This window comes from Eulemur rufifrons, chromosome 2 (genome assembly GCF_041146395.1).
Source record: "Eulemur rufifrons isolate Redbay chromosome 2, OSU_ERuf_1, whole genome shotgun sequence".
Taxonomy (NCBI): Eukaryota; Metazoa; Chordata; class Mammalia; order Primates; family Lemuridae; genus Eulemur; species Eulemur rufifrons.
The window spans coordinates 69,698,598-69,842,776 of record NC_090984.1 but is presented as its reverse complement, the minus strand read 5'-3'; the positions used below and the strand labels follow the sequence as shown (position 1 = coordinate 69,842,776).

The window sequence follows — 144,179 nt, the reverse complement described above, 5'->3', positions numbered from 1 at the left end:
CAGGTTGTTAGTAAAAGGCGAGGTGACTCATGCCTGTAATCCTAGCACTTTGGGAGGCTGAGGCAGGAGGATTGCTTGAGGCCAGGAGTTCAGCCTGAGCAACACAGGAAGACTTCAGCTGTACAAAAAAATTAAAAAATTCGCCGGGTGTGGTGGCTCATACCTGTAGTCTTAGCTTCTTGGGAGGCTGAGGGAGGAGGATAGCTTGAGCTTGGGAGTTTGAGGTTGCAAGTGACCTATGATGACGCCACTGCACTCTAGCCCTGGCAACAGAGTGAAACTCCGTCTCAAAAAAACTGGAATTGAAATTGAGTGATAGAGGTACTTTATATGTAAGTATCTTGTGTCTCTCTAAATTTTATTGAATATGTCTAACTTATGCCATTAGTAATTAGATAGGTCATACTTTAGGACTTATTCTTTTAAATAAATAGATACAATATTAAAAAATTGACTAGGTTATGGACGAATTTATATTCTCTTACCCAAATCAGAGGATAGACTAGACAGTAAGCCCACACAACCCTAAACCAGGCACTACCACTCACTTGGTGCCAGTACCTGAATTGTAAATACAATGGCTCACAGAAAATAATATTTTCAGGGTCGAGTACCTGTAATCCTAGCACTTTAGGAGACTAAGGCAGGAGGATTGCTTGAGCTCAAGAGTTCAAGACCAGCCTGAGCAAGAGTGAGATCCCGTCTCTGCTAAAAATAGAAAAAAATTATGGGGCGCTGTGGCAGGTGCCTGTAGTCCCAGCTACTCGGGAGGCTGAGGCAGGAGGATTGCTTGAGCCCAGGAGTTTGAGGTTGCTGTGAGCTAGGCTGATGCCACGGCACTCTAGCCCAGGGAACAGAGTGAGACAAAAGCTGGCCTCACCAAAATTAAATCTGTGCCATGACAACGAACAGCCATTTTAAAGTGGTGTCCAGTGACCAATACAATGATATAAAGAAAAGAAAAAGTATCAATGTTGGCTGGGCTCAGTGGCTCACGCCTGTAATCCTAGCACTCTGGGAGGCTGAGGAGGGCGGATCATTTGAGCTCAGGAGTTCAAGACCAGCCTGAGCAAGAGTGAAACCCCGTCTCTACAAAAAAAAAAAAAAAAAAAATAGAAATTAGTGGGACAACTAAAAATATATAGAAAAAATTAGCCAGGCATGGTGGTACATGCCTGTAGTCCTAGCTAGTCGGGAGGCTGAGGCAGAAGGATTGCTTGAGCCCAGGAGTTTGAGATTGCTGTGAGCTAGGCTGAAACCACAGCACTCTAGCCAGGGCAACAGAGTGAGACTCCGTCTCAAAAAAAAAAAAAGGTGTCAATGTTGATTATAAAGATAAAAAATAGAAATAAGTGGTTATAGGAATAAATGACCATAGAAGGGATGACCTATTATTGGAAAATTAACATTTAAATAGCACTTCACAATATATTTTTCATATACACTACCTAATTTGTTCCTTGTAACAATATTATTATATTGATACTATTATCCCTATTTTAAAGATGAGTAAATTAAAAATGGGAAAGATTAGGTAACTTGTCTATGTTCACCCATATAAAAAGAAGCAGAACCAGGGCACAGTTACACTTCCTGATTCCAAGACCTGGACTTTCCCCATAATATCATGCTACCTCTCTAGTACATGGGCTACGTTTAAATGTGTAGAACTTAACTATCTAGGTAGGCTTGTAGAATCTTCATCTTTAGGAATCTTTAAGAAGAGTATATGTCTTAAATAATTTTAACCGGTCTGAAAGCAGACTTTTAGGCATAATAATCTTTTGAGGTTCTTTTCTGCTTTCTCATTTTTAATTGCTATCAGCCTCCTTCTCAGTAAAGTTTATGCCTTATTATCTCTGCCCTGCCTGTACATACTGACTGAGGTGGCCTGAGCATCTGCCTGAAACCTTACCACTCAGTCACAAGTCAGTGTTGCGCAAATGACCGGGAAGGCAGGTAATTGTCTCGCTAGGTCATAACCGTCTGACCAGGTCAGGCTTCATAAGCCCTCGGGAGGCTGGGTTTGTAAACATTCCGGGTCCCTCCTGTTTTCCCAGCTCAAACCCGGCGAGTGCGCTCCGTGTGAGGCGCGGTCTGCTGAGCAGAGGCCCCCTGCTCCCGCCCCAGCCTCTCTGCTCGTCCCACGTCGTGCCCCCTCAGAATTTATGTGGTGGGAATGGCAGCCTTAGGTCTCTGTCTTTCCAAAAGTATTTTGTTTCGTTTTGTTTTGTTGGCGAGAGCCACTGACAATGTTTTCCGCAGACACCCTGTCCTGAAATAGGCGCGGTGCTGTGAAGGGATCTGAAGTTGTCCGCAGGCGCACGGCTACCTCCAGCGCAGGGCGCAGGCCCGAGGGCTCACCTGGGTGTTCTGGGTGGAGCGCCGGCTCCTGCGGAGGCGCGGAGGCAGCCGGGACCACCGGCAGGATGGCGGGGTCCGCGAGTCCCTGGACTCCAGAGGAGCGCGGGACTCTGCGGAGGGCAGGGAGGACCGCGAGCAGGAGCGGCGGCCGCGGGGGAGGAAGCGAGGACCACGGCCAGGGCGACCGTGACGCGACGGGTGCGCGCGGGCCCAGCAGGACACGGCCACGCCGCTTACCCTGGGTGAGTAGTCAGCGTCCAGGGGTTAATCCTGGCCAGAAAACAAAAATGATCCGCCCTAAACTACCAAGAAATGACTTTATTCCACAGAAGCATTAGAAGACCCTTTTAGATTCAATTTCCAATCATGAAATCCTTCGAGGTTTCACCCAGGACAGAGGTATTGACACTAGTTATTTCCCAAACCCACTACTTAGGTACCAGCACTTATCTCTAAAGCTGGCTACTTTTCCTAACGACCTTTATTTAAAACACACAACCCTCTGCCTCTTGTCCAGTTCTCTTTTCCACAGGCCCCTAAGACGCTGTGGTGTGATGTATACTTAGCCTATACAATAGAATCAACCAAAAAAATGCCTTGAATTAAAACTACTTTTTTAATGTCCACAGTGTAGTCATTACCAATATAATGTACATAATAATTTTAAAAGAAAATATAGGGTGTAGCTATTACAATCTTAAATTTAGAAATGAGAAAAATATATATAACCAAAAAGCATAGGAATAGTAACATATGAAAGAATGAAGTCGGGCCTTTAACTTACACCATATATAAAAATTAACTCAAATGGATCAAAGCCCTAAATATAAGAGCTAAAACCATAAAATGCTTAATTAGAAGAAAATATAGGTGGAAATCTTTATGATACTGAATATGGTGAGGATGTCTTGGATATGACACCCAAAAGCACAGGCAACAAAAGAAAAAAAATAAATAAAATAGGACTTCATCAAAATTAAAACGTTTTGTGCATCAAGGGAAACTATCAAGAGAGTGAAAACACAGCCAAAAGAATGGAAGAAAATATTTGTGAATCATATATCTAATAAGGGATTAATATTCAGAATATATAAAGAATTCTACAACTCAACAACAAAAAAACTCCAAACAGTGAAGTTCAAAAAGCAGCTAGGATCCTCAATAGATATTTCTTCAAAGAAAATATACACATGGCTAATACGCACATGAAAAGATGCTCACCATCACTAGTCATTAGGGAAATGCAGATCAAAACCATAATGAGATATCACTTCACACCCATTAAGATGGCTGTTATAAAAACAACAACAACAACAACAACCACCCCAAAATAGGAAGTGTTGGCAAGGATATGAAGAAATCGGAAATCCTTGGGCATGGCTGATTGGAATGTAAAATGGTGCAGCTGCTGTGGAAAACAGGACAGTGGTTCCTCAAAATATTAAACAAAATTACTACATGATCCAGCAGTTCCCCTTCTGGGTATGTACACAAAAAATTGAAAACAGGAACTCAAACAGAAACTTGTACACCAATGTTGGTTGCAGCATTATGCACGATAGCCAAAAGGTGAAAATAACTCAAATGTCCACTGACATGAATGGATAAACAAAATGTGGTATATATACATACCGTAGAATATTATTCAGCCTTAAAAAGGAGCAGAATTTTGATATATACTACAACATGGATGAAAACATTGAAACCTTGAAAACATTATGATAAGTGAAATACACCAGATATAAATGTACAAGTATTGTATGATTCCACTTATATGAAGTATCTAGAATAGGCAAATCCACAGAGATAGAAAGTAGAATAGAGGTTACCAAGGGCTATGGAGAGAGGGGAAAGAGGAGTTAATGTTTAATAGGTACAGAGTTTCTATTTGGGATGATGAAAACATTCTGGAAATGAATAGTGGTGACGGTGGCACAGCATTATGAATGTACTTAATGCCACTGAATTGTATACTTAAAATGGTCAGAATGGTAAATTTTAATGTTATGTATATTTTACCACAATTTAAAAAATAATTTTAAAAACATAGGAAATATTATTGAAAGCCTCTGTGATCTCCATGTTTCTGCTACAGAGTGAACAGGTAAGCCACTACAGCATGGGAACACCAGATACAAATGTGAATTTAGTTAAGGAATTTTCTGTTTGTGTGTGTAGACAATGGATGTTTTGTCTACATTAGATATGATTCTTCTTCTGACTGATTTACCAGAAATATCAGGCCTCTTTTGCTTCCTTTCTTCCATATTGCCCTGGTTATTGCAGGTAGATGTGGAAAAGAAATTGCTAGTGATACTGCAAATAATTTCCTTCACCTTCTAACTCGGAGATTGGCTGAAGGAAGAAGAAAGGTGACTGACAGAGTCCCTGCTGGCTATGCCTCTCAACCACATGACTACTGAGCCACTTAATTCCTCCCCAGGGTCAGAAATGCCACAGCACCAGATTGTTTATGGATACCCTAACCACATTTTCACACTTCCTGAGGTTTAGCTTTAAATGTGTTAAGAATTAGCAAACTGAGTATTTTTTCCTGGTGAGTACTGGCAAATACTGAGGATTATTGTAGAATGTTGACCTTGAACAGCAATTCTACACAAAACTATTAACACCTTGGCAAAAGGAAATTTGTTTAGTAAAGCACTAAATAAGGTGGTAAAGATAGATTAAAACTACTTCCTTTTCTGTGATTAAACTGTATCATTACTATCATTATTTTAGAAAGTTGGGAAGTATTAGTTTGTAATACTTTAATATCATTATAAATAATCATTTATAAATCATGGTCATTTTTCTTTCATTAAATGTTCAATTTATATTTTTTAAAGAGGTTTATTCAGAGACCCTTTTTCTAGCAAACAACATAAAATACATGTTTAGTAGTTTTACTAGGAGACCTTTATCAAAATTCTCACTAGCCTTATAATGAATAGAAAATATATGGTAGGAAGTGTCAAAAGATATTTGAAGTTTAAAAACAACTCACCTACCAACAAATTATAATATGATCTTGAGCAAGTCACTAATCACTGTTTAACCATTGCTTCTTCACCTACAAGCTGGAGGTAATAATGCATCTCCAACCTAGCTAAGATGGAAGTTTACATACAATAAAATAATAGATGGGTAAGCACTTTGGAAAGTATGGCATGCTGTACTTGTAATTATTGTGATAAAGATAGTTTAAACAAAAACTATTGTGGGGAGAAGGAGAAAGAAACATATATATATGGCAAACACAAGATGGAGGCATGAGAAATTATAAAATAATTAAGGAATTTTAATTATTCTTATTTTTATTCTATTAGAATAATTATCCTATTTATTCTTTTAACATTTAAAAGAGTATTTTTTTGTGTCTTAGTCCTATTCAGACATTAGTGGAAAGTTTAGTAGTTGACACATATAGTCCAACCCACAGTTTCACTAAACTAATGAGAAATTATTATATCACTTCATCTTCAGAATCCTGGGTTGTTTCAGAGATGCAGAGTAGGATTAGGATGGATCTAAGGGGTCGAACTCAAGGGAGTGAGAGTGGGGGTTCCTTATGACCAAAAGAGCAGAGACATTATAGTCCCCTAGTTTTGACAAGTTTCAAAAAGTACGTGCTACCAAGGAATTCCAGTTAGCATAAGCATAAGGAATAACAGGACTAAACTGGGTTCTTTGGGATCACCAGAATTATCCTGTGCTGGAGAATTTCTAGAATTTAAGAACAACTCCAATGATACATTAAAGTGGAATTTGAGCAGATTAGATGTCCCAAACTTCCCAAATCATCAGGGACTAGAGATTGAGTTACTGGTTTTCCTAATAGTAAAATTTGTGGTTTTGTACTGTGGTATCATACTAGTATGAGGTTCAGATATGGACTCTTTTTTTTCTATCTTAAGCGTTTTATACTTATTTACTGTTAAACATTAACATTTGAGGAAATTAAGGGTTAGATAAAGTAATTTACATAGTTACACAGACCTGAGATTTGAACCCAAGCAGCCTGGCTTCAATGTTCATACTCTTAACCATTGTATTATACTGTTGTTTATGCTACTGTGATCGCTTTGCTTTTAAATTAACTCTCACTTGGCCCTAAGACTTTAAGAAAATTAAGTGTTTTTTCTAAATAGGTTGGTTAGATTCAGGGCCTACATATGTGCACATCCATCCACACACAATTAGTGGACAAATAATTTTGTATGTTGTCAGGAAAAATGTATATGAAAGCTGCAAAAGTATTACAGATTATAAATTTTTATTTTCATAAAACACTAAAAGAAGAATAAGTAAAGATCTGTGGCTTAGATAGATTGAAAGGTAGAAGACAGAAGCATTGTGGCCATTTCTGGACATTTGAGAAATGTATAAATATTTATAAAAGTATGTTTTCATGAATGACTTCAGTAGCCATAAGGATAATTCATCCAAATGCTGGCCATATCTTGTATCTTATTATCATTTAGAAATGCTTCACTTCTAAAATAAAAGGTTTAGATAGTCTAATCTATGACCACAGTCTCTAGTCTTTTAATCTCTCTTCAGAGAAAGAGAGAGAGATTCCCACTATTCCTCATCTCTAGCTGACATCCCTCTCTTAGTGTTCATTTCCTTCCTTCTTCATGATCCATAACTTCAACCACTCTTTTGAGAATATACCTAACTCCTTGACTTTAATGTTCTTGTCCTTCCTAAGTCCTTGACTCTCACCTGAAAAAATCTCAAATCTGTTTGAGTCCATTTGTTTCCTTCTCTGTTCCTGCACCTGGGCTGCTGAGTATTGCTGGAGAAAACAGCATAACTGTAGAAATTTATTTCACTGCAAGTTCTTGGTCACCAGTCTTCTCCTGGGGCAGGGCCCTCAATGTTGACTACTAACCTTACTGTATTTCGCTATTTCTAATCTCTCTTACGTTTTCATCAGACATTTTCTACTCTTCCTGTACTTCTAACCCTTCTGCCTATACTTCGTTATTTTTCAGCAGCTGACCTGAATATGTATTACTCAAAGAAAATAGAAGTCCTTAGATAAAAATTGTCTTAACTTCTTCAACTTCAACAACTTCAATATATGTAATTTCACTTCCCCCAGTCGGCATCTTTCCTTCTATTTAATATTAATAGTTATCTATGTTCTTGAACTCATTCTACCCCTTTGTGCTCTCTTAATCATTTTATTATTTGTCATCCGCCTCCCCAATATATTTAGTTACTTCCTCTCAACTGGATCTTTCCATTAGCATTTTAACCTACTCAGGCTTCTCCCATCATAAAAACCAAAAACAAAACAAAAATATTCTTTGGCCTTTCATCTCTGTCAGCCAGTGCCCTGTTCTTTCTGTTTTCACCTAACCTTGAAAGAGTTGTATATACTCACTACCTACATTTCTTCACGTCCCACTCATTCTTAGGTCCATTATAATCTGTCTTTGACCACCAACATTCCCTAAAACTACTTTTGCCAAGGCCACCAATGACATCCCAGTCCCAAAATTCCAATAAAAATTTTTTAAAAATTGAGATATAATTCACATATTATAAAATTCACCTTTTAAAGTATACAGTTCAGATATTTTTAGTATATTCATAAATTCATGCAACTATCACCACTATCTAATTCCAGAACATTCTCATCATTCCTGTACCCATTAGCAGTCACTCCCAATTCCCTCTCTCTACGGCCCCTTCCAACCACTGATTTTCCACCTCTATGGATTTTCCTATTCTGGACATTTAATGTGAATGGAATCATACAACATGTGACCTTTTGTGACTGGCTTGTTTTAGTATAGTGTTTTCAAAGTTCATCCATGTTGTAGCATGTATCAGCACTTCATTCCTTTTTTTTTTTTCTTGTAGAGACTGGGGTCTCACTATGTTGCTTAGGCTGGTCTTAAACTCCTGGGCTCAAATGATCATCCTGCCTCAGCTTCCCGAGTAGCTGGGACTACAGGTGCTTGCCACCATGCCTGCCTAATTTTTTGTTTCTATCTTTAGTTGTCTGGATAATTTTTTCTATTTTTAGTAGAGACAAGGTCTCACTGTTGCTAAGGCTGGTCTTGAACTCCTGAGTTCAAGCAATTCTCCCGTCTCGGCCTCCCAGAGTGTTAGGATTACGGGCGTGAGCCACTGCACCTAGCCTAGGTATCATATTTTAGAAACCATTGCCAAATCCAAAGTCATGAGGATTTATACCTATTTTTTATTCTAAGACTCTTGCAGTTTTAGCTCTTACACATAGGTCTTGATCCATTTTGAGTAAATTTCCACGTATGGTGTGAGGTAGAAGTCCAAATTTGTTATTTTGCATGTGGATATCCAGTTGTCCCAGAACCATTTGTTGAAAAGATTATTCTTTCCCCCATTGAATAGCCTTGGCACCCTGGTTGCAGATCAATTGACCATAGATCTGTGGGTCCAGTGGGCCCTTTCCCTACTTACCTTACTTGACCTCTCATCAGCGTTTAATTCTATTGCTCACTCCTTTGAAATACTCATTTTCTGTGACGCTATTCAATTACCTGGCATTTGCCTGCTTTGGAGATAATACAAAGCATACCCATAGACAAGTAGTTGGTGTCAGTATGCCTTAGTGGAATAAGCACTGGCACAGGAATTATGACCTGTGTTCATTTTCTGTGAACAGTTTGGTCATATACTTTTTTGGGGGGAGGGGGTTAGGAGTATTTTTTTTTATTCTTCTGTAGGAACTCTTTAATATTGTAAAAATGAATTCTTTTCTGCACTGAATTTTTTAGTTAAAAAAATTAATTTTGTCTAAGCTATGAGTGAGACATGTTTTTCCCCAGTTTATTCCTTATTTTGTGACTTTTCTTTTGGCTATTGGCTTTGTGTTATGTTTTGAAAGGGTTTCCCTTCTCAGACATACCAGAACAGCAACAACAACAACAAAAAAACCCTTCCATGGTTTTTTCTAATATTTTCACATTATTTTACATGTAAATCCTTGATTCATGTGGAATTTATCCTAGGATAAACTGTGAAATGTGGATCTTTTTATTTCTGGATAATTATTTTTTCTTTTGTTTCAATTCAGTTAATTGAATAATCTCCCTGCTATTTAAGTAGCTACTTTTATCATATTCTAAATTCACTTGTTTTAAAATGTATTTCTCTACTTACTATTCAATTTAATGAATCTACTTATAGGCCAATCCCACACTGTGAAATTATTATTGCTTTATAACATATTTTAATATCTTCTTGTTTCAGAATTAGCTTATATGATAGACTTTAAATGTCCCTATTAAGGAATAAATTTCATCTTGTTTATTTCAGCCTTTGAAAAGATTTTTTATCTTAATTCTAAGATAAAACTACTATCTCTTTTTTATAATCATATCTTAATAACCATATCCATAGATCTTAATCTAATATAAAACTTTGAATGAAAAGGGGCCAGAAAAAGAGTCTTGTAGCATTCTCCCAGAGCCTTATTACTCTAAGTGTGGTCTGTGGACCAATCCCCCAATATTACTTGGTTATTATAAATTTTGAACCTTGGGTCCGAACTCAGATTTACTAATTCAAATCCTGCATTTTAACAAGATATCTCCCAAGTGATTTGTATGCACATTAAAGTTTGAAAGAAGTGTAAAATACAGACTTCTCTCTATGATGATAATCCACAACCGCCACTGCACATTAAATTCACCTGGGGAGTTTTAAAAAATACTGAGGACTGGGCTGCACCCCCAGAGATTGATTTAATTGGCCTGTGGTTGGAACCCTGGGCATTGGTATTTTTAAAAACCCCTAATTGCGGCCAGGGTTGAGGAACAGTGCTCTAGAATTACAGCTTGCCATTGTTAGGGTACCAGTTACTTAAAAACCAGGCATGGTGCCTTTGTCATCCGATGGGGTATCATTAGAAAACAACAATGATCTGAAAGCATTATCCATCCAACTTGCATCTCCAGAACTTTTTAGCTGTTGGACCTGTCTGGCTTGGGTTTTTTTTTTTTTTTGTCTCACCATATCTTTGGTTTCCTTGATAAACAACTCTTGCTTCCTGATACCTTAACCACCTCTTCATCATTGTTGTTCTGACACCCAATAAACTTGCCTACTCACTTTAATAAGGAGCCACAGCTTTGTACCTGTGTTTCTGTCCTTCTATTTTACATGTTCTTGTTCATGAAACTGGTATAATTTGATCTCTCCATACCAGTTCTAGCTTTGGTGGTGTGAGAGATTTTAGTTCTTTTGTACTGTTAATATTCCATACTCATAAATACTTCCTATCACAGCAGTCAGCTCATCTCACTGTCTAGCCGTGGTGATTAGTGATGGCAGGCTATGGAATTCCCAATCCAGTAAACTTAGCAAAAGATATCTTTTACCATTTGATCATTTCATCAAAATGATATAGGATTCATTTTGAATGACATTCTGTGAGAAACATTTTGGCTTCTAATGATCACTATGTATTTCCATAAATGCCCATAAGCCAGTGTTTACTAAACTGCTGTATAGAATGTTGCAGGGTATCAGAATCAGGCTTTCTACCATGTAATTATTGGAATATTATATTATTGAAAATTTGGAAAGTTGTCACAGTTTTCCAGAAAGCTGCTCACCTCTACCTCCGTTTTTCTTGAGCCGAGGTCTTGCTCTATTGCTAGGCAAGAGTGCAAGGGCATCATTATAGCTCACTCCAACCTCAACTCCTGAGCTCAAGTGATGATCCTCCTGCCTCGGCCTCCAGAGTAACTGGGACTATAGGTGCATGCCACAAGGCCTGGCTAATTTTTGTATTTTTTGTAGAGACAGGATCTTGCTATGTTGCTCAGTCTGGTCTCCAACTCCTGGCCTCAAGCAAGCCTCCCTAGTGGCCTCCCACAGTGCTGGTATTACAGGCATTAGCCACTGCGTCCAGCCCCTACCTCCTTTATAACATAATTTCGCAGAGATTACTATAATATAATAACACTGACTCTGAAATCAATGGGCAGTCTTTCAGTATCTAGGTATAATTCTTTGGAGTCCTGGTGTCTTCTTGAACTCTGTTGAAGTGAATAGACGATCCTTTGTTATTCCTTTATACATTGTGAGCTTCTAGTCTGCCTTCAGTTGTTCATTTAACGTATGTGAATGAAACATCATGATATGCTGAATTTGGACAAAGTTGAATAACCAAAGAGTTTACTTCTCCATTCATTTGGAGGTAGAAATACGTCCCCAACCAATACGTACTCTAGCTAGTGTGAATGAAATGGATTGAATGGGGTAAAGTTCTGTGTGTGAAAGTAGCTGGTCTTAAAGTTCCAGTATTACTGTAATACCAGTAATACTGTACTGGTATTACAGATTTGCAAATTTTAATACCTGTCCTAGGGGTGTGGATAATGTTTAGAGTTTTATCTGTGGGGCCTAGAGAGTAGTTTCCAAGTAGTATTTTGATTTCTTTTTTCCAGCTTGAAAATATTTCTTATTGCTCAGGAGATGGAAACAATATAGTAATCAAGTAGTCCAACTCTTCTTTTCAGCTAAAAAAAAAACCACACCATTTTCTTCAAGCAGTAAGTTTATTTCTTTTTTGAATTATTTCTTCTCTCCAACGTCTGAAGAGTCTGCAGATAGAAGATAAAGACAATTTATATCAAAGTAGAGATACCTTATATCAAGACAGAGATTTTAAAATTTTGGTATTATGATGTAAATTTCACTTTTTGGATATACAGTCAGTACTAAAGGCAGATTTGACTTAACAGATATTTACCAAGTCACTTGTAATATATTTTATGATCTGCCTCAAAATCTGCCTTTTCCAACTTTAGAACAGTGATGGGGAGGAGAATTAATAACAATGACTATATAGCTAAAACTTACTCCATGCCAGTCACCTATTTTTTTGATCCTTACAACAATCCTCTGAGGTAGGCACTATTATTAACTCCATTTAACAATCAGGAAATAAGCACAGAGAATTAACTAATTTACACACATTGTTTAGTTGTAGCTAAACAGAGGTAGGATTCAAATCCAAGCCTACCTTGACTGACTTCAGGGAATATGTGAGTAACCAGAATACAAACTGCTCTTCTTTCTGTTGTAGTTCTTTGCTACACTGTTAGGTAAAGCTTGCCTTTCTGCCCTCCTTCAAATTGTCAGCAGGATATTGGGATATTGAAGATTCAGACTTGAAATGATGCTTGGAAGTATGAAAACTAAGCAATTGTATCCATCCCACATGTGTGTGACGGGCGGTGAGGGGGTGGTTAATAAAACTGCCTGTTTTCCATCTGTGACATGTGAAAACAAAAAAAAAAGGGAGGAAACTTTTTGAGCCCTTCTGCTCTGCTCTTTGAGGAGTTCATGGACTCAGTGGCGCCCACAGGAACTACTTTAATATATGCTTTCTTTTCTATCTCTGGCATTCCTGCACATATCTGAAACAGGCAGAAATATGGACATGTACCCTCCCCCAAGTACTCTTATATTACATTTTCAGGTTTTGAACTCAACATTTGATTATAGCCTATTTATCAGAATTGTGTACAGCAAATAACAGAAAGGAGAATAGGTTTTTCTCTAATAACTTATTTAAACATTCAGTAATCTCATCTTCTTATTCTAATTAAAGAGATTAAAAACATACACCTCTACTTCACTATAAATACGGTAAGTGACCTTAGCACTTCAGTATTGGCTCAGCTACTTTTTTTTTTTTAATCTTGTAAAGTTTTTATTTCAGTGATCAACAGAATGCAGTAAATGGAATCTACACTAATTTAACATTAGGCATGCACCTCTACCTGAAACTGTTGTTAGTTTTTGACTGGCCTTAATCTTTATAACTTATGTAGGCACATCTTTAAAGTTTTTGTACCCTGATATACAAGGTAAGTTAACTTCTTCCTTGTAGCAGTCTAGTAACGAGAATTATGTTCACTGGCTAGATTCCTTTATAACTAAAGACCTCTAGACTCTCAGACTGCCTATAATACCTAGAGACCATAATTTAATATAGATATTTCAGCAAATCACAGTACAGGGGAGGGAAATAATCTACAAAGCTAAAGTGCACGGTATGAACACTCCATAGATCTTTTTTTCCCCAACACTGATAGTCAAACACTAGATAAGGAGGCCCACAGTTAAATACCAAATTATCCTTCCCCCACTGCTATCCTTTCTGAAAGACACAATGATCTCCCCAGAAATCTGAAATGAATCCACACAAATGAGAGATTTTACCTATGTGGTCCCACTATCAAATTATAGAAAGCAGTTCCACTATCAAAATTACAGGAAGCAGTTAATGGGCCTTTGAGAAAAGCATAGTCCCACACACAGTAATACACATCTAATAGAGTTTTCCATTCATCTGTCAATTATTTGCACAAGATTAGCATTAAAACACAACCAAATACACATATAACCCTCAAGCCCCCCCCCAATTGGTCTTTGTTCTTTCTCAGATAACATGATGTCCCAAGAGTGACAAAAGATGGGAGCCAATTCCCCCACAGCCATTCCTTCAATCACCCCATCAACAGCTCTTCATTTCTTGAACTACCTTCTTTTTCCAAAAAAGTAATGCTGAGATCAGTCAGAAAGGCTTTCTGAGAAGGCTAGCTTGGATTTCTGGGTCTGTTCCAGTCGATTCAAGATGAATTGGCTTGTATCAATGAAGCGCTCAACGCAGTTCACAAAACAGGCCTCAGCCCGGCCGTCCAACTTTGGCCCAGGCTTGTCCATGCACTTCTCCCAACAAAGTTCGGTCATTTGGTGCACGAGCTGCTGGAAGCGCTGCTTCTGAGTCTCCACCTCGATGAAATGCTGCAACTGCGGGTCCACAGCGCCCAAACCCGCCGCGGAGGAGGACGAAGAGGAATCCATCCCAGCGCCACCACGCGTGCCGAGACAACTCCGAACTGCGCACTAACTCACCGACCTTCACGTGTCTCCGCGACGGAACCGGAACCACAACCCGCCGCCTCAGCTACCGATTATGATCAACTTTAAGAGAATGTTCACATTATGCTACTGTTTCCCTTTAGTTTTTAACTGCTAGAAGGAAAAAAACAGTAGAATAATTAGAACGCATTCACAGCAATATGAAATTCAGCCTATAACTTTCCAACACCAAAAAAAGGTCATTATTTAAGTATTTCTCAGCTATTTACAGGTTTTGCTATGTGTAACTGCATTTATTATTTGAGATCTGACTATCTCACTTGAATAGTGCTTGGAATCAACTATATAAATTAAATACTCCAGATCACTTGAAAAAAATTGTGAAATAGGTGAAGGTTTTCTCCATAAATCCTTTATCTCTTTTCTGGGACATCTTTCTGTATTCACCATTCTTCCTTGCGTTCTTTCACTACTCCCGAAACTGGCTATTGCTCTCCACTGCAGACTGAGCACACTGACTAGCCTCACAATTGCCATTTCTTTCCCTCTGCCCACTGAGCTCCCAGGTCCTATTTCCTACAAGGCTTACACAAGTTGGTAACTGATTCAGATGTGCGTGTTAATGACTGACAGCTGCCTGGGGAATTTAGGGAGGAAAATTTGGGGAAGGCCTTTCCCTGCAATTTGAAATCCCACCTGGGCAATAGCTTAATTAGCTTATTTCCAAGAGTGTTTCTAATCAAATTAATTGACAAGTATTGTACATTGGGAAAGACTATATTACTTTATTTATTTATTTTACATAATCCTAAATCTTTTGCAAAGAATATATTGTTTAAATACAAAATAGTTCCATTTCCTCAGTTCTCATGGGGAAAAAAGTAAACTTTTTAAAACATTTTTAAATAAATATAAAATAGTTCTTTATTTAGGAGGCTATTGTTTAGATTTAATTGTGTCTCCCATGTGGGAATTTTTTTTTTAATCCAGAGTTGAAGTGAGCATTAGGAGAATAATTCCAAAATCACAGATCAGAAACTCATCTTTTTCTCTAGCTTTGTTGCTACTGGATAACCTGTATACATTCTTATATTAATCATTTATGTCATAAATGATTAATGATCATTTATAATATGATCAAATGATATATGAAATAAATGATCAAATATGATCATAAAGTGTGATCATATTTCATAAGAATGTCATGAAAATTGGTGATTATTCATTACATTAAAAATATAAAATAAATAATGGTAATAAAACCATAATCTTGTGGTTTTCTACTGTATTACCATTTATAAAATTACAAAGGTAAATACAGTGTGATAAATTTACAATTTATGTGCCGGGCGCAGTGGCTCACACCTGTAATCCTAGCACTCTGGGAGGCCGAGGCGGGAGGATCGCTCGAGGTCAGGAGTTCGAGACCAGCCTGAGCAAGCGAGACCCCATCTCTACTAAAAATAGAAAGAAATGATTTGGACAGCTAAAAATACATATAGATAAAAATTAGCCAGGCATGGTGGCACATGCCTGTAGTCCCAGCTACTCGGGAGGCTGAGGCAGAAGGATTGCTTAAGCCCAGGAATTTGAGGTTGCTGTGAGCTAGGCTGATGCCAAGGCACTCTAGCCAGGGCAAAAGAGCGAGACTCTGTCTCAAAAAAAAAAAAAAAAAAAATTGGGCATGATTTAGCAAACATATTTGCTCATTTATTTTGCTTGTGTAAATGGTGAATCAGAACTTTTTGATTAATCATTAACTATAATTTAGGGTTACAATTATGTTCCATTTTCATTATTGAATCAAATTGTAAAAATTAAATTGAACCTATATTTCTAGAACTTAATAAATCAAAGATAAAACTCAAGTAATTTGGCAAACTCTGCTTATTGTTTCTGATCCATATAAAGTAAATGTTTCTATTTACCTATGAATTCTTCATGCATTTGTTTGTGTTGTATGATATTCATTCAGTTATTTATCAAGAATTTATTAGGTATCTTTTATAGGCTTAGCACTTGGCTAAATGATATTTGAGTATGAAATCTTGTATTCTAAACCAAAAAAATAGGACACATGTTCTGACACATGTATCTCTGGTGACAGTGTTTTTGAATCATAGAAATGGACTATCCTGGAACATCTAAAACACAATGTTGCCAAATATATGAGTTACTGAAAAAATAAAATCATCATATAAAACAATAATAAAAAGTGATGTATTCAGTATCTACTATGTTTAAGCACTTTATATACATTATACCTAATTTTCATAGCAACTCTGCAAGATAGGTGCTATTATTTCCATTTTATAGGTTTAGAACCTGAGGTTTAAGGGTGGGCATGAGAGGGTTAGATAACTTGTCTGAGATCAAATGGCTGCTCTGTGTCAGAGCTGGGTCTCATATTCAAAGCTAGGCTAATGTCAAAGCCTGTGCTCCTTCCACAAAAGCGTGTTATCGCAAAGAACTTCTAATGTTCTGGCGTCTCTTAGCATACAGATTATTTGTGGTTAAGAAAGGATGGGGAGGGGAATCAGGAGTGAGACCTGGGTTGAATATCTTTTAATAGTTTGTATGACTTTGGACAAGTCAACTTAACTTCTCTAAGCATTAATTTTCTCCTGAGTAAAATGAACTTAATATTTATCTACCTCAAAGAGTATGGAGAAGATTAAATGAGCTAATGCTTGTTTTGTACTTAACACAGTGCCTGGCACATAATAAGCATTCCATAAATGCAACCTGCTATTTTTGTTGTGATTTCATAGTAGCAGCTCAAAGGAGAAATGACAGTGATAATATGCTAGTAAAAATGTTATTGCTAGTGAAAAATTTTGTGACATAAATCTTCTGATTTCATGTAATTCTCCATTATCAGATTTAATAATTTAATAAAAATAATTCCTGACTCAGCAGGGTGGCATGTGCCTGTGGTCCCAGCTCGGAAGGCTGAGGAGGGAGGATCGCTTGAGCCCAGGAGTTCAAGACAAGCCTGATAGAACAAGACCTTGTCTCAAAAAAATTTTTAAATAATGATTTCATTGTTAATGAAATTCATTGTGAATTTGCTTCTCAATTCCCTCTTTTAAGTCTTTATTACGTTAGTACCTATGGCAAATCTGGGTGAAGTATTAATAGAACAGAATTAACAAATATTTATTTACTTATTCTGTACTATGTCAGGCAGTGTTCTAGGAGCTGAGAATGTAATGGTAAGAAAAAATAGTCTCTGTCTTCATGGAGTATACAGTCTAGTGGGAGATGCAGGGTAATAAAATAATTACATAAATAAATGTAAAGCTGTTTTTGTGGTAAGTGCTATGAAAGAGAGGTGCACGATACTATGAGAGAACAGCAAATAGGGATTTATTTAACTTAGTCACAGAAATTAAGATAAATTTCCATGAGGAAAAAACAGATATGATATGAAATATGAACATGAGTAGCCAAAGGCAGTGAGAATATTCCTGACAAAACAGCACCAGCAAATATCAGGAATACTAGGTATTAAAGTGTGGCTAGAGAAAAAAGCCAATAGAGGAACAGGAAGTTGAGTAGATGAGGGACCAGGATGGCCAGGGTTTTGAAGGCTGTGCTAAGGAGTTTTGGCTTTAAGAACAATGGAAAGAGGCCAGGCATGGTGGCTCACGGCCCTAATCCTAGCACTCTGGCAGGCCAAGTTTGGTGGATTGCTTGAGGCCAGGAGTTACAAGAGCTAGGACCCATCTCTAGCAAAAATAGAAAAATTAACCGGGCATGGTGGCGCGAGCCTGTAGTCCCAGCTACTTGGGAGGCTGAGGCAGGAGGATCACTTGAGCCCAGGAGTTTGAGGTTGTAGTGAGCTATGATGACGCCAATGAAGTCTAGCCAGGGCAACAGAGTGAGACCCTGTCTCAAAAAAACAAAACAAAACAAAACAAAACCACAACCAAAAAAACCAGTAGAAAGATATGGACAGAATTAAATTCAAAGTGACATGATTAAGAGCTTGTTTTTTTTTTTTTTTTTAAAAAAAACAACTGTAGTATGGAGAGCTGCTCCAGAGGGGGAAGAGTAAATAAAGATAGATGAAGAAGTACTGTTTCAGGCAAGAATTGATTGGCTTGGATTAGAATAGTGATAATAGGAAAATTAAACTCATTTAAGAGATAGTTAAAAGAAAAAAACCAAGAGTTTTTATGGATTAGATAATGGGAATTAATGGAGAATGTGGTTTTACCATGAAATACAGTCGTGCTTTAGAGACAAAATATAATTTGGGAGCTAATTGATTAACAGCCACCCAAACTATAAAATAAAACAAAAAATCCCCCTAAAATGTGGTTGAAGATTAAGTTCTATTAACAAAGATAATATTTTTTTTTTTTTTTTTTTTTGAGACAGAGTCTTGCTTTGTTGCCCAGGCTAGAGTGAGTGCCGTGGCATCAGCCTAGCTCACAGCAACCTCAAACTCCTGGGCTTAAGCGATCCTACTGCCTCAGCCTCCCGAGTAGCTGGGACTACAGGCATGCGCCACCATGCCCGGCTAATTTTTTTTTTTTTCTATATATATTTTAGTTGGCCAGATAATTTCTTTCTATTTTTAGTGGAGACGGGGTCTCGCTCTTGCTCAGGCTGGTCTCGAACTCCTGACCTTGAGCGATCCGCCCACCTCGGCCTCCCAGAGTGCTAGGATTACAGGCGTGAGCCACCGCGCCCGGCCTGAAGTGGAATTTTAAATGTATTTTTAAATTTGCAGATTGTGGCTGCAGTGTTCATAATGACTCATTACTTGTGAATATCTTTCATCCCAGCATGGTAAAAGCCTTTATGGATATTAAAGTTCACAACATCTCTGACAAACAGTTTATAGGTAATTAAATTCTGTGATCTACCCACTTGACACATGAATCAGTTCTTAGTTAATACACTCTCTTACATATTTAAAATGAAATAAAAAATTTAAATAACAATAATGGCACAAGTCAGAGAAATACAAAGGAGTTTAAAATAACTATGAAAAAACTCCTAAATTAAAAAATAAAGCTCCTTTAGAAATGTGTGAAATTTTATGCTTGAATGAGTTCAAGGTGGACTTAGAATATTAAACATTTATTACTCAAAAAATATATTTGGTCTGTAGTCCCAGCTACTCAGGAGGCTAAGGCAGGAGGATCACTTGAGCCTAGGCGTTGGAGGCCAGCCTGGGTGACATAGTGAGACCCTGTCTCTAAAAAAAAAATGTGTGTGTGTGTGTATAGGAGGCCCACTGTGTGTCAGACACTGTGCTAGAGGTTACTATACAATGATATATAAGAATTGGCAGCACCAGCACCTGTCCTTTAGGATCTAGCTGTCTAATGTCTAATGAAAGAGAAACCATGAAGGAAACAAATAATGATAATCCAAAGTGACAAGTGCTACAACCAAGATGTTTACAAAGTACAATTCCATTGTGCATCCACAAGGGCAGTGGCTTGTAAAAAGGCAAAAGATCTTACTATAATTAATAACAATCACTCCAAAGGCTGTGATAATACCTATTTTTCAAAAGCCCAAAGATACATTTCTATGTTGTGAAATAATGACAAGCCTCACAAAATCTTTGAGTAAGCAGGCTCTCTGGTAAGCATCTAATTTAAACTTCTTGTTTCATATTAATAGATATGGTAACCCAGTTAGCTGGGTGTGGTGGTACATGCCTGTAATCCCAGGTACTTAGGAGGCAGAGGCAGGAGGATTGTTTGAGCCCAGGAGTTTGAGGTTGCTGTGAGCTATGCTGATGCCATGGAACTTGCCCAGGCAATGGAGTGAGACTCTGTCTTAAAAAAAAAAAAAAAAAAAAAAGCTAATAACAGACTGGCATACTCGACCACCATAAACTCTCACCAACCAGCCTCGTAGTGGCAAGAGTCAGGCGGGGGAAGTTAGAACTAAACCACTTTAGGCCGGGCGCGGTGGCTCACGCCTGTAATCCTAGCACTCTGGGAGGCCGAGGCAGGTGGATTGCTCGAGGTCAGGAGTTCGAGACCAGCCTGAGCAAGAGCGAGACCCCCATCTCTACTAAAAATAGAAAGACATTATATGGACAACTAAAAATCTATATAGAAAAAATTAGCCGGGCATAGTGGCGCATGCCTGTAGTCCCAGCTACTCGGGAGGCTGAGGCAGTAGGATTGCTTAAGCCGAGGAGTCTGAGGTTGCTGTGAGCTGAGCTGACGCCACGGCACTCACTCTAGCCTGGGCAACAAAGTGAGACTCTGTCTCAAAAAAAAAAAAAAAAAAAAGAACTAAACCACTTTAGCCCTTATGACTTACTAATGCTCTAATTGTACTGGTCAATCTGGGAGATTACTTCATTGACACTTATTTTATTCTTTGGTATTTTAAATATGTTCATTTTAAAAATAAAAATATAAAAGATGAACAAAAATGTACTAATAAAAGAATTTGTTCTGTAAAATTTGGATTCAGTCAAAAGGCCACACTTAAGAACCTAGAAGGCCACAGTTTCCCCACTCCCGATCTAGCATGTATTTTTAATCTGTACTTGCAAAAAACTATGATACCTAATGTAATGATATCTCACTTGTACAAAATATAATTTGGGGGCAATAGTAGTTTTTATTCTGGCCAACTAAAGTTACATAAGAACTTTAGGACCTCTTAAGTTTTTCCTACTTACTTTGGAAATTTTAGCTCTACTTATTGCATTATATGTTTCTCTGTATGTTGAAACACACTTACGAGCTTTGTGGTTGCACAGACTGGTTGCAACAGCTTTGGAATGTGTCTGTATAATTGAGAGACAAACAAAAACATAATATGCCACAGTTCAAAATTGGCTTTTTATTAGATCTGCTACTTTGCTTGAAACTTTGAATTGTACCCAGATAATGCAAGAAACAGATAAGTGCAAGTTGAAGAGAACCTTCCGTGTAGATTGCCTCTTGAGAATTTCAACATTTGAATATACTTCTCAAGGTCCAAGCATGAAATGGGCATGGACTTCAGAAGATACAGGGACCTACCTAGCCGTAAACCCATTATTACAAAGAACAAAATTACAGCTAAATTAAATTTTAGGCTATCTTGAGGATATGCATTGAAAGTTATGCCTTAAGAAATAGCTTGTAAGCCCGAAAGCCAGAGAAGCAATATTTAGGCTAAAATAAAACTTGCTACTTTGTTAGAACAAAGTGAATACACTTTTTGTTGGGAAGCTAGATCCAAGGAAAGACAGAGAATAAATACTCAATAGATAGCAAGTCCCAGAAAATGTTACTTTTGAAGTGAGTAGGATCAAGTCACCATGTGATCCAGGGACCTTCCTAGAAAAGTGAAGAGAAGCTTCAAGTATTGCTGTTGCTGTAGCATACAGGCATCAGTGGGTGTTTTTAGTGAGCATTGAATGAATAGATCAAGGTTGAGTAGCCTATATGAGCTTTGGGAAAGAAACAAAACAGCATAGGAATAGAAGTTAAATGTGTGGGTAGGGCTGTAACTTTAAGGGGCTGAGCCCAGGACAATTTATAGAGAGATTTAGGCCTAGATCCTGTTACACTGAGCATTTTTAAAAAATGTTTTAAGCCAAATTAAAATGAACATCAAAGCCTAAAGTTAGAAAGGTCTCCTAGGTTGTAGAGATAAAGCAAGATCAGGCCCACCCTTAATGGGAGGGTGAATAAAAACATTGACCACTTTGATTTTGCTGCTGTGTTGAAAGTTAGCACTTTCTCTGAAAAGTAACAATTACTTTTCTTATTAAAAACAAACAATTAGAAGCAGAGAAGTTTATTATCAATGTCTAGGGTGACTTTTGCTAGCCAGTAGATTTCCAATGATAAAATTAATTTACTAGAGCAATAATTTTTTAGAGCCATTTTTCTTGTGTTTTTCTGTATGAAATTGTCCATATTAATAGAAAGAATCATAAAGAAGAAAGAAAAGTGATGTTCATTTGTGTTTGTGATACCCAAAGGAGCAGGGCAAAGGCAGGTACAATCAACCACACTTTAAGGACTGACATGGTGTTGCTTTGGGGGCATCCATATGTCCTGTTTGTATGGTTTGTATGTAATTATGTTGCCAAAGGCAAACTATTTGGGCCGGGAGCAGGGGCTCAGGCCTATAATCCTAGCACTCTGGGAGGCCGAGGTGGGAGGATTGCTCGAGGTCAGGAGTTTGAGACCAGCCTGAGCAAGTGTGAGACCCCCGTCTCCGCTAAAAATAGAAAGAAATTAGCTGGACAACTAAAAATATATAGAAAAAATTAGCCGGGCATGGTGGCACATGCCTGTAGTCCCAGCTACTCAGAAGGCTGAGGCAGTTGGATCGCTTGAGCCCAGGAGTTTGAGGTTGCTGTGAGCTAGGCTGATGCCAGAGTGCTCTAGCCCAGGCAACACAGTGCGACTCTTGTCTCCAAAAAAAAAGACAAATTATTTCATCATGTATTGCAAGCACTTTCCCCAGACTTTTCAGTAATGTATTATCTTCTGGTTGTAATAAAAATTACTGAGTTGTGGCAGTTTAACACAAATAAAACCCAGGTAATCCTCTTTTTGTGTTTGTCATAAGAACAATATATGCCCATTTCAGAAAAATCAAAACAGAAAAAAAAAAATAAAAAACACAAATAAACTTATCAGTCAAGAAATAACTGCCAACTAGTGTTAAAATTTTGATATGTCTTTGAGATATTTCAATGCCACTTGTTTTGTAACTTTTTTTTTACTTGAATTATATATGAAAAATATCTTTCTTCTTATGGCATAATATTTAGAAGTAAAATAAAAATATCTTTCCATGGGAATAAAATATACTTCTATAGCATCATTTTTTTTTTTTTTTTTTTTTCAGACAGAGTCTCATTCTGTTATCCAGGCTAGAGTGCTGTGGTGTCAGCCTAGATCACAGCAACCTTAAACTCCTGGGCTCAAGGGATCCTCCTGCCTCAGCCTCCTGAGTAGCTGAGACTGCAGGTGCTCACTACCACGCCCAACTAATTTTTTGTTTCTATTTTTAGTTGCTCGGCTAATTTTTTCTACTTTCAGTAGAGAGGAAGTCTGGCTCTTGCTTAGGCTGGTCTCGAACTCCTGAGCTCAAGTGATCCTCCCACCTCGGCCTCCCAGCGTGCTAAGATTACAGGTGTGAGTCACCATGCCCGGCCTACAACATCATTGTTAATGGCTACACAGTAGTCAGTTGTTTGGATATATCATAATTTATTTAATCTTTGTACTAAACATTTGAATTGTCCTCCTTTTTCATTTTTCCTTTTTTACTAATGGGCTTCATGTCCTTTGTCATTTTTCTATTGGATTCTTTTTGTTTGTAAGGGCTCTATATATATTAAGGATGCTAAACCTTTACCTGTCATAATTATTACAAATATTTTGGTAAGTTTTCCATTTGATTTTTAATTTTATTTTTGTTTAAAAAGTTTTAATTTTTATATGGTTAAATCTATCAGTCTATTCCATTTTATTTCTACCCATTGTATCATGCATAGGCAGTCTTTCTCCACACCAAGGTTATATAATACTTACATACATTTTCTCTTAATAGTAGACTTTTAAGTCAATATAATACTCTGCCTTAAACATTTATATTTTACTTTTCACGTAATATTTATTCCATGTGAAACTTATTTTGGAGTAAGACACGAGGTAATGATATAATTGATTTTCTTCCTCAAATAGTTGGCCAGTTGATTCAATATCATTTTGACTAATTCATTTCCCCCCATTGCTTCAAAAATGTTTCCTTTTCGTATTCTAAATTCATACCTATAGTGGGGCTATTTCTGGACTTTCTCTTTTGTTCCATTGATGTATATATTTCATTTCCCCCCCTTTTTTGTTTTTGTTTTATTTGCTTTTTGTTTGTTTGGTTTTGTTTTAGCCCCCTTGTGGAATGAACACTTCTCCCCCTTTAAGGCAAACTGAGTTTATTTACTTGCCAGGCAAGAGAACACAAACTAGTCAAAAAAATTAGTTTACTGATTCACTAAAGGAGAAAATGCAGGCTGTGGGCTGTCTGTGCTAGAAAGGTAGGGAGTTTGTGATGGTTATGCTAATTTAGAATGGAAAATTTTCATTCTAGATAGGACAATAAATCCTAAGTCTTAACATGATTTTTTTTTTTTTTTTTAAAAAAAGCCCCATTGTTCATTGGAAAGAGTATCCTAGGTCAGCCCAGTAAAGGTCTGGCATACCAGGTACTCTAAAATTTTATTGTTTAGCTTCCATTGGTAGGCTGTGCAACATTTATTGATTTTAACTTTTTACTTTGAAATAACAGATTCACAGGATGTTTGGAAAAAATATAGAGGTTCCTTCTCCCAGTTTCCCCAAATGGCAACATTTTGCATTATTATTATACAATATCAAAACTAGGAGATTGGCATAGTACAATCCACACAGCTTATTCAGATTTCAGCAGTTTTAAATGCACACATGTGTGTGCGTGTGTATTGACAGTTCTTTGCAATTTTATCACACATGTAGATTCACGTAATCACAACCAAAATCAAAATACAGAACTGTTTCATCACCACAAGGCTCACACTTGCCCCACTCACCCCCATCCCTAATTCTTGGCAACCACTAAACTGTTCTCCATTTCTTTAATTTTTTCATTTCAAGACTGTTATATAAATGGGATCATATAGTAGGTAACTTTTTGAGTTTTTTTTCTTTCCACTCAGCATAATTCCCTTCAGATCCATCCAAGTTGTTGTAGCAATAGTTTTTTTTCTTTTTTATTGTTGAGTAGTATTTCATGGTATTAATATACTACAGTTTGTTTAACTATTCACCCATTGAAGGACATCTGAGTTGTTTCCAGTTCAGGGCTATTATGAATAAAGTTGCTATGAACATTTGTATATAGGTTTTTGTGTAAAATTAAGTTTTCATTTTAGGGGGATAAATGCCCAGGAGTACAATTGCCGGAGTACATTTTCAGTTTTATAAAAAACCTGCCAAATTATTTTGCAGAGTAACTGTACCATTTTACATTCCCATCAACAGAGTATGAGTTTCAATTTCTCTTTATCCCTGCCAGCATTTGGTCTTATTTACTATTTTAGCTATTCTGAGAGGTGTGTCATGATATCATTGTGGTTTCAATTTGCATGTCCCCGGTTACTGATGATGTTGAACATTTTTTGTGTGTGGTTATCTGTCATATGTATATCCTCTTCTGTGAAATGTTTGTTCATATCTTTTGCCCATTTTCCTAATTGGATTTTTTTAACTGTTAAGTTTTGAGACCTCTTTATATATTACAGATACAAGCCCTTTGATGGATATGTGATTTGCAAGTATTTCATCCCAGTCCAGTTTGTTTTTTCATCCCCTTAACAGGGTCTTTACCAGAACAAAAGTTTTACTTTTGGTGAAGTCCAGTTCATCAGTTTTTTTCTTTTATGGATCTTGATTTTCGTGTCAAGACTAAGAATTCTGCCTAGCCCTATATCCTAAAGGTTTTCTTCTCTTTCTAGAAGTTTTATAGTTTTTATATTTTACATTTAAGTCCATGGTCCATTTTGAGTTAATTTTTATATAAGGTGTGAGTTGTAGGTTAAGGCTTATTTATTTATTTGTTTATTTATTTATTATAGAGACGGGTCTTGCATTGTAGCCCAAGTTCGAGTGCAATGGTGTAATCACAGCTCACTGCAACCTTGAACTCCTGGGCTCAAGTGCTCCTTCTGCCTCTCAGCCTCTTGAGTAGCTGGGACTACAGGCGAGCTCTACCATGCCCGGCTAATTTTTCTTATTTTTTGTAGAGATAGGGTCTCCATATGTTGCCCAGGGTGGTTTTGAACTCCTGGCCTCAAGCAATCCTGAAAGTGCTGGCCAGGGTTACAGACATGAGCCACTATGCCCGGCTGAGGTTTATTTATTTATTTTGCTTATGGCTGTTTAATTTCTCCAGCACCAAGTGTTAAAAAGGCTAACCTTCCTCCATTGAATTGCTTTTGCACCTTTGTCAAAAATCTCTTGAGTATATTGTTTGAGGTTATTTGTGACTCTGTTCCATTGATCTATGTGTCTACCTCTCCTGTTTTACTTTTTTATTTTTATATATTTTTAGTATATTTTTGTTTCTGATAAAATAAGGAAGGTTCTTTTCATTACTCTTCTTTTTCGAAAATGTTCTTGCTCTGATGAGTCAGTATAGCCTAGCAGTAAAGGACATGGGCTCCAAAAAGAAACAGTGGCTCTGCCACTTAGGTAGGTAGGTGACCTTGGGCAAGCATATTAAAATTATTAAATTTCTGTTCTTTCATCTGAAAAGGGAGTTGTAAGATCTAAATCATTTAATGCTTGTAAAGTACCATAATATTTCACACATAGTAAGTATATTAGTCAGGGGTGTCTAATGTTGTAATAAACAACCATAAAATTTCTTACCTGAAAGAAACTTGCTTCCTGCTCAAGCAACAGACCAATGTAGGTATTCCTGGTTGGGCAGCTCCCCTAGCAATTCTCCTCTAAGCTGTGATTCAGGAATCTAGGCTCCTCCATCTTACTTCCATCTTGTGACTTTACAATTCTCTAGGTCTTTGGAGTTTTTTCATTTAGTTAATGGGAAAAGAGAGAAGGGAGCCAGAGAACTGCTTGAGAATTTTTTCCCTGCTCTAGAAGTGGCACTTTCTTCCATATTACATTGGCCATACTTTTCTTATACAGACTCAGCTTACTACAAGGGAGGCTAGAAGGAGTGGTCTCTGTACCCAGGAGGAAAAGTAAACATGCATACACACACAGCAACAGTCTCTGACATGTGAAATGCTTAACAGTGTTAGCTGCCATAGTAGGGCCTAGACTAGGTAGAGGTCTTTCTAAAGTTCAGGAAGTTGAGATGAGAAATGAATGATGAGAAAGTGGCAAGCACACGAGATCTAGGGGAAGTGTTTCAAGCAGAAGAAAAAGCCAAGTGCGAAAGCCTCCCCTGGAGTCTCTTTGAATGTGTTCTTTCTTCCCTTGTACTTTCCAAATGGTTACTGCTACTGTATAGGAAAGTTATCTTGTGATGAAACATCTTTCCAAACCTCTCCTATTAAGTAGTATTGTAATAGTCTTTTTAGTTGATTCTTACTTTTCCAGACAGACAATTAATCTATATATAATGATAATTTTCTTTTATTTTTAATGTCTATATCTCTTATCCTTGACTTTTTTATTAACTAATTTCTGAACAGATATGAATAATAGTAATGATAGTGGAGATTTTTGATTGTTGCCTATTTTGATGGAAATGTAGCTAAAGTTTTAATGTTAAGTTTGAAATACGGTGTTTATGTTTTAACATGCCTTCATTCATACTTTTGTTTGTTTGTTTTTTCTAAGCCAGAAACAGACATTGAATTTTATTAAGTGTTCCTTTATTTTTTCTCAAAGTCATCTTGGATTTTTATTCTTTTTTTTTTTTTCCGAGATAGAGTATCACTCTGTTGCCTGGTCTAGAGTGCAGTGGTGTCTGCATAGCTCACTGCAACCTCAAACTCCTGGGCTCAAGTGATCCTCCTGCCTCAGCCTCCCCAGTAGCTGGGATTATAGGTGCTCACCACCATGCCCAGCTAATTTTTCTATTTTTTATAGAGAGGAGGTCTTGCTCTTGCTTAGGCTGGTCTCAAACTCCTGGTCTTAAGCAATCATCTGGCCTCAGCCTCCCAGAGTACTAGGATTATAGATGTGAGCCATTGCACCTGGCCATGGATTTTTACTCTTTTGATCTATTAATGTGATGAAATTTATTGATTGATCTCCTACTATTGAACCATCTGTACATTCTTAAAATCAGCCCTTCTTGATTAGGATGTGTTATTTTGTTAATTTACTATTGGATTTGATTTCTAATGTTTTATTTGCAATTTTTTTTTTTGCATCTGTTTTAAAAAAATGATACTAGTCTGTGGTTTTCTTTTCTTGTATGTTGTGTTTCTTAGGTTTGTTCTCAGGGCTATGCTAACTTTGTAAAATGAATAATGAAGCTTTCCATAGCATTCTTATTTCTAGAATAGATTAGATATTGTTGATTATAATGTATGTATACCTTAAAGTTTTGACAGAATTCATGTCTTAAAATTTACAAGCCTATGGGAGCTAAATCATGGGCACACACAGGCACAAAGAGATGTAAAGGACATTGGAAACCAAGAAGAGCAGAAGGTGGGAGGGAGGTGAGGGCTAAATCTTACCTATTGGGTACTATTCTGGTGATGGGCACACTGAAAGCCCCAAATTAAGCACTATACAAGGTATCCATGTAACAAAAACAGATAAAGGCAAAGTAGTATTATATTTGTTGTTTCACAAAAGGCAGCCATCAAAAATGGCACAACTATTGATTAGTCATAGCTGAAAATATTTCATGATTTATCAAATGATTTCTGCCCTACAGAAACTTACATTTTGGAGACTCTGACACAAATATATAGTACATATCAGCACAAATAAAACTGTTATAACAAGAATTCAAACCATAATCAAGACTACACATAGTTATTAAGTTTATATTACTTAGTAATTTAAAAAGAAGAGTGATAAAATGGTACCTTTGATGTAAAGGAAAAACATTTTTTAAGGATAAGGGAGCCTTGAATATGTTAGTAGGCCAAAAGAAAAGAGCAACTGAGAAGAGGAGATAATTAGAGAAGAAAGTCAAGGAATAAGATCCTAGGGACTGAAAGAAGTATGATCAAAGGTGCAGGTAGAGCCTTGGAGAGGAGAAAACAATAGGGAAGGAAAAAGGTATGGTGAAAAAAAATTGGGGTTGAGAACAGAAGTCATCTTGAATGGCCCAGATTTTGTAATAACTTAGGAGGCAAAGTGATGGCTGACAGCAAAAGTAAGGTTAAGAAAAAAGGAGATCAAGGTGGAAGCTTAAGAAAAATTAAAAGAGATTTAGAAAACCTGTTACAGCTTGTTCAACAGAATGTCAATATGAGATGATTTAAAAGGAGTTTAGAGTGTCAGCGAAGGCTCCTAAGATGAGAAAGCACATTTTTGTAATATCTAGCAATGATTAACTGGGAAGAAAGAAGAGAGAAAGCAAAGGCCTGCTGATTACTCAGTGGGACAGTGAGGTATTCTGGAGCACTGTGAGTGTCTTGAATGTCTTGGTACTTGAGCTGATTACCCAAATAGAGGGAAGAGTATAAAGAAATTTATTAATTCAGCAAATATTATTTACTGTACACTCTTCAACTTTAGTAGATTTTATTATAGTTCTGGAAACAATTCCCTAATCTGTAGTCTCAATCCTGATTTCTCTTTTGATTTCAGAGCCCAGTCTTCCAATTGCCTGTAGGGTGTCTCTACTTTGATGCCCCATATCTAAAATTGAATGGTTCATCTCCCTCCCAAACCTATTTCAATACCTAATTACCCCATTCCTGTTAGTGATGTTATTACCTTTCTAGTCTCCCAGGCCTGAAACCTTTGAGTCATCCCTAACTTTTCCTCTCTCTTCCTTAGTGTGTCATCAAATTCTGTCACTAAAAACTTCCTCTGAATTATTTCTCCTGGCTTTTCTTTCTTTCCATTGCCAAGGCAATAATTCAGGCTTCATTTCATTTCGTGCTTGTACTTCTATGCGTTCTCAACTGGTTTCCTTGCCTCCAGGCTCTACCCAATCCAGTCAGTCCTACATCCCACTCCCCGATTAATCTTTATAAAATGTCAGTTTGATGAGTCACTCGTCATCTCAGAAATCTTCAAGGAGGCTGTGGTAGAGTCCGCAAGGAAACAAGAAGACCTTAGAGAAACTCACATTCCAATGAGAATGGGAGCAGTTAAGGTAGTGAGGAGGAGATGTTGATTTAGGGAAGGCTTTCCTGGAGAGTGACAAGGGCAGAGAATAGTTGGGAGGAAGCTGGGAAATGCCAGGGTTTAGGGAATAGGTTGGAGGGAAAGAGGTGACACCTAGAAGATTCAGGACAGTTCAGAAGCCTAAGAGAACAGGAGAAGAGTGTATCACAGAGACCAAGGTAGGAGAGGATGCCAAGGAGTGCAGTGAGTAAAGTGGATTCTTCCCTGGAGAGAGTCCGTTGGATTTGTCAATTAGGAGTCAGAATAAGAGCAGTTTCAGGGAGTAGAGAGGCTACAATGGGTTCAAAAATAAAGAGAAATAAAAAAGTAGAAACAAAGAATGCAGATTTTCTTTTTAAAATGATGGTTGAGAAGAGAGAAGAAACAGTCCTCAGGATAAAGGAGACTGTACTTAAGTTTTCCCCTACAATGAAATAGACCTACTCTAGTTTACAGCCTAAGGGCAGAGACCCCAGTGGTGAAGGAGAGGTTGATATCAGATAGAGGGAAGATGATTGATGGAGCAAGATCCCTAAAAAGGTCTGAGGAGATAGAATCTAATCAGGAAAAAAAAAAATCTTTGTCCATTTATAATCATCCTCTTACTAGACACATATGAATCCTGTATATATGGTATGGTTGTGTATGGTTAAGATAATAGTGTATTATGAAATGACTAGATGAATTTTTGCAACTTGAAGGGGAAGCAGCTGGATGAATCATTTCAGGAAACTAGACGTTTTCTGTAACCTCAGTTTGAAAGAGCTAAATCATTCATTGAAGTCCAAAGGTACTATTCACTATTGCAATGAAAATCAGTTGGGGCTTAAGAATATTTTCAGACTGGAAACTGGATGTATTAGTTTTAGAAAACTAAAACTGTTGCTGTTGTAACAACCTACCACAAACTGTGTGATAGGTCAGAAGTCCAACATAGGTCTCACTGTGCTAAGATAAAGGTGTAAGCAGGGCTGTGTTCCTTCTGGGGGCCTCTGGGGGAGAATCTGCTCCCTTGCCTCTTCCGGCTTCTAGAGACCACCACATTCCTTGGCTTGTGGCCTCCTTTCTCCATCAGAACCCCCAATGTCACATCTTTTCTTCAATCATCCCATCTCTCTGACCATTGTCAGGAAATGCTGGGCCCACCTGGGTAATACAGGCTAATCTCCCTATCTTAAAGTCCTTAACCTTAACCACATCTGCAAGTTTCTTTTGACATGTAAGATAACATAGTCACAGGTTCTGGGAATTAGGATGTAGACATCTCTGGAGGCTGTTAGTCTGCCTACCACACTGGAATGGAGTGTGAAGTCCTTATTTTAAGAGGAAAGTTTGAAATGAGAAAAAGAGAGGTGCTTATTAGTATAGGGGGATTTGGTTTTTATACTTGAATCAGGCAAGATGCTTGTTCTGGTAGGTAAACTGGCTCCTAAAGGCCAAGTATCTGGTGTCTAGATGCTAAGTTATTGAGAAATTGTTTACTGGTAGCTTGGAGTGAAATTTATGTTTTTTAGCTGAAAAAGAGAAATTTCAGTTGTGCTAAGGAAATAAAGAGATGGGTATTTTGACCCAAACATTTGAACTAGAGAAAACAGTGGTAGCATGACTCCTGGGTTCTAGGTATGATGACAACAGAAATAAAAGGAAGAAAACCCTAAATGCTTTTACTTTATATGAACTTGTAGCATCAGCACATTTCATTACGAACTCTTAGGTTAGAATTTAGCAAAAATACATTCAGAACTGGGTTATGAATTTTAACTGTCTTAGTTTTCTCTCCTTCCATAATTGCCAATATGTATATACAGTTTACCCTTGAACAACACAGGTTTGAACTTGTATATAAGGATCAGGTGTGAGATACAAAACCCGCCCAGACCAAGGGCCAACTTTTCCTATAAGGGGTTCCACAGGGCAGACTGTGGTGCTTGAATATGTGCAGATTTGGTTATATGAGGGCGGTCCTGGAACCAATCCCCCTTATGTAACAAGGGACAATTGTATATTAAAACCTTCCATGCACATTTTTCTGTACCCTGTTATTTTTTTTAACTTCCTCCTTCTTATTTCTACATACTATTTCAGTGTATGGATATAGCATAATTTATGTAATGCGGACATTTCCGTTGGTTTTAATGTTATGCTATTCCTAACAAAGCCAAAATAAAGACTCTTATTATATTCAAATATATTTGTGGGGTATCTTCCTAGAGATGGAACTTCTTTTTTTTTTTTTTTTTTTTTTTGAGACAGAGTCTCACTCTGTTGCCCAGGCTAGAGTGAGTGCCGTGGCGTCAGCCTAGCTCACAGCAACCTCAAACTCCTGAGCTCAAGCGATCCTCCTGTCTCAGCCTCCCGAGTAGCTGGGACTACAGGCATGCGCCACCATGCCCGGCTAATTTTTTTTTTTTCTATATATATTTTTAGCTGTCCATATAATTTCTTTCTATTTTTAGTAGAGGTGGGGTCTCGCTCTTGCTCAGGCTGGTCTCGAACTCCTGAGCTCAAACGATCCGCCCACCTCGGCCTCCCAGAGTGCTAGGATTACAGGCGTGAGCCACCGCGCCCGGCCGAGATGGAACTTCTTGTTAATGTTCCTAGAGATGTAACTTCTATGTGCATTTTTAATTTTGGATGAATATTGCCAATTTGCCCTCTATAGACGTTGTGCCTTTTTCCCCCCACAAAACTGACCCACATGTGATAGTGATCTCTGCTAATCCGAAGGATGAAAAATGTCATCTCAGTGTAGTTTAAATTTGCACTTCTCTTATTATGAGTGAAGTTAAGAATCTCCTATTTCATTTTATTTTATTATTTATTTAGTTTTTAGAGATAGGGTCTCAGTCTGTCACCCATGCTATAGTCAGTGCATGATTATATCTCATTGTAAACTCATATTCCTGGCTCAAGAGATCCTTCCGCCTCAGCCTCCCTGGTAGCTGGGACTACAGGCATGTGCCACCACAACTGACTAATTTTTAAAGTTTTTTGTAGAGATGGGTTGTTGCTATGTTGTCCAGGCTGGTCTCAAACTCCTGGCTTCAAGTGATCCTCCTGCCTCAACCTCACAAAGTGTTGGGATTGCAGGCATGAGCCACTGCCCCTGGTCTTTTTATATGCTTTTATTTCTCTCTTTGCAATATCATGTATGAAGTGCTTGCTTCGGCAGCACATATACGAAAATTGGAATGATACAGAGAAGATTAGCATGGCCCCTGCGCAAGGATGACACGCAAATTCATGAAGCATTCCATATAAAAAAAATCATGTATGAATATCAGGTTTTTATATGTTTTTAAAGCCATATGTATTTCCTTTACTGTGTCTCTTGGATTATTGTGATTTATTATTATTTATAGAAACTCTTTATATATGAGGGAAATTGGCCCTTTGTCAGTGGGTGGCAAATATTATTTTCGAAATTTTATATTTGCCTGTCAATTTTGTTTGTGGTAGCTTTTGTTATGCATAACTTTTTAATCTTTATTTCATAGAATTATATTTTGTGAATTCTGGGCTTGTGTTATACTTAGGCTTTCCCTATTCTGAGATAATTAACAAAAAAATTCTTCCATGGTTTCCTCTGGTACTTTTATGATTAACATTCTTAATCAGGCCTGGCATGGTCACTCACGCCTGTAATCCTAGCATTCTGGGAGACCAAGGCAGGAGGATTGCTTGAGCTCAGGAGCTGGAGACCACCCTGAGCAAGAGTGAGACCCCATCTCTACTAAAATTAGAAAAACAAATTAGCTGGGCAACTAAAAATAGAAAAAATTAGCTGGGTGTGGTGGCACACGCCTATCATCCCAGCAACTCTGGAGGCTGAGACAGGAGGATCAGTTGAGCCCAGGAGTCTGAGGTTACTTTGAGCTAGGCTGACTCCACCGCCCTCTAGCCCCAGCAACAGAGCAAGACTCTGTCTCAAAAAAACAAACAAACAAAAAAAAACCAAAAACCGGCCGGGCGAGGTGGCTCACGCCTGTAATCCTAGCACTCTGGGAGGCTGAGGTGGGTGGATCGCTCAAGCTTAGGAGTTCTAGACCAGCCTGAGCAAGAGCGAGACCCCTGTCTCTACTGAAAATAGAAAGAAATTATCTGGCCAACTAAAATACATACATAGGAAAAATTAGCCGGGCATGGTGGCGCATGCCAGTAGTCCCAGCTACTCGGGAGGCTGAGGCAGGAGGATTGCTTGAGCCCAGGAGTTTGAGGTTGCTGTGAGCTAAGCTGACGCCACAGCACTGTAGCCAGGGCAACAGAGCGAGACTCTGTCTCAAAAAAAAAAAACAACAACAAACAAACATTCTTAATCATTACAAGTTCTACATTGTTTAGTGCATAGGATCAAGGTCCCTGATTCAGTTTACACCTGAGCTGGATTAGCAAATCAGTCCTGTGGAAATATAGGATCCAAGTAAGCAGCTTGGATTCTGGAGTTGATAGGACTAGAATTCCGGCTTTTTTTTTTTTTTTTTTAAGACAGAGTCTCAATTTTGAGCTGTATAACCTTTGGCATGCTACTTAATTAACCTCTCTGAGCCTCAGTGGCTTCATCTGTAAAATGGAAATAATTAGTATTTAGTTTGAGGTGACAGTTTCATGAGATGAAATGATTTATTTAAAGCCCTTAGCACAGTGCTTGACAAGTTGGAAGCATTCATTAAATGTAAACTATTACTGTGATAATGATGCTGCCATAGACTAGTCGTCTTTCAACCTCTACTATCATCCCATAATTCATGACTCTAATCAGAAGGGGTTTAATAAAAAGATGTTTTCCAAATTTGCCAACATTACCACTTCCACATCAACAATCCAATCTCCTCTGACCACAGTAGTTCTCAAGCTTGGCAGTACATTAGAATTACCAGAATAGATTTTTAAACTCCCAATTCCTGGGTCCCTACCCCACCTGGGTATGGCCCAGGCATTGGTAGGTTCCAAAAACTCCTCAGGTGATTCCAATGGACAGCCAACTTCTACTAATAGAAGAGTAGAATATATAAGAAAATTAGAGATTATCAGATCCAAGGAAAGAGCAGTGTGGTCTAAAGAGATTGACTGGACAAGGAGTCAAGAGACCTGGATTCCAGTTGCTCAGCTTCAATTGCCTCAGGTGCAAAATGAAAGAATTAACAGAGTTCTCAAGAGTTTCTTTCAGCTCTAAGTGATACTGTCTCACCAAACCACCTAAGCTTTTCTTATGTTAGCCAACAGGAAGCAGGAAAATTGTTCTAGCTCAAACTTTTACAATTTATATTCCATAATCTTGTTTTGTCTTCACCTAAGCCAGTATAGTTTCTCAAAATTGAGATTTTTATCAAACTATGCCTTAATAATATTAATGTATGTCCTGCCTAACTAGCATATTTACATTGTACACTGGTGTCTTCACCCAGAAGGGTGACTAATAGAGATTATGGGGTTGCATTTTGAGACTGGCAAGAATATTTTGGAGCATGAGTTCTTTATTGCCCTTCAAATCATGCCCTGTGGATGACTGCATTTAGGACCTATCCTGGGTATTCCTTTTACATTTTCTTCTAATCTTTTATACTTCTCTTTTTGCATTGTGTTACTCATGAGCATTAGGACTTAAACATTGTTTGTATTGGCTGTGTTTACATCATCTCTTTCTTACAAGATTGTACAGTTTTTGAGGACAGGATACATTTATGTTGTATCCCTTACATGAGGTAGTACAGTATCTTGGCAGACAAAAGGAGCTTGATAAATGTTAAATTAAATTAAATTCTTAAAAAATTAAATAATTTTAATGTCATTGTTTTCTTTTTTTCTGTGCTACTTTAGCTTTCATAGTTTCCTTTTTGTTTTACACAAAGTCCTATTTCATGATAGTATAATTACCTTCTGAATACAGTAATGAGCTTTTTTACTCTCAAAAGCCAAGTAGTAATTAATAAAGCAAGGAAGTAATCATGATACCAAAATAAGTAAGCTTTGAGTAGTAAATGTGTAGAATAACTTTAAATGTTATTTGATGAGGCAGTTTAGGTATGCTATTAAGCATTATAAATACATTAAAACTAAATTTTTCAACATGTTAATTATAATTTTCTAAACTTATATTATTCTAAAATAAGAATGAAGTGTGTATAGCATTTATTAAATATCACAAATCATTAAAATCCTATATATGTAACTCAGAATTGAGTTATGATAGTACTGAAATACGAGTATGATAGTGGGAAAATTGAGTATGATAGTTTTTGATGAAATAGAGTAAAATTTCAATTTTAAGTTAGTATAAGAAAAAATCCAACTGTTTAAAATCTTGTGTTTAATAATTAAAATAAATATTACTGCTTTTGATCATGATTTTAACAAAATAATTTTAACAATTTATCAAACAGTGAGATCTAGTAAATATAAATACTTAAGTATTCAGAGAGAATTTTATCTGTTTTTAGCATAACAGTTAAGTTGGGATTTTGAGTTGTGAGTGTTGACACTTCAATGTAGGTTGAAAGTTAGCCACCCTCCTTGTCCCCCTTTTGAGTCTACCTTTGTGGGCTCCAAATTTTTCACCTGGGAAATTAATAGATACTATCTAGCTAAGGAATTTTAACTTGTCACTCAATATACTAGTTGGAGGCAGGTTTAAAATATCCAATCTTTAAGTGCATACTTTTTTGAAGAATTTGTCCAGGCTAAAGTGCATACTTGCTAATGACAGCATTTCTAAACTTCTGTGACTTTTATGTTCATACAGTAAGGTGCATTATTACTATTAATGAGTTTTAAAACATGTGGAGAATATAGTACCTTTCACAAATGTTTATTTTGCTAGCTGTATGAGCAGCCAAAGTTGTTTAAAAGTGTTAGCTCTTTGATTTAAATAGATTTCTTATATTTTCTGCTCTGAAGTACAAATGTACTTACTTTGAAGATATAAAGCTAATCCCACATTATTTCTGTAACTATTATCATTTCACAGCATGGGTAATTAGAAGAAATAACGTCCTTTGTTGTTCTTCAAACTTACTTTTAGACTTATTCTTACATGTAAATCTGCAAATAAGCAAATGTCAAGGGCAGTAGCAAAAAAGACTAATATTTAGAACAAAGCTAGTTAAAAGAAACAAAACTAGTAAACACCCTGAGTTACTTCTAGCTTCAAAAATTCTTTTGAATTCAAGTCACATGTATTATGTACATTAAAATTGGTTTCCTAAATAAAAATTACTGATACAGGAAAGTTGCTTTAGGGAAAATTTCACAAGTAAATCCATAATCTTTAAAATTCTAATTGAATTAAACATTGATCCTTTGTAAATACAGCGGTGCAAATATTACTTTTTAAACGTGTGTTATTTAGTTTTATCTATGTAGCAGTCTTAGGGGTATGATGACATTTTCTAACGTATACTTTTTTGGTCTTTTCCTTTGCTATCTAAATCTTTGACTGAATTGCCCTGAGGATTAAAAAGAACTGATGTCAAGAAAGGTATTTTCTGTTCAAGATGGATGTTTACACATGCAAAATATTTTTAGAGATATGAATTCTAATTCTGAAGAAGAAAAATATCAAAAAAATTTATTTCTTAGTCTTCATTTCTCCTCCCGTCTTTAAAATACAAGTTAAATCGTAAATGGAATCCCTTTCCCATCGTGTAGCCAAGCGTTGGTGCCACACATGAAGATGATGGCTTCACTTTGTTAGCCATGTGTTTATGAAAACGCAGCGCTTTCCCTAGATCTTTTGGCTGATAATCTCAAACATGGAGGATGCTTCTGATTCTTCGCGAGGGGTTGCTCCATTAATTAATAATGTAGCTCTCCCAGACTCTCCGCCGTCTCTTCCTGTATCAGTGACAGGCTGTAAAAGTCATCGAGTAGCCAATAAAAAGGTAGAAGCGAGAAGTAAAAAGCTCCTCCCAACAGCTCTTCCTCCTTTAGAGCCGAAAGTAGATCAGAAACTTCCCAGGAGCTCCGAGAGGCGGGGAAGTGGCGGTGGGACGCGATTCCCCCGCGCGCAGCCGGGCAGTGGCAGCGGGAGAAGCGGCGGCCGGGGGCGCAGCGGGGCCGGCGAGAAGCGACCCCCCGGGAGGAGCGAACCTCCCTTCGCTGTCTTTGTAGTTTCGAAGGTGGAGAAGTGGCAGTCGGCGTGCTCGCAGGTGAGGGGCTCAGTGCGGTGGCTCGGGAGCCGGCCGGCGCCGGCTGGGAGGTGTAGGCGAGCGGGGGAACAAAGCGGAGCGGCGCCGGGGTCCGCCCGCGGCCAGCGCCCTCGCGGCGTTCGGCCGCCCGACCGGCTGCGCGCCGAGCACGTTGTGAGCCTGGCTGCGGCGGCGGCAGCGGCGGCGGGCGGGGAGCCGGCGCTGGGGGAGGGGGCCGCGGCTGCTCCCGCACTGCCCGCCCGCGGCAGGGCGTCCGGCCCCATTGTGAGCCCGTGGCGGGGCGAGAGGAGTAGGGCGCGCTCCGAGGGCAGAGGCGGTGCCGGCTCCGCTCGCTCGACACCCCGGCAGCTGCAGGAGCGAATTCGGTAGCAGCCGCGGCGCGTCACTCACACAAAAGGCAGTCGAGCTTCCCCCAGCGCGCGGACCGGCCCACGCTGCCGCCGAGCGCTCCCCACCTTACCGGCTTTCCTTTCCCTCCAATTTTGATAGGCAAGCGGGGCCGACGCGGGCGGCCGAGGGTCCGGGCGAGCCCGCGGGCGTACAGGAGATGCCGCTGCTACACCGAAAACCGTTTGTGAGACAGAAGCCGCCCGCGGACCTGCGGCCCGACGAGGAAGTTTTCTACTGTAAAGTCACCAACGAGATCTTCCGCCACTACGAGTAAGGGCCGGGCCAGGCGCGAGGGGTACGAGGGGGTGTGGGGACTCCCTCCCAGCGCCCTTTTGTCTCTTTTTTCCTCGCCCTGGGCTTCTGGCGGGGCGACTTGAAAGTGACCGGTGGCCACGGTCCCGCATTTGTCTGGTCCCCCCTCCCCCAAGCCCGACCGGAGACTGCGCGGGGCCACTGGCCGCAGCGCGCGTGGGGAACGCGTGTCGGGGCGGAGGAGGCTGGTGTCCCCGCCAGTCCCGGGGACCGCTCCTAGCCGCTGCTGTCGCTCGCCCGCCCGGCAGCCTGGCCGCAGGGCGGCGGAAACTCCCCGCTTCGCCCCTCCCCGCCGCGACCACACGCGCACTCCGGGGCCAGTTCCGGGATCCCCTCCTGGCGGCCGAGGGGATCCCCGCTCGGGTCAGCAGCGCGGGGCCGCAGTTCCCCGGCCTGGGGAGGGAATCCCTGCCCCCGTGGGCAGGAAACGGTTGTGCTGGGCTTCGTTTCCTCGGTCGGGAGTGGGGTCTGACGTTGGAGCTGCCTAGCGTAGGGGTGGGAGGGAGCGGAGTTGAGATTCTCTCCGGCAGGGAGGAGGGGGCTTTCCAGCGGGCCAGGGGCAGTGGGGCCCGGGACACGAGAGCCTCCGCGGGCGGCCTACCGTCCGCGCTGGTAGGCCTCGGAGTGTGCGACGCGAGCCGTGCGCTCTGTCACCGCCTCTTCTTGGTGACTAACTCCTGTCCCCGGGGAACTCAGCGTCTCCGCCCCCGGGAGACCTGTGAGGAAGAAGTCGGGGCTGGGCGAGGGGAAGAGGAAGGGGGAAGAGAGCAGGGCCTTAGGCTCCGCTCGTTTTCACTTTCGCGTAGCCGGGAGCTTGGGGGTGGAGTTGGGGAGAGGGGGTTAAGACAAGTTCAAGTCCAGCCTTAGCCAGTCGCCTCTTTATCCCCCTGTGCATATGGGCTGCCTGACATGTGCCACTCGCTATTGTTTTGATAAGAACCCGGAGCTGCTGCTGGTGTCATTTCAGCCTCTAAATTTTCAGTCTGTCGCTTGATTTATCCCAAAAGATCTCCTTGTCCTGTGACACGAAGCAATGGGGTATGTTTTAGCGACCTGTGTTTAAACAGTATCTCCAAGTGAGAACCTGAGTTGATCAATCACTGGAACAGCCTGATCCTCCCCTTTTCTAATGCTTTATCCTCTCCACTCAGAAGGAATCCTTTTGTGGCTTAGAAACCAAGTATGATAGCAACCAAATACATTGCGTATAGGAGGCACTTTTTTTGAGTAGGGGCTTGATCGAAGGAGGGTCTTAGGGAAACTCTGCACCTGTCTGAGAAATGAGTAGTGAGGTCAGAAAAGTTCCTTGGAGTGTTTATTTTAAGCAAGCCCCTTTTTTCTTCAGCTCCACAGAAAGGGGGTTACACGTTAAACGTGTTGTATCTAGAGTAGTACATAGTACTTTTCTTCAGACTGTGCTTTTAAGTAGGAGTGCACATCTCACTGTGCTCCTGTATAGACTTGTTTCGTTACTAAAATAGAGTTCACTCTTTAACTACTTAAGTGAATTTGGATTAGGTAACTGGACAAGGCTGATGTCTTGTCTTTTTTTTTAAGGGTGTAAGCTAAAGTCCTTGCTAACAATTCTGAATTTAAATAAAAATTCTATTTAAGATTGCCAACAAAATAGTAAACGGGCCTAAATTTCAAAATGTAAGCAATCTTGTTTTTTAAGAGGTTCTCCTCACTTTAGAGGGTAGGGTGAATATTGGCTATTATCGTTTGTGAATTAAACACTCTTCATGTACTTTGATTCTTGAGAGGAATTACTCTAACCATGGAGGACTCTGAAATGCTAAAATAAAGGAGATATTTGGCATTCCAAACCTGTCTATCTTACATTAATATTAAGGAACTGTATCCTTTGTAGTCTCATGACATTTAAACATTTTTAAATAACTAGGTTTTTAAATTTTTTGTTTTTCCCCTTGTGCTGAAGTGTTTAGGTGTTTGGAAATTACAGGCAGTCCAAGAGAGATGATTGGTTTGGGAGCAAAGATTTGATCATTTACTCTAAACAAAAGCCGTATTACTGGTGTTCTTAGGCATTAATCTTCATGACTTTGAGCAAAACCAATTTTGGCAAAATTGGAAGAATGCCATTTAATCATGTTAAATTTTGAATTACTTTCTCTTAAATAATTACAAAGAGATCTTTCCAAAAATGCATTCGTGGTGGTCTGTAGTATTATGGTAATCTGACCCGTGGCACAATTCGGAGAAACTATGAAGGAAACCTCTCTTTTCACTCATTTATTAAATCACTGGTTGGTTTATGTGAACTTATTTGAAGATTAGCCTTTAAGTGCCTTATTTTGAATATTTTTCTTTTGTATTTGTCTGAAGACCACTGTGTTCACCTGTTTGCTTGGGTTTTTTATTTCTTCAATATAAATTTCTCTACTTTAATCAATCCCAAAGAGATTTTCTACACCTCCCAGTTTATTTGCTTCCAACACAATAAAGTATAACTTTTGCCTCTAACTCTGATAAGTAGAGGTTGCCAGCGACCTTTTTTTTGGTCCATCCTAGTTTGTCCTAAGCCAGTGACCTTTTAATTGCTAGTTTTCTGTCTCTGTCTTTCATGATACTATAGCTTACTTCCTCTTTGTCCTAAGCAGCAATAATCACCCCCTCCATCTTTTCTAGTGTAAAGTCATATAATCGCCTTGTAATGAAGTATATTTGTTGCCTCACATTTTGTCTTCTCCAAGACTCTGAATTCTTTGAAATAGGGACTATGACCAGAATGCATCCTCAGTGATTACATAGCACAGATTCCTTTGTTTGTTTGAACTACATTCTCCTCAACTAATTGGTAACTCTTTTTTGACCTCCTTTCATAAGTAAAGAAGACATTAAAAATAGCATATTAACTATAGGCAGCAAATGCATAAGGTAAAGTGCATAATTTAATTTCTTAAATAAGATAAAGATTTATTCTGTAATTTTGGTTAGGTGACAACAATTTTGTCTTTTATTTTTGCCTGTGGATTATTAAAAAATGGAACAGTCAGGTCTGAATATCAAATTCTAGATTCAGACTATACTTTTAAGTAGGAATTACACATCTCACTCTGCACCTGTATATTGTTGTAGTGCCCAGTGACTTAATCTCCTAAATAAAATAACTTTTTTTATAGCCATTTAGACACTTGGAATTGGAACATACTTTCCATCTTTTTGTGAATCTCACCTCCTATGCAGAATGTAGGAATCTCATCCACAACGTCACCAACAATCTGGCTTATATTCCATCCTGGCTTTCCGGTGGAAGAGGTTTGACTAGCTTATAAGGCATCATATTTTCATTGTTCATCATCTCTCACTTGTTAATTCAGTTCTTTGAACAGCTCCCTTTTACAGATGAGGAAACTGAGGTTGGGATGGCGGGGCATACGTCCATAATCATAGTATCCAAAATTACATATCTAGCAATTGATGAAACCAGAATTCTAACTCACATCACTGGGATGCTAGAGTTAATGCTCTCCTTACTATTTACTATCACCTGGTGCTTATTATGGAAAACTCTTCCTAATATCTGTTGAAATTTATAGAAGTAACACCAAGAAAATAGTGACATTGTCTGGAATGCAGGCTGGCTGCCTAGATCATTGTGTATGTACCACTCTCTTCTGTCTGCTCAGACATTTCTTTACTGCACCCTCAAATGATTAAGCTCTAGGTATTACATGGACACCTCCAAATGCCATCAATTTCTAGTAGGGAAAAATGCCTTTCACGCTGACCAGTTGCCATACTGATGATTAGTTATGTGAGAAATTTAGTTGTAATTAAAGGCTATTTGATGAACATGGGGTTTTCAAAGGAAATTGGTTAATCTTCATAGCTAATGTCTTCAAATTAGTTGTTAAGTTCTTCTTTAGGAATACATGTGCCGCATGGTCCTAATACTTGAGTCAACGAGTTCTTTTTCTTGGATGATATAGCAGATTCCTAAATGCTTTTATTTTTTAGTTTTATGTGCTTAGCAGGCTACTATGTTTTGTATTAATGCATCCTTCAGACAAAATCAGTTATTGTAGTGCAACAAGTTAGCCCAAAACTTAGCCTCTCAAAGTAACAACCCATTTTATTTGCTCTCTATTCTGTGGATTGTCAGTTTGTTTTCTCCTGGTCTCCTCTGTGCTCACTTACTTAGCTGCAGTCAGGCTAGGCTGAGGTTGGTTGGAGTAAGAGCCCCAGTCACAGGTCTGGGACCTCAGCTGGGATGGTTTTTCTCACCATGTGATCTTTTATCCTCAGGAAGCTAGCCTGCCTGCTTCTCTTGTTGGTCTCAGGGTTTCAAGAGGTGAGAGCGGAAGTCACTCAATGTCACTTAAATATTATGTTGGTCAAAACAGATCATAAGGCCAACTCAGATTCAAAGCATGGTGAAATAGACTCCACCTCTTGATAAGAAGAGCATCAATGACATATTTCAAAGGAGCCTGCACACACCTTGAGCCCTCTTTGCAGTCTACCATAAACGGTCGACATGATTTTATAGCTGGGTCATCCTGATTGGATTTGGGATGTTCACTGATAACCTAACTGATTTCATCCATCAAAACAATGAAAACCATCCTAAGATCTTGTGGATATTTCTTATTGCTTGCCCCTGTACTACCTACAATAATGATGCAAACTCTTTCCTCTTAGAATTTCTATTGTTCTATGCGTGCCCTCAGGAGCTGCCAAGAAGATATATCTTTAGATATCTAAGATAGCTAATTTTGCCTCTTCCCAATTTTATTTTCTTTAAACATTCTCAAAGACTTTTGGATATTCCTTTGGTACTGTTTTTTGGGTTTTTTTTTAATTTTATTTATTTATTTATTTATTTTTACCATACTGGTTATTCTCCTAGGATCTCACTGCAAATGTGGTGCCTGAACAATAAGAATTGATAACAGTTTTTTGAGTGCACATATATTATGGGGGTATTCACTTAGACTTAACTCATTTGATTTTCTCATTGATAGTTCATAGAACAGTTCCCGTTTACAAAAAGGGAAACAAGTTCAGAGAGGTTATGTAACTTAATCCAAAGTTGCATTCTAAAAGTGATAAAGTTAGGATTCAGACATTTTCCTCCCTCCTTGCCATTTATATGTGTACTTTCTCTGTCTAGATACACATAAAAATAAATGTGGAATGCCCATTGAGAGTAGACTGCTCATTAAACATTTGTTTATTCTTGTCACTGTACTTTGGGCAGTCTTTGGAGATGCTGAGATAATTTGTCCCTGTAGTGAGAAATGAATGACTGCAACACAGTGGCATAAGTCACATATGTGTTGTGGAGCCAGTAACTGTTGGGGAGTTGGGGAATCCCTAAAATAGGAGATAATATCTGAGTTGGGTCCTGAAGGATGGAGCTCACAAGACACAGAATGGGGAAGAAAGAGTCTTGGCACAAAGGATACTCTAGAGAATCCTTTTTAAGTAAGGAAAACTATATAAGAAGGCATAGAAGTGTGACTTGGTAGGTGTTCCTCTGATGCTGTTTGTCTGCCATACTGGTTATTCTCTTAGGATCTCTGCAGATGTGGTGCCTGATCAATAAGAACTGATACTATTTATTGCATGCAGGTATATTATTATTTTCATAGCCATTATTGTTAAGCTAGGACTTTTACATCCATTACTAGTATCATGTTTTACCTTTGTTGATGTCCATTTAGGTTTTAGTTTCTAGTTTTTAGTGTCTGACTCTAAGGCAGCGCTAAATAAAATGGAAAGTAAAATTAATGAAATTTTTTTAGTTTTCCCACTACCCAGCAAATTAACAGTATGGTGCCCTTTGTTCATCCATTAGTTCACCAGAGAGTTGGCTGACTTTGTATGTAGGTGTGTTCTTAGAAAAGTACTGTCTCTACCTTGCAACTCAGAAGCAATTTTTCCTTATGAAATAATGGTAAAGAGGAAGAAGTCATCAAGTTTTTTCTATAAAGGGCCAGATAATCAGTATTTTAGGTTTTGCTGGCCATAGCGTCTCTTGGACTTATCCAACTCTGTAAACGTAGTGAGAAAGCAGTTATAGACAATCACTGTGGGTGTGGCTGTGTTCCAATAAAACTAGAAAAGCAGATGGAGGGGCTGGATTTGGTTTCCAGGCCAGTGTTATGCCCATGTCTGGTAGAGAGGATTATTGAAGGGATGCAGATATAAATCAGACATAATCTATATTAGCCTAAATTTATATTCATATAAAATACCTTGTATTTTATAATTTGTTTTGTTCACAGTAGTAAAACATGCTTATAAAAGTTTCATTATTTATATTCTTATAATGTAGAAATTGAAGAGGCACAATAACCAATTCCCTAGATAGAGATCAGTATTATTAACAGACTCTACACATTTTAAAAACTCTACACATTCTATACGTGTATATGATGAACGGGTGAAGTATGAGCAGAATTACAGAAGTGGGAGAAAGTGAAGGTGTGTAATGTTAGAGATGGTGGTATGCTGTTTGGGGGTAATGAGTAGGGGAGAGAGAGCCCTTAGACTTTTTGTCCTTGCATTAAAATGGCCTCTGTTGTAGAATGTGCCCTGGTTCCTGATTTCTGAGGGTAGATCTTTGTGTACAGCTAGGCCATAATGTAACAATAACTTTGTGGAGTAGATAGACACAAAGGAAACAAACAGCACAAACATTTTGCATGACAGTAGAAACCTTATTGGGTATAGAAGGGCAGCTGTATATCTGTGGTTACTAACTATCCTGTTTTTCTGCCTGGTAACACCTTTAATGGAGACTTGTGGCACTGTGCCATTTGCTTTGCTTGGTATTTTTAGACAATGGTAGCCATCCCCCTGCCATGGCATCAAATACCTCAGGCACCTAGCTGCAGTGGCTAGATCTGTTCTTTTCAATACAGGAGCCATTACTTGGCCATGTGGGCCATGTGGTTATTAAGCACTTGGAATGTGACTAGTCTGAATTAAGATGGGCAATAAATGTAAAATACACATTGGATTTTGAAGATTTAGTACAAAAAAAAAGAATATAAAATATTTCAATTTTTTTTCTGTTGATTACATAGTGAAATGAAATTATTTTGATATATTGGGTTAAAAATATATACAAAATTAATTCCATTAGTATTTCTTTTTAAATTTTTAAATGTGACCACTAGAAAATTTAAAATTATCCATGTGGTTAGCATTCTATTTCTGTTAGTACTGGTTTACAGACTAATGTTTAAGATAGCTAGATTTGAAGTATAATTTTCTTAAACAGTACTAGCTGTAGTTTAAATTATTAGAAGCATACCTCATGTGATAGATATCCCAATTATCCTCATTTCATCCTTATACATTATATACCTGTATCAAAATATACATGTACCCCCAAAGTATGTACAACTGTTATATATCAATTATAAAAAGAAAAAAAAGTATGCTTCATGTACATTATGAGCTAACTATGTGTTGGCTTGGGAAGTTAAATCTTACAGATGGATGTATTTGTTTCCATAGAAAAAAGTTTAGAACTTTTAGTTTTGAGACAGGGTCTCAAGTTTAGAACTTGTAAAAAGATTTCTACAATTTTAGGCAGTAAAACTAAATAAGACCTTTAAGATTCATTCATTCATTTTATCCTGCACCCATTGCTAACTACCTACTGGGTATATCTTTTGCCTCTCTTCAGCTAATAAATTATTTATTCTGACATAGATTTCTTGAATATAAACATCAGCTTGTGTTCTCTCTTTCTCTTTGGCATTCCTTTCTTCAACTCTACTTTTCCTTTAAGGCCTACCTCTTAACACTACTTCTCAAAAAAATGTTCTAGTATTTTCTTTTTTAACCTCTTCTCTTCCTTCCCTTCCTCTAAATTCTTAGGGTATCTCCTCTGTCTTATAAAGATAACCACTTTTTATTTTTTATTTTTAATGATATACATCCATTTTTTCCTGTACTAAAACATGCTTCAAAAGAATCTTTGTACTGAGTTAGAGTCATATAACTTGGCACATGCATGTTATGTCTGTAGCTCTCATTTATGTTTAAGGTATGATTAGTTTCTCTTTATTTTCACAGAGAATCTTTTTTTGTTGTTGTTCTATAGACATACACAAATGAAACTATCTAAATGGAATTGCCCTAAATTTTCTTTGGCAATCACACTACTTACTATAGGGATAAGCTACAGATACACTAACCAGGAAATAAATACATAGCAATTTAAGTACTTTTAGAATGATGGGAGAAGGAAAGAGGGGGATTTCAGAAAGGAGAAAAAGTTGAAGAACAATGACTTAATTATATTGATTACATATAATTATTGGAAAGTAGACCAAATTATAGAGGAGGGAAAAAATGTAACTATCTTACTGCTTAGAGACAGCCATTGTTAACCTTTTTGCGTATGTCTAACCTTTTACATTTAAAGAATATCTTACTGCAAAATGATACATGAGTGATGCTTACTATAAAAATTCAAACAATATAGAAATATTTAGAATCTCAAAGTTTTTCTTTTCCTTCCTTCCCAGTCCCCTCCTTTTGGAGAAAGTATGTATTTATATACCTACATAGTAGGTATATACATTTTTGTTATTATTTTAATATACATGGCATTGTGTATTCAGTGATTTGGGTTTTTCTACCCAATATGCCTGTGAAATCTTTCTATATTATATACATCTCTTGCATTTTAAAAGAGACTAGATGGAGTTTTTTTGAAAATAAATAAATGCTTATATTAAAAATTCCAACTGTACAGAAGAGCTCTAAGATGGTTCCCAGTCTTATGCCTACACCCTGTTGTTGCCTTGTTTGTATAACATTCCAGAAATTTTCTGCTTCTATAGTACCCTTTTTTCTTTCTTTCTTTCTTTTTCTATTTTTTCATTTTCTCTTTTTTTTTTTTTTTTTTTACCACAAATGAGATCATTATATACTTTTAAAAAATATGTGAGGGATCAAACTGGAAAATAGGGTTTTTTCCTATTAACATGTTACTTAAGAACTCTCTTTATACTTAATGAATATGATTTTTCATTATATGAAGTACTATAATTTACTTAGCTTCCTCTTATTGTTAGATGTTTAGATTTCTCAGTTTTTCGCTGTTATGTTAAAGCTTTCTAAAAATTCATAGTTAAGTGTTTGAATTGACAGTAGTGTTCTGACCACTTTGGAACAAAAAGGTTAAAAATTAAAAGGATAAAGAAAGATTGAATTTATTTTCAGTTTGACTCCCAATATTCAAAACTGACAGAATTCAAAGTACAGTGGCTGATGTTCCTTTAAATTGCAAAATATAAATGTCTAATTTAAATATACTTTTTCTTAGGTGTGTATTAATGTATAAGTTGGCCAGTTACCAAACCCTTGTTTGAGTTCTGTGATTCTATGTAAAACTTTACATTAAAAGCACTACAAGAAGCTGATCAAGGTATCAGCTTTTTAATGTAAAATTTGTGAAATGATAGGTAATGGGTTTTTGTTTTTGTTTTTTAATTAGTGACTTTTTTGAACGAACCATTCTGTGCAACAGTCTTGTGTGGAGTTGTGCTGTGACGGGTAGACCTGGACTGACATATCAGGAAGCACTTGAGTCAGAAAAAAAAGCAAGACAGAATCTTCAGAGTTTTCCAGAGCCACTAATTATTCCAGTTTTATACTTGACCAACCTTACCCATCGTTCACGCTTACATGAAATTTGTGATGATATCTTTGCATATGTCAAGGATCGATATTTTGTTGAAGAAACTGTGGAAGTCATTAGGAACAATGGTGCAAGGTAAAGTACTTTTAATTTTTCCTCTTGATAAGTTTATATTCACATTGCTTAAAATTCAAAACACACAAAGGGTGACCTAAGGAAGTCTTCCCTTTTACTATGTTCCAGATATCCTGTTAACCCACAGATATCACTAATGTTAGCTTTTTCTTATATATCTTGTATTTCTTTCCAAAGCTAATTTATACATATGCCACCAAAAACATGTACATGTGTGTGTCTGTGTGTATATCTCCACAAACATACATATACAATTCCTTCTCCTTTTAATGTAAAAAGTAATATATTGTACTCTAATATCCTAGCAATTACTTCATTTCTGTATAAACTACCTTCCTTCTCTTTAATTTATTCCCATTATATGGAAGTTCCATCTTTAAGAGTAAAAAACCTGAGATGTTAATATCTACTGTGTCCTCATTGTCACCTAATAGTTTAAATATGCCTATATTTCTTCATGGGTTTTAATATTTTAACAAAACAAAGGCTGAGTTTTATATACTCCACTAAGTTCTCTTCTTTTTCCCTTTGTTTTTTTACTTTTTAACACTGCTTGGAGATATAATTAACATATTATACAATTCTCCCATTTGATACAGTGGTATCATCATAGCTCACTGCAACCTCAAACTCCTGAGCTCAAGTGATCCTCCTGCTTCAGCCTCCCTAGTAGCCGAGATTACAAGTGTTCACCACCACGCCCTGCTAATTTTTCTTTTTCTTTCTTTCTTTCTTTTTTTTTTTTTTGTTTTTGTTTTTGTAGACATGGGGTCTCACTCTGTTCAGGCTGGTCTCAAACTCCTCGCTTCAAGCAGTCCTCCCGCCTGGGCCTCCTAAAGTGTTAGGATTACAGGCGTGAGCCACCGCTCCCGGCCCAGTGTTAGTTCTTTTCTTTTTTACCTAGGTCTTCAGGAATAGAGTAGATTTTTCATATATGAAAATGGAAAATGACATAATCTATGGCACTAAATTAAAATTTATCAGTGTTTTCTTGAAGTCTTAAGCATTTGTGATTGGCTAGTCACTGATATTTATCATAATAAAACTTTATTTGCGTTAAAACTTTTTATAGCCTCTTGACTTTTGGGGCTAGTGACTATGTTTTCTTGGTGTGCTCTTCCCCCTCATTGTTGACCTGAATGCACATTTTTTTTCTGAATTTTAAATTTTAGCAGTCAAAAGTTAATTATGTCCTTTATTATTTTGGAGAATCATGAGTTAATATGTAACTTTAGAATAATGTCTTAACAAATTAACATAATCCATGTTAGTTGTTAATTGTTACTCTACTTGAATCTTAAAAGCCAAGCAGTGTTTATAATAAGATCTAAACTTGTTAGTATTTTATTTTGGCAAGTGATTGAAGTTCTTTTAAAAATTGTGGAAGCAACAAATAATAAAAATTGAAGAATTTTTTGTATGTCCAATGACATTTAGAAAAAATTATATCTTTTAGAAGCATTAACAATACAAGCAAAAAGTGGGAGATTAATATGCCATCAGTAATCCCACCAAAAAAATACCTTTTAAAAAAGAATCATGTTATAAATGCTGTTTTAGAATATATTTAGTGGTTTGTACTTTTGGTGGTATACTTAGAAAATAGGTTTTCATGTTTTGATCTAAATCCCCAAAAGGAATAATATGGCCACGTTTGGGGATCATGACAATTTTTTTCTCCTTATATCTGTTGTTTTTATTTGGCTTGTGCCAGAAATGTTTTACAATTTGCAAATCGTTGTGATACATAAGCCTTTTTAAATTAAATTTTTTTAAGAAGCTTCTTCTTAAACCTTTAACATCAAGAATATAGTTTACATCTAGAAATGTAGTGGTGCAGTGTTTTCTTTGTAGCCTTTTTTTGTTGTACTTTGAAAATGGACTTCAGTTGTAGCTGTTAGTAACAGGAGTAAACTGGAGTACATTGTAGAAAGGGGAAATCTGGAAATAACAATTTTATTGAAATTCATTAGGAAACATACCTTTTCCTGTTGAAGAAGGCTTTAAATGGTGAAATAAAGAAATGGGTGTTTTTCTGAATTTTAAAGGCTTAATTTCTTTTTTTTTTTTTTTTTTTTTTCTTTTGAGACAGAGTCTCACTCTGTTGCCCGGGCTAGAGTGAGTGCCGTGGCGTCAGCCTAGCTCACAGCAACCTCAAACTCCTGGGCTCAAGCAATCCTACTGCCTCAGCCTCCCGAGTAGCTGGGACTACAGGCATGCACCACCATGCCCGGCTAATTTTTTCTATATATATTTTTAGTTGTCCATATAATTTCTTTCTACTTTTAGTAGAGACGGGGTCTCGCTCTTGCTCAGGCTGGTCTCGAACTCCTGACCTCGAGCGATCCACCCGCCTCGGCCTCCCAGAGTGCTAGGATTACAGGCGTGAGCCACCATGCCCGGCCAAGGCTTAATTTCTTCTTCTGTTTTTTTCCAGGACATGGATCACGGGTATATTAATTTCTTAATATATATTGGCCATTCTTAATCTGTGATCATGCCCAAAGTTTTCCTCCCTTAAATACATTCTGGGTGTGTTCTATTAAAATAATATATGAAACTCTTATTTTAAGACACTTATAGTTAAGCATAGAATGAGGTTAATCCAAAAGGTGCTTCTAAGAACATGAGAATATGAATTCTGTAGTAGTTTTCAGGTAAAAACTAAGGATGGTTATGGTTCCTAGATCCGCTTTTTTAAATCCTCTTTTCCCAAGTTTTTTGGGAGGGTGCAGGTAGTGGAGCTTGAGACTAGAGACTGAAAACAGCATGGGTTAAGATTTATATATGTATTTTACTAACACATCCTTAAGGATGGCATCTTTTACAGTTATTTTGTTTGTCTTTTCTAACTTGCTGTGAGCAGTACTGAAAAGGGAGTAGTAGATAAGGTGAAAATAATAAAAACAAAATACTAAGAGATAGCATGTGAAAAAGGAGGTTAATTTGGGATGATGAAATATAGGAAACTAATGATTTAAAAAGGGTCAGGTAGGCTGGGCGCGGTGACTCACACCTGTAATCCTAGCACTCTGGGAGGCCAAGGTGGGTGGATCGTTTGAGCTCACGAGTTCGAGACCAGCCTGAGCAAGAGTGAGACCCCATCTCTACTAAAAATAAAAAAAGAAATTATATGGACAGCTAAAAATATAAATATACAAAAATTAGCCGGACATGGTGGCGCATGCCTGTAGTCCCAGCTACTCGCGAGGCTGAGGTAGGAGGATTGCTTGAGCCCAGGAGTTTGACGTTGCTGTGAGCTGGGCTGACCCTATGGCACTCTAGCCCAGGCAAGAGAGTGAGACTCTGTCTCAAAAAAAAAAAAAAAATTAAAAATAAAAAAGGTCAGGTAGTAGTAAATAGGAAAGGGGACTCAAGAGGCCAGTGATAATTCATTAAGTTTTTAACCTAAGTAATTAAAACTTTTTTCAACTCAAAGCAGAAAATCACCCAGAAAAATATTTAGAAATAATTAAAAATATCCTTCCTTTAGGACTAAGTAGTGCTGTTATTTGCTTTTCTGTGGATCTTATAAATCAACCACACTGCCCTATGAGGTGTGAAATAATAACGTGATCTGCTTTAAAGGGACATACCTATATATGCCAGTCTTGCTTCTCTACAATAATCATATATTTGCGTTCCTTTACCAGACACTGATTTAGGTGCTATGCATATAACCGTGAATAGCTCCCCCACTCACCAAGCCAAACACACTTGCTGCTTTTCAAATGTGCCAGACATGATTCCTGTCTCAGGGCCTTTGCACTTACTCTTCTCTTTGCCTGGAATTCTTTTCCCCAGCTATGAACATGCAGAGTTCTCTTACTTGTTCATGTCTTCCCTCTATATCAGCTCCCTCATTGAAGCCTTCTGTCCATCCTATCTAAAATTCAGCATTTCCTTGTCCTAACATTTTTAAAAATTTTATATAAAAAATTTTATTAAAAATTTTTTTTAACTTGTGGCAAAATACACCTAACATAAAATTAGCCTTGACCATTTTTAAGAATACAGTTCAGTTCTAGCCCCAACACTCTATATCTCCCTTTCATGCTTTTTTCCCCCTTTGGTACTATCTAACATAAATTTTCCTTCCTGTTTTGTTTATTGCTGGTCTCCTCCACTAAAATGTAAGCTCCATGAGCTTAGGAATTTTTGTTCATTACTATATCCCCAGCACTTAAAATGGCACATAGTAGGTGACCATAGTAGCTATTTGTTGAATGAATTGTGGGCAATGGTGATGAGGGAAGCAAACAAGTGGTAAAGAGATCAGCTGACTACTTGGCTGAGGCAGGCGAAAGAAAACCTGCACAGTTGATTCTTTACCTTCCCCATCCTGATTACCACTCAGCTTGGCTGCCAAATGCTCAGAAATTTGTTCTCTGCTACTTCCTCAGAGCCTACAGGAGAAGTAAGAGGATGGATGGCCTTGTGAAAATAACACTAAGCTGGAAGTTGGGTCTATTAATTCTTAAATACCTACTAGATGCTTTGTGTATACATCATATCAGTAGGTAGGAGGCCGGAACTTACTGTCTCCATTTACAGATGAGAAAATGGAGATCCAAAGAAGTTAAGTGATTTTTTTTTTTTTTTTGTAATTTTCAACATATATTTATTGATCTTCTACTGAATACTTGGACTATTCTAGACACTGGAGATACAGCAGTGAACAAAACAAAGTCCTGGAGCTTCCATTTCTGTCTTACAAGTAGTAAGTTATAGGATTTAAAATCAGGTAGGGCTGATTTACAAAATCATTTCTTTCACTCTCTCCTTGGTTTTAGGTTCTGCTGTTTATGCTTGGCTGTATGGCTGTGAACAAATAATTTAAACTCTGAGCTTTAGTACTTTTTCATCTATTAAATGGACCCCTGCCTTATAGGGTTGCCTCACGAGATGAAATGACATAATGAATCTGTTTTTTTTAAGCTGTATTATAAATATTGTCATTTCATGTAGATGTCTTATTAATATTTGAATGGCTTGATTGGGGGCCATGAAGTTTCGTTTCGTTTTTGTTTTCTTTCTTCCTTTCTTTCTTTTTTTTTGGAGAGATGCCAGTAGTGATGTGGGAGCGCCAGTAGCTACCTATACCACTATAACTTGGAATCAGATTTCCCTACTGAAACTGAAAGGAAACCCCACAGTTAAAAATTTCAGTATCTTAAAAAAAAGACTTTTTTTTTTTTTTTTTTTTTAAATAGACAGGGTCTTGCTCTGTCCCACAGGCTGGAGTTCACTCTAACAGTGAACTCCCGGGCTCAAGTGATCTTCCCACCTCAGCCTCCCAAGTAGCTAGGACTACATACAGCTCACACGGCCATGCTTGGCTAATTTAAAAAATTTTTTATAGAGATGAGCTCTTGCTATGTTGCTGAGGCTGATCTTGAACTCCTGGCCTCAAGCCATCCTCCTACTTTGGCCTCCCAAAGTGATGGGATTATAAGCGTGAGCCACCACACCCAGCCCCATAATTTCAAGGCATATAAGTTTCAGTTAACTTTTTCATTTTCTTTTTAACAAGCCTGATAATCATTGTTTAATGAAGGGTTGGGAGGATGATGAGCTAGAACTCAAATGTGTGCATGACTCACCCATTTTTTTCTCCCCTTCCCTGGAACTGGAGAATTAAATCAGGAAAAAGGAGGTGGAAACCATACAAGTAAACATTTTGGACTCATTATGTTGAGTCATGATTCAATCCAAAGACAAAATTTAGAGTTTGAGAGAGTCTGAGAATTGAGTCAATATAATAGTTCATTTGGTAATTTTCTTTTTAATTAAAGTGAGCTTTGAGCAACCTGTTTTCAGACAATTTACAAGCATCTCTTTTTAAATAAGAATTGGCATGTTGCTGTATTCTTTGAAGTTGATTTTTAAAACAGCTAATTTGTGGATAGGTTAACTGCTTTTCTGCAAAATTTCCACCTCTAACCTCTTCCACTTCACCGTTACTACCATTCTTTGTGTCTGGAAGAAATCCTCAAATATCTGTTGAAATGCAAATATCTTCAGAGTCTGTGAAGGTCTACATTTTACAGCCATAATAATGATTATGGAATATGTATTGATTCCATCTGGGAGAGAGATGAATGCGTGCAAGAAGAGAAAAGATAGTTGGTATAGAGAAGTGGAAGAGCTTCTGAAATTTAACCTACTTGGAGGGTCATCCCTACCTTTTTTCTTTTTCTTTCATTAAAAAAAATTTTTTTCTTTTTTTTTTTTTTTAAGTAACTAGACTCAAGTCCTAAGCACTACCCTTTAAGGAACCGCTTTAACGCTAATGGTACGTAATCTCCTATTTAGCTAGTTTACAGACTACTCAACAGTTCCAGTTCTTTGGAACATACTTCAGACCTAAAAGTAGGCTGAAAACCTAAGACTGGATAGGAAAGTAACTTCGCAGTGTCCTTCCACGTGCTTTACTTCTGATTAGACTGTAAAAGCTACTGAAGAGCATTTTGACCTAAGTCTGTCTTTCTTTTTTAATCCATTGCCAGCTAGGAACTGTTGACCTAAGTCTTATACTAAAATTAAAACACTGGTGTTTTCTACTCAGGATGCTGAGGGGGGAGGCTTGCATGAGCCCAGGAGTTCGAGCCTGTAGCGCACTATGATCATGCCTGTGAATAACCGCTGTGCTCCAGCCTTGGCAACATAGCGAGACCCCGTCTCTAAAAACAAATACATATATACATACATTAGTGTTATTCTGTCCCAAGTTATTTGGGATTCTTTTTGAACTATTTTTTAGTCATAGGGATAGCTTTTGTCAGTTTGTACATACAGATTTGTTAGTGACTACCACACCCAGTAAGGCTATGAGGTATACAAAAATGAGTAAAAGTCTTTTCCTGTGTAGAAACTCATACTTTAAAGGAGCTAAGAAAGACTTACAAATAACTAAAAGAAAATAGGTACTATAAAAGAGGCACAGTTAAGATGCCCTAGGAGCTGAAAGAGTTCGTAGCAGATTTGAAGCAACAGGTAGCAGAATGCACCTCTAAAAGTGAGTATACTAACAGCAGCAAGAAATGGTACCTAATATTAATAGCAAAGAAGGAGTTGGAATAAACATCAGTCACAAAAGTATACTGGCCTGGGTCAGTGTAAAACTTGGTGGCATTAGAAGACATTGAAGAACTGAAAGTACACTAACATTTATTGAGCTTTTCCATATGCTAGGCAGTGGGCAAGATGCTTTCATTTCAATCCTCAGGGTCATGATGGGTTAAATAGAATTTTCAAACATGTTTTTTTTGTTTGTTTGGGCTTTTTTTTGGAAACAAGGTCTTGCTCTGTGTCCTGTGCTAGAGTGCAATGGTGCAATCAGAGCTCACCACAAACTCAATATCCTGGGCTCAAGTGATCCTACTGTCTTCTTAAGTAGCTAGGATTACAGGCAAGTGCCACCACATCCAGCTAATTTTTTTTTTTTTTTTTTTTAGAGACAGGGTCTCGCTATGTTGCCCAGGCTGGTTTCGAACTCCTGGCCTCAAGTGATCCTCCAGCCTCAGCCTCCCAAAGTGCTGGGATTACAGGTGTGAGCCATTGCGCCCGGCCCAAATATGTTATATGCACTACTTATCAAGAGTAAAGTTTGGTTTTTCAAAACCTGTTAACTAAAAGTTTAAATCCATAACTTTAGATTTTTAAAATCTGTTTTATTCCTGTTAAAGTAAAAGATTCATATATATCAGAGAAAAACACAAAAGGTGAAGTCCTAGAATCCATTTTCCAAATGCTCTGTTCCTAGATAACCACTGCCAAAAATTTAGTGCATAGTTCTTTTTTTTTTTTTTTTTCTATATCGCACTTAAAAAATAGCAAGCAACATTTTCACTTAATGATGGTTTGGATGTCTTCTCATATCAGAACACATAAATGTGTGCCGTTTCTAATTGGTTTTTCATGAACTGGTTAAACTATTGGTTCCTAAAAAGCTTACTTTGGAATATTGCCTTTTTCTGAGGATGGATAAAATTATTCCTTCCTTTTGCTAGTCTGTTATGAGTTCTCTCTTTGCATATAATAAACTGCATTTTCTTTCAAATATGATGTCTAACCTTGATTGACAGTTTTTTTTCCCCAATGTAGGTTAAATCATTAAAATGACAGAATGGGATTTGCACAAAAGAGTTTCATTTATAGCTAGGTTTTCCTAAATATTATACTTATACTATTTGGATTTAAAATTTATGAAATGTTACCTAGTCAAGAAACGTAAGAGACTACAGTTCAATATTGTTTTAAGGACTGCATTGTAAAATAAAAATTATAGAATTCATTTTAATGTTATAAACTAATGTCAATTAAGGCATCAGGTGGTGACCAACCAACTAGAGCTCCTAACTATTCAGCTATTGAAGTATATTTCCTGTGGACCTTCTATGTTGCATTGGTAGAATGCTTTAAGCAATTTAGACTCATGAAGGAAAAGAGAAAATTAGCACAAAAACCTTTAATACAGAGTGTAGGCACTTAGTATATATTAGAATTGGAAATGAAACAATGGACTTTTATCTTTGGACTCTTTTTTATATTGCTAGCCTAAATGCAGTGATGTTAATGAATCATAATTAGTTAAAATACATTAATATTGGGGACAAAAGGGAAATAAATCGAGAAGGTGAACATGAAAGATACGGTGAGAAACAAATACAGTTATTTTGATTTAAACACATACATACTTAGATACCAATGACTGGGTCCAGGTAGGATTAATCAAGTAGAAGTTTTTAGAAAAGAGTTGACTAGCAATTTAGAGGAATAAAACATAAATTAGTTAGAAAGGATTATAGGAAGGAGATGTCTTATTAGGCTCAAAGATAGTATAGAATTTTTAGGAACACAAAGAAAAGTCATTCTTTTTCAGAAGGAAGGCTTTCATTTGGTCAGCTTCTACACTATTGACTTTTAAGGTCAAAATTTCTAATTCCAGGCCAAGGAAAATCCTAACTAAGCAACATCCCAAAATTGAAAAGTCTTTAGTTCCTCATGACCCTAATGTATTGATGACACAATTTTTAATTTTTTTTTTTTTTTTTTTAAAGGAGACTATTTGGAATTGCTCTTCTTTCTTTGGAATTCTAAGTTAGAGTGGAACCATTTTCTTTAGGTATATATTGTTGGGTTTGCTGTGGGTAGCAGAGACTCAGATTGATGACATATTAATAATTTGCTCTAGGATGTCATTGCAAGTTGAACACTTAAGATTTAGAACCTTTATTTACTTGCATAATAATATAAATTGGGAGATCATTCCTGGGAAACCCTTTTTATACCCTAAAAATCCTTAAATAATCACGAAAAAAATGAAAATTAAAAGTGATTCCATTTCTAAATAAGTTTAATTCAAATAACATGTAAAGCTATGTAGTAAATTTTTCTGCTTGGACTCAACTGCTTCTCAAAATTGTTCGTTAAAGTTTAGACTGATCATAAAAACTTATTTTCTTCAGTGCTCTAAAGGCAATCAAATGTAGTAGCTATTAGGGGCATCTGTCTAATAATGTCTCTTGAGAAAGTCTTTGGTAAATGCTGGGAGTGGGAGTAGTTAGTTTCTTTCACAATTTCTTTATTGATCCTTTGCCCTAATGCCAAAATGCAGTCAGCTGAGTCTCCAGCAGAACTTTGATCATTACTGTGTTGGGGTCTTATTTATAGTAAGAAAGATAATAAAAATGGAGAGTGGCAAGTAAATTGAGATCTACCTCTTTTCTAATATGAAAAGACATTCAATGTTTGCTTTCCTTTGTGTCTCTGATTACCAGAAGGGTAGAGAAGTAGAATAGTAGTAATTCAGAAGCTCTTAGTTCTTGTGATGGCAGGAGAATATTATAGACTCATCCCCCAAAAGAAGGAAGACTGTATAACTGCTTCTGACCTGAAATCTCTGTTGGGAATAAAAGAATTTCATATCTACATGGTTTATTACACCATTTCAGGTCTGAGGAATTAGAGGATCTTCTGAATAAAATCATCTCTCCTCCATCTTTTTCTGCCTCCATCATAGTCTGTTCCAGTTGGCCAATATAAGATGACAGTTTTTTTTTTTTTTTTTTTGAGACAGAGTCTCACTCTGTTGCCCAGGCTAGAGTGAGTGCCGTGGCGTCAGCCTAGCTCACAGCAACCTCAAACTCCTGAGCTCAAGCGATCCTCCTGTCTCAGCCTCCCGAGTAGCTGGGACTACAGGCATGCGCCACCATGCCCGGCTAATTTTTTCTATATATATTTTTAGCTGTCCATATAATTTCTTTGTATTTTTTTTTTTTAGTAGAGGTGGGGTCTCGCTCTTGCTCAGGCTGGTCTCGAACTCCTGAGCTCAAACAATCCGCCCACCTCGGCCTCCCAGAGTGCTAGGATTACAGGCGTGAGCCACCGCGCCCGGCCTAAGATGACAGTTTTTAAGGAACAACTTTGCTCATAGATACTTGGAATTATTCTGAGAACAACATAAAATCATCATTTGTTTCCCATGCTGCCTTGGAGGCCTGTAGTATTGCATGCAAGGGAAATTAATTTGACCCGTGGTTCTGAATTACTGTTTTAAAAGTGGAGTTATCTGTCTTTCTTAGACAAATTCAGAGGCCATCCAAAGGTGAAAGTTAAAGGAGAACTAAAAAATAACATCAACTAAAGTAATTTTCAGTGAAAGAAAAAGAGAATGGTAAAAGTATGAAAAACCACAAAACTACACATCCCTATGGGCTAGGCAAAATCCCTTGTTTAAATTAAAAACACATGCTGTGAATAATCTAAGCAGAGGTTGGAACATTTTTTTTAAAAAAGTAAAGGTCCACATAGTAAATAATACAGGCTTTGTGGTCTGTATGGGCTTTATCACAACTACCCAACTTTGCTATTGTGGTGCAAAAACAGCCATAGACAATATATAAATAAATAAGCATGGTGTATTCCAATAACACCTTATTAATATGAACACTAAAATTTGAATTTCTTAGTATTTTTACATATCACAAAATATTCTTCTGATTTTTATTTTGAACCATTTAAAAATGTTTATACCATATGAATTTTGGGATTTTTTTTTTTTTTTTGCTATTTTTTGAAAAATGATATTGGAATTTTGATAGGGATTGAATTGTATCTGTAGGTTGCTTTGCATAACATGAGCATTTTGACAATATGCTTTTGATCCATGAATATAGGATATCTTTCCATTTATTTGTGTCTTCAATTTCTTTCATCAGTATTTTATAGTTTTCAGCATACAGGTCTTTCACCTCCTTGGTTAAATTTATTCCTAAGTATTTTGGGGTTTTTTTGTAGCTATTGCAAATGAGATTGTTCTCCTGATTTCTTTTTTGAATAAGGAATAATAAATGTTTAAACCATTCTTAGCTGGCAGGCCATACAAAAGCAGGTGATGAGTTGGATTTGGCCCATGAGCCATAGTGTACTGTCTTCTGGTACAGAATAAAGGGTTAAATAAGGGTTGTGGAATAAAACCACCAGAGATCCCCTTTTTACCTATAACCTCAGAGTATGTTATGTAAAGGTGGCTTGGTATGGTGGAAAGAGCCTTTGGAGCCAAACTGATTTACTGTTAGTTTACTATTTACTAATACTTTGGGGAATCTTTCCTAATCTGTAAAACTGGGATAATGTCCACACTCACATGGTGGTTCTAGTAGTTAGCTTTTGCTGTATAACACACCATCCCCAAAAGTTAGTGGCCTAAATCACTAAACATCATTCTTACGATTCTGTGTTTGGCTAGAACGTTCTTATGGTCTGGGTTGACCTGGCTGGGACTCGATTGTCTAGGTCCTAGGCCTTACTCACATGTCTGGAGTCTCAGACTGGGGTGGCTAGAGTCTACTTCCATATAACCTATCATTCTTCATGAAGTTAGCCCAAACTTGTTCCCAGGGTGGTAGAAAGGTTCCCAGCAGCAAGAGAGGGCAAGCCCCAATGTGCAAGCACAGTAACAAGCCTCAGCATGCTCTGTTAGTGTTCCATTGGCCAAATCAAGTCACATGAGGAAATCCAGAGTTAATACGGGAAGAGATCAGAGAGGTGTGATTCAGTTCAATAATTGTAACAGTCTGCCACCGTGGTTAATGTTTGTTAAGAGCCCAGCATAGTGCCTGGCACGTAAAGCACTCAATAAATGTTAGATCCTTCCTATACTTGTCAGAGACAAGTGAGGAGTCTTCCAGCTGTGATGACTCATCTTTTTTCTAGCTGGTCTCTAGTTTTCTTATATGATTATTACTTGTTCTTGAGAGTTTGCTATATGTCATTTTGGGGAGATGATGACAATACCAGTAAACTTTTGAGAGTTAACTAGGTACAGGCACTGTTGTAAGCTTTTTAAATGTGCTTTTTTTTTTCCCCCCTAAAGCCAGAGAGTGGGTACCCCTCAAATATGAATGGGCCTCAGTTCCTTGAGAGCATACATGCACTATTTCATTTAATTCCCACAGTAGTGATGTGATAGGTGCTCATTTGCTCATTTTACAGTTGAGGAGCCCATACACAGAGGCTAATTAATTAAAATGTGCCCAAGGTGACAGATGGTGAAATTTTCAAGCACAGGTTGTATCAGAACCACTATGCGTCTGTTTGGGAGGAATAAGTGAATGTGAAAATAATATTAAAGGATAGCAGCTAAGCAGGATTAGAAAATGATAATTGAATGCATTTATCGAACACCCACTATTTTTCACTTTACTTGAGCATTTTATAATTTTTGTCAAAGTGTGGTCAGATTAAGCTATGATCATTCACTTGTAAGAACGATTCAGGTCATACTGTTCAGTGTTTGAAAGTCAGTATTTTCTGATCATTTCCTCAAAGGTAAAAAAGCCTCAATAAACAGATTACCCTGCTGTTTAAATTCTTAACCATCGTCCTTACCAGAGGGTATCTTAATTACTTTACTTGTGTACTCTGAGATATTTAAGCTTTCTTCTTTTCAAATATTTTGCTAAGAGATGAAAGCATGCTATCTAGTGGCAACAAAAGGTGACTGCAGGCATGGGGGAAAATAGGATATCATTTATTTGTTGTTTTTCTATATTTTGATTCAGTTCCCAGGGATGAAAAATGTAATTGTTTATAGCTTTTGTTCTTTGAAGGTGGTAGGGAGTATTCTGAGTTAGTACTTTAAAGTACACATAAAAGCACAAAGGATAACTTTTGATATTTATCAGTGCTATAAAGAAAATAAAATGATGGGATAGAGTCTTGAATCATAGTTTTTGTTTTAGCCGATTAAATTGATTATCTTCTCTGAAAACCATTGTGTTAGATGCAACAGGATAATCAAATATGAGTAAAACATAGTATTAAATTGTTCCCAAGCATCATACTGGTGTATATATTTGTAGTAGGAATAGAGTTTAGTACTGTGCTTTACTCGTATTTGATTATCCCATTGTAAGGGAAGGAGAGGAGTTTCATTTGGCTAGTGATTATATCATTAACATTCAAATGGAATGAATAAAGAACACTGTAATGCCAAATAATTTAGCCCTGCATTAATACTTTGCTATGATTGACCATTAGAGTGGCTGATACTTATATTTTAGTTTTCTCTCCAAAGATATACCTGCATCTTTCTTCATCTCCCTCCATTTAGTGAGTCGGCATATTGATGTAGTTATTATAAATATTCTCTAATAATAGTAAAAAATATTCAGGTTATTTTGTTTGAGCTACCCAAAAGCTATGTGTAAGTAGTTCTTCTAGGTAGAAAAATTTGAGATGGGAATAATAAATATAATTCTGTCATCTTAATTTGTTAGTTGTGTATATAGTAATTTCTTTGTAAATTCTTTCAGCTTTTTTTTTTTTTGCCCAAGTTGTCTGCATCAGCTATTTTTGTACATTGTATTTTAAAATAAAAACAAAAAAAAACAGGCTCTCTCTCTTTTGCCCAAGATAGAGTACAATGGTGTCATCATAGCTCACTGCAACCTCAAACTCCTGGGTTCAAGTGATCTTCCTGCCTCAGCCCTCCTAGGTAGCTGGGACTACAGGTGTGGGCCACCATGCCTGGCTAATTTCTCTCTTTTTTGTAGAGATGGGGTCTTGCTGTGTTGCTCAGGCTGATCTCACACTCTTGGCCTCAAGCAGTCCTCTCACCTCAGCCTGTCAAAGTGCTAGGATTACAGGCATGCACCTCTGCGCCCAGCTGAATTTTTATTTTGAGATATAAATTAAACTGTGACTATTAAGACTACTTTGGGGGGGAGGTTTATACCATTCCAAAATCTCATAAAAGGTTATTTCCATGTCCAGCTTGTCACTGTTATACATTTGTGGCTAACTTAGGCTATGCCCTTATTTTGTGCTTGCCGCTGTTGCACAATCTTGCTTTCACTCTGAAATGTGTTTAAGTTGTGAGCACTTTAAGAAGCCTCTCACTGCCTGGGCTTAAAGCTCTGAAATACCCTTGGGTCAACATAATGGTTCTGTTCCCCCTCACTCTAGAATAGAGTGGAAACTTAGAAAGTATATGGGCTTCAGAGTCAGATAAAGTTTTGGCTGTACCATTACTGGTTGTGTGACTGAGAGCAGATGATTTAAATTTGACCCTGAATTTCATCTTCTAGAAAATGTGTAACTTGCAGAGTTGATTGATATTTTTTATATATATGTATATATGTTATATACTTAATATGGCACACATGAACTCTAATAAGGACCATCTTTTAATCGTCAATCTCCATCCACTACGTCCTCAAATAATAGAGCATAAATTTAATTTAGAATGTTTCTGTACTCTCAAAGACTCTCTAGCTGGATCTTAACTCATGATTCTCTAATCCCCCCCTCCTTTTTTTTTACACCCCAATAATCTGTGGACTTGCTAGAACCAAGAAATGGTAGTAAGTGGATTTGGAAGACAGACCAAGTCTCTGGAAATTTATTAGAAAGTGTTGACATCTTGAGTAACTGAAGTTAAAACTAAATGCCTATTAGAGGGCTAGCCTTGATTAGATCAGCAAGGAATGCTTGTTACTTGTGGTTTGGATGTGGTCAAAGTTAATAGTAGCATTGATAATAACTACTGTAATGTATATGTTTAATATTTGCTACATTCTAAGCAATGTCCCTATGCTATACTGGTTTCTTTCTCCTTAATTCTTCTGTTGGAGAATTGTATTTCTCTCTGTTGGCTTTAAATAAATTAGTCCTTAAATTATTGTAACTCTGTGGGCCCTACCGTGGTCCAACTATTCCCTGTGATGGATTGTCAGAACACTTTAGGTCTCACACGAACTGTAGCTGGGCTCAGGGTGGATTCGTTTACTTTGTTTTTGTCTCATGCCCACCAGCAGCATTATCACTACGTAGGGGCACTCACCTGGGCTCTGCCAGTGAAGACCGTCTTTTTTTCTAACTTGAAGAACCTTGTCACAGATTCCCTGAAAAGCTTCCTTTATCACTTCCTGGAAGCCTAAGTAATACTGTGATCCATGCACGTGGTATCTAAGCTCTCCAAAAGTGGGTCCATTTGATTTCTTTCATATTTTTATGTAGTTCGTGTCACCAAATTACAGAACCTTTTTATCAGTAGGCTACATAATTACCCAACAGGTTTTGATATGACTTCCTGTAGTTGTTCCTCTTTAGAAACACTGGTTTATTTCTACCAGCCAGTGGTGAAAGTCAGCCTGCAGTTCTTTAGACACCGTTTCCGTTGCTACCAACGTAGGATTGGTAACTGAGCCTCTTTTCAAACTTTTCTGTTAGAACAAAAAAAATTTTTTTCCCATTACAGTAAAATAAATGTTAAAATTTTACTATTTTAATGATTTTAATTGCAATTCAGTGGCATTAAGTGCATTTACAGTACACTTAATGTTATATACATTGTATATAGTGTTGTGTAACCATCACCACTATTTCCAGAACTTTTTCATCATCCCAAACAGAAACTCTGTACTAGTTAAGCAATAATCCCCATTCTACCCTTCCTGCAGCTTCTGGTAACCTTTATTCTACTTTCTGTTTCTATGAATTTGCCCTATTCTAGATATTTCATATAAGTGGAATCATATATATATATATATATATATATCCTTTTGTGGCTTATTTCACTGATATTGTTTTCAAGTTTCATCCATGCTGTAGCATATATCAGAATTTCATTCCTTTTTATGTCTGAATGTTCCGTTGTATGTATATACCACATTTTGTTTAACTGTCCATCTGTTCCTGGACACTTCGGTTGATTCCACCTCTTGGCTGTTGTAAATAACACCACTATGAACATTGGTGTACAAGTATCTGTTTGAGTTCCTGTTTTCAATTCTTTTTTCCTTTTTGCAAGCAGGCAAAGTACCAAAGTTTATTAAAGCATAGTTCATTCTGGAGAAGGAACAGGTCAGCCCCTGCGAGTGAAGGGGAGATCCTGTTTTCAATTCCTTTGGGTATATACCTGGAAGTGGAATTGCTTGGTTATATGGCAGTGCTATGTTTAACTCTTTGAAGAATTGCCAAACAGTTTTCCAAGGCAACTGTACCATTTTACATTCCCACCAGCAATGCACTTTTCCAATTTCTCTACATCCTCACCAGCATTTATTGATTTCCATGTTTTTGTTTTGTTTTGTTTTTGAGAACTATGTTGCCCAGGCTAGAGCGCAGTGGCGTCTGGCGTCATCATAGCTCACTGCAACCAACCTCAAACTCCTGGGCTAAAGTGATCCTTCTGCCTCAGCCTCCTGAGTAGCTGGGACTCCAGACATGTGCCACCATGACCGGCTAATGTTTTTACTTTTTGTAGAAACAGTCTTGCTATATTATCCAGGCTGGTCTCAAACTCCTGGCCTCAAGTGATCCTCCTGCCTTGGCCTCCCAAAAGTGCTGGGATTATAATCATGAGCCACTGCACCTGGCCGGTTTCTGTGTTTTTAAAATAGTGAGTGTGAAATTGTATCTCATTGTGGTTTTCTTTTCTTTTTTTTTTTTTTTGAGACAGAGTCTCACTTTGTTGCCCAGGCTAGAGTGAGTGCCATGGCGTCAGCCTAGCTCACAGCAACCTCAAACTCCTGGGCTCAAGCGATCCTCCTGCCTCAGCCTCCCAAGTAGCTGGGACTACAGGCATGTGCCACTATGCCCGGCTAATTTTTCTATATATATATTTTTAGTTGTCCATATAATTTCTTTCTATTTTTAGTAGAGACGGGGTCTCGCTCTTGCTCAGGCTGGTCTCGAACTCCTGACCTTTAGCGATCCACCCGCCTCGGCCTCCCAGAGTGCTAGGATTACAGGCGTGAGCCACCGCGCCCGGCCTCATTGTGGTTTTCATTTTACGTTTTTCTTATGACTGTTGATGCTGAGTATTTTTTCATGTGCTTTTTGCCGTTTTTATCTTCTTTGGAGAAATGTTTATTTGAGTCTTTTTGCTCATTTTTGAATTGGGTTTTGTTTTGTTTTTTGTTTTATTTTTGAGTTAGAAGAGTTTTACATATGTTCTGCCATATCTTTCTGGTTGGATGTTAGGGTAATGTTAGTCTTATGGAATGAGTTTGGAAGTGTGCAATTTTGTGGAAGATTTTGAGAGAATTTATATTAATTCTTTTGTAAGTGTTTGGTAGAATTCACCAGTGAAGCCATCTGTTCCTGGGCTTTTCTTTGTTAGATTTTTGATTAGTGATTCAATTTCCTTGCCAGTTATAGGTCTATTCAGATTTTCTATTTCTTTTTGAGTCAATTTTGGTATTTTATGCATTTCTAGGAATTTGTCCATTTCATCTAAGTTATTCAATTTTTCTGTATACAATTGTTCATGGTATTCTTACAATCTTATTTCTGTAAATCTCCAGTAATGTCCCTACTTTCACTTCTTATTTTAGTAATTTGAGTCTTCTCCTTTTTTCTCAATTCTTTTTAAAAAGCAGATTGAAAAGGACCAAGACTATGATGTTTAAATTTAATTGAATCTGTGTAAGTCTCAGAGTGAGAGTAAATGACTGAAGGTACAAAGATGCTTTGAGGACTTTGGGTTCAACCACATAGTCTGTCTACATTTTGTTGATTCTTAAACCTTAGGATGCTGTGGAACCAGTTGCTTTTTCTTTTAGTTGAGTGTGGTGCAAAGTTCTAGAAGGAAATCCATGGCCCTGATTTTCTGGGTGCCTAACAGCAATATTAGATATTGTAGGAGATACTAAAGATATTCTAAAGCAGAGTATAAACATATGCTAAAATGTACAATAATAAAAATAAATGCTATTATCTTGTAAAAATCTACCAGCTTCCCAAAATAAATTAGCTCTAAATAATACTGCTTTTCTGGAATTTTATGATTGTTTATTTTGGCTGTAACAAAATTTATCTTGAAAAACCAGGCAAAAAAGAGGAATTCATCAGTTTATTGAATTGAAGGAAAGATTAAACAGCTAAGCCTGAGATGGGCAAGGTGCAACTAAGTCTGAGGAAAAACCAAAATAAGAGAACTGATTGCCTCTTGTACTCTTGCCATCTTTCCCTTCTTCTCCTTTACAGGCTTTATCTTCTCTCATTGCATATTGGCTTCCTCCATGTAGCAGGAAATATGGCTGCTGACAGCACCAGAATTTTATGTCTTATAGATTCTGATGGGACAGGGATGATTTTTACCTTCTGGATTCCAAGTTTACAATCTTGGAAAAGATGCTCACTCTGTATCAACTATCTCTGGCTACTGTTTTGTGAAAAAATAGCAGCTCTAATAGCCATGTGGAAGAGGGTAGGGTGTGGGAAGAATGAGGTTCCTAGAAGACTGGGATAGTATGCCCATAATGTATCAAAACTTGTTGATGGTATGGGATGACCAAATGAATGATATAGTGAGTGAAGTGTCTAATCTTTATTTGTGATTTAGTTAGTTAGTTATTTGAGATAGGGTCTTGCTGTGTTGCTCAGGCCAGAATGGAGTGGCCCTATTATAGCTCACTATAGCCTCAAACTCTTGAGCTCAAGTGATCCTCCTGCCTCAGCCCCCCTAGTAGCTGGGACTACAGGCACACGTAACCACATGCACTGGTTTTTAAATTTTTATTTGTCAAGAGAGAGTGTCCCTATGTTGCCCAGGCTGGTTTCAAACTCTTGGCTTCAAGCGATCCTCCCAACTCATCCTCCCAAAGTGCTGGGATTATAGGCATGAGCCACCACGCTCAGCCCAAAGTGTCTATCTAATCTTGAACCACTTTTTCTCAGAGAATGATGATGTAGCCCATTGATAGATATTTTGTGCTTAGAATAGTCATAGTTAATAAAACCTCCCCCAGGATTGCATAAGAGTTGTAGAGGTGCTATAGATGTAATTCCAGCAATGTTTTCTCTTTTTTTAAAATTGACTTCCTATTATATCTTTAAAAAAAAATTTTTTTTCTTTCTTTCTCTTTTTAATTTGTCCTTTTTCAGGTCCAGGATTCAGTCCAATATATCTTGCAGCTCTTTTTTTAGAGCAACTTTATTAAGACATATTTCATGTATCATAAAAGTCACCCATTTAAAATGTACAGTTCAGTGGTTTTTTAGTATATTCCTAGGGTTGTACAGTGCTCATCACAATCTAATTTTAGAACATTTTTAACACCCCAGAAAGAAACCTTTGCCCATTAACAGTCACTGCACACTGCCCATTGCCCCTGTGCACTGACAATTGGCACAGTAGAAATGGGATTAAGGACTATTTTAATTATGGTTGAATGGGCCTAAAATTGCAGCCCATAAAATCCAGATAGAGTTTGCAGAGTAAAGGAAGCCAGAATAGGGGTAATAGAGTCAGTGAATAGGAAGCTTTCCAAAGGTCAGAAATCACAACAAAAGTTATGGTAAGAACAACAAGGTTATGGTCTGGAGAATTTGAGAATTTAAAATATTGGATGCTTTGAAACTCTATAAGGCCTAATCTGTATAGTAACAGATTATGCCAATATAGGTAGTCCCCAGGTTAAGGTCAACCTGACATCCAGCATTCCGTACTTATGAATGGGCTCCCAAGCCTCCCCATAAGAAAAATTTGTAATTAAATAATTAAATTGATAATTCGGGAACTAGTTTCTTCAATGCATGTAAACAAACCCTCCTGGCATAAGCGGTTTGTTGGCACAGCGTCTTTATGCTAGTGGCTAGTCTCATTGTTTATAGCATCTCTTATGTACAGTATCCCTTTTGTCTTAATTTTTATTTGATTTTGTGAGCCTTTATTTACCCTTATAGCCATGCCTCCAAAGCAGAAGTCCACTGCAAGTCCAGGTGAACCTGCAGTGAAGAGAAAGGTGATTATAATGAAAAAGGAAGTAGAAATAACTATTTGGAGAAAGGCCAGATGCCATCATTCATTGGGAGAGTGTTAGGTTTCAGTTGCTTAACTATGGGAGCAATTAGAAAGGATAAAGTGAGAGTAATGGAACATGTGACAGGCAGTGCTCCAATGAAAGTACATCAATTACAACTAAGTGGTATAGTAGACTAATTATTGAAATGGAAAGGTTATTACTGATTTGGTTAGAAGATCAAAATAAGTATAACATTCCCATTGGCCTAGCGTTGATACATTAGGTAAGTGTTAATCTTTAATATTCTTTTTTGAAATTTCTCCTGTTTCGTATTTAAACTTTTTGTATGCGTTTGTTTTTATGTTCTGCTTGTTTGAATTAGAAGAAAGAGCACAATAGCTTCTGTAACTTCTTACAGTATAGGGGCATTATTATTACAATATTACACTGTATCACCACATTTGAGCCATTGTAGTATTATTATTACCATATATGCACTGTTCATCACGGATCTGAGTTACATACAAATCTGACCTAAAGACATTCTCAAGAACATCTGTCATCCATAACCTGGGGACTGCCTGTATTTAATTTTCTAAGCAGTTACTTTATTTAAAAATATAATTGCTGGGCCAGGCTCTGTGGCTCACACTTGTAATCCTAGCACTCTGGGAGGCCGAGGTGAGTGGATTGGTTGAGTTCAAGAGTTGGAAACCAGCCTGAGCAAGAGCAAGACCCTGTCTCTACTAAAAAATAGAAAGAAATTAGCTGGACAACTAAAAATATATAGAAAAAAAATTAGCCGGGCATGGAGGCACATACCTGTAGTCCAAGCTACTTGGAAGGCTGAGGCAGAAGGACTGCTTGAGCCCACGAGTTTGAGGTTGCTGTGAGCTAGGCTGATGCTATGGCACTCTAGCCAGGGTGACAGAGTGGGACTCTGCCTCAAAAAAAAAAAAAAAAAAAAAAAAATATATATATATATATATATATATATAATTGCTAAGAGAAACAGACATTTTCACAATAGTAGTTGGAGTCTTCAGTACCCCACTCTAATAATGAATAGAACAACCAGACAGAAAATGAGTAAGGAAATAACAGGACTTGAACAACACAATAAACCAACTAGATCTAACAGATATGCAGAACACTCAACCCAATAACAGAATGCACATTTTTCACAAGTGCACATGGGATATTCTCTAGGATAGACCATATGTTAGGTCACAAATTTCTTCTCATTGAATAATTTTTTTTTGCCCATGAATGGGAGCACATCTTGCTGGATTTTAAAAGATAGATTATCTGTATTAGGGTTTTCCAGAGAGATGCAACCAATAGGATATATATGAGGGGGGGGATACAAGAGGAGATTTTTTTTTTAGGAGAAATGGCTCATGTGATTATGGAGGCTGAGTCATACAATAGGCTATCTGCAAGCTGGAGAACTGGGGAGGCTGGTAATGTGGCTCAGTCCAAGTTCAAAGGCCTCAGAACCAGGGAAGCTAGTGGTATAACTCTCAGTCTGAGCCTGAAGGCCTGAGAACTCAGGGGCTGCTGGTACAAGTGCCAGAGTTCAAAGGCTAGAGAAACTGGCGTTCTGGTGTTTTTAAGGGCAGAAGGAGAAGGGCACCCCAGCTCCAGGAAAGAGTGAATTCAGGTTTTCTCTGCCTTTTTGTTCTATCCGGCCCTGAGCCGACTGGATGATGCCCACTCACATTTAGAGTGGATCTTTCCCTAGTCAGTCCACTGACTCACGTACCAATCTCCAGAATCACCCTCATAGACACACTCAGAAATAATGCTTTAGCCAGCTATCTAGGATCCTTTAATCCAGTCAACACCTGAAATTAACCATCACAGTATCATACAGAGTATCTTCTCTGAACACAAGATGAAGTTAGCAATCATTAACAGAAGGAAAACTGGAAAATTCACAAATTTGTGGAAATTAAACAACACACTCTTAACCAATGGATCAAAGAAGAAATTGCACTGGAAACTAGAAAATACTTAGAAATGAATGAAAACAAAAACACATCATACCAAAATTTATGAGATGCAACTAAAGCAACGCTAAAGGAGGAATTTTTATCTATCAATGCTTACATTAAAAAACAAGAAAGATCTCAAACCAACAACCTAACTTTACAACAAAAGAACAAACTGAATCCAGAGCTACCAGAAAGCAGGAAATAATAAAGAATATAATTTCTAAGAATCTTGATAAATTGAACTTTAAAATATTATGGTTTTAAATTATTTGCTTATATTGGAAGTTACAGGTTTTCTTTTTGGTTAAATTGTTTATGTCAATCTGCCATAGTCTCTACAAAACAAAATAACTTCACTTTTTCAAAATAATTAGATTGTTCTGAAATGTTTGGTTGTAAAATAATCAAATGATTTGCATTTTTAAATATACAATTTCATTTCAGGTTACAGTGTAGGATTTTGGAAGTCTTCCCTCCATCACATCAAAATGGTTTTGCTAATGGACATGTTAGCAGTATAGACGGAGAAACTATTATCATTAGTGATAGTGATGATTCAGAAACACAGAGCTGTTCTTTTCAAAATGGGTAAGTGATTTTTATTTTTTAAATTATCATATTGACTAATGATATTCCTTGAAATATTTTTTTCTTCATCCCTCTCTTCTTTCCTTCCTTTCTAGTCATACTGTGGTTAACTACCCACCTAAACAATTGGGTTTGACAACAGATGTTAGAATTTCCCAAATTGAAACTTAACTAGTTAACTCTAATCAGCTGCTGAAGAGCAGTTTAAGCTAACTGCTTCAGTTATATCTATACATTTTTGTTTACTTGAGAAAATGCATTCTGTACTTTAATTATTAATACTTAACTTGCTTTATGTTGTACATGGTAAAGAAACTCTGTAACCACCTAAAATTCAGTCAGTTGATGGCCTGTATCAGCTGAGTGCTGTTGGACAAAAATATTACAAACATATAAATATGTAATTTAAAATTTCAGCTAAGTCTTCAACTGATTAAAAGGCCTTTTACATATCTTAGCTCAGCAACCCTTTCTGTTCTCCACAACAGCTATTCTAAATCTTTACTCCTCTATTCTTTTCCCTTTTAGGCATCTCAAACTTTAAAATGCCTTCTCCAGCCTGTCTTGTGTCTTTCTTGCCTTTGTATATTTAGTGAACAGTTCCATGATATTCAGATAAGAAACCTGAGGCCACTCTTAACTACTACTCTTGATTACTTTGCTCCTGAAATACTAGTGTCTATCAAGTTCTGTCTTTTCAGAACTGTGTGGTTCAAGTTCTCATTTTGTCTTACATGAACTAGTGTAGCTGTAACTAGCATTTGAGAATTGACTATGATCAGGCATTGTACTAAGTGCTTTCTATGCATTTTTGTCAGTTCTGGAGGAGTGTTGTTATGTAACAAGGAAGAACCTGAAACTTAGGAAGGTTAATTGGCTTTGTTCAAGGTTATCTGACTAGCACATTGCCTGACAAAATAAATGATATTTAGGTGACTGAATGAAACATGACATAATCCTGTATAATAAGTCTTTTGGCTCATCTCATTTTTTTTCTTGAGCTGCTACGATTAAGCAGAAAAATAAATTACTATATCACTTGTCTGTGTCTTTCATTAAGTACAGGGTATGGGATACAAAATCAGTGAGTATTGTGCTAGTTAATATATGTCCTTTAGCACGTCCAACAGTAGTTCATGTATTTTGTTTGGACTGTGTCAAAGGTTGTAACCCTTAAATGGAATTAGTTATAAGTCAGGTGAGTGTACACATAGGTAAAGATATAAGTAAAAATGCAAGTATTAATTAATAATAAATAGAAATAAATTTTCTTATTCTCATATTAATTTTTTAGAATACTTTTTGAAAATTTTAATCCAAGATAAAAAAAAATCCCAGTCTTAAAGGATTAAGCACAGATTTTTGTATATAAAAGATATTTTTAAAAATTGGTGTTTAAATGTGGTAAGCATTTATTTATCTGAATTTTTTCATTTTAAAATGGCTTATCATTTAAGGTTATTTTGCAGTAACTTTTAATATACTCTTCTAATTCTTTTAGGTGCTGTGAGGTGCCTTGAGATGAGGAATGTCTAGATTCTTAGGGTCAAACTGTGGTACATCTATACAATGGAATATTTTTTAGCAGTAAAAAGAAATGAGCAAGAAAGCCATGAAAAGACATGGAAGAAACTTAAGTGCATATTACTAAGTGAAAGAAGCCAATCTGAAAAGGCTACATACTGTATGATTTCAACTATATGACATTCTGGAAAAAGCAAAACTATGGAGACAGTGAAAGGATAAGTGGTTGCCAGGGGTTTCAGGGAAGAAGGGATGAATAGATGGAGCACATTTCTAAGGCATTGAGACTATTCTGTACAATATAGTAGTCTCTCCTTATCCATGGGGGATACGTTTCAGGACCCCCAATGGATTCCTGAAACCATGGACAGTACCAAACCTTATATATACTATGAATTTCTTTTTTCTTCACTGTTTTAGAGGTAGAAGATTCATTCTTACCATAGATCTTAGCAACTTGAACATATGATTTTTTTTCTTTCCTTATTAATTCAAGAACTTAAGCTTTTTTACTTAAAGTACTTCTCTTTGGGATATCTGATTGCCACCATCACTACTCTTGCACTTTAGTGCCATTTCTTAAGTAAAACAAGGGTTACTTGAACACAAGCACTACAATACCTTGACAGTCAATCTGATTACCAAGATGGCTACCTAAGTGACTAGTGGACAGGTTTAAAATTGGGTTCTTTGTCTTTTTGTTGTTGAGTTGTAGTTTTTTAATATATTCTGATCAGAGTTTAAAAAATAAAATATTCTGATACATTTGGGAGAGCATATTGATTTTTTTTTTTTTTTTTTTGAGAAGGAAAGAGTTGTTTATTAACTTGCCAGCATATGAAGAGGTTGGCAGACTCCCATGTCAAAGTACCAACGTCCTCCATATTGGTTATTTTTTATCTGTAAACAAATTTTATTTTAAAAATTGGCTCCTTGGCTATTATTTAATAGTACTAGATAAAAGTTTGGACTGTATTTTAGAGGCAGTAATTTGCATCCTATAGAATTGAGGTAAAGAGGTTTAGAGTTTTGTCTCCTCATCTTGCTCTCTGAAATTTTACTCTATGTGTTGTGTATCTGCTCTCAGTTATTCTTTCTTTACACTTCTCTTAATGTTTGCCCTTTAAGAATGAGGTTCAGCAATGTTATATCCACTATTGTGCCTTTCCCTCAAAAGTTACTAATAGATTTAAAGAAAATGTATATGTGAAAATCTTCACAACTTGGTGAGACCCTAGTATGTGTAATTACTTGATAGAAGTTTCTCATTAACAGCCAAATAATGAAGTTGATGTACAATCACAAATTCTCTGAAAACTGAACTAAGTTGATAATCGTGAGTAAAATATTCACTAGTTCACCATCTGATTAGAATAGCCAGCTGTGCCAAGTATAGGTGAGTTTTGCTTTTAAGATTTGTAAAAGAAACTAAATATGGTATTTATAGCAAGTCAGATTAGTATGTAAATGACATTTTCTAATAATATACCCTGCCATTGTGATTTAAAGCTATCAGTCAGGCTACTTTTTATCCTTTACAATGGATCAAAGTTTTGTGGAACCATATCTAAATAGATATTATTTAAAGTTGAGGGTATAGTATAAAAAATTATTATCCCAGCCTGAAAATAGTACATGAGTAAAATACATTTTTGGTGAGGTCTCCTATCCTACTGGTGATTTGCAGGAGCACAGGCATAACTAATTATTTTAGGAAACTTAGGAAGAATAACTTCACTAATTGTTAGTAAGATAATGGAGTCGGAGTGTTATTTTTAAAGTGCACCTAATTATTTTGCTATTTGTAGTTCCATGCATGAAGACTTAACGTGTGAAAAATAACGTTAGCATTTTATATTTCAAAAAAATATATACCTATGCCCACCTCAGCAGTACACATACTAAAATTGAAATGATAGAGAAGATTAGCAGGGCCCCTGAAAAGAAACTTAAAAAAAAATATGTATACATGACTATAAGTAACCATCTGTGCTGGAAGCCTAATCATTTAGTGGATTGTCATGGCAGAATAGTTATAGTGAACATAACTTGGTAATTTCTCTTAAAAAAACACCTTTATGTTGAAAGTATAATTTTGTGGGTTTTTTGTCATGCTGATATAGAAAATTTTATAATATTTTACCTCTTTATTTTCAAATGTTCATAGTATAGCAGCAAAAACTATTTCCGTTATGGCAAAACAAAAGTAGAATTAAAATTTACATATATAACTAGGCTTATTGAAATATACATTTATAAAATAAAAGATCAAATTTTCTTGTGAGTAAGTAATTGGAACACTGATCTGATTTTATAATATTTGATGTTGGCTTGTTATTGTAGAACTAAAACCAAGCCTGCACTTGTTGGTAATAAAATCAGTTTACTTGATGATAAAATGGTGAATCACAGTCATGATTGAAATTAGGAGATTTAACTTAATGTTCAGCTATTTAGGCCTAGGCTTTGGGTAGCAAGAAAGGAAAATGATTAAAATGTAAGTTCTTTTTAATATTATCCTTGAAGTTCCTATCTTGAAGGTAAATCCATATTATAAGAAGCAGTTTTTGTTGGTCTCATAATTCTACCTCCTTGGAAAGAATCCAATTAGGATTTTATTCTATACAAAATTCTGTATAAGGATTATGGCAAAGCCCCAGTAAGAATATTTTCACTGATTAGAAAAAAGGTTTCTATTGATTTATCATCACAAATGAATTTCATGGCACAGCAAGAAAAGAAAAAGATAATTGTTTATACATATACACCCCTATTTTGTAGCCTTAAATCCATTAAGATACAATTCACATCAGAGTTTCCTAGTCTGTGTACCAATGCCTCAACACTGTTGGAATCTAAATTTTTTGGAAATGACTACCCAAATTTTGTTTTTCTCTGTTAGTATATTAATTATTTTTTAATTTACTAAAATATGGGGAAAATAAATTATTTTGTTATATAATTCATTATGTATAAATATATACTTTATTTATATATAATTATTTGTTGACACTAGTAATAATCTTTTAAGTGCAATCTATTGATCAGTCTCTTATGTATAAAATGGTAGGGATTAATTGCTAAGTTGGCATCTCTTGAAAAAGTATTATGTTAACTCTTAAGTCTGTTATTCTTAAACTGCTGAGTTTTATTCATTAAAACTCATTTTCTTTTTCCTATATTTCAAGAAACTCTTACTGAGAACTCCCAGCAGTGCTTCTGTCTGAACACTTAGAGTTCTCTTTTTGATCTGTTCTCTTGGAATAGGCTTTTCAAACTGCAGTTTACAGCCCAATGTAGGTTGTGAAACTAACTTAAGGAACTTTAATAGAATACAAAATATTAGACAGCATTCCATATGTGTATACTGGGTCTCAGTGTAAAGATACTTGAAGATACTTGACCCCCCAAATTGGAATTTGATGCTATTTTAGGTATAAAACCTGGTTTTACTTGTTTGTGTCATATATCTCTTTTGTGTTGAACCTCTCCCCTGCCTTGCGTGAACTGTATTTTTATCACTCTGACTATATCTTACTCTCATTACCAATGCTTCTGTTTATCATCTTTTTTATATCATTTTCTTCTCTTCTCTATAACCCCCACTTATATCCTCTTCACATTCATAGAGGTGGCATGCATTCCCAGAGGTAGCATTTTTAGAATCCCACCTCTTGTGTCTACTGCCACCACTACCATTTAAGTCCACGCTGCCATCAGTTCTTACAAGCTTTCTAACTAGTGTCCCTGTTTGCGTTCTTGCCCCATAGTCTGTTCTCCACATAGAAACCAGAGTGATCCTTCTGAAGTGTAAGTTAATCATTATCATCCCATTATTCAAAATACTGGCTTTACTCAGGATAAAATCCAAAGCCCTTAATGATGGCCTGTAATCTCACCCTGCTACTGCCTCTGAATCTTCTTTCATTCTCCTTATTCATTTGGCTTCTTGTGCAAACTGTGCACACTCAGGGTCTTTTCTGTCTTCCTTTAAACTCATTTCCCCAAGATTTTCACATAGATTGCTCCTTTGCATTTTTTTTTTCAGATCTCTGCTTAAATATCAACTTCTTGGAAGGCCCACCTGGTTAGCTTAATCAAGGATCATTATCCATATAAAATAGTGGCTCCCCTACCCTCTGTTCATTTCACAGCACTTAACCACCTATCATGTTGTATATTTTTTTGTTTGCCTGTATCTCCCCACTGTGTTTGTTTTGTTGACTACTGAATCTTCATTATTTAGAGTAGTATCTGGCACATTGTGGGCTCTTAGCTATTGAGTGAATGAATGAATGACTATACCCTCAAAGGGAAGAAAAGATGAGAAGTTGGTGGGGATGGCGATTAAACATGTAGCCTCTTTGCTAATTAAAGTACATTATCTCCATTTTTGCTCTTGGATTGTAATAGCTATGAAAATGAAAGTTTAAAAGCAAATCCAAGAACGATTTTTCTTTAATGATTTTATCTCACCTAAACCAAGTACTCCATGCTTACTCATCTCTAGTTTCTTCACCCAAGGAAAAGTTATTGAATGAGTAATTAAAATACTCAGCTAAAATAAAATAGTTTAGTACTATTTTGGCTAATGGAATGGTGGGGGCAGGGGGAGCAGTAACCTATAAATAATTCTAGATAAAAATGCGTAAGATTCTATTACAGTATATTCTTAGAAAATAGGATTCCACTTAAAATTTTATGTTTCCAAATTATTAACTGATTTGTATCTTTTCCCTCTTTTTAGGAAGAAAAAAGATGCAATTGATCCCTTACTATTCAAGTACAAGGTACAACCCACTAAAAAAAAAGAGTTATATGAGTCTGCTGTTGTTAAAGCAACACAAATAAGGTAAAACTCAATATCTTCTCTCCAGTAGTTTAAAGTAGAATAATTATGTACATGTTAGATTAAGATGGTTTGATGTAGAAAAAATGGGTAGCTTGCAAGTATTTGCTTCTCTTTACAAAATAAATGTACATTTATATGCTCATAGACGGATTTAAATGAATCCTAACAGACTCTTTCAGCCCTTTGTTTAGAATAGTAACTGGCCCCAAATAGTCTGCAATCTAAAGAATAAGAAGGATCCAATTTATGAAGTACTTTTCATGAGAGAACTCAGTTTTCAAACCTGAGAAATTTAATAGTGCTTACAAATATGTCATGCTTATATTATTTTATTCATTAGACACAACCATTTGATCAGTCTCTTCCTACTACTTAAGAAAATTAGCTGGGCACAGTGGCTCATGCCTATAATTCTAGCACTTTGGGAGGCTGATAGCTTGAGCCTAGGAGTTCAAGATCAGCCTGGCAACATAGCAATACCCCATCTCTACAAAAAACAAAAACTAACAAAAGTTAAGTCATAAAACTTGAGTATCTTAAAAAATTCCTGTTTGAGACCTAAACAAAGGAGAGGGAGGGTAGTAAGTAGCTAAAACATAAAAGAACTGGCTCTAGTTTACATAGATATTCTAGAAAAATCCCTATTGTTGCCTGTTGGAGTTAGGCTCTTAGTTATCTGAAAGTAAGTTGACATTATCAGCCAGCTATCAACCTACTTCCTAGGAGTCAATCTTAACATTTCATTTAATGTAAAAGAATTTTTACTTATTCTTTTATATCTTTTGCCCCATTTATACTCATGTGTACAAAGAAAAATGATAATAATATAGAGAGAATCTTGAGTTGTATGTATCACTTTCTGTAGCTAAACTGAGGTGTATGTGGTCAGTTGGTTGGTCAGTTGGTTGGTTAGTTTGTTGGTTCAGGTTGGTTAGTTTGTTGGTTAGTTTGTTGGTTCAGTTCAAATTAGTTTGAGATCTCTAGAGCATTCTACATTTTGTAGTATATTGAAAAACTAGTATTCTCAAGTTAATGTTCCTGGATTATTTAAACTTCTTTAATTTATTTAGTTTATGGGCTAATGAATGGAATAGTTGAGACTACAGATGTTTTCCTTATTCACAGTTGAGTTTTGTCTTTTTTGTTTTTGCTTTTAGTTCAAGATACGTTATTTATGTAATGTAATTCCCTATTTAATGTTTTTCTATTTTTTTAAACTTTTTTTTGAAAGACAGCAGATAGATATTTTTACTTTTTGACTTAAACTTTAAATACTATTCTGCTAGACTTTGGTTACAGTCTTGTTAGCTCATTTCCTTCTTAATTGGTGAGCCAAAGAATTATAAGGTGAGAAAGTTATACTTGATAATAGAAGACTTAAATGACTTGTAGCTCTTAGTTAGCATCAAAAGATAGTACAGTAATATTGTTTTAATAAAGAGATGACAATATTCCTATAATAAAGAAGACTTGAAAGCTGGGCGCAGTGGCTCACGCCTGTAATCCTAGCACTCTGGGATGCCGAGGTGGGCGGATCGTTTGAGCTCAGGAGTTCGAGACCAGCCTGAGCAAGAGCGAGACCTCGTCTCTACTAAAAATAGAAAGAAATTAGCTGGACAACTAAAAATACATAGAAAAAATTAGCCGGGCATAGTGGCACATGCCTGCAGTCCCAGCTACTCAGGAGGCTGAGGCAGAAAGATTGCTTGAGCCCGGGAGTTTGAGGTTGCTGTGAGCTAGGCCAACGCCACGGCACTTACTCTAGCCCAGGCAACCAACCGAGACTCTGTCTCAAAAAAAAAAAAAAAAAAAGACTTGAGATGCTAGAGTAGCACTGACAGGTAGGACTTTTTGTGATAATGCAAATATTATGTGTGCTGTCCAATGTGATAGTCAGTATCCATGTGTGGCTATTGAGTACTTGATTTGGGGTCCTTGTTCTCATGGAACTTCAAGTCTAAGAAACATATATAGTTGTCCCTGGTATCCCAGCGGATTGGTTTCCAAAATCTGGATGCTCAAGTCCCTGATATAAAATAGTATAGTATTTGCATATAACCTACATAAATGCCCCTGTGTGTTTTAAATGATTTCTAGATTACTTAGAATACCTAATACAGTGTAAATGCCATGTAAATAGTAGTTATACTGCATTGTTTAGGGAATCATGAAAAGGAAAATAATCTGTATGTGTTTAGTACAGAAACAATTTTTTTCAAATGTTTTTGATCCATGGATATGGAGAGCCAGCTGTATACATTTTGGGGAGGGCCACTATTTAAAAACTCTCCTATATGGTTTATTAATTCATAGAAGCTTTAGGCTTTTTCTTGAAAGGCATATGTTGAATTCAATTAAAACATTTACTTTCCCCCAGCCCATTCCTCTCCTCTGGCTGGCGTGTGGGCAGTGGGGTAAAAAGAAAAAAAAAATTTACTTTTCTCCAGAAATACTTGCATTTTTTTATTGTTTTTGTTTTGTTTGTGGTAGTGTTTCTTCTTCCTGTGATTGTTATTTTTAATTTGAAGGCAAGAGAGAATCAAAAATAGTATGTTTAAGGATCTTAATTTTCTTTCTTTTTTTTTTTTTTTTTGAGACAGATTCTCACTCTGTTGCCCAGGCTAGAGTGCTGTGGCATCAGCCTAGTTCACAGCAATCTCAAACTCCTGGGCTCCGGTGATCTTCCTGCCTCAGCCTCCCGATTAGCTGGGACTACAGGCATGTGCCACCACACCTGGCTAATTTTTTTTTCCTATTTTTAGTTGCCCAGCTAATTTTTTCTATTTTTAGTGGAGACAGGATCTCAAACTACTGAACTCAAGCAATCCTCCCACCTTGGCCTCCCAGAGTGGTAGGGATTATAGGTGTGAGCCCAGCCTTAATTTTAATTCTTTTTAATTTTCATCCCACTAATTTGTTGGCTGCTGTATGAGATTTAGATGCAAAATATTTCAAAATTTGAAACAATACAAAAGTAATTCATGTAACCAAAACGTTTGTACCCTCAGTAATATTCTGGAAAAAAAAAAAAAAATTGAAACAACAGTGTTCAACTCTGTTTACAATATCCATCTGAATGTTGATTTACAGTGCTGAAAGTTATATGCCATCTGGTAGCCTACTGCTTGTAATCTTTAAAAGAATTTTCATGGTGATATTTGTGGGGATGATAATCTAATTTTGTAAAATTTTGTTTACTCTCCATAGTGCATTTTCTTTAAGGTTTATCTGATTTCTAAATGGCTCCTAAGTAACAAATGCATATACTGTTTTTATAATATACTTTTCTAATAGATTCACTCAAGTAGATCTTATAATTTCCTATATAAAACCTCTGTATAAAGCTTCTCATAACTTTTACATAAATACTATTTAGAGGATGAAATGTCCTTCAGTTCCTAGAGTTGAAATTCACGTTATAAGTTTACAGAGATTATGGAGTTTGGGTTGAATTCTTTGATACTAACACCACCTTCTTTATCTACCTTTCTCCCTATAGTCGGAGAAAACACCTATTTTCTCGTGATAAACTAAAGCTTTTTCTGAAGCAACACTGTGAACCACAAGATGGAGTCATTAAAATTAAGGTAATCAAATAGTGAAATAATTTTTGAAAGAAAGAAAAAAAGAGAAATGAGTAGGGTTACAATGTTAAAACATTGCAGAAATGTCATTTCAAAGATGGTTGAAGATAGCTCTCTTTTAAAAAAATTTATAGCCAGTTTTTATTACTTTTTAAAATATTTATTGGATTAATTGCTGGTTTTGTAATTGCTAGAATTCCTAGGTGGCTCAGTTACTGCCACATTTTTTCCTTATAAGAAAGATCAGGGCCGGGCGTGGTGGCTCACGCCTGTAATCCTAGCACTCTGGGAGGCCGAGGCGGGTGGATCACTCGAGGTCAGGAGTTCAAGACCAGCCTGAGCAAGAGCAAGACCCCGTCTCTACTAAAAATAGAAAGAAATTATATGGACAGCTAAAAATATGTATAGAAAAATTAGCCGGGCATGGTAGCACATGCGTGTAGTCCCAGCTACTCAGGAGTCTGAGGCAGGAGGATTGCTTGAGCCCAGGAGTTTGAGGTTGCTGTGAGCTAGGCTGATGCCACGGCACTCACTCTAGCCTGGCCAACAGAGTGAGACTCTGTCTCGGCGGGGGAGGGGGGAATCAAACAGGACAGGTCAGAATAGATAGAAAACATGGAAAAGGAAAAGTTATGGAGTGGGGCAACTACTATAGCTCTCTATACTAATACCTACAATGTCCTTACAAATAATAGATAGATTCAAAGAACAATGCTAAAACAGATCCTACTTAGACAAGAGAACAATGTTTAATAAAAAGAGCATCACTGTCCGGGCACAGTGGCTCACACCTGTAATCCAAGCGCTCTGGGAAGCTGAGGCGGGAGGATTGCTTGAGCTCAGGAGTTCAAGACCAGCCTGAGCAAAAGTGAGACCGCTTTCTCTACTAAAAATAGAAAAATTAGCCGGGCATGTGGTGGCACACACCTGTAGTCCCAGCTACTCAGGAGGCTGAGGGAGGAGGATCACTTGAGCCCAGGAGTTAGAGGTTGCTGTGAGCTAGGCTGACGCTATGGCACTCTACTCAGGGCAACAGACTGAGACTCTGTCTCAAAAAAAAAAAAAGAGCATCATGCCAATAGTGAGCAAATAGATTATATTTTAGTAGCCATTGAGAGGGAAACAAATCAAGTTTTAGGAATCTTACATTGTATACTAAGTGAAAAGTTAAATGGAAACTAAAACTAATTTTTAAAGTGTGAAATACTTAACTCACACTGGGATAGAGCTGGGCGTGGTAGTGCATGCCTGTTGTCCCAGCTACTCCAGGAAGGGTCTCTAGAGCCCAGGAATTTGAGGCCAGCCTGGGCAACACAGCGAGACTCTGTCTCTTAAAAAATAAAAAAGAAGCAACAGCAATAGAGCGGGTTAGAGAAATGTTTGCCTTTGTCACAAATCAGCTATTGCATGCGTAAGATTTGTGCATTTCACTGTATGCAAATGTTATATCAAAAGAAGTTTAAAAAAGAATATGAGTTTATGTGAAAAGTAACATTTCAAATCTCTAAAGGCAAGATAAATTATTTAATAAATAAAACTGGGACACTTGGTTGAAACAAATGTTAATGTTAAACATGCTTAAGTACTTAGGAAAAGCAATAAAAAAGAAAACCAAGGATGAGATTGAGTGGACAATATAATCTCATGAATAGATTTCAAGGGCAATCGCTGGAGGAAAAATAACTTCAGTGAATACAGTGAAGAACTCAATTAAAAAAACATAAACATCCCAGTAGAAAAGGGCAAATCGAGGCCGGGTGCGGTGGCTCACGCCTGTAATCCTAGCACTCTGGGAGGCTGAGGCGGGTGGATCGTTTGAGCTCAGGAGTTTGAGACCAGCCTGAGCAAGAGCGAGACCCCATCTCTACTAAAAATAGAAAGAAATTATATGGACAGCTAAAAATATATATAGAAAAATTAGCCGGGCATGGTGGCACATGCCTGTAGTCCCAGCTACTTGGGAGGCTGAGGCAGGAGGATTGCTTTAGCCCAGGAGTTTGAGGTTGCTGTGAGCTGAGCTGACACCACGGCACTCTAGCCTGGGTGACAGAGTGAGACTCTGTCTCAAAAAAAAAAAAGAAAAGGGCAAATTGAAATCATTAAAATTCATTCACAGTGAATGAAATATGAAAACTAGAAAACATAAAATAGAGTCATCTGGAAAATAATTTTTTTTTTTTTTTTTTTTGAGACAGAGTCTCACTCTGTTGCCCAGGCTAGAGTGAGTGCCGTGGCGTCAGTCTAGCTCACAGCAACCTCAGACTCCTGGACTTAAGCGATCCTACTGTCTCAGCCTCCCAAGTAGCTAGGACTACAGGCATGCGCCACCATGCCCGGCTAATTTTTTGTATATATATATTTTAGTTGTCCATATAATTTCTTTTTATATTTTTAGTAGAGACGGGGTCTCACTCTTGCTCAGGCTGGTCTCGAACTCCTGACCTCGAGCGATCCACCCGCCTCGGCCTCCCAGAGTGCTAGGATTACAGGCGTGAGCCACCGCGCCCGGCCTGGAAAATAATTTTTAAATGTGATCTTATTTATGTATCTGTCTCAACAAGAGGAAAATGCTTAAATTATGCTATATTTATAGTGTTGGATATCATGCAGCCAAATTAAGTGATGGTTACAGAAAGTTTTAATGACTTAGATACTTGTAACAAGTGACTAGAACAGTGCCTGGCACTTGACATGAAGTCAGTGAATATATAAATAGCTGTATATATATATATATGTGTGTATATATATATATATATATATATATATTGCAAACAGCCATTTGGCCAATTCCCCTAGTTTACAAAGATTTCTTGCACATCAGTGAGCAAAAGGAACCCATTTGGAAAATGATAGTGAAAGACGTTAGCAAGTATTTCACCAAGGAAAAAGTCAATAAACATAGAAAGAAGCTCAACTTTACTGAATAAATAAATGAAAATTAAGGTGACATTAAATTTTCACTTAGAGTTTAATAAAAGATCAGTGGATGTTTTGATGCACTTGCACACACACATGTATGTGCATACATATTTGAGAAGAAACCACCCATGTGTTTTATATTCATACTTAAATGGCAAGTCTGGGGTTATATGACCATCTAAGTGGAATCTGCTTTAATGTAAAATCTTAATAGATTCTTGATTTATTATGATAGCCAGAACTGATTGAATTTTAGGTATTAAAAGCTGTGTCCTACCAACAAAAATATTAAATAAGAAATTGATTTCCCAGAAGCGTTCCTATTTTGTATCATTATTTTCTTATACATTTCCTGGAAGATATTTCTGTATATGGCCTTTGTGTTTTTGGGGGTGTTGGTTTTTGGAGAGAAAGAAAGAATGATGCTCTTGGCCATTGGGCCAAAAATAATAAAAAGTCTAGGATTGGACACCACCATGCCTGTTGCTTTTTCACTCAGCACATACCTACCCCAATGTGAGCTGAATATTTCACATTATTGCTTTCTTAAAGCCCTCCATAATTTCCTCCAATCAGAATTTATTTCTCTTTATTTTAAACTTCAAGTTATAGATGGAAGGTAAAAGGAAAGAAACTAAACTCTTAGATTTAGCAATTATCTAGCACTATACCATTTATGGTAAGAATGAGGTTGACTTTTGAACTTAAATTCTGAGTTGAAACTTTGTAGGAATTTGTAAATATTTCTGCTGTTATCTAGAGCAACTTTAAAATTTTATATGTAAAGCATTTATCATCCCAACCTGGAAGGAAAATCTAAATGTTCAGCAGTTGGTAAATGGTTAAGAAAAATGTATTGGGTTAATACAGTGGATTTTTTTCTTAAGAGATGGGGTCTCACTATATTGTCCAGACTGGTCTTGAGCTCCTAGGCTCAAGAGATCCATCTCTACCTCCCAAGTAGCTGGAACTATAGGCATGCGCCACCATTCCTGGCTAATACAGTGGAGTTTTTGTTTTTGTTTTTGTTTTGTTTTTTTGAGACAAAGTCTTGCTCTGTTGCCTGGGCTAGAGTGCCGTGGAGTCAGCCTAGCTCACAGCAACCTCAAACTCCTGGGCTCAAGCAATCCTCCTGCCTCAGCCTCCCGAGTAGCTGGGACTACAGGCATGCGCCACCATGCCTGGCTAATTTTTTCTATATATATTTTTAGTTGTCCAGCTCATTTCTTTCTATTTTTTTGGTAGAGATGGGGTCTTGCTCTTGCTCAGGCTGGTCTCAAACTCCTGAGCTCAAACAATCCACCCGCCTTGGCCTTCTGGAGTGCTAGGATTACATGCGTGAGCCACCGCTCCCAGCTACAGTGGATTTTTAATGGATTGATTATTTAATCTCAGACAGCATTAGTCAAAAGCAAAACAAACATTTATTACATTATTATATAAATGTAATTTTTGAAATACAAGAAACTGTACAAATGTTAGGGTATTTTATAGTGAAGTAATTTTTGAATTGTAGCTTTCTTTCTGGTAAGGCTGATTATATAGTTTAAAAAAGGATTGGGTAAACCAAATAAAATGTATTTCACTACATAGTAATGCATAAAATGCTAATGTTTTGACTTGGTCTTCAGCAGCATTAATAGTGGTCATATGACATGTTAAAGCATATCTGTATATAGTTTACTAAAATGTTGTTATTGTACTCTGTCTTTTTATTAAGGCATCATCTCTTTTAACATATAAAATAGCAGAACAAGATTTTTCTTATTTCTTCCCCGACGATCCACCCACATTTATCTTCAGTTCTGCTAACAGGCGAAGAGGGAGACCTCCTAAACGAATATCTGTTAGTCAGGTAAGTAGAGAACAGATAAAAACTACATTTTAGCTTTTAAGAAAACAGTGTTGAGAATCAAGAGCTATGTTTGGCTCCCCTCACACCCATAGTCTGTAGGAAGACGCCTATTGCTTTATAAGAAAATGTGAGCATGTACTGTATGTTGATAACTGCTCAGCAGAGAGGCTTACAGAAGTTTCAAGTGTGAATTAGACGTGGCTCTCATGCCACAGGAATTTTATTCCAAAATGGAGGCAAGCATATAAGCAATTACTGAAATGTAAAGCAGGATAAAATTTGGGGAAAAAACTATAAAATTGTTGTGTAAAATAAAGAGCGATAAATTCCGATCTGGAGGATATTATGGAGGGCTTTAAGAAAGCAATAATGGGCCTGGTATGATGGCTCATGCCTCTGTAATTCTAGCACTCTGCGAGGCCAAAGTGGGAGTATTGCTTGAGCCCAGGAGTTTGAGGTTGCAGTGAGCTCTGATGATGCAACTGCACCCTAGCCTGGGTGACAGAGCGAGAACTATCTCAAAAAAAAAGAAGAAGAAAGAAAGCAAGCAATAATGCTTGAGCTAGACAAAATATAATGTTTCAAATGGTGAGGCAAAGTGATGGGAAAGATATTTGAGGCAGAAGGAAGAACATGAACAAGGATTATAAGGGATTCATTTGCATGGCATCAGTAAGTTGCATAGTTATAGTATGGCTGAACTATAAGTACATAGAAAGATATAATGGGCAATGAGGCAGAAAAATCTGTAGTTATTTTTGAGGCTCTCTAATTTCTCCATACAATCAAAATGATACTAAGATGTTCTTTCCATGATAATATCCAATTAGCTTAAATATTTAATTATTTGTCTTATGTAGGGGCTGAAAATAGGCTTTAACCCAAAAGTGGTGGCCTAAATCTAAGTGTACTGATTCAGTGTATGTAATGAAACCATAGAATGCAAAGTAAATCTTCCCTAAAGAAAACTCCTTAGGGAGTTTTAGAACAGAAAGAGAAGGGACAGTTTATGGTGAATACTGTGTTTAATTATGTGGTCACCTCTCAATTTCTCTTGCTCATCTTTCGCAATAAGGAATTTTCTTCCTTCTGGTGGGTCATTGCCATTTCCCAGTTCAGGGAGCAAGGACACTATGACAGCTTCTGGAACTGGGCAAACTAAAAACTAGATGCAATTGCCTGAGTTACAGAATATTTATTTTGGATTATTCTAATCCTTTAATTCCTTTCTTTTCATTTATTTTCTCTTACCCTCATTGTATACATTGCTTTTTGTTTTCTTCTGCTAGTTATGGATTGCTGATGGCTGTAATGATTTACAAGCCAGGTTCCTACTGCTTCTAAGTATAGTTTACAGCACAATCAGCATGATTTAGAAATTTGTTGAAGAATCTTAGAGTCTTTTCTAGGTTTTGGTTAAGTGTTTGCTAAAAGTTGCCTGTGCTGTAGGAAGAAAGTGAAAAACCTTAGAGAATGTTGTATTGTTCTTTCTTTCCTTTCCCTCATACCCTTCTTTCTCTCTCAGTACTTTCTTAATGGCATGCTTACAGTTTTCCTACCCCAGATGAAGCCTGTTTCCTTCTTCCAAATAATTTTCAATACAATAAACTGCTTTTAATTTTATTCCTACTGTACACTAAGCATTTTATTATATATATTGTCTTCTTTAAGCCTCAAAACAGCTTTTATAAAAAGGTAGGTTGGGTGTGGTGGTGCATGCCTGTAGTCTTAACTACTCTGGAGCCTGAGGGTGGGAGGATACCTTGAGCCCAGGAGTTCAAGTGCAGCCTGGGCAACATAGTTAAGACGCCCCCTCCTCTTAAAAAAAATGGTAGGATCACATTTTACAAATGAGGAGATTAATTCAGAGAGATTAATTCACTTTTCTCAAAGTAACATCATGTAAAAGACGGGATTTGAACCTGACTTCAAAACTAGCCTCATGTTCTTTTTGCCTTGCTTCATGATACAATATGATGTTGATTGATAATGTTATTCATTGACTTTCTAGCCATTTAGTTTTCAATATGAGATAACTAAAGTTTAGAATGATTAGTTACTGCTTTTATTTTCCAACTCCCTTGCAACTATCTCGTTTGGCTGTTTAGAATTTCCATTTCAGAATTTAGCCAAATTCTGAAATTCAAGAGGTGTTTACTCAGAACCCTGAACTTCAGCTATTAGAGCAGTCTCACGTTATAATTATGTAAAATCTGTCTTCCCTGCTAAACTATAAGATTTGTGAAAGCAGGGACCAAGTCCGTCTTATTTATCACCAAGATTAGTACGATGCCTGGCACATGCTAGGTACTCAGATATTTAAGTGTATTATTTATGTTTTATTACATTTATAAGATGAGATATAGTAAGAATACCACACAAATTAATCAGGTTAGAGACATTATTCTCACAGGAAATAAAGTAAAAATAAAATTTTGGCATTGTTTAATATTGGCCACAAGAATGTTTCTGACATGTCTTTTTTATGCCTTTTTTTATTTTTTTATTTATTTATATTTATTTATTTATTTATTTTTAATTTTATTTGAGGATCATGACCCGGAGCCATGCCCAAGAAGCCTTGAGCAAGTGGACTCCTGCCTTTTTTATTCATTTTTTTAGAGACAGGCTCTCACCTCCCAAGCAGCTAGGACTACAGGCATATGCCACTGCCCCCAGCTAAATTTTTTATTTTTTGTAGAGGCAGGGTCTCACTATGTTGCCAGGCTGGTCTCGAAAAGCAATCCTCCTGCCTTGGCCTCCCAACGTGCTGGGATTTTAGGCATGAGCCACCACGCTCAGCCCTCTTTTATATTTGATGTCTACATCATCTAGTTTATAAAGTAACCTGGAACATTTTTTGTTTTTCTAGTGCATATTTGTAAGGCTCTCCTTATATTATTACCAACTATTTTTTCCTGGGATATTCTTGTATTAATTTATAGAGCTATAGAATTAACTAGGTTCTGTTTATTACTATGATTAAGGTTATTAAAAGTTAAGATATCCTTTAGAAAAAAAATTCATTTTAGTATAAAGAAGGTATAATTGGTGAGGACTTTTAAAGTTTTGCTCTTTATTTTTACTATGATAACCAAGCAAGCCATCAGTTTGTATAATGTGATTTACAACTTTAGTTTCTTGTTTTGTTTTTTTAGGAGGACAGTGTTTCTAATAAAAAGACTATTGCAAGTTATAGGAACAAAGGTATTAAAGAAAGAGACAAACTTTTGAAACAAGAAGAAATGAAATCACTGGGTGAGTTTTAACATTTCTAAAGACTGATTAGGAAATCTCTGCCTGAGTGGGGGATGTTTCTAAAATAACATTTCTGATTCTTTTTTTGGGAGTGTAAATATTTTTTTCTCTCACAACTTTTTTTTTAATAAGACCTCTACCTCTCTTAAAACAGTATTTGAGGGTATAACATATTCCCTATTAAACTGCTTAATGCTAAATTAAGCAGAAGTTGGAGTTTCCAGGGCTTACAAACTGGGGCCATTTTGTTTGATTCACACAGCCTTTTAAAACATTACTTCCCACCTTGAATATGCATATGAATCTCTTGTGGATCTTGTTAAAATGAAGATTCTAAATTAAGTAGGTCTGGGTGGGGAATGAGATTCTGCGTTTTAACCATGTGATAACTTTGCTAGTCTTCAGATCACACTTTGAGTGTCTTAAACTCAGCCAATTTGCTTTTTTCATTTCAATCGCCTGCTGGCTCCCTCCAGGAATTTTGTCTCTACTAATGTCATTTAACCTTAAATTATTTCAGGATTCTGTTGTTATGTCAAAATATACCAAGTGTTGGCCGGGTGCAGTGGCTCATGCCTGTAATCCTAGTACTCTGGAAGGCCAAGGCGGGAGGATCTTTTGAGCTCAGGAGTTTGAGACCAGCCTGAGCAAGAGTGAGACGCCACCTCTACTAAAAAAAAAAAAAATAGAAAGAAATTATGTGGACAACTAAAAATATATAGAAAAAAAAACATTAGCTGGGCATGGTGGCGCATGCCTGTAGTCCCAGCTACTGAGGAGGCTGAGGCAGAAGGATTGCTTGAGCCCAGGAGTTTGAGGTTGCTGTGAGCTAGGCTGACGCCACAGCACTTTAGCCCGGGTAACAGAGTGAGACCGTGTCTCAAAAAAAAAAAAAAAAAAAAATACACACACACACACACACACACACACACCCCCAAGTGTTATTTTCTGTCTATATACAGTTGTAAGTTTGATTTTCTTCACAGCTTTTGAAAAAGCTAAATTAAAAAGAGAAAAAGCTGATGCCCTAGAGGCAAAGAAAAAAGAAAAGGAGGATAAAGAGAAAAAACGGGAAGAATTGAAGAAAATTATTGAAGAAGAGAGACTAAAGAAAAAAGAAGAAAAAGAGAGGCTTAAAGTAGAAAGAGAAAAGGTATTCATTTGAGTATATTAGCTATGCTCTCTCTATACAGTAATACAATATTTAAATTCATGGTTAATTTTCAAATACTTTCATTACTTTGATTCCTATTTATTAATATGAATGCATAGAATGCTGATTAGCAATATTGCTTTATCTCCCTTTTGCTTTGGAAAATTTGATAAATGATTTAAGTTTCAACATGTCTACATGCCTTTATACCTCACTTAAAACCTCTTTTAAAGTGCAATTCTAGGCCGGGCGCGGTGGCTCACGCCTGTAATCCTAGCACTCTGGGAGGCCGAGGCGGGTGGATTGCTCAAGGTCAGGAGTTCGAGACCAGCCTGAGCGAGACCCCGTCTCTACTAAAAATAGAAAGACATTATATGGACACCTAAAAATCTATATAGAAAAAATTAGCCGGGCATAGTGGCGCATGCCTGTAGTCCCAGCTTACTCGGGAGGCTGAGGCAGTAGGATCGCTTGAGCCCAGGAGTTTGAGGTTGCTGTGAGCTAAGCTGACGCCACGGCACTCACTCTAGCCTGGGCAACAGAGTGAGACTCTGTCTCAACAAAAAAAAAAAAAAAAAAAAAAAAAAAAGTGCAATTCTAAATGTTTGTCTTCATTATTTAGACTTTCAAATTTAGGGAAGATAATATATGTAAAACTTTAAAAGGTAAAATGCATAGTTTCAAAAATGTTAAAATTCTATGACTAACAAGAATTTATTAGTATTCCTATCCTCCTTTAAAAATAAGGTGTCTGTAATGATAGAGTGTTTCAACAAATCTTTGATTGTGATCTTCAGTGGTAGATATTCCTTAGAGAATTCTATAGCTGGTTTCCTCCCAAAGTCAGTCTTTTTCTTAGGTTTTCTGGTATATTCACAAGTAGCCTTAGAGAATCATGTTACACACTGTGCTCATTTAAATTGCCTATAGTTTGAATTTTTTCAAATAGGCCATTGAGGTGGTGTTGGAGGTTTAATAAATGTTTACACCAGAAAATGTAGAGAACAGAAAAATCACCTGTTGGCCAGACACAGTGGCTCACGCCTATAATCTGGGAGGCTGAGACAGGAGGATTGCTTCAGCCAAGGAGTTAGAGGTTGCTGTGAGCTAGGCTGACACCACAGCACTCTAGCCCAGGCAACAAAGCATGACTCTGTACCCCACCCCACCCCACCCCCAAAAAAAGAAAAGAAAAAGAAAAATCACCTGTCATCTAATGGTAATATTTAGAGATAGAATTAACACTTTGATTCATTTATTTCCAGTGTTTATTCTGGGCCTTAAAAAAAGACATCATTCACCATTTATAATTTTATATACATTTTTCATCTAACACAATCATAAACATTCTTTCCTGTTATTAAATATTCTAAGTGGAATTTTTAGTGACTGCATAATAATTCATTAAATAGCTATAGCTAAATGCTTTGCAATTTTCTGCTCAAAAATAATACTGCTATGTTCAAATTTCTGCATAAAGTCATTTCTGTTTTTGGACTATGTCCCAGGATAAATTTGTAGAAGTAAAATAATAGGTCAAAGGGTAAGAACATTTTAAAAACTTTCTATACGTATACGTAACTAAGCGTTTGCCAAATGTGCTTATTTACACTCTTAGGAACAATGAATAAAAATGCTCATCTTACTATGTCATACAAGAATTATTTGGGGTAGGAGACTTATTTAAGCAGACTATTCAAAGCACAGTAAGTTCTGTAACTATCTAGGTGTTTTATGTTGAAACTTTGATAAATACATATCTGTTTACCATTGTTCCTAAATTTCAAAAGACAATAGTATTAAACTAAATATACTTACTGGGAAATAATAATAGTGAAATATTTTGTTTATACTCCCGCTTTATTAGAGAAACTTTTGGGGATCAACATTTATCTTGCAGTTTTAAATATTAGAACCAAGAATTAAGGGTTTCAAAAGACCAAGTGAGTTAAGAGCAATAGTTTGGATTACAAGAAGTCATCCATCACTGTATTCTAATATTGATGCTTTTAATTATTGTTACTTCTGTGTGCCTCTAGGCTGTTACCAGATTGAAGTGAATCTTGAAAATAACAAATGTATTACAAATATAAGGGGAGATTTTATTTTAGGTACTCTCATAATGTACTTGCCTGATGGATCTAATTGATTTGAAGTAGGGAGAGAGCTACTATAGGCAGAGTCAGATTAAATTAATATTTATCCAGGAGCTTTTCTGTGCCAGGGATTTTCAGTCTTTATGTCATTGTTTTGATAGGCATTATTAATCTTTTTTTTTTTTTTCAGGAAAGAGAGAAATTACGTGAAGAAAAGCGAAAATACATGGAATACTTAAAACAATGGAGTAAACCTAGAGAAGATATGGAATGTGATGATCTTAAGGTATAAACATGTTATGTGATGTTTGGCACTTACATGTTTTATATGCCTTATGCAGCTTTGCTGATGAAATCTTTCTTTTATTTAATAGTGGCCTCTTTTCTTTATATTTAACTGAGAGGAAATAGCTAGTTAAGCAAATTTTTATATTTAGAATTCCAGGGTAGCATTGTTAGTGTTTTATAACAAGATTTTATAATGTTTCTTATTCTGCAGAAATAATTGATCAGTTTGTGTGATAATCCAACAACCACTGTAGCATGCATTTAGCTTGATTGCTAGGTAAGGATTTTGCCTATTTCCAGAAATAACCAGAGTATCCAAACCAAACTCATTCATCTCAGCTTTTAAGGAACCATTCCTAAATCAGTAGATGGTTGATTAATTATGTTCCATAGCATAAGGAGATACTGCATTGAAGATAGTATTTCACAGCTAATTTGATTTCAGAATCTAGGTTAAGAGACCCTCTTAACTAGGAAATGTTAAGAAATACATTTCAGCCTAAAGTTATGTTCTTAGTTTGAGGAAGAAAAATGTCCCTTTCTCACAGTCCCTTCCTAGGGACTGTGATGTAGTAAAGTTGGAATAAGTTCAGGACATCTATAATTTTAGAAGTTCCAAAGGTGATTATCCAGGGTTACAAACTACTAGTCTACATGGAATAATGCTTAATAATTAGATAAAGAGTATGTCATACCTACCTATAAAAATTTCTGTACTTGGTTCAAATACTTATATAAATTGTTTAATCTTACAGGAACTTCCAGAACCAACTCCAGTGAAAACTAGACTACCTCCTGAAATCTTTGGTGATGCTCTGATGGTTTTGGAGTTCCTTAATGCATTTGGGGAACTTTTTGATCTTCAAGATGAGTTTCCTGAGGGAGTAACCCTAGGCAAGTGCTCTAGTTATCTATTGCTGTGTTCATCCTAAAATTAGTGGCTTAAAAAAAAAAACAAGTTGTCTCTCAAAGTTCTGTAGGGCCAGTGGACTTAGCTGTCCAGGTCTCTCTTGGGGTCTTATGTGTTATATTCAGACAGTGCTGGGACTGGAGTCATCTGAAGGCTTGGCTGACTAGATGTTCAAAATGGCTTCTTCATGCATATGTCTGTTGCCTGAGTCCTCTTCATGTGGTCTCCCATTCCATCAGAATATCTTGTACTTCTTATGTGGTAGCTGAGAGCTCCAGGAAACAGGAAGCAGAAACCACTAGCCCCCTTAAAGGCTGGGCCTAGAACTGGCACAGCCTTACTTCTGCCACATTCCATTGGTCAGAGCAGTGACAGGCCATCTAGGATTCAAGGAAGAGTGGTGGAATAGACTCCACTTCTTGAGTGGGGAGTGACGTGCGTGTTTGCCAACAAGTTATTGCCTACCTTTAATTTATAAATATGTTTTGCCTGTATACTTACATACTTTTACTCTATAATAGAGTTTAGTATGAGGAGAGATCTGGATCAAATTTTGAAATTTTAGCTGTCAAGTGGCAAAATAATTTTCTTAAGATCCATGTAGGGATCTTCAAAGACAGAATTATAGTGCTTTTGGCCGGGCGCGGTGGCTCACGCCTGTAATCCTAGCACTCTGGGAGGCCGAGGCGGGTGGATTGCTCAAGGTCAGGAGTTCGAGACCAGCCTGAGCGAGACCCCGTCTCTACTAAAAATAGAAAGACATTATATGGACAACTAAAAATCTATATAGACAAAATTAGCCGGGCATAGTGGCGCATGCCTGTAGTCCCAGCTACTCGGGAGGCTGAGGCAGTAGGATCGCTTAAGCCGAGGAGTCTGAGGTTGCTGTGAGCTAAGCTGACGCCACGGCACTCACTCTAGCCTTGGCAACAAAAGTGAGACGCTGTCTCAACAAAAAAAAAAAAAAAAAAAAAAGAATTATAGTGCTTTTATAATTTTATATTTTTTATAATTTTAATAAGAGTATATTTTTCAGGAGGGCTTTCAAATTCTTCAAATTCCTCTTTATATGAACTAGGTGAGGCATGAGTCATTGTGCCTTACACATCAAAAAAGTCTAAACAATGCTGGTTTTGGTAAGAAGTTTAAGGAAGATGAATTAGATAAGAAACATTTATTTATGACTTGGATACAATATTAAGATTAATAATATCTAATACTGATAATGACCTCTTCTGTGCACAGTTTACTAATCAGTTATGTACCAAATAGCTCTCAGGAACAGTGAGACAGGACAATAGCAAATCTTTGTGTTGTTGCTCAATTTAGAATAAAATTATAATTTTTTAAATATGCCTCAAATTTAAATTTAGATGAAATATTATATTTATCTATTGAGGCTATTTTGGCTCTCTTGAATGAGGTGACTTTGGCTTCTGATTTTATTATAATCGTTATAAATTGTTTTCTAATTTTTGGCTTGGATAATACTTGGCTCTACTTTTATAAATGGACACTTAAGAAAAAAATTGCACATACTATTGTTTCATTAAATGTTCATTATTCCAGTGGAGTTGTTTTTTCAGTACATGAACAGAACTTTAAATTCATTTTAAACATTTTATTCGCAGAAGTGTTAGAGGAAGCTCTTGTAGGAAATGACAGTGAAGGCCCACTGTGTGAATTGCTTTTTTTCTTCCTGACTGCAATCTTCCAGGCGATAGCAGAAGAAGAAGAAGAAGTAGCCAAAGAGCAAATAACTGATGCTGACACCAAAGGTCAGAATTCAACATTATTGCTGTTTGAACCATAATAGCTTTGTAGTGAAATTAATTTTTGAAGGTTATTTTAAAATTAAGTTGGCTTTTATGCTTATAAAATACGGTTGTTCAGGTTACCTGATGTTGAATTATATATTAACAACATATTATCAGTTGTTTTATAAAAACTTTGTTTTAATGTAACCTGTTTCTGATGGCCTTAAAGATATTTTCCCCAATCTGTTTTGCTTTTATTCCTTTAGATTCTTCCTGATTTAGGAGCATTAACAGATTTGTTTACCAGTATAACTCCAAGAGATTCTGCTAAATAGCACTGATTTTTTTTTTTGCCTCCACCTAAGGAAATACTTTAATTGCTATCCTTATTAATACTTTAAATTGAAAATTACTACTGATTTCATTTCAGATCTGACAGTTTTCAGATCAGAATTAAGTAAAATTTTATGTTTTTATTTCACTAATTGGTTTGAACTAGGAATTTTTGCTCTTTAAATTCTGTACTTTTAAATATCTAGAATCAGTATGTGGTACATGTTAATATAGGAATAATTCTTGAGGCAAACACTTTATTTTTAAAATAGTATGTTCACTATTTTGTTAGGATTTACCTCAATCGAGGAAATATTGGCCGGGCGTGGTGGCTCACGCCTGTAATCCTAGTCCTCTGGGAGGCCGAGGTGGGTGGATCGTTTGAGCTCAGGAGTTCGAGACCAGCCTGAGCAAGAGCGAGACCCCATCTCTACTAAAAATAGAAAGAAATTATATGGACAACTAAAAGTATATATAGAAAAAATTAGCCGGGCATGGTGGTGCATGCCTGTAGTCCCAACTACTCGGGAGGCTGAGACAGGAGGATCCCTTGAGCTCAGGAGTTTGAGGTTGCTGTGAGCTAGGCTGACGCCACGGCACTCACTCTAGCCTGGGCAACAAAGTGAGACTCTGTCTCAAAAAAAAAAAAAAAAAAGGGAAAAGGAAATATTAAGCATTTATACTAAGAGATTGATTTGGCTTCCCGAATAATACTCCATGAACTTTGGCACATATGAGATTTGGGACCAGAAGCTTGATTTAACAATACTTGAGTGAGCTACATAAAAATTTACAATAATAGCCATTAGGAGGCATCATGATAATAGGATGTTGGTACAAAAAGATGGGACAGTCCTCCATTTCAGATAGTTTTGTTGGCCTTAGATAATTCAAGCTCATCTTCTTTTATGACTGGTCCCTGAAGCAACAGAATATTGATGAATACACATCTGATATGGATGGCCTTTTGATTCTGTGTCCTGAGTTCAAGCAAAATACATTCTCTAACTTGAGTGCTAATCACCATAGTTTCCTTATTAAGGCCTATTAATCACCATACATCCCTTATTAGTCAGTTAAATGAGAATATTGATTCTTTTAGCCATTATGATATATTTATTAATGACCAATATCATCATTAGGGTTATTGATCAAGTTCTAGCCTAATACAAGACCATAAAGCTGTATTTAATTTACGATTTGAGGCAGATGAATTTTGTAGTTTTGAAAGTCATGATGAAAAAAAGTGTGATAAAAAGGAAATTGTGTTGGAAAATCAGCTAGCATAAAGGAAAAACTATGTAATAGAAGTGATTGTTGGTATTTGTATTGTCATTATATTTTCTATTTATGATTTGTTTGACCTGTGATTTTTTTATAACTACTCCTGTGTGGGACTGTCTATAAATATAAGATATATCTCTCTGAATAATTATTGGCCACTAAATAAAGGTTTTAGTGCTCCATTTGAAAATACATGATTAAACATTAGGGAGAAAAAAAGGACTTTGGCATTTTTCACTCCTCTCTTACTTCGCTATTGTTATTGGCCATATTTTACATTGTTTTTTCAGTTTTAGGAAGGGCCCTAACCTGTTCCCCGGGTATAACTTTATTTTTCCTCACATATGTTCTCGCATCTCAGTAGCAAAAAAGCTTTTTCCACAGTCTTCCCAAAAGCAGTTGAGTAGTCAGCTGGGATCAAATACTCTTTTACTTCTGCTTTACCTGAACTTATAAGTGTTTCCTGCTATTTCTAACAAGAGAAAAGAATGAATTTATTTTAGTGATGAGAAAAGTAAGGCTCAATGAGGTTATTTACTGAGGATCACATAGCTGTTAGTAAGTGATGAGAGACTATGCATCGTTTCGTTTAATCCTCACACCACCCTTATGAGGTATATATAATTATTTTCTGCATTTTAAATATAAAAAACTGAGACTTAGCTTAAAGAAATATGGCTAATAAGGAAGTAATGAAATACAAACTCAAGCAATCTGATTCAGAGCCTCATAACTGTGCTATATTATCTCATAATATGGTAAAGAAGTTAAAAATTTGAACATATGTTTCCCTGGCATTGCCTATAAAGTTATCTGTCTTCAAAAAGATTTAATTTCTTTGGCCCTTGGTCTCCCTGTTTTTGTATCAAATCTTGGAAATTTTGACTAGCAATTTTAAAAATCTTTTATTAAATATATCAATTCCTCTTTTTAGTCTTAACATCATGAACTAAAAAGCCCTTCAAAGTATGGGATCATCCTCATTAGTACAGTGGTGAAAAGAAAGTATGGGAACAAGAGCATCCTCCATATGTAGAATAGTTTTGTAGATTTGCTGGAATATCATTGTTTAACGTTGGAATTATATGCACCTAGTTCTAGATTATGATGATAATAAATGTATCTGTTTCAGATAGTCGTAACATACTAGTTACAGTTCAACTATATTGTCTTGGTGCAGTGTACCCAAGTGACTAAGCAAATCTTAGAGTGATGTTTACAATTTCTCAAGAGTGCCATATGGTAGATACTTGAGTTAAAGAATGTTACTTTATTTAACACAATTAAAAGTAAACTGTCATTTCATTGGTTTTTCATTTCCTAAGGTCTTTATAGGTGTTGTCCTAGGAAATTATAATTTTGTATGGATAGTATGGGTTGAATGTGGTGATTGCTGCTAAGGAAGAGAATCAACACACTTTTACAACTGTGTATCAAAGGCTGTTGTTAATTTTATACACAAAGTTAGTCAAGTAGCTTCTGTGTGGTCCTGTTTATGCTTTAAATGCCTTGAAATTGTCAATGATTATAATCAGACATGTTTCCAGAGTTGTCTTTTTCTGTTAGTAAAGAACTATTCTGTAACGTTAATTTTGTCAGCCTGTAAACTTTAGTAGGGGAATGATATAGTAGAAGGCTAAGGAACCACAGACAGATTAGCCTAGTGATTTTCAAACTGTAATGCAAAGTAGAGCTTCCTTGGTGCCACTGCTGGAAAGTTGGAAAAATGAAAGGGCAAAATTCTCATCTTCCTACCCCACTTTAACAAAAGCATCTTTTATCTCCTTTATGTTGGCCTTTCAAAAACTATTTTGTTTGAAGAATTTGAAAACTGTTGATCTAGATACACTCCTCTAAGAAAAGGGAAGCCCAGATTAAGTGACTTGTATAAAAGGTACATAACTAGGCACTAGCAGGGCTAAGACTGGAATATATACATTATCTGACTCTTGGTCTGAAGCTGCGTATGCGGTGCTAAGATATAACAGAACGGTTTTTTGGTAAGCTTATGGTTTTTCATAGTTGACAGTTGATCAATCTATGTATTAAAATTAGGAATAATTGTATATACTAATGCTTTAAATACATTTGTACCAGTAGATTTGCTGTTCAGTCCTATTTATAAGCTGAACACTGTTTTCAAAGCTAAAGCAATTTGTTTAGAAAATACAGGGAAATCTCTATTGTTTTTTGCATTGGAGAAATTTCAAAATAAAAATAGGAAATTTTGATGAAGATAAATCAGTAGTTAGATGGCAGCAGTGCAGTAGTGTTTCACTTCTTTTTAACTCATTTTCTGTGGTGATTTTGTTGATTCCAACCCATGCTTCGTTATGATTTAATCTTAAAATAATTACAAAAGATTGGGTATCTTTACATAGATTCCAATTTTCAAGGTAGACTTTTCTAAGGTTATATTGAGTGTGAGGGGATTTGTTTTTAATTCTAAAGTACATTTTGCCATATTTTGGAATGTGTATATGCATCTTCTTGGTAATTTGGAAATTGTCTTCTCTGTTATGTAAGGATAATGTCAGTGTGTAGTGCAGTGCAGTGCGTGTTTTAGGATTTATAGTTGTAGGAGACTAGGCAGAATGTGAATAATGCTTGTACCCAGTGTTGTTCTTTTGAGGTTCTTGAATGTTAAGTTGTTTGCTGTTTCTTTCGTTATTTTAAAAGGGCATTATTCCCGAATATTCAAGCTTTGATTTGCACTAGAATAAAGTATTTATTTCCTTAAAGATTTAACAGAGGCTTTGGATGAAGATGCAGACCCCACAAAATCTGCACTGTCTGCAGTTGCATCTTTGGCAGCTGCATGGCCACAGTTACACCAGGGTATGTGTGGGTTTTATTTTTGTTTGTTTGTTTGGCTTTTTATTTTTAATTTTATAAAGGTACATTTTACATTGCCAAGTATTTATTATTAATATTCTAAATGACTGTTTCATTTTTAACAACTATAGGCTGCAGTTTGAAAAGCTTGGATCTCGATAGCTGCACTCTGTCTGAAATCCTCAGACTGCATATCTTAGCTTCAGGTGCAGATGTAACGTCAGCAAATGCAAAGTACAGATATCAAAAACGAGGAGGATTTGATGCTACAGATGATGCCTGCATGGAGCTTCGTTTGAGCAATCCTGGTCTAGTGAAGAAATTGTCAAGCACTTCAGTGTATGATTTGACACCAGGTAAACTTTGCAAGTTGGAATTTGTATAACCTTCCCACTTCCTACCTTCTTATGCCTTAGATAATAAATCAGTTTTTATAAAGAGAGAGAAAGCAATCTTTTTTTTTTTTTTTTTTTTTTACTTAGAGACAAGGTCTTACTATGTTGGCCATATTGGTCTCAAGCTCCTGGGCTCATGTACTCCTCCCACCCCAGCGTCCCAAAGTGCTGGGATTGTAAGTGTGAGACACCACACTCAGCCTTAAAAAAAAAAAAAAAAAATTATTGGAATACAAATAGTAACCTAAATTGAAACTACTGTTATTCATATTAACTTTAGTTATTTATGATTTTCATTATTTAGAATCTTTAATATTTTAGAAATTTATGGTTAGTCTACTACAGCTACTAAGTTTAAAAGGACAAGTGAGAATTAGCTAGAAAACTAGCTTTCTTTTATTCCTTAGTGTATCAGAAGTTTAAACTTACAGCTGCTAAATTCTGCAATGTGCTTAAATAAGTGTTTGAGGTATGAGAAACAGTATATAAGATTAAGACGTTATTTTTCACTTGCTTTTTAAAATAAGAAATTTTAATGTACAAATATAGAGTTACTTTAGTGTACTTCAGAGAACATGTAACAAAAGTACGATGCCTTAATTCCTGACATTTGTGTAGTCTTTATAACTTACAGTGGTATTTTTGTGTATTCTTTTCAGTGTAGCAATTTACCTGTTGCCATTTTTTTAATTTAAGTGGTTATAATTTAGTTTTGATTTGAACTTCATTACTGAACCTAAAAATTAAAACTTGAAAAATAAGATTGAAAATTTCTCATGTTCACTTAACTAGTATACAGGGTAGACATTAGTGTTTGAAAAGCCTCATATATCACATAGCTGTTAAATGGGATTCAAAGTGCTTTTTTCTGAAAATATGCCATTGATGTGTTTGACAATGAGAAACTGCTCCCTATCCTTATTTTCACATTGAGTCACAAATTTTAAAATTTCAAATATAATTCTTTTTTTAGCATTAATAATATAGAAGTTATTTACCAATTTTTGACAGGAGAAAAAATGAAGATACTTCATGCTCTCTGTGGGAAGCTGCTGACCCTAGTTTCTACTAGGGATTACATTGAAGATTATGTTGATATATTACGACAGGCAAAGCAGGAGTTCCGGGAGTTAAAGGCAGAACAACATCGAAAAGAGAGGGAAGAAGCAGCTGCTAGGTAAGAGATAAATACAAGTTGTGCTAATGAAAGCTATTTATTTCTTTGCATTTAAAATCATATTTCACATTGTGCTGTAATGTGGCATTGGCTCACAATGATGCCTGATGGCATTACTAAGAGATTATGAATGGATTACTACATTATAATTTTGTAATAATGTTAGGAGCATTTTCCAATAATTTGATGATTAAAGGCAAGGTGCTAAAAGTGAAAAGTATCCTTGCATCAGAGAGATGATAATATTTTATTTTAACTTTTAGAATTCGTAAAAGAAAGGAAGAAAAACTTAAGGAGCAAGAACAAAAAATGAAAGAGAAACAAGAAAAACTGAAGGAGGAGGAGCAAAGAAGTTCAACAGCAGATATATCTGTTGGGTATGGTTTGAATCACATTGCTCATCTGGCTTAATTATTCATCTTACCATACATAAAGGATAAAAATCAGATACCTTAAACTCTGCACTGCTTTCAAATTTTTAGAAAAGTAGTTTTTTATAGGTATATAATAATTGTGTTAGCAGGCCTATGATATTTACACATAGACAGTCCTCAAGTATATGCATGTAATGTTTTTAAAGAATTTTTGTTTTAGGCTAATTCTAGGGAATCTAGAGCTCATTTTCTCATAGAATTTTGTTACAAATGATAATTTCCCAGAAAACTTTCAATAGGCTATTTTTAACTGATACTATAATATTTCTTGCATGACCAGTAGTTTATCTCCCCCCTCAGCCACCACCATCAACAGGCGTACGGTGTGTTTTGCAGAGTTCCTCTGAGTCTATAGAACAGGGATGAAATTAGAGGCTTTAATAGATGGTATAGAGAGAAGGGATATCAGCACCTGAGTGATTTAAAGACTGCCTAAGTAGTTTATGGCATTTCAGGCCAGGTACAGTGGCTCACGCCTTGTACATTTTGGGAAGCTGAGGCAGTAGGATCACTTGAGGCCAGGAGTTGGAGACCAGCCTGGCAACATGGCAAGACCCTGGCTCCACAAAAAATAGAAAAATTAGCACAGTTGTGGTGGGACATGTCTATAGTCCTAGCTATTCAGGAGGCTGAGGCAGGAAGATTGCTTGAACACGGGAGTTTGAGGTTGCAGTGAGCTGTGATGATACCACTACACTCTAGCCCAGCCAATTGGTAAAAGCCTGTCTCTTAAAAAAAAATTAAAAAAGAAAAGTATTTTACTGCATCTCAAAATATTTGTTATGGTATTGGCTATAAAAGCAAGTAGGAATTTTTCCATATTTTAAATGGCAAACCACATTCATATTTAACAAAAATAATCAATTTTTTTTACACAAAATCTGCAAAGGAAGGTTCTGAAAAAACTCAGTATCCCAAAATTAGTGTATTGACTTTGTATTGTATTTGCACGTAAAAATACCTATTAAGTCCTTTTTTTTTTTTTTTTTTTTTTTGAGATGGGGTCTCACCGTTTTGCCCAGGCTGGTCTCAAATTTCTGGGCTAAAGCTATCCTCCTTCCTCATCCTCCCAAGTAGCTGACATTATAGGCATGGGCCACCATGCCTGCCAATATCTATTAAATCTTAAAATCATAGGTCACAAACTTGCAACAGCTATATTTCATATGACCAATAACAAATACTATGAGAAACTGAATTTGGATACTTAAGAAAGTTAATAGATATGACACCTAAAACACTAAGAACCAAAGAAAAAATAAATAATTGAACTTCATCAAAATTAAAAACTTGTGTGCTTCAAAGGGCGCTATCAAGAAAGTAAGAAGACAACCCAGTGAATGGGAGAAAATACTTGCAAATCATGTATCTGATAAGGGGCTTATATCCAGAATATATAAAGAATTCTTACAACTCAACAATAAGAAGATAGTCCAATTAAAAAATGGGAAAAGGATTTGAGTGGACATTCTCCAATGAAGATATGTAATATGTGCATGAAATAAGTGCTGAAAAAATGCACATCAAAGCTACAATAAGATACCACTTCACACCCACTAGGCTGGCTGTATTCAAATTGACAGACAGTAACAAGTATTGGTAAGGACGTGGAGAAATTAGAACTCTCATACGTTGCTTGTGGGAATGTAAAATGGTGCAGCTGCTTTGGAAAACAGTTTGTCAGTTCTTCAAACAGTTGAACCATTTATTACTATTTGACCCAGCAATTTCACTTCTAGGTGTATATATACTCAAGAGAATTAACAGCATACATTCACCCAAAAATGTATACATAAATATTCATGCAGCATTATTCTTAATACCCAAAAAGTGGTAACAACCCAATGTCCATCGATTGATGAATGGATTAACAAATGGTATATCCTTTCTGTGGTATATCCATACAGAAGAATTATTTAGCAATAAGAAAGAATGGAATTCTGATACATATTACAATGTGGATGAACTTTGAAAACATTATGCTAAGTTAAGGAAGTTAGTCACAAAAGACTATATATTGTATGATTCCATTTATATAAAATGAATAGGCAAATCTATAGAGACAGTAGATGAGTAGTTGCCAGGGGCAGCAGGGAAGAGGAAATGGGAAGTGACTACTATTGGGTATGAGGTTTTTCTTTTGGTATGATGAAAGTGTTCTGGAATAAGATAGTGGTAATAATGGCACAACCTTATGAATATACTAAAAACCACTACAGTATACACTTTAAAAAGGTGACTTTTATATGGTATGAAAATTATATCTCAATTTTTTTAAAAAGAAAATTAAGTATGGTATAGATTCTACTTCTTTTTTTTTTTTTTTTTTTTTTTTTTTTTTTTGAGACAGAGTCTTATTCTGTTGCCCCGGGTAGAGTGCAGTGGCATCATCATAGCTCACTGTACCCTCCAACTACTGGACTCAAGTGATCCTCCTGCCTCAGCCTCCCAAGTAGCTGGGACTACAAGCTTGAGCCATGACCCCTGGCTAATTATTCTATAATATTTTTAGTGGAGACGGGGCCTCTCTCTTACTCAGGCTGGTCTCAAACTCCTGAGCCCAAGCGGTCCTCCTGCTTTAGCCTCCTGGAGTGCTAGGATTACAGGCATGAGCCATCCTACCTGGCCAACTTCTTCATATTTTTTATACTCATTCAGCCTCATTCATTTATTTATATTCTCCCTGGCTCCTGAATACACTTGAACAAAACCCCACTTTGGATGTACAACATAAATGGTGGAATTTAAGTTCATATAATTTTAGTTTTAATTTGGAGAACATAATAGATTAAACATCTATCCATATTGTCTTTATTCTACCTACTTAACTATTTCTGAAATTTGTCTACTTCTCTCCTCCACTATTTTTCTACTTATCTCCATCTTATTGTAAACCACCATCACCTCCTAGCCAGCCACCTGGGACTATTACAGTGGCTTCTTTACTGATCTCCCCTCATCTACTTGCTCTCTGCATAGCGGCCAAAGCACTTTCTAATATCATTTCTCTTTTCCAAACTCTTCAGGTTTTTTCCCATTGCTTTTTGGATAATGCCCTTACAAGGCCTAGCATGATCTAAACCTGCCTTTGTTTCTCATCCAGTAGCAATCTTGGATTGCTACTTTGTCATTTACACTTTTCTCAAAATTACAAGCTCCTCCCCTTTCTCTTCAGTGCCATGTCTTTGCATATGTTATTCCTCTGCCGTACATGCAGATTTCCTCTCCTGTTGCCTGCTCCTCCCTGATCTCCTTGGTCTCACAGTTTAAATGTCACTTCTTCAAGCCAGTCTTTCTTGATCCCTAAGGCTAGATTTGGCTCTCCCTGAATGCTTTCATAGCACCTTGAACTTCTCTTATTAATAGATGCAGAAATCCTCAACAAAATGTTAGCAAATTTAATTCAATGACATATTAAAAAGATCATTCAGGCCAGGCACGGTGGCTCATGCCTGGAATCCTAGCACTCTAGAAGGCCAAAGCGAGAGGATCATTTGAGGTTGGGAATTCGAAACTGGCCTGAGCAAGAATGAGATCCCATCTCTACTAAAAATAGAAAAAATTAGTCGGGTGTGGTGGTGAGCACCTGTACTCCCAGCTACTTGGGAGGCTGAGGCAGGAGGATTGCTTGAGCCCAGGAGTTTGAGGTTGCTGTGAGCTGAGCTGACGCCACGGCACTCTAGCCTGGGCAACAGAGTGAGACTCTGTCTCAAAAAAAAAAAAAAAAAAAAATCATTCAGTACTTACTACTCATTTTATTTGTACAGTGATTTATGTAATTAATCTGTTTTCTCTGCAAGACCATAAACTGTGTAATGTTATTAACTACTCCGTAAGCATATAATGCCTGATATTTCATAGGCAGGCCACAAATATTTCATGAGTGGCATTATATATTCATTAGTAAATGTAATCTTTGTTCTTATCCTAAAGGGAGGAGGAAAGGGAAGATTTTGATACTAGTGCTGAAAGCAAAGAAATAGAGCAAAAGGAACTAGATCAAGATATGGTCACTGAAGATGAAGATGACTCAGGATCACATAAAAGAAGCAGAAGGGGTAATACGCTGAAATTTCTTAAGACCATGCTCATTTGTTTGTTTTAATTGATAAGGCACTTTATTAATTCAGCTATTCTGAAATATACATTAAATTATTTTCATTCATTTTTAAATGTCCACCTTATAGCTGTGATGAATTATAAAAATGGTGTTATTCATATTAGCATATTTATGATTGGGCCATTATTTACATGCCATTTATACTTTATGGAAGAGAGAGAATCCTATCTCTTTAATAGGTCAGTTTCTCATAACTTCAACTTTTGGTTATTCAAGTTTTGTTGAGTTTCTACATTTACTACTTTATATAAGACCAAGTAGAAATTTTTATTCTATAATGTACTTATTTTTTTTTTTTTTTTTTTTTTTTTTTTTTGAGACAGAGTCTCACTCTGTTGCCCAGGCTAGAGTGAGTGCCGTGGCGTCAGCCTAGCTCACAGCAACCTCAAACTCCTGAGCTCAAGCAATCCTCCTGTCTCAGCCTCCCAAGTAGCTGGGACTACAGGCATGCACCACCATGCCCGGCTAATTTTTTCTATATATATTTTTAGCTGTCCATATAATTTCTTTCTATTTTTAGTAGAGATGGGGTCTCGCTCTTGCTCAGGCTGGTCTCGAACTCCTGAGCTCAAACGATCCGCCCACCTCGGCCTCCCAGAGTGCTAGGATTACAGGCGTGAGCCACCGCGCCCGGCCTATAATGTACTTATTCAATGTGCACTGGATGCCTCCTGTGTGCTACAGATACAAAACTCAGTAATGTTCATAATTGGTATCATATTGCTGAGAATGAAAATATTGCCTTAAAATAATTTCAGAAATTGCTGGATCAAAGGGAATACATTTTAAAAAGGCTTTTGATACAAATTACTTCTAAGGATTTTTAACCTTCCTCATTTAAAGACTATCGAAGGAGATCGTTAAGTTAATTCTGTGCCTATAATTTGGATGAAATCTTTTTTTTTTCTATGTTGTTTTCTAAATGCTTACTTACTAACAGTGCATTAGTCTGCTTGTGCTGCCATAATGGAATACCACAGACTGGGGTGGCTTACACAACAGAAATTTGTTGCCTCACAGCTCTGGAGGCTAGAAGTCCAAGATCAAGGTGCCAGCAGGGTTGGTGTCTGATAAGGCCTCTTCTTGGCTTGCAGACAGTGCCATCTTGCTGTGTCCTCCCATGGCTTTTTCTCTGTGTACAGCAGAGAACAAGAGTTCTGGTGTCTCTTGTTCTTATAAGGACACCAATCCTATTGGATTAGGGACCCACCCTTATGACTTCAGTTAACCTTAATTACTTCCTTAAAGGCCCTATCTCCAAATATAGTCGCGTTGTGGGTTAGGGCTTCAAATGTGAATTTGGGATTTTGGCAGGGGGAACACAATTTAGTCCATAACACATAATAACTTGAGGTGGCTTTGTATCATATTTTTCTAATAGAAATTTAAAATACGATGATGATGAAAGATGTTATTTTAACTATAGGGAAAAGGGGACAAAATGGATTCAAAGAATTTACAAGGCAAGAAGAGATCAACTGTGTAACAAGAGAGCCTCTTACTGTTGATGAGGAAGAAGCATTAAAACAAGAATACCAGCGAAAAGAGAGAGAGCTCTTAGAAAAAATCCAAAGTGCCATAGCATGTACCAATATCTTTCCTTTGGGCCGAGACCGCATGTATAGGCGATATTGGATTTTCCCTTCTATTCCTGGATTGTTTATTGAAGAGGATTATTCTGGTCTCACTGAAGACATGCTGTTGCCTAGACCTTCATTATTTCAGAGTAATGTACAGTCTCAAGATCCTCAGGTATCCACTAAAACTGGAGAGTCTTTGAAGTCTGAATCTACCTCCAGCATTGACCAAGGTCCATGTAATCATTCTGTGCAACTGCCAAAACCAGTGCATAAGCCAAATCGGTGGTGCTTTTACAGTTCTTGTGAACAGCTAGACCAACTTATTGAAGCTCTTAATTCTAGAGGATATAGAGAAAGTGCCTTAAAAGAAACTTTGTTGCAAGAGAAAAGCAGAATATGTGCACAGCTAGCCCGTTTCTCCGAAGACAAATTTCATTTTTCAGGTAAATTTGCAATGAAATCACTTTCTTTTCTTTTTTCTTCCCATGATCTCTCGTCATTCAGGATTAAGCATTTTTTAAGGTATTAGAAATATATTTAAAACACTTTATCTTTCATTTAGACCATTCCCTTAATTTGCAAGTTAGAGTTTGGGAATGTATTTCTTTATAGAAATAAGATTCTCTAAATGCCATTGAGCTCTGTTTGTATTATGAGGAACACATCTGCAGTGTGAAGAAATACATATTCTTCCTATCTTCTTATTCCTTGGTCAGTAAACTTTGAATGCCCAAGTCTCCAAGGCTGCCATCAGTTTTAGAGATAATACAACAAGTGAGATTACTCACTAAGGGTTTTGGCTGAGAGTCCAGGGACAAGCCCATTAATGATCACTTCTTTGGAAATTGGCTACAAGGGCAGATCAGGCAGCAGCATTTCCTATTTGATGGCTGGTCCATTGATGACAAATAAGAAGAAGCAGTAAGAAATTTTTAGATAGGAGTTTTTATATTACTAAATGAGATTATGTAAAGAAAGTTTAGGGGCATGTTACCATGACTACTTTAGTTCTTCTCAGAATTAAAAGCTGTAAATCACTAATTTTTTAAAAAAAAAAAAAAAACAGCTTTAAAATATCATACAATTCACTCATTTAAAGTGTACAATTTAGTGGTTTTTGGTATATTCACTGATACGTGCAACCATCACCACAACCAATTGTAGAACATTTTCATTACCTCAGAAAGAAACTTTGGGCCGGGCTCAGTGGCTCACACCTGCAATCCTAGCACTCTGGGAAGCCGAGGCGAGAGGATCTCTTGAGCTCAGGATTTCAAAGCCAGCCTGAGTAAGAGTGAGACCCCATCTTGATTAAAAATAGAAAAATTAGCTGGGCGTCATGGCTTGTGCCTATAGTCCCAGCTATTTGGGAGGCTGAGGCAAGAGGATTGTTTGAGCCCAGGAGTTCGAGGTTGCAGTGAACTGCAATGATGCCACTACACTTTACCCAGGGCAACAGAGTGTGACACTATCTTAAAAAAAAAAAAAAAGAAAGAAACTTTCTACCCTTTAGCTAGCACTCCTTTACCTTCCCTACCCAACTACCTCCTGGCCCTAGGAAACCACAAATATACTTTCCCACTGTAATTTTTCCTCTTATAAATATTTTATATGAGTGGAATCATATATTGTTTTCTATGATTGACATCTTTCACTTAGCAAAATATTTTCAAGTTTTATCTAGGGTGTAGCATATATCAATAGTTCATTCCTTTTTATGGCCAAATAATATTCCATGGTGCATATATACCACATTTTGTTTATTTGTTTGTTTGTTTATTTGTTTTAGAGACAGGGTCTTGCTCTGTCACCCAGGCTTAGAGTGCAGTGGCACAATCACTTGATCTTAGCCACAAGGCCGAGAAGCCATACCGTGGCACAATTATAGCTCACTGTAACCTCCAACTCCTGGGCTCAAGTGATGCTCCTGCCTCAGCCTCCCAAGTAGCTGGGATTACGGAAACACGCCACAACGCCCAGCTAATTTTTTAATATTTTTTTGTAGAGACAGGATCTTGCTATGTTGCCCAGGTTGGTCTTAAACTCCTGGCCTCAAGGGATTCTCCTACCTCAGCCTCCCAAAGTGCTGGGATTACAGGAGCAAGCCACTGCACCCAGCCTATACCACAGTTTTATTCAATATTTACCTATTCATTAGTTGATGGACATTTGGTTTGTTTCCACCGTGTGGCTATTGTGAATAATGCTACTGTAAACATTCACATATAAGATTTTGTGTTGACAGGTTTTCATTTGTCTTGAGTATATGCCCAGGAGTAGAATTACTGGTAACTTTGCTTAATAGTTTAAGGAACTACTCAATTGTTTCCCAAAGTGGCTGTACTTTTCCCACGAACAATGTATAAGGGTTCCAATTTGACTAATGACTAATGATGTTAAGCGTCTTTTCATGTATTCGTTGTATATCTTCCTTAAAGAAATGTCTATTCTGTTCCTCTACCCATTTATTAATTGAGTTGTCTTTTTAATGAGTTATAAGAATTCTTTATACCTTCTGGACACAAGAAGATACAGGATTTGTAATTATTTATGACACTTGAGGATTTACACTTTCTATCCATTATTTTAAGATAATAGTCACATAGGGTAATTGTATTTTTTAATAAGAAAATCATAATTAAGGTATTTGATTACTGTTTCAGACAAACCTCAAACTGATAGCAAATCTATATATAGTCGGGGAAGGTCTTCCAATGCGTATGATCAATCTCAGATGTCTGCAGAAAGGCAACTTGAACTGAGGCTGAGAGATTTTCTTTTGGATATTGAAGATAGAATCTACCAAGGAACATTAGGAGCAATCAAGGTTTGTACCTGTACCTGTTTTTAGTTTAATTTGCCTGGTCTAGAATTTTATTCATATTTGTTAATTATATGATACAGACAAAAACAAGTGTGTTTTGAATAAACACCAGGGAATGACACATTGTTTTATTTCCTTGCATCAAAATGTTTATGTATGGGCATGAATCTTTTATTTATTTATTTTTTTAAATTTTTTTATTGACTCCATACTTCAGTGGATGCAAAAATCTTTCTTTTTTTGTTTTTTTTGTTTGTTTGTTTGTTTGTTTTTGCGACAGAGTCTCACTCTGTTGCCTGGGCTAGAGTGCTGCGTGGTGTCAGCCTAGCTCACAGCAACCTCAAACTCCTAGGCTCAAGCAATCCTACTACCTCAGCCTCCTGAGTAGCTGGGACTACAGGCACAAGCCACAACGCCTGGCTTATTTTTCTATTTTTAGTATGTATGGGGTCTCACTCCTCCCACCTCGGCCGCCCAGAGTGCTAGGATTACAGGCTCGAGCTACTGTGCCTGGCCAAAAATCTTTCTTAAATATGATATAGAACTATCTGCTTTCTTAAGCAGAATTTAATGAATATAATTGGCCTTTTTAATAATTTTTAGTATTTTAAATATATATTTTATGATGTTTTCATCAGATGTTGAAATGTGTAAGGATAGTTTCTTCTTCCTTGACTAGCTCTTGCTTTCTCTGCTGAGTTTAGTTTGTTTCTTGGTTTCTTTGTTATCTTTTTTAATCTGTAAGTAATTCATGCTTGATATATGTGCTTTTGTTCATGCCTTTGCTATCATCTGTCACTTTTTTGCTAGTATCAAGTTGACCAATCTTAGAGTTGTTTATGATTTCTTCATATAAAAAAGTAAGGTATTAGAACTTCCTTCTATGGATAATATGAATTCCATTTTGGCCACTTAGTAACCTTTTCTTTGGATTCCTTTTTGATTCATAATCCGTTCTAGAGTATCCATGAATTAATTCTATATGTACATTGAACATACCTCTTAGAAGCAACATACTCCATTTTTCAGGATTAGTGAATTTGGATTTTGTTACAGGTTACAGATCGACACATCTGGAGATCAGCCTTAGAAAGTGGACGTTATGAGCTGTTAAGTGAGGAAAACAAAGAAAATGGGATAATTAAAACGGTGAATGAAGATGTAGAAGAGATGGAAATTGATGAACACACAAAGATCATAGTAAAAGACAGGTACAAAAAGGATTTTTCTAATGTAATCATCACTTTTCCTTGCCACTTCAATTATAAAGTCATTGGGTTTTTTTCTTTTTAAGTAAATATTTCTTTTATCTTGTTTTAAACACTTGTCATGAGGATATTTCTAACTACTGAAATTATCATTTCCTAAACCTCAGGATCTCTGTTACTCCACTTTGTACTAATGCAGTCAAAAGACAACTAATTAGCATAATGATAATTTTTTAAGAGTTTTTTAAAAATTTTGTTTTTAACTTAAGATTTTATTAATTTCAAAAAGTAACTTTGTAGTATCCCTTCTTCCTTTCTGTTGGAAAACTTAGTGAATTTTGGTAGACTTAAATGTTATTTGAACTTAAATATTATTTGAATCACAATCTATCTCTGTGTATCTATAGATAGATATTTTTACTTTTTTAAGGGTATTTTGGATGTTATATGCCCGTAAGCAGTTTGTCATCTAGAAGGGAATGGTGGGGAGATGTGAGGCAAGCAGCTGTAGAACAGGGCAAGGGCCCTGACAGAAGGCAATACCCAGTGCAAATGAAGTACACAGGAGGGCTGCTTGTCTTGGTGGGACATGGGAGACAGTGAAAGAAGTGCTAGAGGAAGTGGCTGCGAAGCTGAGCCCTGAAGGTGGGGAAGATATGACACTGGGAGGAAGGCCATGTACAAATGCTTTGAAGTGATTGGGTTTGCACTTTTAAGAGATCATTTTAGCCGGAATGTGGAGATTTTATTGCAGATGAGGCAAGACTGAAGGCTAATGAACTAGTTAGGAGACAGGGATAATTGTCCTATCCAGTAAAGTAAGAGAAAAAGAGAAGTTTGAAGAAAGAGAAATAGAGATAAGCTGCCTGAGATACTTAGGCATTAAAGGCTCTTCACAATATTACCTCTCTAAAACCTTTCCCATAATCCTTCCCTCCTCTACCTTCTCTCCTTCAAATACTTGCCCTTAGTCCTCAATGAATTTCCCTTCCCTGTGAGCTTACAACAGCTCCCTGAGATTGAGGAAACTATTTCTTACACAGGTGTAAATAAGCATTTGAATGAATGAATGGGCTCAAGTTTTACCTAATAGTGTTTTTTAAGTACCATAAATTCTTCATTGTTTTACTTGTAGACTTTCAGGGATAAAAACAGAAACTCCAAGTACTGTCTCCACTAATGCAAGTACACCACAATCAGTGAGCAACGTGGTTCATTATCTAGCAATGGCACTCTTTCAAATAGAGCAGGGCATTGAGCGGCGTTTTCTCAAAGCCCCACTTGGTAAGTATCTGTTTTTATTTCAAAATATTAGTTACATTTTTAGTAATTCTGAAATTGCCCTTTAATTAATAGAAATTTATTGGCTGACATCATGAAATTGATAAGCTAATTTTAAAAATTTGAGATTGTGTTTTCATTTTAAAATGACTTAGGTGAAATTTATTTTTAAAATAATGCCTAAATACTGTTTTTCTAATTCATTCTAGATATTTATTCATTTTAATGAATGTTTTTAAACTATTTTTCCAGTCTCTTTGTGAAGAGTTTCATCAAAAGAAAGATTACCAAAACCTACCAAATTACCAGACCTTGAATAATCAAAGATAATGCACAAATATTTTTTTCCATTATTTAAGATGGAACCCCAAATAAATGACTTAAAATGTCTACCATTTGGGGCATAGTTTAATGATGTAGGTCACTAACCCAAGCACTGTATAAGAAGTGCTAAATCATCAGAAATACCAAGTGTTGAAAGGAATACAGATAAGGAAATGTTCTATAATTTATGGTTAGAAATAATACAATTTGTATCATTTTTTGGCAATTTATGAAATTAATAGGTTTTTAGGGACTAATCTTGGAACGTAATCATTATGTCTTTGGAAAAATATGTGTTTCAAAGTTCCAAATCAATTTTTATATCATAACTACCCCTACTTCCCTGTTTTTTTTGAGATGTTGAATTAATCTATGATTCATCATATTGAGATTTACATCTCTATAATGGAGTCATGAAAGAAATAATTTTTTTAAGGCATATCTTTTTGGTCTCATTGAAAGAGCAACTTGAATAGACTATAATCCTTAAAAAATTATTTGATATTACTTTGTTGACTAATAAGAGCAAAGTTTTCATAAATAGACAATGCTGCCAGAGCAATTTTGGAATGTAAGTATATTTTTAAAATGTCAATTTTTAAATTGAAAAGTTTGTGGCCAATATCTCATTGTCTAAGCTTATTCATATTTTTATAAATTGATATTTTACCATGAGCTTAATAACTCACTTGTCACATTGAAAGTAGCAGTTGTAAGAAATAAAATATGTATATACACAGCTCACAGAGATAGTAGAGTTCATATTTGCCATATCACCCTTATTTCCCAGTCTTCAGTATTTCTTAGTATTTTCTTTGTCAGCATCCAATTATGTGTTCAAAGGATCTCTCTGTATTATTTCTTACAACCACACATGAATTTACAATGACCTCAATTTAGTTATTTGTAAATCATGCAGCTTACTAAATTAAATATAAGATCTTGGCCGGGCGCGGTGGCTCACGCCTGTAATCCTAGCACTCTGGGAGGCCCAGGCGGGTGGATCGCTCGAGGTCAGGAGTTCGAGACCAGCCTGAGCAAGAGTGAGACCCCATCTCTACTAAAAATAGAAAGAAATTATATGGACAACTAAAATATATATATATACAAAAAATTAGCCGGGCATGGTGGCACATGCCTGTAGTCCCAGCTACTTGGGAGGCTGAGGCAGTAGGATCGCTTAAACCCAGGAGTTTGAGGTTGCTGTGAGCTAGGCTGAAGCCACGGCACTCACTCTAGCCCGGGCAACAGAGTGAGACTCTGTCTCAAAAAAAAAAAAAAAAAAAAAAAAAGATCTTGCTACTACTGATTAATCCTGTAATTCCAAGAGTTAAGGACAAAACACAATTCTGATGATTCTTCCCCTTCTCAAATGTCCGTAAAAGTTGTTGTTTATAAGTTCAAGAGGGAAAAAGATCAAATTAGTTGTTTAATGTATCTGTATTTTCATCTGTACATTTCATTAAATATTTAGACAAAGAAAAACTTTGACACTGGGAAGCCACTTTTATATAGTAGGTTATATGAGAGCCACAGCATTCATTATGCTGGTTTGTATACCGTAGTTTTATTTATTTTTTTAAAGGTTGGGTGAAGTTCAATTTCTTTTTTTTTTTTTTTTTTTTTGGTGATAGAGTCTCACTCTGACACCCTGGGTAAAGCACAATGGCGTCATAATAGCTCACTGCAACCTTAAATTCCTGGGCTCAGGGGATCCTCCTGCCTCAGCCTCCCCAGTAGCTGGCACTACAGGTGTGCACTACAACACCTGACTAATTTTTCTATTTTTAGTAGAGGTGGAGTCACGCTGTTGCTCAGGCTGGTCTTAAACTCCTAAGCTCAAGGGATCCCCTTGCCTTGGCCTCCCAGAGTGCTAGGATTTTACAGGTGTGAGCCACCGCACCCAGCCAGTATACAGTAGTTTTAGAGCATTCATTCCATCGCAAAAGATATAAAAGAAAGCAACTTTAATTTGCGATCTTAAGAAATAAGTAAAATAATAAAAGTTCAATTTATTTTACTTTATGGTAAATGTTGATTAAAGTCAAATATTGATCATTTGTAACATAGATATTACCATCTACCATTGCTGCTCCTTTAAAAAGTTAATAGAAATAACTGATGTCTGTAGCACTTTATTTTAAAGTTTTATAAAGGTCTATTTTGAATGGTGGGACAGCAGGAGATAGTCTAAATATTTGAAGCAAAGTAATCAAGAATATCTTTTGGCCGGGCGCGGTGGCTCACGCCTGTAATCCTAGCACTCTGGGAGGCCGAGGCGGGTGGATTGCTCAAGGTCAGGAGTTCGAGACCAGCCTGAGCGAGACCCCGTCTCTACTAAAAATAGAAAGACATTATATGGACAACTAAAAATCTATATAGAAAAAATTAGCCGGGCATAGTGGTGCATGCCTGTAGTCCCAGCTACTCGGGAGGCTGAGGCAGTAGGATCGCTTAAGCCGAGGAGTCTGAGGTTGCTGTGAGCTAGACTGACGCCACGGCACTCACTCTAGCCTGGGCAACAAAGTGAGACTCTGTCTCAACAAAAAAAAAAAAAAAGAATATCTTTTATCTGGAAGACAAAAGGAGATTTTACTCTATTAATGTTTGTGATAGAATATATATTGAAATTCTCCATTTATGATATTTCAACATAACAAATTAATCATAGTACGAATTTCCCCAATTTAGCTTCAGGGATTATTTCAAATTCTTGAGGAAGCAAGTAAGAAATAAAAACTCTAGCTTGATATGGTAGCTCATGCCTATAATCCCAGTACCTTGGGAGGCTGAGGCAGGAGGATCAGTTGAGCCCAGGAGTTCAAGACTAGCCTGGGCAACAGAGCAAGACCCTTTCTCTGCAAAAAAATAAAAATTAGCTGGGCATGGTGGTATGCACCTGCAGTCCCAGCTACTCGGGCGGCCGATGCAGGAAGATCACTTGAGCTCAGGAGTGTGAAGCTGCAGTGAGTGAGCTCTGATTGCACTGCTGCAGTCCAGCTTCGGCAGCAGAGCAAGACCTTGTCTCTTTAAAAAAGACAGAAAGAAAAAGAGAAAGAAAGGGAAAGGGAAGGAAAGAAAATAAAGGAAAAAGGAAAAATTCTACTTATGTTCCACTTTTCCTAATATATCCCTTTTATTATAGCCATTAATCACATTGATAAAACTAAGCTTTTTTCATTTGGGGAAGATAAATGTGTTTTGATTAATTGCTTTAGGTAAGATGTAAGAGTGTTTGTTTAGGTTGATAATTTCATCATTTATAAAGTCATACTTATGGTAAAACCCTTAAGCTATGAAAAAAAACTTCAACTAACTTTATATCAATTTGAAATTAGGTAACACAGAAATTAATAAAGATCAAAAGGGAGATAGAAAAAAAAAGGACAAGAAAAAGAGAGAGGAAGATCAATCTAGTATGAGAGATGGTAAATTTTTAACTTTTTAAAGAAATTTGTGTTTTGCCTTTTTAAAGAATTATGATTTTACTTTCTATATTACAGAATACTGATTTGCATATTTAGCTTTTGAAGGGAACCCTTGGATTTAATTTTTTGGAAGGGAATGGGCTTGGAAGCAAGCTTATAAAATATCTTCCTACTGTTTTCCTCTCTACATTTCAAACCTCAGCTAATCTAACTCTTCTAAATTGGCATATACAAAGTTGACATGGGTGAATCTTAATATCCTCAGCTACTGGTGAAAAGAATGAACAGCTGTGGAACTTATGTTTACTTATTTCGCATGAAGTATTCATTCACAGCATTTTTTTTCCTTTTACTAGCATAGAGAGCCCTAAGAGTTTGTGTTTTGTCCCTTAGAGAAGCCTATATGTTACGGTCACATGGATTACTGTATAGTGGCTATTGAACAGTATGAAATTTCCCAGTGTAATATTTGATCATGTGACTCTACCAATATTTTATGTTAGTAAGATCCTTTTAATTAGTAATTTCTTGAGGAATTTATCTGTGTTAGCATAATGGAAAATAAAAGAGAAACAAGACATTTTCTGCCCTTGACAGAAGTACAATCTGGAGAAAAGGCAAAGTTTAAGATAAGGAAACAACAGAAAAATGGAATCAATTGTGTATACTGTTTTTTACTTATATAAATACTATATGAAAATAGAAAAATGTGCACATCCATTATGGACTAGAATAAGAATTGGGCCTTGAGCTACTACTACTGGTTGAATTTTCTTAAAACACCTCTTTGATCAAATCCCGTAGTGTTTCACCAACTTTTGATTTAAAAACCATTCAAAGTGACTTCCAAGAGTCTGAAAGTTCTTCATAATTTGTCTTTTCCCCCACTCCTTTACAATGACCTCTGAAACCTTAATTCTTGCCTTTGCCAATGAGAATGCTGTCTGGTTTATCCAGGAAGATTTCTTCATGATCTTTGAACTAGCATTTCTTGCTGCCTCCTTCCTTGGAGGTCCTGCTCAGGCCAGAACTTTTCGTGAAGGCTTATATTAGAAAAACCAAGATAAGTAAAAAGCTAACAATGAGAGGGTAGAGATAAATCAAATGCATTTAAATGGACTGTACTCTCCAATTAAAATTTAGAGACAGACTGTATTAAAAATAGAAAAATCAGCCAGTTTATACTATCTATAAACGATACATCTAAAAAAAGGCATAGAAAGATAAAGATGGAAAAAATACTATCTGGTCTACATTCTGAATAATGTCTCTGTATTTATTTCCCCCTTCGCTAATATTTCTCTTCAGCTTTGAAGAGCCAGTTGACCCATCCATTGAGTTTTCCCCTCTCCCATTGAGTTATTAAGCTCAATAATTATTATAAGTTTTATTTGATTCTTTTTCACACTGCCTGGTTATTTATTCATATTTTTAACTCTTATTTCCTAAAACATATTAAGCATAATTATTTTATATTCCGTGTCTACTTCTAATATCTGAAGTCTTTATGAATTTGATTCTGCTGGCCATCACTCACAGTGTTTCATTCCTACTTGTGCCATGTGGGTTTTTGCTTAACTCTCATTGCTCAGATTTGATCTCTGCAAATGTCTTCAGAGAGAATTTGCAAAGATTTGTATTAATATTTGTTCCTGCCATTCACATGAGGTCACTACCAATCCTAGACCACTTTAAAATCTTAGCCTGTGTTATTTTCAGGTTTTAAACTTGTTCAGGCTTTGCTTATAGTTACAGATTCTTGGGGTAAATTTATTTCCCCTTTCTACCCAACACCAAGGTCCAAGTGTGTAGATTTCCTGCTCTCCCTTTCTTTTTGTGTACCCTTTTCCACTCTGACGCTTGAAGGAGTAGCCTTTTGAGGTCCTAGCTTTCTAGAGAGGGACTTACTACCTTAGGTGGCCCCAAGATTTCATGTCCTGTCTCTTACCATGCCCAGCAGTCAAACAGGAGCTTAAGGTCCACTGGGGTTTGGCAGAACTCTTGCTTTATGGTTTTAACTCATTATGTATATCTTCACTTTCCCAGCTGTACTAAGCATTCCTTGAAGATAGGGACCATAGAATAGACTTGTTTCTTATCTCTAAAGTGCTGCACATAGGGGGAACTATTACTGCATAATGCAGGAATAATGATAGTAATATTATCATTTACTCTATGACAGGTACTTTATATGCCTTGTGTGTATGATTTCATTTAATGGTCCCAACTGCCTTTAAAGGTAGATACTATCCACTTCTTGCTACTGAGGAACTTGAGACACAAAAGAGTTGAGTAACTTGACCAAGCTCATAGGGGAACCAGTACTCACCTCACAGCAGACTGACTCCAAAGCCTGCATTCTCTTAACCATTATGCTACTGCCCAAGAGGTTTTATTTGAGGATTATAGTAGGAAACATGACATTTCCTCTTATATGACCAGATTATGTATGGAGTCTTTAAATATACCTTGCAGAATTAGCCACACTATTTTAGAAAAATTGAGATGGTAACGATCTTAAAGTGTGAAATGGAAATCACACACCAGTGTAAAATGATGGACTGACTATAGATTGATAGCATGTAGTCAAATAACTCTTAATTTTTTTAGGCCAGAAGACAAAGAAACAGTGATGTTAATGACAGAAGGTTTCAAATGTTTCTATATAAATATTGGTGCTAAAAATTCTTTTTGGGGAGTATTACATTGTTTTTATTTACTTCAGTTTTAAAATAATATTTTCTTAGAGACAGAAGACAATGTAGTTGGTATTTGTACACAATTTATAAATTTAATAATAGCTTTATTGAGATAAAATTCACATGTCATAAAATTCACCTTTTTAAAGTGTCAAATACAGGGGTTTTTATTATATTCAAAGTTAGTGCAGCCATCACCACCCTCTAGTTTGAGAACATTATCATCAACACCAAAAGAAACTTCATATATGTTTGATACTTAAGTTAGAGAGCAGTCCATCTTTTACATGAAAGTGAGGAAGTAACATCCTTGATTCAAATGAATAGTAACCTGTAATCACATTTAACCAGTTTTCTAAATTAGATTAAGATTTGATACAAAGACCGGATTAAGAACACATTGCCTAAGTTATTTTTCTCTTTTAACTATTGAAATCCATTAGCATTTGATTTATGGATTTAAGTAATTCCTCATGATAAACAATATGTGGTTTAGCAAATATTTTACATGAGATTTTGTTGTTGTTAGCAATCATGGCCTGATAAGACATGAGATTTTTGTTTTTAATGTCAACATGGTCTTTTGGTTAAATATCAGAAGAGAAAAAATGTAAAATCTAACCTGTTTAAACTGCTGAGAAAACAGTTATGTCTAGTTTTGCCTAAAAACTTTAGTCTCTTTCCCTTTTCATTTAAGATTCCAGTGACAGTGGGCGTTCTTATAAAACAGTCCTGGACCGTTGGAGAGAGTCTCTCCTTTCCTCTGCTAGTCTGTCCCAAGTTTTTCTTCACCTATCCACCTTGGATCGTAGCGTGATATGGTCTAAATCTATACTGAATGCTCGTTGCAAGATATGCAGAAAGAAGGGTGATGCCGAAAACATGGTTCTTTGTGATGGCTGTGATCGAGGTCATCATACCTACTGTGTTCGACCAAAGCTCAAGGTATTTTTTCTTCTAATTTTCAGAATTGAGACAGTGAGATTTTGAGTGAGAGATGATTAATGATCATTTATGTGTTTTGTTAAGACTGTTCCTGAAGGAGATTGGTTTTGTCCAGAATGTCGACCAAAGCAACGTTCTAGAAGACTCTCCTCTAGACAGAGACCTTCCTTGGAAAGTGATGAAGAAATGGAAGGCAGTATGGAAGATGAGGATGGTGAAGTTGATGACGATGAAGAAGGTCAAAGTGAGGAGGAAGAGTATGAGGTAGAACAAGATGAAGGTGACTCTCAAGAAGAGGAGGAAGTCAGGTAAGCCCTAACATGCAATGAAATAAATACTTCTTAATTAGACAATCTTTTGACTGTTCAAATACAAATAGTTGTGATCTATAACTTTATAATATATAGTGGCCTGAAGCCACCCTTTTTATATATTATAAACATTTTTGAAAAATATTCCCAAGGAGTATTGGTGATTTGGGCAGTCTACAGAGAGAGAGTGATCTATGCCAGGAATACACTGTATTTTTTTTTTTATACTCCTCCTGCCACAGTTGCACCCAGAAACAACTTCTGTACCATCGTATAACCAAGTATTCTGCATATTCTTAGCAAGCTATGTCACCCAAGCCTAATGAATGGGTTTGGAGCCTGGATATTCCTGCTGTGGCAGCACTGGAGAAATCTCCCCTTATTTGACTCTGTGTTTCAGGGCTGAAATGAAGGGACATTTATGTCTGGAAGGTAGATTTGGAAAATTCTTGCAAATACTCTAGGTGAACTAGAAGTCCGGATATGTGGGGGGATGGATAAAACAAGAGTTAATGGGGTCGTTTCATCCTTTTAATTAAATACAATTAAAAGATTAAATCTAGTTTTATAATTCACAGTAAGAATCAGAAGATGGCAAAGAGGTTCTTAGCTTGGTATTCAGGAGCCACAGGTTCAAGGCCTACTTCAGTGGTGGCCCTTGGCTGAAACTGTAGGTTAGCTCAATATCAACGATAATGAAAAGTGATGGTCTCTTGTAGCAAAAGGAGACAAAAGAATTGCATTTTAATATTAGTTTATCACTCTTTTCGGTTTTTCAACATGATTCACTAGGTCTATTTATTGGTTCTCCTGAGGATTTTTATAGTTTATCATAATTTAGGACTTGATTTTCATGATCATTTCCTGGAGTTACCAAGAAAATATTAAATATTCTCTTGCATTTCAGGGAAATACATGAAGGCACATTTTAGATTTCCATAAAAACTTGTTGGCTTTTAAGGTTAAGGAATTGAGTCTAGGCTAAGTCTCGGTTATACAGAAAATTTATTTACAACTCATTGGCTGAATAGAACAAGGAGAATAGAGCTAATCATATGTTCATCATTGCTCTGTACAATAATCATGTTTTCTAACAATATTTATAGCACATCAAAACGAGGAAGACCACAAGTTAGATTGCCAATTAAAGCAAGAGGGAGACTTAGCTCTTCTTTCTCAAGTCGTGGCCAACGACAAGATTCTGGAAGATACCCTTCAAGGAGTCAGCAGAGTACACCCAAGGCAACTGTTTCTTCTAAAACTATTGGTAGAAGCCTAAGAAAGATAAATTCTGCTCCTCCTACAGAAACTAAATCTTTAAGAATTGCCAATCGTTCAACTCGCCACAGTCACAGTCCACTGCAAACAGATGTATTTGTGGAACTACTTAGTCCTCGTAGAAAGCGCAGAAGCAGGAGAAGTGCTAATAATACACCAGAAAATAGTCCCAACTTCCCTAACTTCAGAGTCATTGCCACAAAGTCAAGTGAACAGTCAACATCTCTAAGCGTTGCTTCAAAACTTTCTTTCCAAGATAGTGAATCCAAGAGAAGATGCAGGAAAAGACAATCTACAGGTATGAAGAAGTCTAATTTAAACTCTTCTGTACGTAAGAAAATTGAATAATTTGGAAATACTGAATGTTGAGATACTTTAGATCATTTTTTTAAAGGCTGTCACTAAGATACACCAAGTTATTAGTAAGCAACCTGAACTAAAGCATAATACTGATTAAAGGGGCACCTATTTGGGGAATAAAGGTAAATTATGTTACTGGTCTTTCAACTAGTGTAGCAGGATAATATAATAAATTTGCAAATGGTGCTCTGTTTTAAATGGAGATATTTGGACAATTTTTGAACAGTTTCAGTATAATACCATAACATTTCATTCTCTCCTACTTTTCCTCCCTCAAAACACACATATTCGTAATTACCTAAATAAGCTACATTAGGTTATTGATAAGGTTCCCATGTAAAATACTGGATTTGGGGGTAGGAGCAGGGTTGGAGGCAGTAATATTTTTAGGGAGTGGTCAGCAGCTATCTTTTAATTCTGATTTTTGGTTATAGTAATCTTTATTCTTAATCTCTTTATTATCCTTTATCTCTTCAATGCTGTTCCTTTTTTAAATGTCAGTAGTAATAAAAGTGATATTTTTTTAAATGAATGTTTTTTAGTAGGAAATTTTTAAGATCAAAAAGGAAATAATATTTGTTTCAGATTTTTCTCTCTCAGAAAATAAGTTTACATCTCAGTGAATAGAGTGAATATTCAGTTTGAATTTGATTTTCATTTATATGTACTCTTAGTTTGTGGTGATCAAATATTTTGCTTTCTTATCACATAAAATATTTTAATTATTTATTCAGAGTCATCTCCTGTGACACTGAGTCGAAGGAGTTCTGGCAGACAGGGAGGAGTTCATGAACTGTCTGCCTTTGAACAACTTGTTGTGGAATTGGTACGACATGATGACAGCTGGCCTTTTTTGAAACTGGTTTCTAAAATCCAGGTAATAATATTATCAGGCTATAACACTTTATAAATTGTGTTCATGTGTATTTTCTGATTTAGTCTGCATGGCAACTTTGAGATAGTCAAAATACCTATTACTGTCTTATTTAAAAAAAAAAAAAAAAAAAAAAAACAGCCTGAGCAAGAGCAAGACCCTGTCTCTACTAAAAATAGAAAGAAATTATCTGGCCAACTAAAAATATATACAGAAAAAATTAGCTGGGCATGGTGGCACATGCCTGTAGTTCCAGCTACTCGGGAGGCTGAGGCAGTAGGATTGCTTAAGCCAAGGAGTTTGAGGTTGCTGTGAGCTAGGCTGACGCCACGGCACTCACTGTAGCCCAGGCAATAAGCGAGACTCTGTCTCAAAAAAAGAAACGCTTAAAAAGTTGTTCCTATATTGAAAACAATGGAGTTAGAAAGCACAGTGTCCTGGCCAGGCAGAGTGGCTCATACCTGTAATCCCAGCACTTTGGGAGGCGGAGGTAGGAGGATTGCTTGAGGCCAGGAATTCAGTACCTGCCTGGGCAACATAATGAGACTCCATCTCTACAAAAAAGAGAAAAATGTAGTTGAGTATGGTGGCAGCTATTTGGGAGGCTGAGGCAGGAGGATTGCTTGAGACTGGGGCTTAGAGGTTGCAGTGAGCTGTGATCAGGCCACTGCACTCTAGCCTGGGCAATAGAACAAGACTATCTCAAAAAAAGAAAGAAAGCATAGCCTCTTCTGTCCCTTCTAATTCCGTGACTGATTCTTTATAAACGACAGTGTGTTGAAATGACCTCACTGCTTTTGTTCTGTGTAATGAATAGGAATAGAGTTAATTCAATTGAGTACCATTAATGATATTTCTCTTGTGTAAAATAATGGTTCTTAAACTCCAGCATGCATCAGAATCATTGGAGGGCTTATTAAAATGCAGATTCCTGAGCCTCACCCCAGAGTTTTTGATTCATTAGATATGGGATGATGACCAACCATTTGTATTTCTGACAAGTTCCCCGATGATGCTGATCCTGGTCCAGAGACCACACTTTGAGAAACACTGATATAAAAGATAGGTATTCTTAAAGGACAGCGATAGCCTGACCTAACTTAGGGATATGAGATGGTACTGTAGTTAGTTAGATATATATATATATATTTTTTTTTTTTTTTTTTTTTTTTTTTTTTTTGAGACAGAGTCTCGCTTTGTTGCCCAGGCTAGAGTGAGTGCCGTGGCATCAGCCTAGCTCACAGCAACCTCAAACTCCTGGGCTCAAGCAATCCTTCTGCCTCAGCCTCCCGAGTAACTGGGACCACAGGCATGTGCCACCATGCCCGGCAATTTTTTTTTATATATATATATTTTTAGTTGGCCAGATAATTTCTTTCTATTTTTAGTAGAGACAAGGTCTCGCTCTTGCTCAGGCTGGTTTTGAACTCCTGACCTCGAGCAATCCACCCGCCTCGGCCTCCCAGAGTGCTAGGATTACAGGCGTGAGCCACTGCACCCGGCCAGTTATTTATATTTAATATATGTATGGCAGAATGTGATGTGCTATATAACAGAGATAAAACTGTTATGCTACTGTAATAAAAGTTGTGGTAGTACAGAAGCAGAGAAGAAAAAGAGATTGATTTGAACATTTTACAGGGAGGAAATAACAGGAATTAGAAAGTTTTTGGCTGGGCATAGTGGCTCACACCTGTAATCCCAGCGCTTTGGGAGGCCAAGGCAAGAGGATTGCTTTAACCCAGAACTTTGAGGCCATCCTGGCCAACGTAGATAGCAAAACCCCATCTCTACAAAAAAATTTTTAATATAAAAAGAAAGAAATTTATGGAAGAACTACTTGGACTGGTCACTGAAGACGTAGAATTTCAACAGGGAGAACTGGAATAAGGATGTTTCAGGAAAAAGGGACTGTAAGTTAAATACTCAGAAATGAGAACATGGAGAATGGTAGGTAGTTTGAATGGAGCCAAAGGTGTGTTAGGGTCTTACTTGTCAGTATATGGGCAAAGGTTTCCGAATGAAGAAGTGACATCATTAGAATTCTGCTTTGAGCTTTCTAGAGCAAGAATGTGAAAATTAATGAATAGCATCTAAAAAAATCAAATCTTAGTTTGACTCATTAGACTAATTTTTCCTGGGTAGTTCTTGTCTTGAATTAAGCTTTGTTACGTTTATTTCTTATTACAAATGTAATAATGCTCATTAAAGAAATTTTTTCTTTTGATTACAGTGACAAATTTTCATATATGTATGTATGTGTGTGTATCTGCTTATTAAGAGGGGGAGAGAGCCATGAACAAGACCATAATTTTTTTCTTTTCACAATAAATTAACATTTTTAATGATATCAAATAGGCTTCTACAATAGTACAGTAACTGAAAATATATTACATGATTTTAGTGGAATAATAGTATTCAGAGGTTAATAATGAGTTGCTCTTAAAATGTAAAACCTTTATGTATTTGACCACCTACTCTGATTAAATTTTCTGTATGGAGATACTTATATTTGAATTATTTTACAGGTCCCAGACTACTACGACATCATCAAAAAGCCCATTGCCTTAAATATAATTCGTGAAAAAGTGAATAAATGTGAATATAAATTAGCATGTAAGTAATTTATGTTTTTCCTAGATAATCGCTTTTGTTTAATGAGGTACAGGCTATTTTGTTTTAAAGGATGCATGTTAATGTAGTTTTAAGGATGGCATCCCAAGAGGTCCCTAAAATGCTCATTAGTATATATGGAGGTGAAAGATAGATTAGGATCAAATGAGTTAAAGATATTTATTAAAAAAATTCTTTATAATTACATAATGTATTAATATATAATTACCTAACTGCATAGTTTCAATAAAACAATTTTAAAGTATGTGTAGTTCAAACAACTTGAAGCTTCAGTTCTGCTACCTTGTTTCAGACTCATCTTTTCTAAAGAAAAAAGTGGGCTTCCATTTTCTTAATGAAGTTTCTAGATATGACACAAGTAAAAATTATAATTTATGTACTTGCATTCTAATCTTTTTTGCTTCTTTTCCTCTCTAGCTGAGTTTATTGATGATATTGAGTTAATGTTTTCGAACTGCTTTGAATACAACCCTCGTAACACAAGTGAAGCAAAAGCTGGAACTAGGCTTCAAGCATTTTTTCATATTCAGGCTCAAAAGCTTGGACTCCATGTCACACCCAGCAATGTGGATCAAGTTAGCACACCACCAGCTGCAAAAAAGTCACGAATCTAATTTTGTCCTTCTAAAGGATGTATTTGAGGAAAAACAAATTGTTCATGAAAATGGAACATTAAATCATGCTCCAAAGCAGACATATGTATAAAGCAATAACAACTGATTGACCACATTGAAATGTGGCCTGCACTATATTCTCAATTTTAATATTAAGCACTCAGGAGAATGTAGGAAAGATTTTCTTTGCTACAATTTTGTTCAGTATCTAATAAGTTTGATAGATGTATTGGCTACAGTACTGGTTTACAGAGGCCTTTGTACATTTTTGAGATCATTCATGTGTCCACATATCTTGGAAAATATTTTTTCACCTATGACTAATTTTGTTATTGATTTTTTTAGAAGTTGTGGTATTAAGGGAGATTTATCTACAGATGAGTCTTCTACAATAGCACAGTTTAAAAAATGTGTATATGTCTAAGGACTGTTTAATGAGCATATTCTTTTCAACACTACACATGAATGAATCTAATTTTATATCCTTGAAATGCTGTACCAGTGCTGGCTGAAGGTATTAAGTCTGAGTTTATTAATTTGATATTTATTTAGCATTCAAAGTAATTTGTGAATTTGTTTTGTATTTATAAAATTTATACCTGAAAAATGTTCTTAATTTTTTTAAACCTTATACTGTGTTTTTGTTTTATTTCTCTAACTTCCTTAATGATCAATCAAAAACAGGTAACACCCTTCCTTTTTCCCTGACAGTTCTTTCAGTTTTACAGAACTGTATTACAAGTTTCTATGTACAACTTTAAGTGTACAAATAAAATGATAACTTTTTTTCAAGTATTCTGAATTTCTGAAATTTTTACAAATCAGAACTGGAAGTTTGCATGTGATACATACATACCACAGAAACCAGTGTTTTATTGTACCTGAATCTCTATAACAGTAATTTGCATCTTTTTCTGCCTAAACCCTTGAGGAGTGAGATACAGCTCATCAAAAGCAGTAACTTTTTTTTTTTTCTTTGAGACAAGAGTCTCACTGTGTCACCCAGGCTAGAGTACAGTGGTATCATCATAGCTCACTGCAACCTCAAACTCCTGGGCTCAAGCTATCCTCCTGCCTCATCCTCTCTAGGAGCAGGGACTACAGGTGTGTGCCACCACGCCCAGCCAAAAACAGTAACATTTTATGCATGGATTCTCATTAAAAAGAGGAAAGAAAATTTGGAATATGCTCACCTAGTTAAGAAACACTCTGGAAATAAAAATTAAAATATACCTAATATATGTATACATACACACACACACACATATGTATATAAAAGGAGCTATTTCTTAGGTGTGGGAGACATACAGGGACCCCAGTTTTTTTGTTTGTTTTGTTTTGAGACAGAGTCTCACTTTGTTGCCCAGGCTAGAGGGCAGTGGCATCATCATAAGCTCACTGCAACCTCAAACTCCTAGGCTCAAGGGATCCTCCTCCTCAGCCTCCTGAGTAGCTGGGACTACAGGTGTGCACTACCATGCCCGGCTAATTTTTCTTATTTTTGTAGAGACAGGGTCTTGCCATGTTGCTCAAGCTGGTCCCAAACTCCTCGCTTCAAGCAGTCCTCCTGCCTCAGCCTCCCAAAGTGTTAGGATTACAGGTGTGAGCCATTGCACCCAGCCAGGACCTCAATTTTGTAACGGTGGCTTTTCCTTTTTAGGATGCAAGAGGCAGATGCCTTCTGTAGGGCTTTTTGGTGGGCAGGAGAAACTTCCCTCTATTTTCTTATCTGAAATCTTGAATATACTGCATTCTTGTTTAATTAGGTTAGTTTATTTGGCAAGTTACCCCTTTTTTATTTCTTTCTCATATAGTTTAAGATCATTGATTTTTAGATTCTTTGCATAAATATGTTCATATCTATGACTTTTGGTAAATTTGTAATAATTGTATATGCCAATAACCAAATTTCTTAGAAAATTTTACTTAATATTTAAATATCAAGGGACAGTTCTGAAAATATAATTATATTTTAATAGAAAGTAAATTATTTGATTATGTAATATTTACTTTTTAATGTTAACAAGTAATTTTATATTTCCTTTTCTTCTAGACAATAAACACTAAGAAGGAACTATTTCTGACTGACTACTTGTGGAATTATTTAGTCTGAACATCAGTCATAAAGCTTGCAATTTATATTTATGCCTTGCCTTTGTCAGACTCAGTTAAAGTAATACATTAACTTTCAATATGCAAAAATCATCATATCTGTAGTAATTAAAACTTTTATATAGCCATGAGGTTAACAGACAAGGAGTGTATGTTCGTGACTGAGAATGTAATGTTAACATGACCAAGAAAGCAACCAGCATTATGTGACTCCTGCTTTGCTCTCATGTTTTTATTCAAGGAGAAAGGACTACATAATGAAATAGGTGAAACAAAAACATGATTGAGAGTACTGGAGTTCAATATGATGACGGAGACATTTGTCTCTAAACTCAGATAAATTATATTTCTAAAAATACTTGATTTGTAATTGCAAAAGAGAGTGCCAGAGAGAAAAAAATTAATCCATCTTATTATGTACCAGGCCCTTTAATGCAATACTTTATAGCCTTTGCACCTAGTAAGTATGTGAAATGCTTTTTGTATTAAATAAGGCAGTTCTGTGGCCAGGCACAGTGGCTGACGCCTGTCATCACAGCACAGACCAAGGTGGGAGGATCACTTAAGCCCAAGAGTTTAAGCTCAGCTTGGGCAATATAGTGAGACCCCATCTCTACAAAAAATAAGAAAAAATAGCTGGATATGGGTACACATCTGTGGTCCCAACTACTTGCGATGCTGAAGCAGAATTGCTTGAGCCCAGGAGCTGGAGCCTGCAGTTAGCTGTGATCCCGCCACTGCCCTCCAGCCTGGGCAACATAGTGAGACCCTGTCCCTACAAAAAAAATTTTAAGATTAGCTGGGCATGGTGGCACACATCTGTAATGCCAGCTACTTGGGAGGTTGAGGCAGTGGGATCATTCGAGCCCAGGAGTTTGAGGCTGCAGTGGTCTGTGATCGTGCCAGTGCACTCCAGCCTGGGTGACAGAGTGAGACCCTGTCTTAAATAATAAAAATGTTGGGATTCACCTATGCTCTTTGTCTTTGGTTCTCTTTTATTCTAAGACTACATAAAGTCCCCGAGCAATCTCATACACTCCCACAGCTAAACTTAACTATGGACTTCCATTTCTATCCATGAAGGAGGAGTTTGGTACTGGATTTGACATCCTGCTGTAAACAACTAAAATACTGGACAAAATATATCAACGAACTCTGGACAATTGCCAGTATAGGGCTGTAATCACTGCAAGATCTCCCTGTTATTTAAGTTAATCTTCCTAAATAACAAAAGTAAGCAACTCAATTTCCTATTTCTAAAATTCCTTTCCCTATTACCTACAATGGGATTAACACGGCCTGCATGATCTGACACCACTCTGTCAGCCTCATCTATCACTTTCCACGACAATATTTATGTATTGGTTCCTGTCACACTGGACTCTTGTTTCTCAGGTTCTGGGCCTCTTGTAAAACTCCATGCCTTTTCATTTGCTGTGCCTTCCGCCTGAAATGTCTTTCTACCTCCGCTTCATCAGCAGGAAGTGGACAACCTAAAAACTTGTTTAAAACACTCAGAACAGAGTTTGTGTTTGGATGCTGAACAATAGTTCTGGAAATGGATAGTGGCGATGGTTGCACAACAGTGTGCGTATATTCTTAATGCCACTGAATTGTACACTTAAAGATAAATGGTAAGTTTTATGTTGTATATATTTTACCACAATAAATTTTTAAATTGTAAACTTTATATTTTTAAGACACCCAGAAATGTTAACTAAAATACTACAAGCATCTGATAAATTCGTAGCTAAGTGCACAAAAGAGGATGAAAAACCATTCTGGTAATCACATGAGTGGAAGCTGTAGCTCCCCTGGCTGGGGCACTGTGGGGCATGCCAGCCAGGGAAGGAGAGTTGATAGTCAAACCTGCATGGAGTCAGAGGTGAACTGAAAACCCATATAAAGCCAGAGCCCAAATAGGAGTATACCTTTGTTTGAAGTGTATACTAGAAAATAGTCTGCCAGTATGTTGTCCAAATACCTATAAGAAGAAAAATCAACTTTAGAAAGTGGTCCCTGGGGTATGCTCAGAGCAGGGGGCCTGAAGAGTGGCTCCTCTGTTTACAACACACCCAACAGGAATCTGGGGTCATTGTGACAAAGGGTGGCACAGAACTTGGGGCCTCCCTACAAACAAATGCCCTACACTTGAGGAAAACAGAGAAAAAGAGTAGTTCTTGAGAGATTGGCCAGGGACTCAGAGGGAGGAACAGAGGGCTGAATAAATAGAGCACAAGGGAGTTTTAGGGACTGGAAACTATTCTGTATGATACTGTAATGATGGTTACATGCCATTATACATTTGTTAAAGCCCAACACTCAGAAACAAAACAAAACACTAATAAATAATCCATAGGTCAAATAGGAAGTATTAAGAGAAATAAAATACATTAAGCAGAATGAAAATGAAAAAAAAAATTTTTTTCCAAGCCATATGTTTCTTCCCTAATATCTTCCTCTATTTCAATTCATCTTTTTTCTCTCTAATGTCTAAACTAACTCGGTCAGCCTCTGCAAAGTATGGCATTTGTTTAACTTACTGGGTGGCAGAACAATGTGGTCTCTTAAGACAAATTAAGAAAAAAGGTCCACCAGTCCAGGCAATTTCTTGGAGGGAAGTTGGCAAATCACAAATCAAAAGAACATCTAGAAACCCATCCTATATAATAATAGAAGGCAGATCTGTAACTAAAGCAAGTTATAAGTTGATGGACTCACTATGAACAATTTGGCTACATCTGGTAGAATTAGGGAAAGTGTGGAGGGAGAGCTCACATGTGTTAGAAATCCCAGTACATCAAAGACTCTTAGCTTGAACTCTCCAAGTGGAGCTAGGAAACATCTGCCAAAAACATCTGCCACTCCCCCCCCAAAATTCAGAAGAAGCTCTGTTTCCCTAAATGTGCCTGTTACTTTGAAGGTAGAAATTCCAAAGGCAGAATCCCTTTTTTTGTGGGTTTTTAAAATTTTTTAATTGTCAAAAATTGTATATATCTCTTGTGCTTACCGTCTTTGGTAGCAAAAAAAAAAATGTATGTAGCACGTGCAACATTATGTTTTGAAATATGTACATGCACACAGGCTGAGCGCTGTGGCTCATGCCCATAATCCCAGCACTTTGGGAGTCCTAGGTGGGAGGATCACTTGAGGCCAGGAGTTCAAGGCCAGCCTGGGCAACACAGCAAGGCCCCATCTCTACAAAAAATACAAAAATTATCCTGGCATGGTGGTGCACACCTGTAGTCCCAACTACTCAGAGGCTGAGGCAGGAGGATCACTTGAGCCCAGGAGTTGGAGGTTGCAGTGAGCTGTGCACCACTGCACTCTAGCCTAGGTGACAGAGTGAAACATTGCCTCAAAAAATAAAAATAAATACATAGAAATGAAAGATTCTGACCTATGGCCAAAAAAAAGGATAGTTAAAATGAGAACAAGGGTTTAAGAATCTTTTAGTAAATGTCAAATACTTCATTTATTCCTATTTTATAGAAAATAATGGGCTTCATTCTTCAAATTTGAGTAAGAAAGTGTGGTTCCACATAGCCAAGGCAAACTCCTGGCTTTGGAATGAGCTTTCGTAGGGCAAAGATTGTCATAGGACCTGGCCAACTACAAAAGCATTCGTTTTTCAACATCTTTTATGTAATCCAGTTAAAGCTTGTTCTCTGGTCCTCTTCTATGGTGTTCTTCAGGGTCACCTGGGGCTTAGAGACCTAATCGCAAAAAATAAAACTTTAAAATTATTTGAAGGAAATATAGGAAAATATTTTAAAATCAGGGTAGGAAAGGATGTCTCCTCTCTTTTTATTATGAAATTTTTTTGACATACAAAATTAGATAGAATACTAGAATGACTCCCCCACCCCTGTACCCATCACCCAGCTTTGACAATTATCAGCCGATGGCCAGTCTTGCTTTTGCCCTTACCCACTCTTTCCCCATGTTATTTTGAAGAAAATTCGGCTTATCACACTATTTCATCTGTAAACATTTCAATATGTATCTCTACCAGAAAAGGGACCACAATACCATTATTACTCTAAAACACTTAAATACTAATGCTTTGATCTTGTCAAATATTTAGTCACTATTCAAATAGGAAAGATTTCTTGAAAGAGGAGAAAGGGAAGAAAGGGAGGGAGGGGAAGGAAAAAAGAAGCAGAACCCATAAAGGAATAACTTGACAAATTCTACCGCATAATTTTCGTTTAGCTTCTTGGCTTAGGAGATGTAGGGTCTCCCGAATCCTCCACCTATAAAGTCTATAAAACTGTACTTTTGTCTCTGTGTATTCTTTTATTTCCATATTCTATTATTTTCTATTATTTCCTTATCTTTAAATCATTTCTGTCTCAATATTATAGGGGGCATCTCTATAAAACAATATTTCTATGGAGCAACAAGGGGACACCATAAACAAAATGAAAAGACAGTCCAGAGAACAGGAGAAGATATTTGCAACATATAGACAAGGGTTGGTATACAGAATGTATAAAGAACTGCTATAAATAAGGAAAAGAAAAATGATCCTACAGAAAATGTCTGTAAAGTATATGAACTGTCATAGTTAAGAATGTTCAATCTCACTGGTAAAGTGAAAATTAAAATCATGGCAAAATACCCGTTCACACAGTTAAACCGGCAAAAATTAGAGTCGTATATTAGTGTTGGCAAGAATGTGATCAGTGGGGGACTCATACACCACTGGTGGGAGTATAAACTGGTACAAACACTCTGGAGAGTAATTTGGTATTTCTAGTGAAGCTGACCCAGTAAATCTGTTTCTAGAGAAACCCCAGGATCTATATAGATGGAGATATGTCCAAAGATATTCACTGAGGCATTGCTTACAGTAATAAAAAACTGAAATATCCCAAATGTCCATAAGCAGGAAATGGATAAGTTGTGGTAAATTTGCACAGTGAAAATACTACATGGCAATTATGAATTAACTAAATTTAAAAAGTGAATGTGGATGAATCTTATTTATTTATTTGAAACAGGATCTCACTATGTTGTCCAGGCTGGCCTTGAACACCATGGCCTCAAGCAATCCATTCCACCCACCTCAGCCTCCCAGGTAACTGGGATTAGAGGCATGTACCACTGTGCCCAGCTTGGACGAATTTTAAAGAGTTAGGCACACGCCTGTAGTGAAATAAACAACTTAACATTACACCTGAAGGAACTAGAAAAAGAAGAGCAAAGGAAGCCCAAACTTAGCTGTTGGAAGGAAATAACAAAAGCAAAGCAGAAATAATTAAAAGAGACCAGAAAGCCCGGCGCTGTGGCTCACACCTGTAATCCTAGCACTTTGGGAAGCCAAGGTGAGAGGATTGCTTGAACCCAGGAGTTGCAGATCAGCCTGAGCAACATAGCAAGACCCCAGTCTCTATAAAAAATAGAAAATATTAGACAGGTATGGTGGTGCACACCTGTATAGTCCCAGCTACTCAGGAGGCTGAGGCAGAAGGATCACTTGAACCCAGGAGTTTGAGGTTACAGTGAGCTATGATGAGCAACAGAGCAAGACCCTGTCTCAAAAAAATAAATGAGATTCAAAAAACAATAGAAAAGATAAAAGTTTAAAAAACCTTTAGCTAAACTAACAAAAAGAAGACTCAAACAAAATTAGAAATGAAAGAGCAGACATTACAACTGACACCACAGAAATAGAAAGGATCATAAGAGACCACTATGAACAATTGTATACCAACAAATTGGATAACCTAAAAGAAATAAATGAATTTCTAGAAACATACAATGTACCAAGACTGCACCAGGAAGAAATAGAAAATCTGAACAGATGAATAAAGAGTAAGGAGATTAAATCAGTGATGTCTCCCATCAAAGAAAAGTCCAGGACCTGATGGCTTCACTGCTGAATTCTACCGAATGTTTAAAGAACTAATATCAATTTTTCTCAAACTTCCCAAAAACTGCAGAAGAGGTCCAAGAGGGCTAGTGGCCCTCTAACCATCAAGTCTGTGACACAAGCCAAAAGAAGAAAGGGCAGACAGAACACACTCACCAGCTGAGTCAGCTCCTTTTCAGCAGCCTTCTAGAAAGTTCTCCAATTGGTAGAATTGGTCACAAGGCCACGTCTCTTACCAGAGAAGCTGGAATCTGGGGGCATGATCTCCAAATAAAATGGAGACTGATGTTCTTTCACTAAAGGAGAGGGGCAGAATGGGCAGTGGTGGCACCGGCAATCTCTGCTATAATGGTCACGCCCATTTGAGAGGATAAAAATGTCAAGCAACTTGAAAAGGAGGCATTGTGGGAATACTGTCCTATCCTTTCCAACTTTAAGTGAGCCCAGAGTCACCAGAGTAGTGGGTCCTTCCCCTCCCCACTCTTTAGACAGTTTGTGGAATGAGGAACAATTTAAAAACCACTTAAACCACCTCTGCTTTGATTCTTGATTGGTGTCTAACTGGCCTTGGGGCAAAATTATCTGTAAGGGAGGAAAATATTACAGCTCTTAATTAGAGTTTTGAAATTCAAACCTAAGATATTGTGATAATTGAACAAGTAAGTTAAAGCAAAATCGCTGTAGGTAAAATGTCTAGATTTTTAAAATATCTTACTAGAAAAGATTAAGGCCTCCATGACATTCTCCCCATTTCAAACCTTTTCATAGGTTTTAAACCTGTAACACTTGGAACAAAACCCCAAATCCTTAACAGTAGAGGCTCCCAAATCTCGGCTCAAGTTGCCCTTAGCGTCTCAGTAATCTTTTCAAAGCACTCTCAGGCCAAAAGAAATATTCATGACCTAACAACTTGGCCCCTATTCAGCACTGCATAACTTCTTAAACCTTCGAATTGTATTAGACAAAGCCATCTTCATTTCCTACCCCACGCTGATTTTCCCGTGGGGGTTGCTTTTTAACACATCAAGGGCGAAAAAATACATCGAAAGGAACAGAGCACGATTTGGAAGTGTAAACCACCTCGAGATTGTAGTTCCCGTGGTGTCCGACAGATAGCGCTGTGTTTCCCTTAAAATTTAAAGATATAGAAGGCGCCCTCTGAGTTTGCTGGGGCACCCCGGGGAGCCTCAAAATACAGTTTGGATCATGGTTTATAAAGCCTTGCATTAACTGGCTCCTGACTATTTCTTCAGCATCATCTGGAAGCTTTCCTTCTTATCCACCACACGCTAGTTCTACTGTCCTTTTATTTTCCCAAAAGAGCCAACCTCCTTAGCTCGGAATCTTTCTTTTGTCATGCTTTGCCTTTGTTGCCAGGACCCTTCAACTGGAGAAAACTTTACTTCCCCTAGTCTATACCAGGGACCCCAGTTACTTTCTCATTAGACTATGTCTGTTTCATTCACCATCTACTTCCAGTGTCTAGCACAGTTTCTGGCACTGTATAGTAAGAACTCAATACCTTTTTTAAAAAAATGTTTCTATTGACATATTTATTAAGAAATTAGGCCCGGCGCGGTGGCTCACGCCTGTAATCCTAGTACTCTGGGAGGCTGAGGTGGGTGGATTGCTCAAGGTGAGGAGTTCAAGACCAGCCTGAGCAAGAGTGAGACCCCCGTCTCTGCTAAAAATAGAAAGAAATTATCTGGCCAACTAAATATATATAAGAGAAAATAAGCTGGGCATGGTGGCGCATGCCTGTAGTCCCAGCCACTCGGGAGGCTGAGGCAGTAGGATCGCTTAAGCCCAGGAGTTTGAGGTTGCTGTGAGCTAGGCTGACGCCATGGCACTCACTCTAGCCCGGGCAACAGAGCGAGACTCTGTCAAAAAAAAAAAAAAAAATGTGTGGGTGTGATTATTAAATGGGCCAGCCACTTCGGAAAACAGTTTGACAGCTCTCCAAAATGTTAAACATACCCCATGACCTAGTAATTCCACTCATAGGTTTATACCTAAAAGAAATGAAAATATATATTCATACAAAAATCTGTACATGAATGCTCATGGCAGCATTATTCATAGTAGCCAAAAAGGCAAACAATTCAAATGTCTATCGACTGATGAATGGAAAAAGAAATGTGGTATTTCCATGTAACAGAAAAAGGAATAAAGTACTGATACATGCTACAGCCTGGATGAACCTTGAAAATGTTAAACTAAGTGAAAGAAGCCAGTCACAAAGACCAAATATTATACAATTCCATTCATATGAAATGTCCAGAACAGGGAAATATACTAGAGATAGATTAATGGTTGCCAAGGGCTGAAGGGAAGAGAGAATGTGGAGTGGCTGCTCTTTTGGGGGTGATAAAAATGTTATAAAATTAGATGGTCCTGATGGTTACACGACTGTGAATATACTAAAAAACTTTGGTACACTTAAAAGGGTACATTTCTTGGTCTGAAGATATTTCAATATAGCTATTATTTTAAAAACACATTTGAGAACTCTTGTCTCCTTCATCACATGCAGAATAAAGTTCTGACTGTAGGATTGCCTACAAGGCTCATAGACCTACTACTTCCTACCACTCCTTCTTTATTCCCTACCATGCCTCAAGGCTCCGGCAAACTACTTGGAATTTCTTATGTTTTACTGATGAGCTGTAGCTTTGTACATTTGGTTCCCTTGCTTTGAATGCCCTTCTTCTATCTGCCTAATTAACTTCCACTTGTCCCTTAAGACCCAACTCACTCCAGACCGAGCTTGTGGCCCTCCTTTGTGTGCACAAGATATCCTGTGCATACGCCATTGTACCATGCATGGGATTGTTTCATAAACGTTGGCTTCCTTGCTGTGGATTCCCACGGGACTTTCTTCAAGACAGGGACTATGTTGTATTTATCTTTCCATTACCAGCTCCCAATGGAGGTACTTGTTAAATGGAATGAATGAATGAAATGAATAAACTCTTCATTCTTGAATTTGTTTTTTGATCGCTCTCCTAGTCTTACTCAAGTCTGTTAACATTTAGTTTTCAGATGTTACATTTTTCATATATGATTTTCCATCTATGGTTTTATGATATACAGCTTTTGTAGTAAAGTAAACTAAACAAAGATTGCCATCTTAGATAAATTACTAGCAAGTTTCTTTTCTCAGGTGCTACTTATATTTTAGGCAACTGGTTGCTACTTACTATCACAATTCAGTTACTATCAAGGCACTATTAATTAACGTTGTGTTTGAGGTGTTACAAATAAGCAGTGAGTGCATCTGATAAATTGTATCTGTGAGTTAATAAATTGAAGCTTGTATGTATTTATGCCATTGAAGCTGGTATTTGTAGAGTTTGAGACCATTTTGAACCACATTTTACTACTTGTTGCATTTCACTACTTCTACCTCTTCATGACCTCTTCATGTGACACAAACTGCTAAGTTCCTTTATTGTGAGCTCACACTCCTAAATTAGAAAAGAACTAGAAATGAGACATATAAGACCCAAATCAAGTTTTATGGATCAGAGAGTGAGTCACAGAGATCAGACTCCAACACATACCTCCCACTGTGTTTATTTTCTAGTTCTAAGTTCAAACTTGGATTTAGAAAAATACATGACTTGCCTCCTCATCAGTCTTTTAGCTCAGGCGTGGGTTAGGAAGGATATGTCAGAGTTAAGAAGGTATGTGGGTAGAAAGGTACATTGTGAAGTGGTGAGTGTCTTTGTGCTTACACTTGTCTTTGTCAGGAAGTGGCCGTGGGAGCTGAGAGTGTGATGTCTCTTGACAGGGAGTGGGGCTTGAACAGAATTTTTCTGCCTAATCTTCCAAATTCATTATTTTAGATAGGTCTTGAAAAATGATTTTCAAACTTTTACATGCCACAGAACCTCCATCTAGATCGTTTCTTGGGGGAATATATATATTAGTGGGTATTCACTTCAGTTTTCTAAGGACTCTTGTGTAAACAAACTCTAGCTGAGCCTTCAGAATTGGTGAGCACTGCGACTGCTCCATGCTATTGCCAGTGAGTTGGTAAAATCGGAGCTTTCATCTTCACTCTCCACCGGTGGTAACAATAGCCCCAGGGTTCCCATTTCTGTGCTAGACAGGAGCATTACGTACATTATCTCACTTGATCCTCTCCATAATCCCGAGAGGGAGGGGTAATATAATCCCTATTTTACACATGAGGAAACTGAGCCTTAGAGTTAAATCAATGGCCTGAGATTGTACCACTACTAGTGTCAGAGCTGAGACTCCATTCAGAGGTTACTCTCACTTAGTCCCTAATAGTTGTTCATTGCTGCCATCCATGGGTGGTCCAGTCAATGGATAATAGTTTAGATGTGTGTTCTAGTACAACATTGTTCAAGGACCCTTATGTCCTACCTGTTAATTGTTTGCTTGAGCTTGAAATTGCTCAAGGAACAGATGAGGTGTGGTAGTCAGATATGGGCCCCCCAAAGATGTTCCTGTCCTAAGCCCCAGAACCTGTGAATGTTACCTTACATGCCAAACGATGTAATTAAGGATTTTGAGAGAGGGGAAATTATTCTAAACTACCACGTGGAGTTCAAAATAATTGTAATGGTCCTTATAAGTGAAAGAGGGAGGCGGGGTCAGAGGGGATGTGATAACTGAAGCAGAGGTGGGAGTGGTGCGATTGCAGGTGGGGGGCAGCCTCTAGAAGCTGGAAAAGGCAAAGAAACAGATTCTCCCCCTACAGCCTCCCAAAACAATGAAGCTTTGCTGGCACCCCTTGATTTTAGCCCCATAAGACTTACTTCTGACTTCTGACTCCAGAACTGTAAGACAATGAAGTTGCATTGTTTTAAGCCACTAAGTTTGTGGTAAATTGTTACAGCAGCAATGATGCTAATACACATGGTGTCTGACATTGAGATCCCTCCACTACACATGCAGCAATTATTCGTAATGCTGCCCCTTGACCAAGCGGTGGTAAGTTCTGGTTATAACTCACAGGAGTGAGGAGAGGGAGCTGCTACCAGTCCTGAGGTTCTCAGAGTCATCCTCACAAGGGCGTGTAGAAAGGCCTCACAATCTTCAGGAGCTTCCTTTTTGTTCTCTTTATAGCATTAAAGCATCTTAAATTTATTATATCAGCATCTATTGAGTATCTACTATGTGCCATGTTCCAGAAATTCAAAAGATGAGTAGGACTTAGATCCTTAAGGAGCTTACAGTACAGTAGAGTGGCAGAACATGTAAACAAGTTAATGTAATGCCACAAAATATATGCAAGAACAAAAAATCTTCAGGAAAAGAATCCTAGAGCATGGGAGGTGCAAACTCTGGGAAGAGGAAGAGGGACCAGGAGGCTTGGAAAGTGGTTGACGTTAGAGCTGGACGGTGTCTTAACATCTTTGGAATCCCCAGCTTTGGTGGAAGAGGGTCAACACCTAATCTAGGTCCCAGTGTCACCAGACCTGGTCTCTACCTATGCTACTACAAATCTTCAATGTTGGGAAGAGGAAGAATCCAGGAAGGAAAAGAGTTGCTGATACCCACACATGGAAGATGATCAGAGCTCTGGAGATCCATTCTTTATGACTTTCTTGGAAGTTCAAGAGAGATAAAGTGAGAGGTTTCATAAGTGATAGTGTATCAGCTAAATATAAAGTATTATGTACTTGCTTGGGATTCATGCTTAGACATTGGGAAATTTCTTCTCAATCTTTGTCTTTGAGTCAATCTTCCAATTAAGAAAACAAACCCAAGATGTGGACATAAAAGTAGAGCTATGTTTCATGGGCAATACCTAACATGCTCCATTTAAAATAAATTTTGCCTCGGTGTGGTGGCTCATGCCGATGATCCCAGCTACTTGGGAGGCTGAAGCAGGGGAATCGCTTGAAACCCAGGAGTTCGAGACTGTAGTGAACTATGATCATGCCACTGCACTCCAGCCTGGTCAACAGAGCAAGACTCTGTCTCTAAAAAATATATATATATATTTTTTTTGGGGGGGGGGAATCAGTAACCAATATATTTGCTCCTATGGGGAAGCAAAAAAGTAAAAACATCAGTGCTGAGTTGGGGCACCGAGGCACTGGGGAAACCTGAGATTGGCAGCAAGGACCGTGTGGGGGCAGAGTCGGGAGGGGAGAGAAAGCTGCAAACCAGTCAGTCTGGGATTGAGTATCAGTGCTGCAAGGGAGGGATGAGTCAGTTCCAGCGCACTCAAGTTTAGAATAAAAGAGCCACTGAAAAGGCGAACACCTTTCCTGTGAAAGCGTTTGCTGACAATCCAGTGTGGAGCCCCTCTAGGAAGGCTAAAATATATATATATACACATATATATATATTAAATTTGGATATAAGAAGTTATCACACAATCTAGGGCAAACTCCCTTTTATGATATTCCATCCCTAAACTTAATCCTGAGACCACCATATATGCACCATTTCTTACTGTATATGAGCACTGATATCCTCAGAAACTGAAATCCTACGCTGAAAAAGACCTTAAAGATAATTTAATGACAGCTTGTTTTATAGATGAACAACCTGAGGTCTGGAGAGGTTAAGAGAGACTTTCAAGGTTACAGAGATGGGGCAGTGCCAGGAATAATACTCAACCCAAAGTTCTTGCTGCACACCATATTTTGAGGTTAGTTTGTTTCAAGGTTTTACCTGGACTGACTTGTTTTGTTCCAATAATTTCAGGCAGTAACAATTTTTTAGTGCAAATCATTTTCACAAAATAAGTTTATTGATCAGAGTTTAAGTTCATTCTACTAATTTTACAAATGAAGAAAGTGAGGCTAAAATGGTAAACATTTAGGAGAAAAGGTAGCATCTTTCATTATAAGCAGATAAGCACATGAAGGGTTTCATTTGTAACACTTTCATTATCAACTCAGTGTTGGACTACGACGGGGGCGGGGAGGGGTGGAAAAAAAACCTCAGTATTAAGTCTTCATGAAAATTTTCCTCAATGTATAAAGTGACAATCTTTTCTATGATAAATGGGATACTTATTTATCAAAAAAAGTTAGAGAAGCCGTCTTGGCTCAGTGAATGGGCTTTGCTAGAAGCGGTTGGGTGGGCTTATTTGATGTCAGCTGCTATAGCTGGGGCTTCATGAAGAGACAGTACACTAACGGAGAGTACAGTCCATTTCCTATGAAGTACAAAAGGATATTACCAAGAAATGTTACCACCTAATTTTTCTCTATCATTATAATTTCAACTACACACTCTAGAAAAGTGATTTACCAATTCTACTTATGGGGGGGGGGAGCGGATCCCTTATGGTATTCTCATTTAATTGAAGGAAAGAAATCTAAACAATTAATTCATGCAGATTTACGGTTTTCCAAAAAAAAAAAAAAAAAAAAAAAAGCCTCACAACGTTGAAATCCAGCCCCTATCAGTGGAAAAAATTCCCCGCACACGCACCGAACCCCGGGAGCAGGGCAGCGTGGAAACGCCCCTCCGGGAACCCAGCGCTTTCTCCGGCCGGCTGATGGGTGATGCCCATGGGCCAGAAGCGGCCCGGCTGGGCCCCCGGGCTTCACGGCCGCTGCGCCGCCGCCCCGGCCTGCAGGGCTCGCGCTCCGGGGTCAGGCGGAGGACGCGAGCGGGCGGGGGGCCGGGGCCGGGAGCGGGGCGGCGCCGGCGGGGGACCCGGCGTGCCCACGTGACCGCCCCGCCCGCCGCCTGCGGCCCGCCGAGCCCCGCCGCCTACCTCGGGCTGCAGCTGCCGGCGTGCCCCCACTCGCCGCTGCCCGCCTGCCCGCCCCTCCCTCTTCTCCTCCCAGTGCCACAGAGCCGGAGCTCGAGCCGCCGCCGCAGCCACAGCCGCGGACACTATGGTAAGGCGGGCGCGCCGGCCAGGAGGCCGGGAGGCCGGGGCGCGACGAGAAAAGCCCCCTGCGCGGCCCCCACGGCCCTGGGAGTGAGGCCGCCATTTTAACCTGATTTTGGCCTCCGAGGTGGGCGCTTAGACGCTGTGGCCCCGCTGCTCTCTCCGGCCGACCGGCCTGCCCTCCCGCCGTCAGGCCCGGCCCTGCCGCTCTTGGGGATTTCTGGGGGCTGGGAGGGCCCGGGTGCTGGGGCGGGTTTGGGGTCGTGGCCGGGCGGCCGGGGGCGCGGGAGGGTCCGCAAGGTGCAGCCCTGCGCGCGCCGCATTCGCCCTTCGCTTCCTAATTTTACTTAACACACGCGCTCTAAAATCGATACGTGCTCTGAAGGCTTTGGGTCAGGGTCTGGATGGCCTATAATAAAACCCTTACGGGGAGATTCAGAAGGTGGGAAAACTCTTTTTCACGTGCTTCCTTGGGGTAAAAAGCTTTTATACGCGACCGGTTAGTTTTGAAGCGTCTGCATTTGAGCTGTGGGGCGATTATGTTGTAGCCGTGGGCGGTTTGGAGTTTACACTTGATTCTCTTTCCTTATGAGGAAACGTCAGTGGCCAGGATGACTTTAAAGAAAAAAATAGTAGAAGCATTAACTGAAATCCAAAAGTGTTTTTTTTAAGGCCCGCAGCGTTGACACAATACAGAAGGTATTTTTGCTGCTGCTCCTGAAGCTCTGACATCACCCAGTGAAATAGGAAACATTTCAGGGATGGGACAACTTGTATTTGTCCCTTTCGCTCTACCTTTCCATTCGCTTCTACGTCCAAACCTCTTTAAGAAGGATGAATGGCAGGACGAGTTAGAATCCTTCGATTCTAAAAATCCACTGATTTTTAAAATGTGACAAATCTGATTGTACTTCTTGCATGGTACGGTGCAATTTTTGACGTCCAGTGAATCCTCTATAAGTAAACAGTAATTTTGATTAAAATATGTGTTCTGAATTACTGTTCTTTGTTTATTTTCAGGCTTCTGGAGTTACAGTGAATGATGAAGTCATCAAAGTTTTTAATGATATGAAAGTAAGGAAATCTTCTACACAAGAGGAGATCAAAAAAAGAAAGAAGGCAGTTCTCTTCTGTTTAAGCGATGACAAAAGACAAATAATTGTAGAGGAAGCAAAGCAGATCTTGGTGGGTGACATTGGTGATACTGTAGAGGACCCCTACACATCTTTTGTGAAGTTGCTACCTCTGAATGATTGCCGATATGCTTTGTACGATGCCACATACGAAACAAAAGAGTCTAAGAAAGAAGACCTAGTATTTATATTCTGGTGTGTAAAAACAAAAGAAAAAAGTACTTTTAAAATGCAAGGATTGTTATTATCATAGTCAGTCATACCTTTGTTTTTCTTATAAATGGGATTCAACAATTGTTTTTTTTTCTGTAGGGCTCCTGAAAGTGCACCTTTAAAAAGCAAGATGATTTATGCTAGCTCTAAAGATGCCATTAAAAAGAAATTTACAGGTACAAACATTGAATATTTTGTGCAGAGAAATTACTCTTTCTTGATAATAGTGTAATGGGTTAATGTTTTTACTTTTCTTTTAGGTATTAAACATGAGTGGCAAGTAAATGGCTTGGATGATATTAAGGACCGTTCGACACTTGGAGAGAAATTGGGAGGCAATGTAGTA

The 144,179-nt window shown here is 37.1% G+C and overlaps 2 protein-coding genes, 2 non-coding genes and 1 pseudogene across 5 annotated transcripts in view; 4 read left to right on the top strand and 1 right to left on the bottom strand.

The window, feature by feature from the left end:
- Positions 1-13,792: 13,792 nt before the first annotated feature.
- On the bottom strand, positions 13,793-14,629 carry LOC138394486 (mitochondrial import inner membrane translocase subunit Tim8 A pseudogene; annotated as a pseudogene).
- An 18,598-nt stretch (positions 14,630-33,227) lies between these two features.
- On the top strand, positions 33,228-33,334 carry LOC138381003 (U6 spliceosomal RNA). The gene has a single exon (XR_011232960.1). It is a non-coding gene; the product is annotated as a U6 spliceosomal RNA (small nuclear RNA).
- A 4,657-nt stretch (positions 33,335-37,991) lies between these two features.
- On the top strand, positions 37,992-127,455 carry BAZ1A (bromodomain adjacent to zinc finger domain 1A). 2 transcript variants are annotated; one of them, XM_069486468.1, is made up of 27 exons: positions 37,992-38,215; positions 38,705-38,875; positions 48,405-48,683; positions 71,383-71,526; positions 77,798-77,902; positions 81,402-81,489; positions 86,126-86,260; positions 89,419-89,518; positions 90,505-90,671; positions 92,958-93,053; positions 93,811-93,949; positions 95,597-95,743; positions 100,082-100,177; positions 100,306-100,530; positions 101,581-101,746; positions 102,010-102,123; positions 106,114-106,238; positions 107,727-108,323; positions 110,544-110,707; positions 111,761-111,915; positions 113,048-113,196; positions 120,342-120,589; positions 120,674-120,897; positions 122,007-122,476; positions 123,273-123,415; positions 125,941-126,028; positions 126,464-127,455. In XM_069486468.1, the coding sequence occupies exons 2-27, from the start codon at positions 38,763-38,765 to the stop codon at positions 126,658-126,660; spliced, it is 4,674 nt and encodes a 1,557-aa protein (XP_069342569.1). In that variant the 5' UTR covers positions 37,992-38,215; positions 38,705-38,762; the 3' UTR covers positions 126,661-127,455. The 2 variants fall into 2 exon arrangements, with proteins under 2 accessions (XP_069342569.1, XP_069342577.1); XM_069486476.1 differs by lacking the exon at positions 100,082-100,177.
- A 3,338-nt stretch (positions 127,456-130,793) lies between these two features.
- Positions 130,794-130,925, top strand: LOC138381214 (small nucleolar RNA SNORA11). The gene has a single exon (XR_011233125.1). It is a non-coding gene; the product is annotated as a small nucleolar RNA SNORA11 (small nucleolar RNA).
- Positions 130,926-142,362: 11,437 nt separating this feature from the next.
- CFL2 (cofilin 2) overlaps positions 142,363-144,179 on the top strand; it is a 3,837-nt gene continuing 2,020 nt past the window's right edge. The window contains exons 1-4 of the mRNA XM_069464188.1: positions 142,363-142,494; positions 143,508-143,815; positions 143,933-144,009; positions 144,094-144,179. The exon at positions 144,094-144,179 is cut by the window's right edge and continues 2,020 nt beyond it. Of these exons, the coding sequence (XP_069320289.1) occupies positions 142,492-142,494; positions 143,508-143,815; positions 143,933-144,009; positions 144,094-144,179 (474 nt within the window). The 5' untranslated portion in view covers positions 142,363-142,491. The remainder of the gene's footprint in view (positions 142,495-143,507; positions 143,816-143,932; positions 144,010-144,093) is intronic.

Bases quoted from the DNA above. Each gene is read 5' to 3' on its own strand.
- BAZ1A (XM_069486468.1), top strand. From the start codon at position 38,763: ATGCCGCTGCTACACCGAAAACCGTTTGTGAGACAGAAGCCGCCCGCG. The intron at 93,054-93,810 runs GTATAAACATGT...TTAATCTTACAG, and splicing joins TGGAATGTGATGATCTTAAG to GAACTTCCAGAACCAACTCC. The intron at 102,124-106,113 runs GTATGGTTTGAA...CTTATCCTAAAG, and splicing joins ACAGCAGATATATCTGTTGG to GGAGGAGGAAAGGGAAGATT.